The sequence below is a fragment of the Plecotus auritus genome (genome assembly GCF_963455305.1).
Source record: "Plecotus auritus genome assembly, chromosome: 2".
NCBI classification, from domain to species: Eukaryota; Metazoa; Chordata; class Mammalia; order Chiroptera; family Vespertilionidae; genus Plecotus; species Plecotus auritus.
Genome location: NC_137771.1, coordinates 15,942,506 through 16,065,119, shown reverse-complemented (window position 1 = coordinate 16,065,119; position 122,614 = coordinate 15,942,506). Strand labels below are relative to the sequence as shown.

Sequence of the window (122,614 nt, the reverse complement as noted above, 5' to 3'; positions counted from 1 at the left end):
GTGAATCAGACACGGGCCCAGGCCTCTCGGAGCTCGCAGGCTAGCAAAGGCAGACATCAGCCTTTCTGCCCCCCAAAACCCAGTGGAACATACCCCCTGGCTTCAACCCTGGCTCCCAATGGCCCTCTGGTGTGGTGCACACCTAGCCCACGCCCAGGAATTTTCCAGGGCACCATGACCCACAATCCCCGGACTTTGAAGAAATCAAGCCAGACCCCTGCAGTCCCACCCCATGCTGGAGTTCAGAATTGTTGCTTGGCAACAAGATCTTGTGACACAGCTTACACCTGTCCAGGCTAGAAGGCAAGGCACCAACCTGACCCAGCATCTGGGTACTGGGTACTTGGCTGAGGCTATTCTGTGCGCCCTCAGAAGCTCCTAAGCAAGCAAGGTCATTGTGATGTCCAAATCTGTCACATGCCCTGCCGAGGGGCAGGGTCACCCAGGACAGAGAACACAGACTTTGAACACCAGGCCGTGGGCTTGTTTCACCGCCTCTAAAATGGGCTAGGACTGCCTACTAGCCGAGTCACTGCAGCCACTTAAACCAGCTGACCTGTGCAGGTGCTGCGTGCTCCCCTCCGTCCTGGCCCTCCTGAGGAGGCATCCACCACCGGCAACACACCGAGTCGGCTTCAAACTCAGGGTCCTCCTCCCACCCTGTACCCCATAGGCTGGGCAGCGCCTACTGAGGCAAGACAGGGCCCTGATGTAATGGGACACACCCTGCTGAATCCTAACTTGGGCAAGTCCAGAGCAGCAGCCCCAAAGGGCAGCCACCTGGGGAGAGGTGGGAAGGACCTGCTCTAACCAGTCTATGGGGACACCCACTGGTCAGCATCTCCTGTCCGTCCTGTGGCAGAGGCTGTCCATTGCTGGGCTGCTGGCAGAGCAGGGTACGGCATGGGCAGCTCAACTTGGATTTGCCCTTCACTCCACAGGGTGGGTGGTGCCATGGAAATAAGTTCTGGAGTCAGGCGGACTGGGGCTGGAATCCCAGGTCCACTCCTTACGAGCTGTGATCCTCCCTGACGCTCAGTCGTCCCATCTTCAACATGAGACTAGGATCATCCGCCTCAGAGCATGGTTGCCAGGACGCTGATGTTAGGTATAAAGAACCTAACAGTGGCATATAGTAAGCACTGGAGAAAGGCTCACTTCCTAATAAACAAACAGGCCACCTGCTGTGACCCCTACACAACAGGTGGCCAGGGGAGGAAGGCCAGGGGCAGACCAGACCCCAAACCAGCCCCAACCCCAAGCCAGCACCGAGGGCACAGATCCCCAGATTGCCTATCCGAGTTTGTGGGCAGTCCTTGGAGAGATTTAATGGGTGCAATCTCCTCCTGGGAGAGAAGACCCCCAACATCCACCAGCAAAGCTGAAGGTCACATCAAATCTCAAAGGCGACTTTGTTCTCCTGGCTTTTCTGTTATGCATGAAAGAGCAGACAGCGGGTGCTCGGGATTCATAATTTGAGACACCGGGGGACTAAAGACATTGGCCAAATTTAAACCGAAAGATGAACTTGTTGGGTGTCTTTTCAGATTATGGGGGAAGAAGAAAGGAGAGACTTTAAGTCATCTAGGATCCACTCCGAATTCATAGCGAATCTTGGCTGACATCAGAGAGCTCTGCCTCTGGGTTCGGAACATTTGGAGAATCACTGTTTGAAAGGAACAAAGGCAGAAAGTCCGAGGAGACCCCCCCCCACCCCCACCACCGCTGGAGCCTGGAGAGGGCGGCCTTCCCGAGCAGGCACCATGTGGCTCACCGGGAGGGCCAGGGCACCGCCGCAGACGTGGCTGCAGGAGGCCAGGACATGGGGGGTCAAGGGTCACACATTTCTGAGTCTGGGCTGTGGCTCTGCCAAGTGCTGAAAGCGTGACTGCCTTCTTCCCCGGCCGCAGGGCCCTGGTGCTTGCAGACAACAGGCTACTGCAACGAGATGAAGTTGGGAGCACGCAGCACCAGGGCACAGTGGAGCTCAGTTAAGAGGAACTGTCGGTTATCAGTTTCACTTTGACAGCCTTAAACACATTTGGTCCCTATCGCCTTTTGCCCTGAGATAACCTTTAGCTAAGCCCTCCAATCACATCACCAATATGATAATGGTCACCTCTGAGTCTCACAAAACCCTGGGAGGTAGGAAGGGTAAAGCTTATTATACCCTTTTCCCAGACAGGGAAACTGAGGCTAAAGGAAAGAAGTTACTGATCCAAGCAAGGTCAAACCCCTAAGTAGCAGAGCCAGAGCTAGACCTGAGGTCTCCCAAGTCACTAAAACACACTTTCCACCAGTCCCCCTCCCAGTCCCATCACACCCAAGCCACACACCCCAAGTCCACTGGACCCTGTCTGGACTGCCAGGCCAGCACTGAGCCCCAGGCTGGTTTGTGTTCGGCAGTCTGTCAAATGAATAAATTTTGGGCGCCCACTTGAGTATGTGATGGAAATGATGGACGACACCCTCCCCAAGAAAAATGTACATAGAAACACACAACCGTATGCCAATTCTGGGAGTTCACATACCCTGGTGAGGAAGCCCAGACTCCTCAGAGCTGACATGCTGAGCTGTCCAGAGATGACCTCATCACATCCCACCTGCTGGTGAAAAGGGGGTCCTACTGGGACCAAAGACCTTATCTCCCACTTCTGGGCCCGTGGTCACTGCTGCTCCACCCCCGGAGGGCAGGCACTGCTCCCACGCGGCCCTAGGCCACTCCATCACGTGCTCTTTGTATTTCAAAAAGAGAACATTTATTACTTATCCTTTTCCTCATTAGAAATTCCTGGACAGCAACACAAAGAAAAGCACAACAAGACTTATCTGTGCACACACAGGGAGCACACCCACCGCTGGTGGCCAGAGACCACGATGGAGGCCACATCCCACGCACAGCCCAGCCTTTCTCGGGCCTCCTGGATGGACCCTGGTACCAAGGACAGCGTGTGGCAGGCCCAACCTCACTGCCTTGGTATTGGCCCGGGAAGGGGGTGTAGGAGCTGGGCAGGGAAAGGCTGTTATATCCTGATAAAGACCCTACAAATCCCACCCCACCCCTCACCCAGGCACTTCTTTGTATTTTGGTTTAAGCGCTTAGATAAGTAGATTCTAAGAAATGGTGTGTTTTTCTTCCTGGGCTGGTGAAACCTGCTCCAACTACCAGCAGTGTCTTACTTGAGGTTAGCAAAGCCAGGCCCGGGAGGCACCTCGGGACGGAGAAGGTGCTGACAGCTTGGCTGGTGTCAGGATGTGGGGAGCCCTGTGGGGATGAAGGAGGCAGGAAGGAACACCCTGAAAATATCTGGCTGCTGGTGTGTCCCAACCCGGGGTCAGAGTGTCCAGATGCTTGGAGTTTGGTTTTGTTTAACCATCCCAATGAACAGTCTTAAAACAATTCCATTTTCACGGAAATCAACAGCAACAAGGCAGCAAGCAAGGAGGCTCCTGCCAGTTCCGTGTGGAAAGGCACCAGATGGTTGTTACGAAACACATTTTGGTCAGAAAATAGCTGGGTTTTTTGGTTTCTGGGGGGACAACAAAGCTAGAAAAAAGGATGTGTGAACTGTGGGAGGCACAGGTGAGAAGGCAGCTTTGGCATCAGGCCTGGGTTCTACTAGACTCTACCCCTTCCATGCTGGTGGCCTCGGTTTTCTCATCTATAAAAGGACAACGAAATATTCTTCCTCAAACCCAGGAAGTATGAGGGTGAGGCTCAGGGACACTCACGCACAGACACACAGACAAAAGGGAAGAGCGAGCACAGCTCATCCATACGGGGTAGAGGGGTGGGGTGGGGTGCACCGATGGAGGGCAGTCACGCGGTCAGGCTCTGGGAGTCCGGGGGCAGCCAGTCGCACTGGCTCGGCGCACTGACGGGCCCTCCTCGGGGACTTTGGGCCCCTGCTCGTGGAAGGGCAGCAAGGAAGCTCTCTGCACGGCAGCACCACGGGGCACCCTGCGAGCCACACCTGCTGTGTGTGCTTTAAAGTGCCAGCTGTGTCGACTTTGGTCAGGGGCTGCCCCTCTGTCTCCGAGAACCCCCAGGCGGGGGGCTCAAGCCCAGGCCTGCTGGGGCCCCTGCAGCAGATGAGCTGGAGGGGCAGTCCTCTGCTGAGGCTGCGGGGCCCTCCTGCGCTCAGAAGACAGAAACGAGTGGTCTGCTGCCGTCAGTGAGGGGCAGAGCCGCCGCCGGAGAAATCTGGGTCCGTAGAGAAAAGGGACGAGAAATGCTTTGGTCACCGTCCGGACACCCACAGCAGAGCAGAGCTTGCTCGGGAGAAGGCAGGAAGCTGGCTGTAACACTGTTCGTGGCTGACACAAACCCAGCTTCCGAGCTGAACCAGAAGTCACTGAATAAATACTCAAGGCCGCTTTCAGTTCTTAGAGAGCGGGGTTAGAAAACACGTCTCCTTCCCTTTGCTTGACTGGCTGCAGCTTTGATCTGCAGGCTGACAGCTGCCCACCGGAAAAGGGTGGCTGGGGGGCTGGGGCTGCCCCACCCCGACTGCAGGTGGCTGTGGTCACACGCCCCACCAGCCCTGGACGCTCAGAAGCTAAAGAGGTCCTCCTGCTCAGGGCTGCCGCTGTCAGGCTTGTCCCAGTCGACTGGCGAGAGGCACTGGGCGTAATGGATGTCCTGTGCTGTCAGTCCAGTGTCCAGGACCTGAGGGTTCGTCCGAGACTGGGCGAGCCTGGAAGGCAGAGCTGTGTGAGCCGAGGTGCAGGCAAGGGGCTGGCGGGGGCCCGAGGAGCCAGTCCAGCCCGGCCAGCACCAGGGTCAGAAGTGAGAGGGCACGAGGGGGAAGATGCCAGGACGCGGGGCCAGAGGAGAGAGTCCCAGATGTCAGGAACGGTGGCGTCTCTGAGTAGAGAGCCTACCCTCGAGGGTCAAATGACTCGGGAAACGTCTCTCCACAGAGAGGCCGGGGCACACACACCTCCACGGCTCCATCAGGAAATGCCCAAGAAAGGGAAAGGGCCGCACTGGTGAGGGCACGAGAGAGGCAACCGGGGGAGGGGAGGGGAGGGTACAACCTGAGACTATTGGCTATAACTACGTGCAGCACAGTGCTGTTCAAAAAGGAACTGAAAAAGGGGGCAACCTGAGGGGAGAGTTATGTAAATGACAGCCAGGTCCAAAGAATGCGAGGCAGCTGATGAAATGTGTGCCCAAGGCATTTTTGACACCTGGAGAGATGCTCCTGATATGTCAGTACCAAGTGGAAATCAGGATCCCAAATGCAAATATGACAAGCTGATCAATGCAAAAAAAAAAAAAAAAAAATGTGTATGTATAGGATTAAGCCTAAAAGTCTGGGCTGTGGGACGATGGGAGGATATCATTTCCAATTTAATGCTTTGCTGATTTTTGAAGTTTTTAATAAAAGGAACATGATTCTTGGGTAATCTGGAAAAAGCAAATGGAAGATTTTCTTCTAACGATGGGGAGGGAGTCAGCCAGTGAAGCAGGGAAGACAGTAAAAGAAGGAGCCACACAGGCTGCTCCCCACCTCCAGGGCCAGGGGCTTCCACCAGGCTCTGGCAGGAAGGACCTGGGGAGGGGGGAGAGGGATGTAGGGGGCTGCTCCCAGGGAGAAAGGGAGGCCTAACTGGGAACCCTGAGCTGCCCAAGCCTCCCCTCGGGCCTTTCCCCAAGCGAAAGGTAGCCATGGGTACAGGGATGGCCTGGGAAGATGGGGAACTGCCACCACCTCAGGCTAGACAAAAAACAACTCCTTGCTGTGCCTGACACTCCTCCTCTAGGTAATGGGGAGGGCTTAAGTGAGCAATACCTTCTCCCTGCCCGTCTCCATAAATGAAAAACCTCTGGAGGGAACAAAGGCTGCAAAAAAAGCCAATTTTTGGCCCAGCCGTGGTAGCTCAGTGGTTGAGCATCGACCTATGAACCAGGAGGTCACAGTTCAATTCCTGGTCGGGGCACATGCTTGGGTTGCAGGCTCGATCCCTAGAGTGGGGTGTGCAGGAGGCAGCTGATCAATGACTCTCTCTCATCATTGATCTCTCTCCCTCTCCATTCCTCTCTGAAATCTATATATATATATAATTTAAAAGCCAATCTTTGAAGGTTACACCAGGAGCAGGAAGAGGAAATCAGCCTCAGCTATAGCAGTGCATTTAGTTCAGCTCAGACTATGGTAAAGCAGCCACTAGGAATTGTTTTTTACTTAATAGCAAGAGCTTTCTAGCAGACAAGGCCAACCCCAGGTAGTGAGCTCCCCACCCCTGGAGTTATTCAAGTTGAGATCTTTGTTCTGGAGATGGTCAGAGTTGGCAAAGGTCCCCAGAGACCTGCCCACAAATGCCAGGCCTCCTTCCCCAGCATAAGGAGCCCAGTTAATGTTACCTTGAAAATGCTTCATCCAGGTCATCATCCAGCTCCTTGGGGAAAACAAAGTGGGAGATATGAGCCCTAGGTGGGGGAGGCGGGCTCATGGCTGGGACTTGTCCCAGCCCTGGGTGAGCTATAGGGACTCGAGACATAAGCATAGGAGTCTGGTGGGCACCTGGAGGAACAGGCTTAGGCAGGCCTCCCGCCTAGCTACTACCACCAGATCTCCGCCCATGGACCCACACCTGGGATTGGGACAGGAGAAAGGGCACCTGGGCGCCTAACACCTGGGTGGGTTCAATTCCCCGCTCTGTCGCTCTGTCGTTACTCGAGTGACCCCTTAGGCAAGTCACTACTCCTCTTTGAGACTCAGCTTTTCCTTCCATCAAATGAGAGGGTTAGACCGACCGGCTGCTAAGACTTTCAAATTCTGAGGAAGAGGGCGGGGAAGGTTTTGCTTTCATCCACTTCCAAAAGCCCAGCCCAAATTCCAAGCTCAAGGGGTAAGTGCCGAGGTGGGAAAACAATGGGTCTCCCAGAGCATGGGCAGGTGCCAGGGTGGCTCCAGACAGCGGGGGACAGGCTCAGCGCGCCTGCCTGGTGGACCTGGGTGGCCCCCGACAGGCAGAGGGATCTGACAGTCTTTCGTGTCCTTCGAGGTGCCGGAATTTCTTAAATTAAAGAGATATGACAAGTAATGCTGATTCTGCAATGGAGCCTGGACCAGGAAAAGGACACTGGAGATTATGTAATAGTGTCAGACTGATGTTAATGGTTTTGATCACTGTAATGTGGTCACATAAGATTCTAAGATTTGGGGAATCTGGATGAAGGATGAACAGGAATTCTTTGTACTATTTTTGTAACATTTTATAATTCTAAAATTATTTCCAAATAAGAAACTTTTTCAATTTAAAAAGTCAGTTCCTCTGGGAGATTCTGCAGGCAGGCCATCCTCCTCACGGAAGAGATGAAAAGGCTGAGACACGCAGAGGTCAGGGGCCTGCCCCAAGTCGCAGAGCATGTCAGGGGCCAGCTGCTGGCTGCCCAAGTCTCAGACTCCTCATTCAGACGGTGAGGGGGCGGCGGGTTAGGCGCAGACTCTGCCCACCCTGAGAACAAGGGAGCCTTTGGCTCGTCCTGCAGTCTGCGGATGCTTAGGCCAAGAGGCCGGGCATCTGTGAGGAGACAGCTGTGCTGGGAGCCAGGCCTGTTGGGGACGTAGCCCTGGGTTCAAAGGGCACATTGTTCATCGCCTACCCTGGGCCTGGGTGCTGCTGGGCTGGGTCTGGCCCGCCCAGATGCCTGTAAGTAATGGGTGCCAGGCCCTGGACCGCCCTGGGGCCTCCTCCAGGGATAAGGCTGAGGCTCACCGGATCCCCGTGGGGTCAGTAGGCCACACGAACACTCACCCAGACAACATTGCTGTTACTCAAGGCTGGAGGCCTCGGGGCCTCGTCGACGTTAGTGGTATTAGCGCTGACTGTGGACAGCGGGGCCTTGGCCATCTCTTCCAAGTCCAGCAGGTTCCCAGTGGCGACCACTATGAAGGGTCCGGTCAGACGCGTCAGTGGGAGAGGAGCCTCCTATCTCCCCACCTCACCTCCTCGTCCCTCCTGGAGCCTCCTGGTCTGTCCAGGCCCCGACTCTCTCCTTGGACATGGCCTTTCCCAGGCCTATCACCCAGAACACCCAGAGCCCCACCTTGGCACCTCCCAAAGCAGCCGGACAGCTGCCCCCGACGTGAGAACCTCTCCCCAACTAGTGGTTTATATTCACAACAGGTGTTAAGTTCAGTAAGGGATCCCAGACAGCATGTAAAGTACATACAGAGAGAGGTATACATATGTTCACATTTTTGCACAGGGACACATCTGGGAGAACATGCACCATAATGAGTAACTTTCCCCCTTTATCTCCATTTTCTAATTTATCTATAACGACCATGTATTATGTATTTAACAACAAAACCAAAATAAAAAGCCAAGAGTTAGCTCCAGCCCAGGAGGCAGCAGGGCCTCTGGGTGAAGGGCAGACCCCAAGACCTGCAGCTGACTCCAGCCCCTCCCCCTGCCCAAGACTCACGGTTCTTCAACGAGGGGGTGCTGTTGCCGCAGCCCCCGCCCAGGCCGTCCCCTCCCTCTTGGCTGGCTTTCTCCCTCTTCTCCTTCTCTGTGGGATCAAGGCACAGCGCTTTAGAGCCTCTGACCCCAGCACTCCATCCCCAGCAACTGCTGGGCAGGGAGTAGGCTGTGGCCAACCTCCAGCAGGGGGACAGGAACTGCAGGTTTCAGTTCATCCCCACAAGGCACCTGTCTAAAGCCACAAACTGGGGGGGTGATGAAGGTGGGAGTCAGTCCAGGCCTTCACCACCCCCTCCCCAGCCCACACGACCCTGCCAGCCTTCTTCAGCGCTCCCCCTACACCCCCGCCCACACACAATGTCTGTGAACAAGGCTCACCTTCCTTGGACACCTGCCAAAACTCAAAGGCAACTTTGAAGGCCTGGGCTACTGTGAGGGTGACAGCCTGAGCCTGAAAAACAGGAAGTGAGTTCAGGGGAGGGGTGCAGTATTAGGGGGATAATAGCAAGTCTGAACTGGAGGCTGGGGGTTCCTGGGCAGGCCCACCTGGCTCCATCCCAAGGCTCTGGAATGCCTGATGGATGGAGACAGAGTCCTGGCCCCTCCCAGGTCACAAAGCAGCTGGGTTATAAAGAGGCCACACCCTCCCCAGGCAGTTGGGGCCCCCTCTTCACCACCTGTAGCCCAGCCAAGGCTCCCACCCTCATTCCAGCCCGTACCTTGGCAATGGCTGTTCACCTCCACTTTTTCCCCTTCCCTTTGGGCTTTCCTAAATTCAATTAATTGTGAGACTTACTTCTTCTGAGAAGCCCTCCCCAATTACTCAAGGACTTCACACAGTTACTTAACCCTTGGAATTAAGAAACAGAAAAGCCAGAGTTAGAAAGGGTCTGACTCCTGTCTGAATGAGCCACAGGGGCAAAGACTGGTTAGTACTACACAGAGTCAGAGGGCTTACAACTGAATCCCAGAAAGGCAGTGGGAAGCTTATACTTTTCCTGACAGAAGCAAGTTGTCAATGAACACCGTGGCAAGGGGTGAAAACCACTCAGTGCCATCACCCACCTGTAAGGGGGGGCCACGCCTTGGCCCTTCACCCTTGGGGCACTCCCACCCACTCTTCCAACCCAACTCAAACATCACCCCGCTCTCATGTCACCAGCTCACATGCCTGTGTCACCCCACCTGGGTGCTCCCTAAAGGCAGGAATCACCCCTGATTCCCAGAGCCCTCCAGAGGGGCAACATGTCAGCTGAATTGCATTTTCCCAAGAGGCAGGCATTCTGAGGCCTCACACTCCAGCCAGGACCTACCCTAGCCCACATTCCACTCAACCCCTTCCTCTCTCTGATTCTAATCCAGGGTTCATCAGCTCAGCTTCTGGGAGTGCAAGCCGCAGAGTCGCAGCTATGGCTGGAGGCGACAGCTAGCTTCTTTCTGAAAGCCGCGCCTGGGAGGAAAGCACCAGACCCTTTCAAGTGTACAAGTTCAGGCTTAACCAGCCTCTGCCCCACTCCCTTCCTCTCGCCAGACAACTCAATTTAATTGAGAAATGAACCCATGGCTACTGCCTTTAAAACTTTTTTTTTTTTAATTTAAAATCCCTAAACAGGCTGACTGATCCATGCCAATTAAACTTCACGAAGTATAAAATCTCATTTGAATGTCTCCATCATTTACATTTTTGATGGAAGTACGGGGACTTTATGGCAAAACTTAAATATGGTAATTAAGTATGAAACTCTTCACAGCTGTTTACAATTTAAGCTGTCACAACTGAATCAAATTGAATAGACTCAGTTACCATTGAGAATTGCCCATGAACTAAAAATATGGACTAATTACAAGCTCGAGTCAGTCAGTATACACCCAAGCAAGGCTGGTCATCCGATGTGGCAGGGACATGGAAACACCATGATTTTTGCCTTCAGGAAATCTGGGGGCACAAGCCTGTTTTTGCATTAATCTGCTTGTTCATTTGCATACACTCCTGCCCTTTCTCCCTAAAGTCCTGAGCTACAAGTTAAACCAAATATAACCCAAGATTCGGAGGTGTACAGGTGGCTACAAGCCCAGGCTGGGCAGGACTGGGAGGGGCTGGGCCCCACTTTCTGGGGCGGCTGCAGGAATTTGGGCAGCATCAGAAGAAAGGACCGCTCCAGCCTGCCCACAGGTAGGGGGGTGACGAGAGGGGGAAGGGGTGGAGTCTTCCTGGATTCCACAGGACAAAAGCCTATCTATCCCTCTGAGTGGGTCGGCCTGTGGGCCTGATTGCCCTGACCAGGTTCCACCTCGCCCATTTTTTCGTGTCTCTATCTTCTTCCCGGTAACCAGGCTGTTAGTTCCTCCAAGGGGCCAGGTCCAGCTTAGGGCTGCAGAGCTGGGCCAGGACCCTGGGATCCCAGCCGCTAGCCCAGTACTCAGACCAAGGCAGCACCAGAAGCTTAAACCTTTGCACAAAAGGATCTCCTGAGAAATGCCAATGGCCATGTGAGGGAGAACAGCTCTGCCCCCACCCCCCTCACCCACTCCCCCGCCCGGAGCAGGATTAAGGGTATCACTTTGCTCACTGCCAGTACACCTACACCGAAACCCTGGGCGCCCGTCAAGGCCAGCAGCTCCACCTTCACCCCAGAGCCCGGAGGCTGAAGTGCTCGCTGAGGCGTCCCAGTTGGGCAGATGGAAACATTTCTTTGTGGAGAAATTTATCCTGGGGGAGGGGCACTGGGGAAGGAAGGCCTGGTACTGCCTGAGTTGAGCTGAACCGGTGGGCAACCCAGAAAAGAACCCCTTGCCCTCCACCCCGGATGGGTCATAGGCACCTGGTTCATTCAGGCATCCAGGCAAGAAAGGGTGGGGATGCAGAGACTGTGGCCCCAGGCCAAAAGGAGTGAGGACTATGTCAACATCCAAATTCAAGGCTCCCCTGCAGGAGGACAGGACCTTGCCACCCTCCCAGGCTCCTCAACTGCCATTCACTCCACTGCGTTTTGCACCTCTGTGTCTTTGCACCTGCTAATTCCTGTGCTCACCCTCTCACCATCCCATCCCCTTTCTCTTGGCCTGGCAAACTCCTACCTATTTCTCAACCTTCAAAGCCCAATTCAAAACATCTCCTTCTCTGGGAAGTCTTGCTGACTTCCAGTGAGACGTACTAACCTCGACACTAGAACCGAGACCCGTATTCCAGTTACTGAATCCGGTCCCTTCTCCCCCACCACCTTGTTCATATCCCCAAGGTTGATTTCCTGGGTCCCCAGAGCCCTACACAGGGCTCAGCCCAGGACAGATAGCAGCAAACATCTGTGGGGTACCTGTCAGCAGGTGAGTTGCAAAACCTGAGGCACCCATTTCACCTGCTGCCTCCTCCTCAGAAACGTCCACTAAGCCCCAAGAATCTCGGGATTTCCATCTTGGCCAGGCACCAAGCCGGCTGGGGCTCAGCCGAGGCCTTGGGGACCACAAGAACACCATCCTTGCATCGAACAGTCAATTTACACCATCTTGGGCTGGGCTAGCTCCTCAAGGGGCTTCCCCAGGGCTCCCTGAAGGGGAGGCCAGGTGGGAGAGGGGAGAGGAGGAGGACAAGCCGTGATCCCATCATCCCGAACACGGATGAAAACCTGCCAAGAAGAGTGGGCATCTGTGCTCGTGTCCAACAGGCGCCCTTCCCTCTGCCCATCGGCGCTCTGCTGTCGGCATGAAGCAGTGGCCAGGCTGTTTCCTCAGTAACTGATCTCTGGGCCTGGGCAGGCTGATTTTGGGCGGGGCCGTCTAAAGTCCCCTGGACCTTTCGTACTGGACCAGGCCTCCCTTCGCCGCTGGGCCAGCATCCGCTTTCTTTTATCGCCCAACCTCCCCTTCCCAGAGGAACCCCCCGGCAGCAATGGCCATGGCCAGCTGCCCTGCCCAGCGCCTGCTCTGGTCACTGGGGAGGAAGAGACAAACAATGGGGCCGTAACGAGCCTGTATTTAAGTCTTTGTGGCCTCATAAGAAACAAAGCCAGGAGTCCACTGTCACGGGAGGAGCCACCGCGCTCAGGGGCATCACGAGGCACGGGCGAGTGGCCAGCGACACCGAGCCTGCAGAGAAGAATAAAGGTGCACAGGAGAAACTGGGCCTCTCAGAACAATCCTGATTCTGCGGATGGGCAAGCAGCCCAGAGCAGGGCAGGGTCTTCTCCGCGGTCCCTCAGTAAGCACACACGCCAGGACCGGACCCCTCGTCTGTCTCCTCCTGTAGTGCTCCTTCCGAGTGGGAGGCTGAACTGTGACCCCGAAGAGGTCCACATCCTAATCCCTGGAACCTGGGAACCTGACCTCACATGGCAAAAGGGACTTTGCAGATGTGACTAAATTGAGGATTTTTGAGATGAAGGATTATCCTGGGTACCCAGTGGGCCCGATCACCAGCGGCCATATGACAGGGAGGCAGGAGGGTCAGGTCAAAAATAGCCATGTGATGAGGGAAGCAGAGAGGAAGACTGGCAGATGCCACACTGCTGACCCCAAGGCTGGAGAAGGGGGTCACGAACCAAGGAAGGCAGGAGGTCTCTGAAACTATGAAGGGCAAGAAAATATATCTGCCCTGGGACCTTCAGAAGGAAAACAGCACTGTCGGCCCATTTTAGACTTCTGACCTCCAGAACCAGACAAGAATAAATTTGTGCTGTACCACTAAGTTTGTGGTAATTTCTTCCAGCAACAATGGGAAATCTGTATCTAAAGCACGGCTGATGGGTATAGCAGGAAGTCTGGGGGTCCGTGTAAAGACTGTGATGTCCTTGATGTGTCCTTGATGATGGGGAGGGGATACCCCATAGGGCATCTCCCCTGAGTTTCAGAGAGCCTGCTCTCCCACTCCGCCACTGTCTCCTTGACTCCCAGGAACGTCAGGCCTGGGGACTGGGGCTCTGGCTCCATATACAGGTTAACAGAGGCCAATACGAAACCAGTAAATGTCTGGAACCTCTTTCCAGGGCAAATGGTCAGGCTTCGGGGCCTTGGAAGTGAAGGGGCCTCCAACACCGAAGGCTGACTCACTCCCGATGCCTGCCCCAGAGCTCAAGACAAATGCCCAGAGACCTCCGGGATTCCCACTGGTCTCAGCGAGGCGTGGCCGGGGGGCTGGAAATGGGGCCAGGAGTCTCTGCTCCTTACAGTCATGCAGGGAGCGGCGATACCCTGGGTTTAAACCCTCACTCTGCCTGGCTAATTGTGTCATCTTCAGCAAGCCAGCTGACCTCTATGAGTCTGTTTTCTCATTAAAAATAAAAATAAAAACAATGAAGACAGTAATGGCTCCCACTCACAGCACTGTTGTATTAAATGAGAAGACACCTTGCAGGGGTCTTCAAACTTTTTAAACAGGGGGCCAGTTCACTGTCCCTCAGACCATTGGAGGGCCGGACTATAGTTTAAAAAAAAAACTATGAACAAATTCCTATGCGCACTGCGGGCCCGGGACGAGTCGGCTGCTAAGCAGGACGGGCAGTGGCACCGGCGGGCCGGATAAATGTCTCGGCAGGCCGCATGTGGCCCATGGGCCGTAGTTTGAGGACCCCTGCCTTAAAGCCTACCACTGAAACAAGCACGTGGTGCATACCAAAAAACGGCCATTCCCTCCCCGCTCTGGCCACAGGAAGCCGGGTCCTCCTAGGCCCTCACTTCTCCCTTTCACTCAGGACCCCTGTGATCACCAATCTCCAAGGACGAATCCCTACAAGGCCCTACACTTCCAGACCATACTATTACCAGGAGACCCCCAAAAATCTCAAATCCAAATCATGTTACAGAGAGGCAGGGCCCGCACTCACTGGGGACACGCGCTTGTCACTGCTCACAGCCCACTCTGACAGGTGTCTTGGTGCCCTCAGCTCTAACCGCCCACTTGGGGTTCCCAGGATTTCCTATTTTAAGTGATGTGTCATCTTGGCTTTGCCTTCCCACCAAACAGGGCCGTCAAGGACAGCCTGCCAAGGCGAGCAGAGCCTGCCCAAGCCCCAGCCTCTCCCCACTGACCATTTTCCGCTTGGTGCAGAGGAAGGCGTGGCACTCAAGATTCTCATTGTGCTGGCTCTGGGCGATGTAGGCAAACACTTTGCCGTGCATCTTGTCCGCTGTGCAGTAGGAGATCCTGAAAGGCAAGTGGGAAATGTCACCAGAGCCCTGCATGGGGGCCTGACAACATCCAGAACACCCATATTGCATCTCCCCTGAGTTCCAGACAGCCTGCTCTCCCACTCCACGGGTGCACGATTCCAGAGAGATGACCTTGGCCTCTGGGCCTGGCATCCTGGGACATCCATGACGGAAGAAGGACTGGGGGAAAGACTGGAGAAAGGGCACTTCCCTCCTCTACTGAGCCACACCCCAAAATTGTAATAGCTGAGCCCTTACTGTACACCAGGCAATGTTCAGCTATCACCTCATTTAACTCAGAGCTGCCCCCCGAGAAGGGTTTTATTATTATTCCCACTTTTCAGATGAGAAGATTGAAGCTAGCAGTCTCGGACCACCAACCTAGTGGCAGAGCTGAGACCTGACCTCACCCGCTGATGCCAGAGGCCGTACCCACGGCCATGCTACCTCTCAAGGGTTTGTGCTGACAGGTGGAAGGGAAAGCGGACACTGCCCACCCACTGAGGCCCTGTAGCCGGCCTCCCCCTCCCCTACCTGCCCTCATGCCCCTGACCAGAGGCCAGAGGGGTCCCAGGACTGTCCCTCCCAGGGCGACCGAGACTGCCAGCAGATTCTCCTGAGCAAGGTGGAGTGGAAGGGCTGGGAGCAGGGTGAGGATGTGTGGGGACGACCAGCCCAGGAGCCCCAGGGGTCCAGGAGCTCCCTCATCTTAGACACTTGCCTCCCTTGTCTGACCCTCCATGCTGGCTCATCATCCTGGGAACTGCAATCAGCAGAGGAACTGGCAGCTCAGCAGACGCCCTCCCCCGGTGTGGCCCCAGCTTCAATCAGGCATTGACATAGGGATTAGCACCACTTAAGACCCCCAGATGGGCAGAGGGATGCATACCAGGTCCCCAACTACCCCTTCTCCATCCAGCCTCCCCCCCACTCCCCAAGGAGGCCTTCCCAGGTTTCCCCACACAGGCCTCTCCTTCTTTGCCCTCTTGGGAAACACTTATACTCTATCTCCTATTTCCTCCTCTCCATCCCTCCTAGACTGGAAGCTCCCTGAGGGCAGGGCTGGGTCTGATGCCTCACCTGGTTAAAGGAGGCAGATAAAACCAAGAAGGTGAAAAATAGCAGCCAGAAACTCTAAAACCACCCCAACCCCAGCACTGGCTCATGCTCCAACCGGCTAAGCCACCTGCTTAGAAACAAAGCAGTATGGCAGAGGGATGCCTGGAAGACCAGGGCCTGCTGGACAGAACTCTGGCCTTGGTGTCCTGATCCCAGCTTAGCCACTACCTCACTGTGAGGCCTTGGGCGACCTGAGGCCTCCCTGGACCACAGATTCTCCATTTGTAATGTGAATCTCTGCTGACCCTTCCAGCTCTGAAATCCTACAACTGACCAGCTAAGAGAGGATGGGGAGAGCTTGAGGCTCCCAGGGCTGGGCTCTGCCTCTCATGAACAAGGCATCCCACCCCCAACTGATACCATCTACATTCCGGCCTCAGACTCTGCCTTCAGATATCACCTGTTACTTCAGTGGCTTCCCGGGACGCCTGGCCAGATGTCCAGAGCAGAGCTGCTGCATTCATAGCGGAAGGAAAGGACCATGACTCTGCAGCTGTCTGCTCCAAGCCTGACTCAGCAGGATGCTTGGGAGGGGAGGGAGGGCTGGGGAGGCGGTTCCCAGTCCTGATCAGGCCTCAGTGCCTGCTGCAACTAGCGATCACAGCAGCAGCAGCTGCCATTTAACCAAGCGCCCATTGTGAGCCAGGTGCTGTGCACTCAGTGCTTCCTAACAGCCCCGTGAGGCAGGATCTGTTTCCACCCCAATTTACAGATGAGGAAACTGAGGCTCCAAGGTCATTCGACAGGGCGTGGCATAGCCTGGCTGGCTTCAGGCAGGGCACTCAACCCACTGCCCCAATTGGCAGAGTGAATGTGGGTGGTGCTGAGCTTACCTGTAAATGGACACGTTCTCAATGAGCTGGTTGGTGATGCCGTCTGTCAGGATAATCCCCCGTGGTGACACCTTGAGAGTCACCTTCTGCAGCTTCTTTCCGCTGGCCTTGGCCTTGGGGCAGACATGGGTCAAAGGAGCCTGCCTGCCTCACTTGGGACCCACCCTCATGGCTACATCTAGCTGCTCCAGCCCCCACACTCCAGGCCCATGTGAGGCCTCAGCTTAGGTGACTGGAAGACGTGATTTAGAAGACATTTCAGCCAACACCTTCTTCTAATAAAAATAGGGACAACTGCTTCTCATTGAGCAGCCGCTGTCTGCCAAGCACTGGTCCTCGAGTCATCATAGGCAGCAGTGCTTCTTCCCAGGAGAAGGACCCAGAGAGGTTAAGGGACTTGCCCAAAAACACACAGCTCAGAGGACCTCACACTCTGAGTTCTGGGTGGGCTATCACAACCCAGTAGGATGACTTCTGGGGACTCTGCTCTACCTGCTGACCCCGCTAGGGCCTGAGCTGAGGGGTCTGAGATCAACAGGGGAGGTGGGTTTATAGGGCCCACGCTCACTCAGAGCAGGGGAGGGGAAAATCTGGTCTCTGGTGTGCTAACCTGCCCCTCAGGCCACACAGCAAGTGGTTGGGTGACAGTAACCTCCCCCATCCCTTCCTAGCCCTAAGTCACCAGCTGTTGGGCAGGGGACCCGAGTTGGGGGAGGGGAGGCTGGGACTGCTAGAGAGGGGGACACTGACCCTCACCCCGCAAGCCCAATTGCTACCCTTTACCAGAGTCCCTGAGGCAGATGCAAGGGGACTCAAGGGCAGGGACAGGCCAGACACATCCACTTGGGGTAAAAGGGGGCCAAGCAGCACCCCGGGAAGAGGCTGAACCTGGCTCCCCACACTGAGGCTCACCGTGGCCACGATCCTCTTGACGGCGGCCGCGGACATCTCCTCGCCCTTGGGCTGCTCCACCAGCGTCATGCCCAGGTACTTGAGGTTGAAGAGCATCCCCTCGAGCAGCGTCTCCCGGGTGTCTGTCCAGTTCTCAGGCAGCTCTGGCAGGAGGAGGACAGACGCTCAGACCTGCTGGGCAGGCCACCACGGCAACAGCTCTCGCAGCCCCTTTCCCACAGACCCAGCAAGGGGCAGTGGGTTCTGCCACCAACCATTATTTTTTAAAATATATTTTTATTGATTTCAGAGAGGAAGGGAGAGGGAGAGACAGAAACATCAATGATGAGAATCACTGATGAGCTGCCCCTGCACACCCCAAATGCAACCCAGGCATGTGCCCCGACAGGGAATCGAACTGTGACCTCCTGGTTCATAGGTCAACGCTCAACCACTGAGCCACGCCACAACCCAGGCATGTGCCCGGACAGGGAATCGAACTGTGACCTCCTGGTTCATAGGTCGACACTCAACCACTGAGCCACGCTACAACCCAGGCATGTGCCATGACAGGGAATCGAACTGTGACCTCCTAGTTCATAGGTCGACGCTCAACCACTGAGCCACGCCACAACCCAGGCATGTGCCCGGACAGGGAATCAAACTTTGACCTCCTGGTTCATAGGTCGACGCTCAACCACTGAGCCATGCCACAAGCCAGGCATGTGCCCCGACAGGGAATCAAACGGTGACCTCCTGGTTCATAGGTCGACGCTCAACCACTGAGCCACGCCACAACCCAGGCATGTGCCCTGATAGGGAATCGAACTGTGACCTCCTAGTTCATAGGTCGACGCTCAACCACTGAGCCACGCCACAACCCAGGCATGTGCCCTGATAGGGAATCGAACTGTGACCTCCTAGTTCATAGGTCGACGCTCAACCACTGAGCCACTCCAGCGGGACCATTATTTTTATAGTTAATAAAGGGCAAAACTAACGTTTTCCAGTATGTACCAAGCACTGTGGTAGTAAGCTTCACATAAAATATTCTCATTAATCCTCACGAGAACCTAGAAGGTAGATCACTTTATCATACCCATTTACAAAGACACTGAGGCCCAGGGAGGCAAAATCACATAACTGAGTCCAAAGAGCCAGCAAGTATAAGGGCCAAGATTCGAACCCATAATTTCAAGCCCAAAGCCCAAACTCAACTTCAATGCTAACACTCGCTGAGGGCAAACCATACCATTTTCTCACTGAATCTTTAACGCAACCCTGTAAGGTGGAATTATCCCCACTTCAGACACTAGGAAACTGAGGTTCAGAGAGCCAGTCATCAGACAAAGGCCCCATACAAGGAGTTAATGGGATGAAGGTAGAGTTCAAATCTGGGTGGTTTCCACAGCTCCAGCCTGCTCTGCTTTCCTCCATCTGCACAGCCATGGAGACCAGGAGGAAGGGGACCAGGAAAGAGACAGCAGGCCAAGGAGAGTAAGGGGAGGGTGAGAGTAAGGGTTTGGGAAAGGGGGAGGTAACTGCTCTAATGACATCATGTGAAGGCCGCCTGAATCCGGCAGACCTGGGTGTGAATCCCAGCTCTGTTTCCCAGCACCTGCATGGTCTTGGAGAATTCCCTTCTCCTCTTTGAGATGAATAATGCCTGGCTGCAGCACTGACCCAGAGCAGGCACAAGGGAAGGGTCCTTTGAAAACTCGGACCATGAGGGAGGTCAGAAGGGTTGGAAACGAGGGATGAGCCTACTCCCTGGGCAGGGAAAAGACCAGGAAGTAGAGTTGGAAAGAGCCCCCCCCTCTCCCCCACCCCGTCGCTCCACCCACTTGAGAGAGGGCTCCGAGCAGGCACAGGACAGGACAGGTTGAACCATCCCCAGGGTTCCTCCTCAGGGGTTGAGGCCCAGAGGCACCAGATCACTTCACTGGGGAGCAGTGAGGCCAGAAGAAGGCAGGCTTCCAGGGATCCTTCCAAGCCCATCACCAGGACGAATGAACATCATGCTCCTGCCTGTTAGGGCCCGTTGTCCATCCCTCAGCACCCTCTATCAATGCTGTAATGTAGGAGGTATTATGATTGTACCCATTTTATAGATGAGGAAACTACTCTTCAGCCTCACACACAATCTTGGATGGAGCAGAATGCAGACAGGAATCAGTTTCCAGGGTCCACCACCGAGATGGCCAAGGCCAGCTTCCTTAGACCATTTCCAGAAATCCATCTAAGCCAGGAGGGCAAAGTACGTACTGCCATGCTTGTCTCCGGTGTCCTTGGCAGACATTGCTAATCAACTGTAGCTCTCTATTCCCTTTGATTTACAGGCTTTGGACTGTTCCTCAACACAAGGCTCTAGGCAGGCAAAACCAATTGATCAGGGATGGTCTTGTTCATCTCATTATCCATCACTGCCCTATGGCAAACATCCCCACACCACCACCATTTTCATGTCTCCCACTTTCCCATTTCCTCCAGCTCAGCCCTTTCCTGGTCCATGTCCAAAGCCACTTCCGCTCCCTCCATTCCAAAGGGCCAAAGCTTGCCAAGGTCACAGGCAACCTCTTTGCTGTCAAAACATTCCCCAGCCCTCCTTGACCTCTGAAATGCTTGACATTTTTCTGCATTCCTCCTTCCCTGGCCTGACCCTTCCCAGTCTATGGCCTCCTGGAAGAGGGCCCCAGTAGACAGGTTGCCACTCATCAGCCTCCGAGACCTTCTGCCCAAACCTCTCCCTTGACAGGTGATGAAACTGAAGCCCAGAGAAGAATGGGGCTTGTGCCAAGTCATATAAGTAAGTAAAGGGACCCCCAGCTCCCAATCCACTACAGGCAATTCCTACAATGACTGTTGGAGAGCTACAGGTTCCCCGACTTCTCTCCCACAATCTCTCTCCCCAACCCCCGACACACACCCATACCTACACACAGATGTTTTAACGATGCAGAGCTTCTTCCTCATGGTGTGACAGTGCTGCACACTTCTGTGCCTGCTCTGGGTCAGTACTTTCCCACTTCTGTGCCTCTGCCCAAGTGGTTCCCTCTACCATAAATGCCCTTGCCCTCCCTTGCTCGAAACCCCTCACATCCAGCCTCCTCCAGGAAGCCTTCTTTGAGGCAGTATTGCCTAGTGGTTAAGAGCAAGGGCCTTAGTCCTAGAATCCCAGTTCTGACAGAATAGACTTGGGCAAATTACCTTCCTTGAGCCTCAGTTTTCTTATCTATAAAGTGAAAGAAACAACAGTCCCAGCTTTCAGGGCCGTTTTGACCGAGGCCTCCTACAGGGCCTCCTCCCTCCTGTCCCTGGATTGCTCCTGCCTCTCTTGAGTGTGGACTTCCTTTCCCCCTCCCACAGTCAAGCAGCTGCCTACCATGTGTCTTCCTGTTAAAGGACTTCCATTCTTGCCTGCCTCCCCCAGAAACCGGTATGGAGAAGGTGCATTCCTGCCCGGCGCTGCAGTTCTGCCTGTCCTACTTCTCCCTCGCCCACCTCCCATTCCCCCACCCTCCCAGGACAGCAGAGACCCTCCTTCCCATCCGGGGAAGCCAGCCTCCGCTTCTCCAGTTCTGGGTACAACTCATCTCTTTAATGAGTGTATGTTCTCTCATGCCCCACGCCCTCTTCAAGAAACCAGCCCTCAGTTCTCCATATACACAGAGGGGCGATTCACTGCCACGCTCACCCTGCTCACCATCCAGCCACCTCAGACAGGCGGGAGGAGCTTGGGCGTCAGGAAGAGCTCCCAGAGGGCCCCAGACAAAATACAGGCCTGAGTCCACAGCCCTGTTCCGGTCGGTTGGGTTATTTTTGGCCCTGTGGTGGGTAATGACTAGGCTATTTTAACGTTGCAGTTTTACAGATGACCTGCTCTCAGAGTTAGATGGGGAGAGACCATATGCCCAGTCTAACTCGAGGCTAAACATGTGCTCTAAAAAAAAAAAAAAAAAGCCCTAACTGGTTTGGCTCAGTGGATAGAGTGTCAGCCTGCGGACTGAAAGGTCCCAGGTTCGATTCCTGTCAAGGGCATGTACCTTGGTTGCGGGCACATCCCCAGTAGGAGGTGTGCAAGAGGCAGCTGATCAGTGTTTCTCTCTCATCGATGTTTCTAACTCTCTATTCCTCTCTGTAAAAAATCAATAAAATATATTAAAAACAAAAACAAAAAACATGTGCTCTATCCTCATTAAGGCCTCCTGCCCAGGAGGCAGAGCTGGGTAGGGTGCCCCTGTGCCCCTCCTGCTGAGCCAGGTGACCTGACCTGGCTGGTCTGTGAAATATCAGAGTTGCAGCCAAACCCATGGCTGGGGGCGGGGCCCTCTGACTGGGGCTCCTCCCCCAGCCTGGAGGGGAGACGGCCTCAGAACCCTCAGAGTGACATCTCAGAAGGAGACTCAAGCTCTGCTGTGCCCTGGAGTGTGGCTGCTTCTCTAGGCCATGGTCTCCTTAAAATGGGTTCAGTCCCTCAGGGGCATCATCAGAAAAAAGTTCAGGATGTGAAAAGTGCTGGGCAAATTTTGGGAATTGTTCATTTCAGTTGGTGAGAGTGTCACCCTGATACACCAAGGTTGTGGGTCCAGTATCCGGTCAGGGCACATAAGAATCAACCAAGGAATGCATAAATAAGTGGAACAACAAATCGATGCTTCTCTCTCTCTCATCAGTGAATTTTTTTTAAGTTGTTAATATTTTCAAGAGAAAATTAAAAAATGGCAACAGCAGCAGCAGCTATCATTTCCTAAGCACCTACTTACACGATACGAGAAAAAGATGCTGTCAAGGTGAAACGATGGGGTCTGGATATGGGCTGTGGGATTCCTAGTCCCTCCACCTCCCTGGTCCTCAATTTCCTCACTTGATGGGGATAATAACACGATCCACCCCATGGGGCTGTTGTAAGGATGAAAGGAGCTCACCCGTGAGGTGGGCTTAGAACCATGCCTGGTACATAACAAGTGCCACTGAAGTGTGAGCTATTGTCATTTCCCAGGGTCAAGGGCAAAGAGCTCTAATGCATACAGACATTTGTAGTAGGATTCCTGTTTCACAGGTAAAGAAGCTCAGAGGAGTCTGGCCATGGTTCATAACTGGGTCTTGAATCCCACAGCCGGGGCTCTTCACCCACACCTGCAGCCCACCACACCCTTTGCTAGGCAAGGCAGGAGTCAGACTCAGGCTCACCCAGGAGGGGCGGGCACGGGGCGGGCACACTGCCCTGCAGGACTGCCTGAAGGGAGTGTCTGACTCACCCTCAGTGGGCAGTAGATGACCTGATTCCTTCAAGCCACATACCCCTCCGCTGCCAGACCTGTGAGAAGCAGAATCCCAGCCTCCAGTTAAATATTCCTTGTGCTTGCTGTTCCCTCTGGCTGGAATGCTGTTCCCAGACTCCTCTCTCCCTGTATTCATACATGTATTACAGTCACCTTCTCTGAGGGGCCTTCCCTGATTTCCTGCACCAACACTATCAGTGCCCTCCCTACCGTTATCGCCTTGGTGGGTAACATTTTCCACACATGCCACCTGACACACCACTCGCAGCCTGCAACTCTCTCTGGCTGCTGGAGATGCAGACTGGGGCACTGGGGCATTAGAGCTCCCATCCCCAGCAGCCCTGCACCCACCACGGACAGCACGGCCCCTCCAACAGTAAATGCAGAGCACATTCTCCACCTCCTCCCAGAGCTCCCCACAGGATGGCGCTCCAGGTGCCCACCGTGGTAAGGGAATTAGATTACAGACAGTCCTCGGGTTACATCGGACTCAACGTGTGTCGTTTCGTGGTTACGTCACCATCTCCCATTTATTTATAAAAAAGTTCCATCATTTCAACGTATGTACATATGTGCTTTATGTTTTTTATTATTTATTTACCACAAGTAAAGGTCAGGAATTGTTATCTTTCTTTTAAATTTTTTTCACTGTTTCACTTCATTACCCCTGTGTATGTGCTCCATGTGAGTGACGAAGGTGCTTATGCAGGTGGGTTCCGACTTACGGAGAAAATCACGTTACATAGGAACGGATCTCCGACGTAACCCGAGGATCTACTGTATTCAGTGTTCACTTTTTGGACTCCCTTCACTTCTCCTCACACTATTTCCTGGGACCTCTTCCCAAATAAATGACTTGTACTCACATCTTTTTAAAAATGTATTGATTTGAGAGAGAGGAAAGGAGAGAGGAAGAAAGAGCGAGAAAAAGAAACATCTATTTGTAGTTCCACTTACTTATGCATTCATTGGCTGATTCTTGTATGTGTGCCCTGACCAGGGATCGAACCCGCAACCTTGGCTTATCAAGATGATGCTTAACCTGGCCAGGGCTTATACTCAAATCTTTGTCTCAGCATCTGCTTCTAGAAGAATCCAAATGAAAACACCACCCTATGTAAAGAAGCTATCCCCATCATTTCTTCACCCCACTTTCTCTTTCTTCATAGCATCACCACTACCCACAACATACTACTCATTTGCACCCTGGTCAACCTGCCTCCTCCACCAGGCGGTAAACACTATCTGAAGGGAGACCAACTCGCTCACCAGACTCCCCAATGCCTCTATCAGCGACTGACACATACGGTAGTCAGTGCTCAGTAACTATTAGAGTCTGAGTGTTTATTTATATCTTTTATTGTAAATATTAAAAAACTAGATTCCCAGTGCATGAAATTCGTGCACAGGGGTGGGGGGAGGGTTTGGGTCCCTCAGCCGGGCTGCACCCTCTCACAATCTGGGACCCCTCGGCAGATGTCTGACTGCCTGCAGTTGGACATCCCTCTTACAATCCAGGACTGCTGGCTCCTAACCACTCTCCTGCCTGCCTGATCACCCCTAACCACTCACCTGCCTACCTGATCGCCCCTAACTGCCTCTACCTCGGCCCCTGCCACAGCAGCTTTGTCCGGAAGGATGCCCAGAATGATGTCCAGAAGGTCGTTCGGCTGTCTGGTCTAATTAGCATATAATGATTTTATTATCATAGATAAGTAGGACTAGATCCTCCGCCCCCTGCCCTCCACCATGAACTAGCTTTACTGAGCCTGTTCCTTCAGCTGTTCTCACTGAGCTCTCTGATAGACTGGCACAACCCACGAAGGAGCCCAGGGTCAGAGGGACCCTCCTGGAAGAAAGGGTACTGAGGGACCAGGGGGAGTCTCTCTTCCGGACAGCTGGAAGAAAGGAAAATCCCTGGCCAGGGACTGAAATAAAAATGTTATGGTTCCTGAAGAGATGGGGGAAAGCCACATGTGGGAGAGGGACAGTCTCCCCTTTGAAGTTAGGACTAACTGGGAGACAGGGGACCGTGAGGTTCAATGCAAAGAAGCTTGGGGTCCTGGCTTTGCAGTGTGATCGCAAGCAATCTTCCTCCTTTCTCTGAGCTTTAGTTTTTTCACAAATAAAACAACGATCATGCTAATCCCAGCTGAGGACCTTGAGGGGTGAGGAGCAGGTCACAACTGACAGAAGGTGTCAAGTGTACCCCTAATTCCACTGGTTTCAGTTCGGCCTCAAAACAACCTAGCCCTCAAGGTCTGAGACTAAGGTCTGGCTGGAACACTACCCCAGGCCAGGCTGTCCCCACATCCCACCCCAGACACCCCACAGCTTCCTTCTCTATCTTGTGGCCACCATTGTCCTCAGGGCTGCAGCCCAACCTGGGATGGGCCTGCACCTGCTCCTCCCTGGGCCAGAGTCCATGAGGCACAATGTTGACATCTGGGCTGGGGATGTGTCAGTCAGTGACTCCACTTCCCCGAGTCCCTGTTCCTTTATCTCTAAAATGAGTCTGGTAAGAATCCTTGCTGTCACCTCACAGGAGCAAATGAAATAAAGAAAACAAAAATACTGTGTAAAACCTTAATGACAAAGCAGCCCGGCCTGTGTGGCTCAGTGGTTGGGTGTCAACCTATGAACCAGGAGATCCTGGATTCGATTCCCAGTCAGAGCACATGCTGGGGTTGCAGGCTCAATCCCCAGTAGGGGACGTGCAGGAGGCAGCCGATCAATGATTCTCTCTCATCATTGATGTTTCTATCTCTCTCTCCCTTCCTCTCTGAAATAAATAAAAACATATATTTTTAAAAATGACAAAAGCAGTAGTTACTATTTATCGAACTCTTTCTCTATGCCAGGCAAAACACCTTTTCATTTACTCCCCCCCCCCAAATATGATGTAGATACTACTACTGTTATTTACAATTTACATATGAGGAAATTGAGACTTTATAATGAGGGACAGGTAGGGATTCGAGCAAGATCATCCTGGGTCCACAAAGCCCCAGAACGGCACTCTAGGCATACTGGGGTCAACAGGAGAGAGGGGCTCTCCTCTACTTTCTTCTGCAAGTATAGACAGGCTTTGAGACCCCTCTCCCCAAAACTTGCTCCACCACAGTAACAGTCATGTGGAACATACACATAACAGGCGAGTGAAGGGGAGTGGGGGAAAAGAAAACCACCAATTAGGTGCCAGAAGGAAGCATGATTATCAATAACTTTCTCAACACCCCTGCCAGGTTAGAATTTTTATAAGCATTTTACAGACAAAGAAACTGCGGATCATAAAGGACAAGTGGCTTGTCCAAGATCAGAGCAGGCAGGAGAAACTCTTTTCTACCAACCAAGATTCCCAGTTCTCCAGAGTCAGAGGGGTTTCTATGTTTCCTTCCCTTGCCCAGCTTCCCAGCTTGCTTCCCTCCCTCCCTCCCTCCTTCCCTCCCTCCCTTATTCCAAGAGAAAATGGCAAGGTTTCCCCACTAGAACAGTTCATTATTCTCAGAAGTCCTGGTCAAATCCCACAAATATTTAAAGGGGCTCTTTTGGGAGTCATAAGTGTGGGAGATGGTGCATGCCTGGCCCTAAAGGGTCTCTGACCCCACCCCCACCCACCAGCCCAGGTTCCCAATGCCAGTCTCGGTTTAGGAGACCACAGCTGGCACAGCGGAGGAGGAGCAAGGCAGACTCTCTAGGCCCAGACATGCTGGCACTCTGGGGCTGAGGGAACTTCGACTCCCCTGGCTGAGCCCGGGAACGCCAAGGGAAAGGGGGGCGGGGGCGGGGAGCGGTGTTGTAACTGTACTGTCACAGGTTTCCTCCTGGGGGAGAGGCCAGGGTGGTTGGCAGTGGGTGGCAGTGTGTAGGAGCTGGCTTTGGCTCCATCCACCAGGAAGGCAAGCCACCCGGTTTGTCCTCGCGAAAAAGCAGGGACTTAGGTTGGGTTTCTCAGGCCTCAGGGGAAGGTGCCAGGTGACGGGTTCCCTTGCTTAGAGTAACTCGAGACGGGGAGAGGAGGGAGGCCGGATGAGCGGATAGGCCCCTCCCAGACGCCCTGGGGAGAGGTGGTGGCGAGTCTGTTAGTCGCCAGGGTGCTCGGGGACCCTGGAAGCCCGAGGGGGAAGGTGCGAGAGAAAACAGGTTTCAAAAATAGCCAGGGCGCCAGCCTCAACACCTGGACTCGGCTAGAGGAGGGGACGCAGGGGTCTAAATGGCCGGGTGGGTGGCACCTCCTGAGACCCTAGGCTGACCTCGACCCAACTTCAAGTAGGTGCCTGCGAAGCCAGGCTCAGACCTGAGGCAGTTTCTGGGCGCCCGGGAGTCAGGAGACGACCTCCTGGGTTGGACAGCTGGAGGGGGCAAGCTGGGCTCCCGCGGGCCGCTAACGCCGCGGCCGGGCGCACCGGCCAGGGGGTGGGGGCGTATTCCCCAGCCGCCGCGCCCACTCTCCTCCCCCCCTCACCCCCCCGGGCCCCGAGGCTGCGCCCCCGCCTCCCCTAGCTGCCCAGGGCGGCGGGGTGGAGAGCTGGCGGGGGGCGCGCAGGTCTCTGCTCCGGACCTGCAACCCCCGTCCCACTGCCGCTCCGGCGTCTTTCCCCAACTTCGGTGCTCCCTGCCCGGCTGCCGGAACGGGCTCGGGAGGAGAGGCAAACTTGACCCCAGCGGATCCCTCACCCCGCAGGACGCGGGTCAGGCCCCGCCTCTCCCACTGGGCGCCCGCGAGAGGCAGCTCCGCGGGCCTGACCCCCGCCCGCTCCGGCGGACGCGCACACACTCACTTCGGTGTCGGCCGCCGCCCCCCCAGCTCTGCTTGGCGAGGCTGGGGCTTCGGATCAGCGCCCTCCCGGCGGACTTGAGCGCATCCATGGCCGCTCCGGACGCCGCCGCCACCAAAACTCCGTCAGGGAAAACTTTCCGCCGGTCGGGAGGCGCGTGGGCTCCGCGCTCCTCCCCTCCCAGCGCCAGTCCGCACCGACGTCCGACGGGGCGGGGCGAGGGCCGGGCAGGACCCGCCCCGCCCCGCCCCGCCTGGTCCTTGCCCTCGGTCCCCCTAGCTGTCCAGACAAAGGGCGCCTTTAAGGTAGGGAGCCCAGGAAGGCCCCCTCTTTTCCTCCCTCTCTCCAGTCCCCTTATTACTCCCCTGTAGGAGTCTGAGGTTCGCGAGCCGCCGCGGAAGGCGGGAGGCGGGAGGCGGGAGCCTAGGATTTCTAGACAGTGCAGCATTAGGGTACTTGGAGACCACTTTCTAGAAATGGGGAGACTGAGGGCTGGAGAGAAGGGTCATGCTCAAGAGGAGGGAGGTGCCTAGGACAGTGGGAGCCTTAGAATGAGAGGTGGAGGTTGTCGAACTTTGCTGGGAACAGGGCAGGCATATAAAAGTTTGCCTTAGCAAGACCAGTTGCACTTCACCAGCTCAGTAGCACCCAGACTGCTCCCTGGTATCACCTGGGCAGGCTGGGTGGCCCCATGCCAACTTCACTCCCCAAGTAGCCTCCAGATGGTATGGCCTGGGTGTAATGCTCTGAGGTACAGGGAAAGAAGCCTTGGCTCTGGCTCTAACTTGCTGTGTGACCTCAGGCAAGTCCTTTCCCTATCTGGTTCTTTATCTGTAAAGTCCTAGCTCTAGTGACCCTTCATGATCTGCCAGGGCTAGGTGCTGCATAACATACACCCTGCCCTGCCCTGCCTGCTAGGAGGCACTTGGAGGGGAGTCTGGGTGCTAGAAATCCTCAGGCACAGATGTTCTAACTCCAGGATTTAGAATTCTAAGATCCTATGCCATCCCATCAGGCTTTGCCAAAGGGAGTCAAAAGGAGAGCACGTATATTCTGGCTGCTTCTAGATGGGGTGCCTCAGCAAGGCAAACCAACCTCTGGGATTGCGCCTGGCCCGAAGGCAGGAATCCTGTTTCTGTGTCTGTGGAAAGACGGCGCTGTGCTATCACCAGCTGGAGAGGAGGCCTTGCTGACATTTCCTCTCTCTGTTTAGTATACATTAAGTGCTTTTTCGGCCATTCCAACCACACTGCAGCCAGCAATAGCCCCGTTTTACAGGGGAGAGCCCAAGGCCAGGAGAGAAGCACTCACTGAGGGTCTCTAAGTCAGAGGCTGGGATCAAATTCAAACCCAGGTCCAGGGGCAGGAGTAGAGTGCCAGGGGTTTGAACCCAAATGTTCCTTCTTTTGGTGGTTGTGAGCTCACCTTTCTGAGCCTCGTCTGTAAAAGGGGAAACAATGCTATTCCCCAGGGCTGTCTGTAAGGATTAAATAACCTGAGTCGGAAAGGCTGCGTCCTGTCTTTGAGAACTCACCTATAAAGTTGCCTCCTCTAGCAAGCCTTCCCTGACTGCCACCCATTCGTTAGGCTTCTCCCTAGGGGACCCCACAGGCCCGCGCCTTGGGCATGGCAAGTGTTGCTGCTGTCTGTGTCTACGCTTCTCACGCCGACTAGACTTTGTGTCCTTCGAGGGCAGTTAAGTTTTTCTGACCCATTTCTGAATCCAGATGCCTAACAAGAAGCCCAAATGGAGCTGGAATAAAGTCAGTGTTCCTTTCCTTCCCCTCTTCTTCCCTCCCTCTCTCCTCAGCTTTTCACCACACCAGGCTGTCTTCTCCCACAAAGGGCTGTGGCAACGGGTAGGTCAGTCCTTAGGCCTAAGCCCCTCCCCATCTTTCTTACCCCAAGTCAGTTGGGTCCTGGGACAGTAGAGAGAACATTCTGGAGCCTATTGGAAAAGCAATCAGGGCTGGCTGGTGAAGGGCAGCTGGTGGTGTCCGGCTGGCAGGGGGTACCATATGGGCCCAGTGAAGCAGGCAGGCCTGGGAACGCTGTGCCTGCAATGACGGCTGTTTATAGGGCCGTCACAGCCTCCCGGAGGTGACTTGCTGTGAGCTGTCAGCCATGCATCTCCTGCAGACGGGCAGCCTGCTTGTGCCCCTTCTGCCAGTTCCAGAAACAGAAGCAGTAACAGAAGGTCAGAGCTGCAAGGGGCCTCATCTGAGGTCACCATGTCCAAACTTTCATTTCACAGGTGAGATGTGGCCCAGCGAAGGGCAGGAGCTTGCCCAAGGTCACACAGCAAGCCAGGACAAGAAACCAAGTCTCTGGCCTCCCAGCTTGAATGTGTCTAAAAAAACAGAGAGGGAGCAAAGTAATCTTGAAAATATAGCAGTATTCAAGAAGGAATTTTAAGATGATGTTTTTTCTTCTCTTTTTTTATCTGATCTTTGTGAAATTTTCTACAATGCTCATCTATCCTTTAGTAATCAGAAAGGGGGGGAAAAAAACAAAAGGAAAGGGAAGCTAACTATGGGCATAACTGGCTTTTGTCCTTCAGAAAATGGTGTCGGAATCGTAATCTTACTGTTTTTCTCCCCCACTGGGTCCTTAAGGGACCCCAATGAGATAGAAGGTGCCAGGGAGCTAGGAGGGCTCTCAGCCGCTCGCCAGCTACCACTTGAGCTTGTAGTGGGAACCTGGCCTTGGCTAGGATCAGGAGCCCTGCTTTCTCACTCAAGTGATCTGTCCTCCCTACTTCTCTGTGAGCCAGCCAGTCCCTTCATCTGGCTAGGCCTCAATTTTTCCATCTGTAAAATGGGAGTTTTTACAGTAGAATATGTATTCTTGCTCCCACTAGCAAAGCACCATGGTTAAACACCTGGATACTGGAGTCTTGGATCCCATCTCCTCCACTTCTTTACTTTATGACCTTAGTTTCCTCACCTGTAAAATGGGGATAATAAATAAATAAGATGGGGATTATACCTCGGTGTTTGTAAGGATTAAAAGAGTTAATGTTTGGGGCATCTTTTGAATTATGCCTGGCATATAGTAAGTGTTACATATGTTGCATATTTTAATAAAACTAAAATCCCTTGCCATGACTGGTTTGGCTCAGTGGATAGAAAGTCAGCTTGAGGGCTGACGGGTCCCGGGTTCGATTCTGATCAGGGGCACATGCCCAGGTTGCGGGCTCAGTCCCCAATGGGGGGCATGCAGGAGGCAGCCAATCAATGATTTTCTCTCATCATTGATGTTTCTATCTCTCTCTCCCTCTCCCTTCCTCTCTGAAATCAATAAAAATATATTTTAAAAAATAACAATAAAAACAAAATCCCTTTTCTATGTGACTACACAGGCCTGAGCTTTTGGCATGGCAAGTGTTGGGTAAACAGTGAAGATGGAGTGGCTATTGTCATAATTCTTGGTTGGCCCCCAGGGAAGGGAGTTCTTCTGGGATTGGAATCAGCCTGGCCCAGCCTGAGCTGTAGGTAATCCAGCCCCCCCACCCCCCCACCCCCACTGAGAGTCCCACCCTCACTCCCTGCTGGGGAGGTCGGGCCACCTCCTCCCCACTTGGACCCAGGTCTGAGACAGCCTTCTCCCAAGGAATCAGAGGTAACCTGGGTTGCTGGTGAGTCAGGAGCCCAAGGGGTTTCCTGCTTAGACTTGGCTCTGCCCTTTCACCCAATCTCCAGGGCCTCTTCTGCCTGCTTGTTCCACCGACCCAGCAGCCCCAACCAGATGCCTCTGAACCCTTCCCCCCTCAGCCTCTTTCCATGCTGTTTCCTCTTCCAGAAACATCCCACCAGATTGCCCTCTCAACTCTGTCAGCCTCCCTACCTTTGCTCAGAACATCTAGTTTGCTTCCACCCCAATACCCCCAGTCACAGCTACCCACACACCTCACTCCCACCTCAGCGCACACACACACACACACACACACACACACACACACAACTTTAGCTAAAGGAGCCTCAGTTTCCTTGTGTGTACATTGGGTAAAACCTGCCTTAGAGGGCTGCAGAGGGCTTCTGTGGGACAATATGTGGAAATGCTTAGCCCAGTGCCTGGCATGTGGCAAGAGCTCAGCTGATACTACACCATGTGCTAACTCTGGTTATCACTCTTTTTTATGGTTTTTGGTGAACCTGTTTGCCTCTCGCAGCAGCTGAGCCTGCCTGGAGACCATCATTCGCCCCCGTGTTCCCTGGAGCAGCTGGCCAGAGCCTGGCACGGAGGACTTGAGCAAGTTCTGCCTGTGGCTCTCCGAGTGTGCCCAGCAGTTGGATGACCCTCTGCAAGTGGAGAAGCAGCAGCACCTGAAGGGGCGGGGAGGTGCATCCTGGGCAGGACCAGCAGCTGTCTCCTCTACTGCCTGGGCAACCACAGGGAGGTCTCCAGCAGTGGAGCTGCTGAGCTAATTAAGAATAACAAAGCAATTGATGAGCCCCCTGCCTCTTCCTGCCTCTCTTTCCCTTGCTCTCCCTGGCACTGCCTGGCCTGGAGGTCACCACACAGACACAGAGGCAGGCAAAATGGGGAAACTGAGCACAGACTGGCATCAGGAGGCCTGGAGGCTCGCTGCCGCTGCCACCCTCTTGCAGTGGGACCCTGGGCAAGGAAGCGTCCCTCTTACATTGGCTCCATTTCCCTGTCTTCAGGGCTCTTGATCTTGTGTTAAGAGGAGGACAAGGCTAAAGGCTCTGCTGGGGGACTGGGCTGCACGTGCCAGATGGGTTGAGGGCAATAAGGCAGGCAGCCACAGGTCTGAATCCCAGCCCTGCCACCACCAGCTGTGTGATCTTGGGCAGGCCACTTCCCTTCTCTGAGCAACAGATTCCTCATTTACAAGACAGGATTTGTTTGAGAGCACTTAGCTCGTACCATGAGAGCCTGCATTTGTCCTAACTCTCTGCCTGCCACAGAGATCCCTGGACAAGCCCATCTCTATCAACATGAATATAGAAATTAAGGGTTGAGAACTTACAGAGCAACTTGACAGAGTAATTTTATGTCTTGACTCATAATAAAATAGGCTTATGTTTTGAAATTTTTCCTTTTAGTAAGTCATTTTCCTTGTGTTTTACAAAAGTTCTTGATTTTTTTTCTTTTTTTCATGAATATCCATGGTGTAAATACATCTATCATGTCCAATTTTAAGTTACCAAAAGTTTAACAACCAGCTTGCAAAGTTCCTGAATATTTAACAATCTGTTCTTGTGAAGCACCCAGCTCCAGCACCCCTCCAGGGCCCCTCAGGGTGTGCCTGCTCTTAGCAGAAGAGCAGCCAGCGCAGGCGTGGGCCCCAGGGGGGAGACAGGCTGCCTCCCAGGTCCTCTACCCAGCCGGCACATTGAGGGCCGCCCAGGGAAGGGCCATAAGGTCAGCCCTGACCCACACAGAAGCTCACTCATCCCACCAACCCTCCAGCCCCTTTGTTCTCTGGGATAAAAGCCCATGAAATCATTCATCTATCTCTTCCTTACAAGGAAGAAAAGTTGGGCCAATGGGCCCAGCTGATCCATCCATCTTGGGAGCTTAGGCAAGGGGAGAGGGGCTACCCATGCAGCCAATAGGGGCCAATTTGCAATAATCCTGCCCCCTCGGTCATAGTGGGGAGCAAAGAAAGTTGGTGTACAATCTCCTCTCACCTGCTTTCCTCCTCTCCTTCAGGCATGCCCAGCCTCCAGATCTTTGCCTGTGCAGTTCCCTGTGCTTGAATGTTCCCTCCTTCTCTCCCAGTTCTCTACCCCGCAAAACCCCCCTGCCCCCTTCAACACCCAGCTGACACACCACCTTCTACAAGAAGTCGTTGTTATAGGTGGCAGGCCAGCGGAAGCCACCCCAGACCCCTCTGAGGGGATGTGAAGGCACGTCTCCCTTGGGGCCCCCTTTCCAGCTGCCACCCATGCCTTGCCCTCTGCCCCTACAGCCGCAGTTCCTTTGGTATGCTTCCCCAAAATTCAAATTCCTAGGCAATACCCTCAGAGCTTCTGGATCCACAGGTGGGGCTCAGAAATGTGTGCCCCAGGAGATGTGGGTATGGAGGACCTGAGAACCTGACCTTGAGGAACCCTGTCCCAAGTCACCGAGTATGTAACCCGTTCACGCCGAGGCCTCGTCACCCTTCCCAGGACCGGGCGCTGAATGTGCCTCCACGGGATCGAATCCAGTGTCTGCTCCTGGAGCTGCCCTGTCTGGAGGGCCCGTCCCCCTGGCTCAGCTAAGTGCTGCTCCTCCTCATCTCGTGGGGCCCGTGGAGAGCATGGATGAGTGCAGGGTGTCTTCCTCCTCCAAACACTGCTGCTCAGGCTTCTGTCTCCTTCCCTGTAAAGTCAGCGGAGACCATACCTACCTGGTGGGTTATCTGGTGATTAAATAACCCACGCCCCAGGGGCCGTTAGCCACTCAAATGCAGTAGAAGCAACCTTCATCTGATTCAGCCACATGGACCTCCTTGTGTCCCTTGGACACTCTAGGCACGTGCCCAACTCGGGCCTTTGCACTTGCTGTTCCGGCTGCCTGGAACACGCCTCCCTCTGAAACCTGAGTGGTTCATCCCCTCTCCTTCTTCAAGTCTTCCCTCAAACATCAAAGCCTTTTGATAAACAAAGTCTTTTCTGAACACTGATTTAAAAGAAGCTCTCCTCCTTCCGGGCCCAGCTCCTGGGAGCGCTGCCAGTGTACAGGGCCCTGTGCTCAGAAGGGCCCATGCTTGGCATTTGGCGCTCCTCCCTCACTGTCTCGAAATTCTTAGTAATTTTATCTTTGATTGTGCATTTTGTAAGTGAGTCAGATGGGACAAGAGAGCATGTGCCGGGGACTTGGCCTCAGCTCCTATGTGTCCCGGCTCCTGCCACCTGTTCCCCTGCCCATTAGTACCCCAGGTCCCACCCACTGTGGCTGTCTTTGGTGCCTGGCGGGACCCTGGTCACAGGCACAGGACAGGGGAAGGGAGGTCACCCTGAAATGGCAGTTTAAAAACGTTTGGGGGTTGCCCCTCTGCCAGGGCTGCCGGGAGTGGGTGTGTCCCAGTGGTGGGGTGGGGCCCCTGGGTGTCTATGAGTCTTTATCCTGAGGGTATCCCTATGCCCAGGAGCGCTAGCTCCCTGTTCTGGGTGGGGGGAGGGGGTGGGGGGGAGGGCAGGGCGGGGGTTATCTTCCGGTTTGCCTCTTCTGGCAGCTTGGGCACCCTGGGGGAAGAGCCATGAAGTATAGATTATGTATTTTCTGTGATTCCACATACAAGTTAAATGCTCTTGATATTTGCCTTTAAAACCGATATTGCACAATATAAAGATGAATGATAAAACTCATGTTAATCATTTAAATTTTTCATTTTTCTTTACTCAGAATGACATTAAATAGCAAATAAAAATCACAGTGCCAAGGAGAGAGGGAGGGAGGGAGAGAGAGAGAGAGAGAGAGAGAGAGAGAGAGAGAGAGAGAGAGAGAGATTACAGAAGGAAGTAGAAAGTTTCCTGTGTGCCTTTAATGACACATTTTCTCTGCTTTTTGAACAAGGGCCCAGGTTTCACTCGTTTTGCACAAGGTTCTGCAGATTACGTTAGCGGGCCGTGTCCCCATCATCCTGGTGGTTTTCAGACCTCGAGCGTCAGTCCTTCTGCCTCCCGCCAGCCCCCAGCTGTCAGGGCGAATGATGGCTGCCCTGCAAGCTGCAAGGGGTTCACCAGGTGCCTGGGCCACCGGCTCCTCTCCTTCCTGGAATTCCTTCGCTCATTTCCATCCATTGTCTTGGGCTGCAGCTTCTTGTGTTAATCTTTCTACCTCGGGAAGTTCCCTTGCTGGCTTCCCCATCTGCTTCCAGTTTCAAATCCTTTTTGGCACCATATCCTCTCTTGGGGTTCCTGAGGCCCCTTCCGCCTCGAACGGCCAGGGTGAGCTTGGTCACACCAGCCACTGTGCTCCGGCCAGGGTGAGCTTGGTCACACCAGCCACTGTGCTCCGGCCAGGGTGAGCTTGGTCACACCAGCCACTGTGCTGGGGGGGGGGGGGGGGGCCCTGGTGAAGTGAAGGGGGCTGCTTTGTTCTCCTCCCAGGGAAGGGCTGCAGGGCCCAGGTCCTCCAGGAGGACAATGCTGGGCGAGATGAAGGTGGCTTCTACTGCATTTGAGTTGCTGTCGACACTGCCCCCCTGATGACCTGTGACCCCATCCTTCCCCCTTCCCCTTTCGTTGCACAAGAAACAGTCCTCTTTCACTGCAATGGCAACCGCCCCCAGCTATTCAGTCTTTCCGCAATGTGGAAGGGCACAGAGCTCGTCATGTGGGCGTGGTCCCAGGCTCTGCTCCCCCTTTCTCCTAAAGAGAATTCTGGTTGCAGCCACTCAGCCAGCATCTCTCCCTCCCCTGCTCGGAGATTTAGGGGGTAAAGCTAACCTGCTAGGGAAAGAAACTACAAAACTCCAAAACACAGCAGCTTAAAGAATACAGAAGTGCATTTCTCTCTCACGTAACAGTCCTGGGGAGAATGTCCCAGGTGTGGAGGGCATTTCTGCTCCACGCAGTCATTCAGAAACCCAGGTTCCTTCCACCCCCTAAGGCTTGTCATCTTTGCGGGCGGTAACATAACCGTGTCTGCTTTCAGCCAGCTGGGAGGGAAAGAGGGCACAGTGGCTTAAGACGGAGGCCCGGAAGAGGCTCCCGTCCCTTGCATTCACATTCCCATGGCTGGGACTCAGTCCTGTGGCCACGCCTGCAAGGGAGGCTGGGAAATGCCAACTAGCGGAGCCACCTCGTGCCAGTGAGGAAGAGGAGGAGGGGGTCTGGGAGAACAACCAGCTGACTTGAACACCTGCTTCTGCTCTCCCAGGTGACTCTGGGTTTTGGACAAACCAGTCTCTAGGTTTTGAGTCCTAGAGGGCCTGAAGCGGGAAAGTGGGAGAAAAAGGAACGGGGGCTCGGAGGGGCGAGGATTTTAAAGAGTATTCGAAAGACACAGTCATGGTTGGAATTGTTTTTAGCTGCTCTTGGTTAATGGCCTGTGTCTCATTTAATGCTCTGCCCTCGGGTGTGGAGCCCCAGCTCCCCGGGGTCCCAGGATGCATGGGTTACACTTACACGGCGCACTCGCAATGTACAGGGAGCAGGGCTAGAGACAAAGCTGAGGCCGAGGCTACAGGACACGGTCTTTGCCCTCCAGGAATTCGCAGTCCACGGGCAGACAGACGCAGGATTAGAGGCAAGTCCAAGCAGCTGACCGACATTAAGGAGGGAATTAACTCCTGCTCGGCAGGGCCTGCGATGGGCAGACAAGAAAAGTCCATAAAAGGGACAACCCATCCTGGATTTACCTCTGCCTGTGGGAAATAGTCCTCTAACATCTTTTACTAGAGCGATAAAAAGCAAAGGGAACAACCTCAGAGGGAAGGCAGGGGGCGGGGGCAGGGAGGGGGGGGTAAGAGATCAACCAAAGGACTTGTATGCATGCATATTAGCATAACCAATGGACAAGGACACTGGGGTGGTGGGGGCTTGTCCTGGGGTGTGGGAGTGGCCAAGGAAAGGTCAATGGGGGGTGGGGGGAAGGAGGAGAGACATATGTAATACTTTAAACAAAAAACAACCAAAAGCAAAGGGAAGATTAAGTAAAGAATCAGACACAGGGGTCGTAGCTCTGCTGCTATTATCCTGGGGCAAGTCCCTGACCTCTGATCCTGGTTCTTCATGGGCCCCAAAGCCACCGCTAACACAGTGGACAACCTTGTAGGAAATACTGGGAGCATTTATGGGCGGACAAAATACTGAAAGGTGCCCCTTCCGGTGGGTGCAGCCCCCACGCTCAGACACCCTGAGCGGGGAGGGCTGCATTCAGCCACTCTTCCCACCACAGACAATGTGTTCGGGCATCAGCCTTTCCTATCAGCATGGGATGTTGTGCGATCTCTAGGGGTGAGCTGCTGTGAGAACATTCATCCAACCAGCAGGGTTTCTGTTCTGTCCTGCCCCAGGGCTGGGACCAGTGTAGGGCAGTGAGGTGCGGAGGGCACACAAGGTAAGGAGGCCCTCGCTTTCAGGGTGGTCCCTGAGGATGGGGCCTCCGTAAACCCTGCGCCCTTCGAAGCCCACCAGACTCACCCTAGTCCTGGCCCTGTCCTCCAGGGTTCCCACAGATACGGGGGCTGGTCGCAATGGTGTTTTATTTATTTTTTTAAATTGTTTTTAAAAAATTGATTTCAGCCCTAACCGGTTTGGCTCAGTGGATAGAGCGTCGGCCTGCGGACTGGAGGGTCCCGGGTTCGATTCCGGTCAAGGGCATGTGCCTTGGTTGCGGGCGCATCCCTGGTGGGGGGTGTGCAGGAGGCGGCTGATCGATGTTTCTCTCTTATCGATGTTTCTGAATATCTATCCCTCTCCCTTCCTCTCTGTGGGAAATCAATAAAATGTATTTTTTTTTTAAATTGACTTCAGAGAGGAAGGGAGAGAGAAAGAGAGACAGAAACATCAATGATGAGAGGGAGTCATTGATCGGCTGCCTCCTGCGCGCCCCACACTGAGGATCGGGCGCAGCCCAGGCATGTGCCCTGACTGGGAATCCAACCGTGACCTTGTGGATGAAAGGGACCACATGCTGACCTCACAAGCTCAGGGGAGGCCTGCATGGCGGTCTTGCAAACTCAGAGACCTAAAGTAACCACAAAGGATGGTCTGAAATTAAACTTTAAAAGCAGTTATGGTGGGTAGTTACGTCCTAGGCCGGTATCTTCACTGACAAGGTCAACCTTTACCTTAACTGAGCCTATCTGACTTTTTGCATCTATGATAACATACCCTTGAAATGTCTGGGTAACTTGTAACTTCCCTTTTTCTGGAGCCCCTGGGGCACAACCAAATGTGGTGGGTGCCAGGACAGATGCCACAAATTCCTTCATTGTTATCATGTTAATTGTTCCTGCACCCACCTGAGTATGTGTCTATCATTTTACTTCTTATCCAATCCCAGAGGTTCCCCCACCTCCCTGGCTTTGCTTTCTCCCGCCTCCCTAATCTATCACCAATGGATTTCATGTAACCCACCTACGTCCCTTCCTTTGATTGCAATGTATAAATACAGATGTAACCCACCATTCTCCGGAGCATTATCTCAATCCATTGAGGTTCTGCTTCCAGGCAATTGTCAACAGTTTGGCTCAAATAAACTCACAAAAATTCTTTACAGGTTTGAATGTTTTTTACGTTAACAACCTCCTGGTTCATAGGTCGATGCTCAACCAGTGAGCCACACTGGCTGGGCCATGATGGTGTTTTAAAGGAAGGTGCCAGAAAACACCACAGACTCACTGAAGGCAGCTTCTGTCAGCAGCGGGGAGCCAGCACCTGGGGGTGATGGGAGGGGCTGAACCTGGAAGAGAAGGCGCAGGGCCAGAGGCCCTCTGTGCCAGGGAACCTCCGCCTTACCTGGAACTGTGACCACGGCGGGGAGAGGGGACAGTCAGGTAATCAGATGCCCTGTGATCTGAAGGGTTTATAGGAAAAGCGATGGGGAAGTCGTGGGAAGAGAGGAGGCCAATGGTTCCCAGGTCCTGAGCCACAAGCCACTCAGTGGCCCCAGGCCAGGCTGCTGAGCTCACACCCAGGCGGCCTCCACCCAGGAGCCAGCCTTCAGGGTCACCACTGCGCTTCCCAGAGTTGCTCTGCAGCCAGGAGCCTGACACCGAGAGGTTTAAAGATAAGGACTCTGGGCCTCCGGGAGTCAGCTCTGCCACCTCCAGGCCAGGGTCCTCTCAGCAGGAGAAACCAGGGTTAAATCGCCCCCACATCCCAGCCCGGAAACCTTGGACTGTGTTTCTCAAACTTCGCAGGCATTCGGAACCACTTTCACTTTTGCCTGCGCTGATAGCTATTTGGTGGTGGTGTTTTTTAAACCAACTCATTGTTACTTATGTAATTTATTTTCCAAGGGAACCGTGTGAACGGAAACCTGCAGGGTTGCCATACACGGAGCTAAGCAATCGCATGAGGATAATGTTAAGCAGTTTCTTCAGTTTAGGGCTCTGAATCTGAGGGCCGGTTTCTCTTTTCAAAGGGAAGTTAGCAGAGGTGACAAAGGTGTTCACGATGGGGAGCACCCACCCGAGATTCCCTTTCACATCCAAAACGAATCCTGTTCTCCCTCTGTCTGAGCCCCACCTCCCGCACCCCATGAACTGCTTCCTTCTGTGAGAAATGTCCTGGAGAGATCAAGCAAGAGCTACCTTTGTTGATGAAATGGGAGGAGCTGGGCCTTGGGCTCTGGGAAGGGGATGGGCCCTGAGCTGCACCCCCAGCCTCTGCCTGGGGACCCCCTTTAACCTCAGCGGTGGAGGAGCTGGCACACAGTCAGCGGGTGTGATCCGCAGTGAGCCTGTGGGCTTGGCTACAGAGATGGCTCCCAGAGGGGCTGGTTCATCTCAGGATGCAGCCTCATCCCTGATATGAGGGAACCCCAGAGGGAGAGGGAAGGGGCCGTGATCCCAGAGAGATGCCATTGGCGGGGGAGGTAGGGAGGGAGTGGGCACATGTGAAGGGAAGCAAGTGGGTTTGGTGCTGCAATTTTGTGGTGACGGCTGGGTCCCAAGAACAAAGCAATGATAAACACAGGAAGTATCAAGCGGCTGGGACCTCCCCCCTGACTTCAGCTTTCTCCAATCCCACCACATCCTCACACACCAGGCTCATCACCTGTCTGGCAGGAGGGGATCAGAGAAAACTCAAGAGCCTCCCCAGTCTTTTTTTTTTTTTTTTTTAAATCTGCACCAGAGGGTATTTTTTTCCATTGATTTTAGAGAGAGTGAAAGGGAGGGAGGGAAGGAGGGAGGGAGAGAAAGAGAAACATCAATGTGAGAGAGACACATCAATTGGTTGCCTCCCACACATGCCCTGACCTAGGCCAGGGAGAACCTGCAACCCAAGTAGGTGCCCTTGACCAGGAATCAAACCCATGACCCTTCAGTATGCGGGCTGACACTCTAACCATTGAGCATACTGGCCAGGGCTAGAAACTGTTCTAATCCCCTTTACGCATACAGGGAAGGAGGCCCAAGTTTTTGCCTCAGTGAGGTAGTGTCTGCATTTGGACTCAAGCAATGATGTTAATCCCTTTGGGGCAGAGCACTTTATTGCCTGAGTGAGACCCTCCAGAGCCCTCTTTCACTCTCCCTCCATCACAGCACTCAGCAACAACTGAGCTGGCAGCAACTCCTCCACCCTGTGTGCCCGGGGACCTACCACAAGCAGAGCTCCAGCGGAGCCACAGTGGACATGCAAAGTGACTAAGAGAGAAACCTTTGTGGTTCTAAGCCACTGGAACGCAGGGGTGACTTGTTACTGCAGCAGAGCCTAGCCGCCCCTGACTGATGCACCCTTCCATGGGCAGGGACCCACGCAGCCTCTGCGCACGGAAGCAAAGCCCAGGCTTGTATGTGCACACACACAGCTTGGGGATATTTTTGAAACAATTAGTTAAGCGCCAAATTGGATAACAACCAAGATCAAGCTGTGTGACTGGAGTTTCCAAGGACTTGGCATGTACATTTTGAGAGCTGATTGTCATGAACAAACCTGGCTGCACAGTGGCTGAAGCTTGACCCAGATGAGCCTCTCTCCTGGAACAGCCACATCCGTGAGGTTGTTTCGACACGCCTCCCATGCTCCTTGAGAGCAATCGCTCACCTCGGCAGAAAGTCAGAGCCATCAGTAAGTATTTATCAAGAATTTCCCACACGGGCTGCTCCCTTCATTCTCCGCACTCCAGCCACATTGGACCACCAACACACAATTCTTTCTTCCTCTTTAAATCGCATTAAGGGCCCTGTGCTCTCTGTACAATTTTTTCCTTCCCTGTCTGTCCCTCTAGGTCAGTGGTCGGCAAACTCATTAGTCAACCCAGCTGCACGGCTCGCGAGCCACATGTGACTCGCGAGCCGCAGTTTGCCGACCACTGCTCTAGGTAGTTGTAAATCACCCTTCCAAGTTTGTAGCCTTTATGTGTGCACAATAGGGCATATGTGTAGAGAAGAGGACACACACACACACACACACACACACACACACACACACTTCCCAGATACTGCACTGAGCGCTTTTCTTATCTTTTATCCTTCTAACCATCCTATGGGGTAGGTATTATTATCATCCCCATTTTCCAGATGAGGAAACTGAGGCTCAGAAAGGTAAAGAGACTTGCCTAAGATCCCAAAACAAGGAGTTGGAAGAGACAGACTCAACATCTACCAGTGTCTTGTGCTGGAGTTTACAGTCAGGTCTTTTAAGGGCAGCTATACCATAGTGTGTAGACAGAACCCGGGTTAAAATCCAGGAGCCCTGGGTTCAAATTTCAGGTCAAGTTTTTTTTTGTGTGTGTGTTTTTTTAAAATATTTTTATTGATTTTAGAGAGGAAGGGAGAGTGATAGAGAGATAGAAACACCAATGACGAGAATCATTGATTGGCTGCCTCCTGCACGCCCCCTTCTGGGGATCAAGCTCGCAACCCAGGCATGTGCCCTTGGCCGGAATCGAACCTGGGACCCTTCAGTCCGCAGGCCGATGCTCTATCCACTGAGCCAAACCGGCTAGGGCTCAGGTCAAGTTTTAACTTAGAGCATGGTTTAGGGTGAATTCCTCCCCCTCTCCAGGCCTCAGGGTCCACAACCATGAAATGGAACATTTGGACCAGCTTGGTGGTTCTCTGAAAGTCAGTCAGACAGATATGAGCAGAGCAAGGACGATGGGTCAGGTACAGAAGATCACCATGGTGAAAAGCCCCAGATGCCTAGCAATACCACTGTAGGGTCATCCCCAGGGTGACCTTTCCTCCCCTACCATGTAGCTGATCATGTGGTTCGGACCACTCCAGGCCGAGAAAAGCAGCAAAACCAGACAAGGAACACCAAGGCCAAGGCTGACCTCAGGACCAGTTGTGTTTGGTGCCGACCAATCAGTCAGTGGAGACCTTGACCCTGAAAGGACACACCCGGAAATCTGCTGAATATTCTATTGAGATCTTCCCCTGGGACCGCCCTTAAAATGTCCACCCTTAAAACCCTTAGGACAGAGGACCCAGCATGCCCCGCCCCCCAACACCTGGCTTTTCCCTTCCCCCTCACCCCAAGCACAGTCACCTTGACCTCCCTCACTTCTAAGTTCTTAGGGTCCTTCCTTTGCCTCCATAACTTGTTTCCTAAGCCCATTTCCTCTACAAATAACTTCTTCTACCTCTGTGATTTTCCAAACAAGTGTCCTCTGATAGTTTGAGTCTTGGCTCTGAATTCTTTCCTAGCCAGACCTCAACCCAGGTCCAATCTGATCCCACCAATCCAACACCTGGGGTGCGGACTCCGCCATGGCCAGCAGTTCCAATGTGAGCTGTACATCTGCACTACCTAATAGCTAATTAAAAATACTGATTGCGGGCCCTTCCTACACCTGCATTATCATGCCCGGGAACCTCGAAACCACAGGGGACTCATACCTGAAGCAAGCACTGGGAACCCAGTTTCTAGGGACCTTTCACAGCTCCACCTCTGTGAGTTTACGAAGGCAGAAAAGACCAACTCAATAACCACGCTGGGCAGTCTGAGTCAAAACCCAAAGAAAACAGTTTCTGGACAGTATGTTCTGGAAGAATCTAGAAAAGAAAGAAGCTGGTTAGGCTGGGGAAGTTGTGGGAGTAGAAGCAGAAGCTGGCTTTGATTTGTTGTCATGGTTTCATTTTCTCCTAGGAGGAAAACCACATTTCCAGGTAAACCACCCTGCCTGGCCCCGTTGCAGTTAGGAAGGGCAGTTCTGGCCCACACCGTTGGTAGAAGAGATGGGCATCAGTTCCAGGCCTGGCCATAAAACCTGTGGGTCCTCCATGACCTTTCCCCCTTTTGAGGTGAACTTGGACATGAAGTGTTAAAAGAATATGGGTTTCCGTGGCTGCAGAGACAAGAACCCCTCCCCTGACACACCCCACCACCACCACTTGCAGAGGACTGCAGGTCTAGGGGGCAACAAACTTAGTTTGGGTTACATTCTTGAGATTATGGGGTTGTTTCAGCAGCTAGCGGTACTGATCCTGACTAAGACAGCCTGGAGGACGTAGGACCAGAGCAGGCTCTGAAAAGGTGAGTAAGAACTGGGCCCAGGGAGAGGAGGAAAAGGGCATTCCAGAGCGAGGGCTAACAGCAGCAAAGGGGTGGGCCTGGGACAGGTGTGATACATTTGTACCTTAGAGAGACGTTCAGGCTGAGTGGTGCTGAGGTCCATGCTGGGTAGGAGACGAGACCAAAAATGGTTCAACCAGTGGTTGCAGGAGCCAGCTCATACCAGCTCCCAAGAGCCCATTGTCAGCATCCTTTCCCAACTCTGTGCCCAGTGACAGATGTCGCTTTGGTAGCATGAAATGGGCCATGGTGGGAGTATGAACACCATGGCAACTGGCAAACACTATAAGCCCGAGTTGGTGGGGGTTTTCCTTCCATTGTTAAACATTTACCAGCTGCTGGCTGCAGCCCACACGCCAATGGGGCCTGCTGATCTGGGGGCAGTGAAAAGACCAAAGACCCTGCAGCCGCGCTAATGCTTGCCCCACCCCTTGTGTGGCCTTGGGCAAGGGAACCTCACCTCTGAGTTTCAGGTTCCTCCTTTGCAAAACGGGGCTAATACTAGTACCTCCGTCTTAAGGTTGATGTGAGGACAGCAATGAGTGAGGTCATGTATGTGGAGCCCTGCCTGCATCCCTTCAGCATCACCATTCCTGTGCACATGTACGTGTCTCCTATGTAACTACCTACAACTCCGAGGACTTTCTCTCCCAGGGGCACGCTCGGCCCCCTCACGGGGCAAGCCGGAAGTGCTGGAACACTTAAGTCTTCTGGAGCAGTCCTCAACCACAGGTGGCTGGGAGCTGGTGGACAAATAGCTCAGCCTAACCACCTCCTGATGAGGACAAATCCGAGCCCATTCTACCCGTCTCCTGAGCCCCACCCCCTGCCCCATTGCCCTGCTGCGGCCTGCCCATCAGCATACCCTGAATTGCAGTCTTTCTTCCCTGGCCCCCTTCCCCACTTCCCACCAGTGCTTCTTGGAATCACCACCCAAGGGAACTTCTCTTACCCCTGTCTCAGTCCGCTTCTGGGGGAACCCAACTCAGGCAAGATTATCAACACCCAGAATCACCTCTTCTATGTGCACGGAGATTTACACAGCGAGATCACATCTGCTCCTGTCTCGGTCCCCACAGCAACCCCAGGACACAGGCAGTGGGGATTAGCCACTCCATACTGCAGATGGAGAAACTGAGGCTCGGAGAAGAGCAGTGATTTGCTTAAGGACATGCCACCATCAAGGAGATGGGCTAAAACTGGGGGTCCATGTCCCAAGATTTCAACTTTGAGCTGCTGTGGGCTCCTGGAGGACCCTGAGCGGGCTAGGAGGGTGGTCTCTACCCCTCTTAACGGTGCTCCCCTGACTGATGAGGCTCATTCTGGCCCCTACACGGACCTGGGACAGTGCAGGGCTAATGGGCTGGTGGAAGGAATGGCTGTTATTAATCCATCCATCACCCGGAGGCCTGACCTCATTCTGTCCTTGGAAAGCCTGGGGAGGCTGGGCGGGTAAGTGGGATGCTGACCCAGCAGTAAATGGTAGGTGGGGGGCATCCAAGGCCAGAGTAACGAGGGTGGGATGAGGTCACAGGCAGCTCCTGGCCAACTGTGTCCCAGCAGTGTGAGGTCAGCCAGGGCCCAAGGGATAGGTGAGAATATTAGGCAAGGCCCTTATGATGCAGATAGACACTGGCACCCCCTTGGGCAGTGGCCTAAAGAGGGGGCCTGCTCAGGGTCTCTACCTCTAATTCCTTCATCACTGTCTGAGCCATGGAAGTTTCGAACCCACCAGATCCGGGTCACCAAACCCCAGAAGATGGGGGGTCAGGGGCAATACAGTGGCTGTGACATGAAAACTGGATGTGCCTATGGGTGCACAACTATTTAAGGAGCACCTACTATGTGCCGCACACTGTGTTGGGCACTCAACATGTCTCATTTCCTCCTTAGGCCAAGTAGGGAAAGGTTAGAGGCTTGAGTTCCGGAGGCAGACAGACCTGGGTTGGAATCCAGGCCCCACCTCGGAGAGTTGCTTCACCTTGCTGACTTAGTGTCTACATCTGTACAATCTATAATAATAAAAGCGTAATATGCTAATTAAACCGGATGGCCGAACGACCTTCCAGACGAAGCCGGGGCTGCGAGGGCCAAGCCCTTTGCATGAATTCCATGCATGGGGCCTCTAGTAGGGTTAATAATCGTGGCTGTCTCATGGGAGGGATGTGGAGAGATCGTGTGTACCTTGCTCAACTCAGAGCCTGGCACGCTGGACACTTACTAAGTGGCAGGAACAATGACAGTAGTGCCTACTGTGTGCAGGGCACTGTGCTTCCCATGGATCTTATTTAAACTTTACAACCACCCCCATCTTAATGGTAAGCGAGCCAACTCTCAGAGGGGTGAAGTCACTGGCCCAAAGTCACACAGCTGCTGGGTGGCAAAGGTAGGATTTGAATCCAGGTCTCTCTGTCTTGGAAGCCTGATTAGCAAACCCCCTGGTCCCCCCCGAACCCCGCGCCCGCGCCCCGCCCCCGCCACTACCAATATGTGGTCCTTTAGTCCTTGAAGAAATATTACGGGGAAGCTTTCCTGGAGGCCCGAGAAGGCAAAGCCCAGCCAGGGGCTGTAGATCAGATGGCGCTGAAGCTGAGACTAGAATCCAGGTCTCTGGCTCTCTGGCCAGGGCCTCGGTTCTCATTTCCAGCTCAGCCCTGGCCTCTCCAGGCAGGGGCTCCCCTCTCCCCGCTGCCCCCGCCTCGCCCGCTCTTGTAGAAAGGTTCCGGGCTCTGTGGGAGCTCCTGGCTTTTCTTCCAGAGGCCACTGAGGAGGGAATTGGGGCTCCATTCTTCTCTCTTCCACGGAGAGGTAATTTGCTTGGAACATGTTGAGCACTTTAAAAATTTGGTCACATTGCAACGTCTGGGTTACCATGGTGACCTCACTTTGAATTTGTTTCCCAGAGGGAGTTGGTAATAATTAATATAGCACTTAGCTCTGGCTGCCCACAGCGAGTGTGGGGGAGCATCACGGAGTCCCCCTGGGATCCACCTCCCCAGGGGAAGTGGTGCTTCCTCCTCCAAGCAGGGTCCTGGGGCTCCCCAAGAAGGCAGGGGAGGGAGGACACGCCCACCCTTCTCACCCCTTCAGCAACCCCAACGTCATGTTGTTGGAGCTGGACTAGATCGGAGAGCTCCCCTTTACAAGTGGCGGGTTCAAGGGTCAAGTCCAAGGCTACACAACAAGATCCAGGCAGCGTCAGCATCAGCCGAAGGCTGGCCTCCTAAGCCTGAGGACAGGCTCTGGTGGCTGCCAAGGTGGGGGCAGTCCTGCTCGGAAAGTTCTCCGCTTCCCAAGGGCCTGGAATGCTACCTTTGTGAGACCACTGGGAGCAAAAGCATGGCCGTCTCTGGGCCCCAAGGAAGGGTGAGGACCTTGGTTCAGTCATTATCCTTTCAGCGCTACGTGGATTGTAAAATGGTGCGAGGCGTTGGGGACCGGGGTCTGAGGGAGTCTGGAAGAGGGAATTGGCTGGACTGTGATGGGGACCGGGGACTGTGAGGGAGCTCCAGGCAGGCGTGGGCCTTAGCCATTTCTGCAGAGGGGCCCCAAGAAGGAAGTGCAATGGAGGGCATTTGACCTCCACGCTCCTGTCCATCCCACTCCTCCCCATCACTTCCTGTCTCTACCCACTCCAGCTCCTGTGGAAAGGCATGTAGTATAAAGAACAAGAAATCTCTTGCGGAATCCAGACTCCATCCATTTTTTTAGATGGGAAAACTAAAGCTCTGAGAGGCCATAGAGAAGTCCAGATGCCCACAACCAGTGGTGGTCAACCAGGATTGAACCCACATCAGTCCAAGTGTAGCATCTGCACTCAGCAGTTCTCACATTCCCCTGGAGGGCTGGGCTGAGAGCCCAGGGAGGCGTTAGCCCGATGTAGAGCTGGATGTAGAGCTGGAGGGCGGGATGGACCTGACGCTCTCCAGGGCTGGGGAAGGGCCGGAGATGAGGAGCAGCAGTTAACTTTTCTGCTGGGAAACTGGAGCGGATGGGGCTCAGACAAAAAGCTGGGAACTAGGAACCTTCAACTATGGAAGCTGAGTGTTAGCAAAGGCGGCAGCAGGACAGGCCGGGTGCGGGGTGGGGGGGGGAGGAGGAGGAAGGGGGAATGGCTTTGGTATCTCTGGTCATGTCTGAAAATTGATCTTGCAGCGTTTTGTTAATCTCAATCAAAATAAAACAAACCTGTGACTTTCGTATGCTGCCACCTGGTGGTGGTATAGTTTGACTGCTCCTATCAGATACCAACCTCCACTAAAATAAAAATTTCATTTTTCGAAAAAGATAAAATTCAAAACGCGTGAGGCCCTTAGACTGAGCTGTCGACGGAACTGGAACCTCCTGCTTCAGCGACATGTTTCTCCAGCGCTGCCTCAGTGGGCAGGGAGACCGGGCTGTACCCTGAAGAAGTTCCATCCTGTGGGACAACAGCCCTGCTCGGTTCTCCCAGACGACAAATACTCTCGACACCAAATCACCATCAAGAAACATGTCAATGCCCTGGCTGGTTTGGCTCAGTGGGTAGAGCATCAGCCTGCGGGCTGAGGGGGTCCCAGGTTCGATTCCGGTCAAGGGCACATGTCAGGGTTGCGGGCTCAGTCCCCAGTGTGGGGTGTGCAGGAGGCAGCCAATCAATGATTCTCTCTTATCATTGATGTTTCTATCTCTCCCTCTCCCTTCCTCTCTGAAATCAATAAAAATTTATGAAAAAGACTGAATAATATGTATATACTACATTTAAAAAGAAAATTAAAAAAAGAAACATTTCAAGGTGCTGATGACCCAGCAACCACGCCCTGTACTCTGAGGGTCCCTTAAATTTCACATCGCTCCTGCCACCTGCGACCCCTCTGAGACTTTCCGAAACCATGCTCTTCAGTCTGTGAGCCTTGGAGCCTTCTTTCCACCCATGCTCCTTGGAATCCGGTGTTGTCATTACCTTTGGTCATGCTTGCGAGAAGCCATCATGATAGCATCCCGCTTAAAGGGACCAGGTTTGAATCTTCTCTTCATACTGTGACTCCCTGCCAGGTTATGAAAATGATTTGAAAGAGCTTTTTAAAAAAGATAATATTCTAAAGAATTATATTTCTGTGTTATTCCACATAATTTTTAAAAATTAAGATAGTATTTTAGGGGAAAATGCCCGAGATACAAGTTGTTCCATTCTTCCCTGACCCTTACTTTTTTTTCCTGACCCTTAACTTTTTGTCTGTCTATTTATCCAAAATCTTGGGCTCTCTGGTGGCCTTTCCTCCCTCTGCCGCGTGGCTCGAATCATCAACAGCTGGAGCCCATTCCAAATGTTTCCGTGCCAACTCGACATACTGGAAACAGCCGGGGACATGGTGTCAGCTCCTGCTCCTCGTCTCCATCAGCCCAGCTCTGGAAGTAGCTGCTCACCACCGCGTCACCCACATCTGTGCAGTAGACTTTCCGTATACATGGTTCTCCTCCATTGGGTTTTAACTTTTGACTGCCTGCCACACAGAAGGTTAGTTCTAGGCAGAGCCCATGGCCCATTCATCTCTGTCACCTGCCCCAGATCTTAGCCACAGTGCCTGGCAGGTGCAGATTGGCTGATTCTCACAGCAACACGGTGTGCTGGGGACCATTTTCTTCATTCCCATTTGACAGATGAAGAAAGTGAGGCACAGAGCTTGGGTGACTTGGCTCAATTGCTGTACAACAGAGAGCATCCTGCGGGCGGGGGAGTGTCACATCAAACCCCTCTGCTCTCACAAGGAATTCAGTTTATTCAAAGTCGGGGTCCATGGGTCTCCAGAGCAGCCTCCCCCCAGGGCCTCCCCCACAGAAGGCCCCAGACCGCCTGCCACGATGCCTGAAGTGCCCCGAGGGGCCATTCCTTTGGGGCTTGAGGACACACGGCTCCAGCGGTGGCTACTGGAAGGGTGCACTCTCAGGAGCGGGAGAGATTACGCTGTCAGTTTCCACTGGGGGGGGGGGGGGGGCGGGGGCAGATAGATAGAGGCGGGGACGTTGTAACACGCACTGCCAAAGCTATTCTGACATCTCAAAGAGGCTGCACAGGTGACTTGAAAGGTGGAATTCTCTCGCTTTTCACCTCCACGGGCCACCGCCATCAATCAGAAGTTACGCCCTGGACTAATGTTAGTAGTCACAAATTATACCTGTAGTTACTTTTGTTTGTTGGTAAAATTCTTAAAACGGAGATCATGGGGGAGGAAGATAATGAAAGGGGCCTTGGGGGCAGGAGGGGTTGGACTCATTGCCTCGGGCTTTGGCCCCTGGAACTACTGGTGTGTGGCCATGTGTGGGCTTCCTGGCTCCCAGGCTGGGGGGCCTGGGTTCCTGTTCTGTCACAGCCTCCCTGTTTATGCATGCAGCCGGAGGTGGGCGGGTGCCGGCAAGCTAAGTCTCCCACCTTGAAGCTGAGGGGCCCAGCCTCCCCTTCCTGAGGCTCCTGCTCTCCACCCCAGGGTTCAGCAGTGGGAGGGCGTGGGACTCCAGCTTGGCCTCTCTCTACATTGGTCAGCTTTTGCTGTGGTAACAAACAGCCCCCACGTCTCAGTGGCTTATGCCAGTAACATGCATTTTTTGCTCACAGGTCTGAGGGTTGGCTTTGGCTCTGCTCAGCTCTCAGCCAGCATGGCCCCGACCAGGGAAATACTGTTCCCCGGGCAGAGAGAGCCAGAGGCTAACCTGAGTCCCCCAGGTGCAGGTAAAGCTTCTGCTCAGATCTGGCGAATGGGATGTCCACGCACATTCCCTGAGCCAATCCCCACACCCAGGAGGGCGGATGTTTGATCCTCTCACTGGGGAATGGAGTGAATAATTCGGAACAATAATTCAGGCCTATTATAGTCTCCCAAAACTCTTGCTTGAGAGAGACTGGGTCATGGACCCATTCACTCCAGGAATGGGGCCCAGGCCCCTGTGAGAGCCCAAGTACTAACTCCTGTCTTTCCCAGCGGGCTTCTCAGCTTCTAGACCACCCTATACGCGCCCACCCCCTCCCTTTCCACTCAGTTCCCTTTTGGGTCTATACTGGCCACAGGCTGTTTCTATGGCTTACAATATAAAGAACATCAGGCAGAAAGAACACATGATGACGACAAATTTGGGATGATGCTCACAGATCCTCCTTTTGGAAATTGGAGGGCTAATCATTTAAACTGGCCAGTGTGAGAAATGTGGTTGGCGAGGAAAACCCAGGATAAGGACCTGGAGGGAAGCCCAGCGGAGAGAAGAGAAAGCAAGAAGAAAGCCAGCAAAGTCTCCAAGGAGAAGGTGGGCAGACAGACCAGCTACCCTCACATCTCAACTTGGCCAGCTAAGAGCACCTAAGTCTGGGCCCCCACCGGAAGCCCACAGACATGCCTGGCACATCCTCCGAGGCCCGAGGCCCCAGGCCCCAGCCAGGACTGAAGATTTCTCTTATTACTCTCTAGTTCCCAGTTTTTCAATCCTGGCTGTTCATTATACTGTAAACTCCCAGGAAGAAAAAAAAAAAAAAAAAACTCCCAGAGTTCCCCCAGCCCAGTTAAACCAGGCTCTCTGGGGGCAGACCCTGGGGATGACCCTTCTAAAAACTCCCCATGTGGATCTAGTGAGCAACCAGGATAGAGACCCGAGGCCCGCTTCTCCTAGCTCTGCAGAGCATCGAGAGATGCCAGCCCCAGGATGCCAGAACTGCAGACTTTTTGGCAGAAAACAAAAATCTGGATAATGTGAAATCTCCCAATTTTTAAATGTTAGCTCAAACTTATCCAACCCTATGCAGGTCAAATAAAATATGTCTACAGACCACTCAGTAGGAACCTCTGGGCTGTAAAGGCCCTAAGTTTGAATCTCTTTGGCCCCGGAAGCCCTGGTGTGGATGTGACTTAGTGCTGTGCTCAGTGGGGCATCAGGCCTCAAGCTTCAGCAGGTGAACTGCAGAGGTGACAGGGCCCTCACAGGTAACTGTCTATTCCTTGGTTCCAGCCAGGTCGTCCTGAGCACGGAACCTACTGTGATCCCACCCCCACCCCCCACCCCCAGTAGATACTGGGTAGAACCAACAAGCAGGAGAGTGGGGGCAAGTTCCAGCTGGGGAACTTTACCCCCAGCTGCTCACCCCAAGTTCCTCCTTGGGTATTGCTGGCTTTTTTTTTTTTTTTTTTAGTTGGTTTGGCTTTTAATTACATTTAACATGTGTTTTATTTATTTTTTATTTTTTTAAATATATTTTATTGATTTTTTACAGAGAGGAAGGGAGAGAGATAGAGAGTTAGAAACATCGATGAGAGAAAAACATCGATCAGCTGCCTCCTGCACACCCCCTACTGGGAATGTGCCCGAAACCAATGTACATGCCCTTGACCAGAAACGAACCTGAGACCCTTGAGTCCGCAGGCCGACACTCTATCCACTGAGCCAAACCAGTAAGGGCTAACATGTGTTTTAAAATCATTAGTTTTCTACTATAAAAGTAACATTAAATTTATTGTAGAAAACATGGAACATACGGTAAAGTATAAAGAATATGAAAATATAACCTTAACTGCCCCTTGGGCTCTGAATACGGAGTGATTCCAGGACGCTCTGAAAGAAAGTCCCTACTCGGTGTGCTGAGGGAGGGGGCCCCGAAGTCTCCCTTGGGAACAGAGCTCCGTTTCTTGAAAGCTTCAAGAGATGCAGGAGAAATTCAGTACCTTCAAAAGACTGGTCCAGCAGGCCTTTGATACGTATCAGAGACAGACTAGGAGAATCCACGTTATTTTTTAGATCCATATTTCTTCTTCCTAATACATAGTAACAACAATTACAGTTACGGAGAACGAAATCTTAAGGAAGAACCTCAGCTGGCTGTTGGAGGTGAAAAAAGACCTTCCCTAAGGTTGCATGTGCCCTCTGGTGGCAGCTGCAGGGGATGGCTTCAGGTGGGGCGGGGCCCCAGGGCCAGCCCTTCCTCTTTAAGTCAGTGGTTCTCAAAGTGGGGTCCCAGGACCTAAGCCCCACTTGGGAACTTGTTAGAGACACACTTTTCAGGCCTTACCCCAGACCTCCTAAGTCAGAAACTGGAGGTGGAGCCCAGACATTTGTGCTTTCACAAGCCATTCGGGCAGTTCTGATGAACGCTGAAGTTTGAGAACGATTTTTCTTTTTTTTTTTTTAATATATTTTATTGATTTTTTACAGAGAGGAAGGAAGAGCGATAGATAGTCAGAAACATCGATGAGAGAGAAACATCGACCAGCTGCCTCCTGCACACCTCCCACTGGGGATGTGCCCGCAACCAAGTTACATGCCCTTGACCGGAATCGAACCTGGGACCTTTCAGTCCGCAGGCTGACGCTCTATCCACTGAGCCAAACCGGTTTTGGCGAGAACGATTTTTCTAGATAAGAATGGACCTGGTACCTGATCATGTGTCAGCATAGGTCTGAGGCTGAAGGAGAAGGGAATGGTGAAAACTGGCGATGCTGAAGGCACTGGGGCCAGGCCTCCTAGAGGTCCCTTGCCCACACTCAGTCTCATCTCCTCAACCCTAAGATGTCTGGAGGCCGCAGAGCTAGGGAACGGGGGGTGGGGGTGGGGGGGGAGGGAGGGGCAGAATGGACCATCTCCCCAGAGTAAAGCAGTCCAGGCTTCTTGAATGGGGCTTAAAAGGCCACACATGTGTGTGATGCTAAGCCTGGGATTCGTAGGAGAGATCAGAGGTGTAATAATAGGTGATTCCAGAACCCTAGCAAGCCCATCCAGAGGGGATGTAAGACTTGAACCTCAGGCAAAGGCAAAGGAATGAGAAACAACCACTGAGATAGGAATAAAGCAGGAACAAAGTAAGCCCAAAGAAGGAGGAAGGCCAGAAAAAAGTTCGGCCCCTGGGCAGATGGAAGGAGATCCTTGAGACATCCATTTAACCAGATGCCCTCCTGGAGGAAATGCTTTCTAATTCAATTACTATCAAATGAAAACACCCCACAGTGACTCAAGATGCAGCAGGGCCAGCACGTGGGCAAATCTGGTCTCAGGCTCCAACTCGGTGAAGAATGGATAGGCCCCCAGCAGGTTGCCTGACAGAGAAGTAATTATTCTCAGTAAATCCAGATGTTGGGAAATCTTTGCACCTGGCTATGTCGAGCAGGAGTTGGTAGAGAAAATTTGATAAGGAAAACTAGGTTTCAGCAGAAACCAGAGATAGGCAGGTGAAAAGATGTCATGATAAATATGTCCCCCTCTCCTTCTGGAAACAGTTCTATTTTTCACTGGAACGATTACAGAGATGCTCTGATTCAGTTAAGACAGGTTATTGCAGATTACATGTCTAATCTAGCAATTAACCTTATTCGTTCCATAACATTTATTGAATCCCTCCTGTGTGGCAGTCATTGTTCTAGCTTCTGGGGTTACAGCAGTAAAGAAGCAGAAAGTCTCTGCCCTCCTGGAGCCTGCATTCTAATGGGGAGGAGAGGTAAAATGAGCACCATGTATAAGCCCTGAGGAGGTCTTCATCTCCAGGTGCCCCTCCTCAATGAAGCTCTAAATTCTGAATTTTCAGAGCCTGAGCGTTGGCTTTTTCTGAACCGGAAGAGAGTGAGTGTGGAGCCTTCAGGTTAGTGTGAGAAATGCTCACCTGTCCGAATTCAAATGACGGACTTGGAGACAGAAGTATGGCGAAAATGAGACTTTTAGTAAGTTCTCAAGAACGGGTATCCGTCCGGTTGTACAAGCACACCTGGGGTATCGAACACAGCCTATTTATTCAGCCCCTCCTCCAGTTCCTCATTGGCTGAGTACTATAAGGTCATCTGTTTCCTCATACGTCTCCCATTGGGCCATTAAAAAAAGTGGACTGAGGCCTTTCTTAGTTGCCTCCACTTCCCCGTCTAGTTGAGGCAGGCATCTCGGGGGTTTCCACCATGATGCTGGCTCACGTCCAGTTCTTTGTTCTTATATCCTCTTCTGTCCTCCCTACATTCAGTTTGCTCTGGGGAATTCAGTAACCGTTGCCGTTAAAAGTTGACTATGCTGGAGATGGATCACAGAGGCCTATTTCCTACAGCAGCTCACACAAGGGCTTCCAAACATTTAATAGGGAACCAAATCACCTGGAGATCTTGTTGAAATACAGATTCAGATTGGGGTGGGTGTCTGGGAAAGGGGTCCCAGAGATGCTGATGCCCAAAGTGAAGCTGCAGATCACACACTTTTGAGGAGCTCCACGTAGGAGTCAGGCTGTGGGGGTGGAGCTGACCCAGGAACAGGCATTCACCAGGTCCCTGCCTCACCTTGAGGCTACAGCTCCGGACTTACATTGGGGAGACTCTGGATAATTTGCAGAGCACTTTTGCATTTCACCCTGTTCCCATAGTAACTCCTTCCAGCAGGAATACTACGTGTTGAGGGTAAGGAAACAGCACCTGCCTAGAGAGGTTAAGAGAGGGCACAGAGCAGGTGGTGGCAGAGCTGGGAGCAGATGCTCATCTCTGTCTAGAGGGCTTGCTGGCCTGCAACAGACTAGACCAGTGGTCGGCAAACTCATTAGTCACCAGAGCCAAATATCAACAGGACAACGATTGAAATTTCTTTTGAGAGCCAAATTTTTTAAACTTAAACTCCTTCTAACGCCACTTCTTCAAAATAGACTCGCCTAGGCCGTGATATTTTGTGGAAGAGCCACACTCAAGGGGCCAAAGAGTCGCATGTGGCTCGCGAGCCGCAGTTTGCCGACCACGGGCACTAGACCATTAGAGTGGGGGCTGCCCTTGGGCAAGTGCTGCTGGCCTGTGAAGAAGCCAGCTCAGCAGGAAATGTCACCGAGAGTCACAGGAAACCAAACATTTATAGGTCTCAGAGGCCCTTTAACCTCAGCCGTTGAGCTACTGTGGCCCAAGTGAAAAGTTTACTACTTGAACTTCACTTCATCGGCTTTGGGGTAGGTTTCCAGTTTATCATTTCAGCTCCCTCTGGTATTGTGTGAATTCTGTAAGAAGCAATCTAATACCAGCTCTTAGAAATGCTCAGCCCTCCCAGGTACCTTGCCCTAGCCAGCCGTGGGCAAACTACAGCCCACGGGCCAGATCTGGCCCGTTCGGCTGTTCCATCCGGCCCGCGGAGCCGAAAGAGCGGAGGGTTCTCTTGCTCTCCCCTCCGCTCCTTCACCAGCAGCAGTGTTAACATGGCAACGTCGGGAAACGCGGCCGCAGCTCCTTCTTCTGAGTGGGCGGATTTATATCCACCCATTCAGTAGAAGGAACAACCTCTCAATCTTCCAGAGGCTCCTTGTAATGCCCTAGGACACGTCCCCCGACATCACCCTGGGAATGTTTAGACATGTTATCGTGGTGATGTAGGGAGACACGCCCCTGGAGAGCACAGTATCAGAGCATTAGCTAAAAAGGAGACCAACAACACTGTTGCCACTGAAGTTGATGTTTTAAAGACCAAAAACCTTTCAACCCAGTCTACATTGCCATCTACATCTACGTCCCGGGCATAATTTGGAAGTTGCACTAAAGAAAATGTTTAATTTACTGTTTACACATTTTGTTCTTTTCTATTTGTTTTAGTTTTAAATTATTTTATTCTATTTAAGTTTAATTTGAAAGGCTTTTGTACCTTTCCTTTGTTAGACAATTTTATTTTGCCTTTGCCATCTTCAATATGTTATGCTATTGTGCTATGATTCCTCCATTTTTTGAAGTTTCAAATTATAATAATTAGTGTTTACATTCTTCTTGTTAAAATGTTTGAAATGAATAAAACTATTGAAATAAAATTAAAAAAAGACCGTACCCTTTTATGTAATGATGTTTACTTTGAATTTATATTAGTTCACACAAACACTCCATCCATGCTTTTGTTCCGGCCCTCCGGTCCAGTTTAAGAACCCATTGTGGCCCTCGAGTCAAAAACTTTGCCCACCCCTGCCCTAGCCCAATTCATATAGGTGGGTGAGCATGGGAAACCAGGGTGGTCAGAGAAAGGACTATTCCTTTCCTCCTGGCCAGGAGCCAAGAGGAACTGTTCATTCTCATTTTATAGGACCTCTTGGAAAGATGGTCACAGAAAGAATGGACACACATGATAGCTTCTTCCTTATGTCAAGTTGGGAGATGTCAATAAGAGGTCATCTGGCCAGTCAAAACACTCTGCCTGCTCTTTAGGTAAATATTTAACCATCCAGAATGGCAAACACTGCTTTATGGCATGTAATAAATTGTAAAGTACTAAGACATGGGAATATTTTATGATGGGCCTAAAGAAACAAAGACGATCTTAACCAGTTTGGCTCAGTGGATAGAGCATCAGCCTGCAGACCAAAGTGTCCCGGGTTCGAGTTCGGCCAAGGGCATGTACCTCGGTTGCAGGTTCCTCTCCAGCCTGGGCCCTGGTCGGGGCTCATGCAAGAGGCAACCAATCGATGTGTTTCTCTCACATCAATGTTTCTGTCTTTCCCTCTCTTTTCCACTCTCTCTAAAATCAATGGGAAAATATCCTCCGGTGAGGAGAGAGAAAGAAGAGGAAGGAAGGGAGGGAGGGAGGGAGAGAGGGAGGACGTGCCGTTGAAAACGCTATGGGCAGACATTTCTGCAGGGACGGCAAAGGTAATAAAGCCAAGATAAAGTGCTTCCCCTGGGAACTCTGCTTGCAGTACTGTGTGGTGTGTCTGCGAGACCCTAAACGGCTGAGACTTGGAGAGGCTATCCAGCAACAGGGACATAGGTGAGATACCAACAGCAGAATTTTCAAAAACTGGAGCCAAGATCAATTAACAAAGGCCAAGAGAGGAAAACAGGGCTGAGAGGCACTGGCTTCTCAGAAGATGAAAGCAAAGCTTCCAGGAACGGGAGGACTTGGGAGTGGTTACTTTGGAGGTCAGCTTGGATCACAGCAGGAGAAACCCAAGAGGGTATTGGTCACAAAGTGGGCCAACAAGATTCTGGAAAATGGGAAGGAATTTGCTCTCAAGATTTTCTTACCAACTATCTTCCAGCCCCACTAACTTGATTTTTTTTTTAGGACAGGAAGACAAGTCAGCCTTGGTTCTAATCAGTTACCAGAGAGAAAGAAAGAGGGAGGGAGCAATTTACAATAGCTAAGATCTGGAAACAGCCCAAGTGCCCATCAGTAGACAAGTGGATAAAAAAGCTGTGGTACATTTATACCATGGAATACTATGCAGCAGTAAAAAAGAAGGATCTTTTCTCTTTTGAGACAGCATGGAGGGACCTGGAAAGTATCATGCTAAGTGAAATAAGTCAGTCAGAGAAAGACAAGTATCACATGATCTCACTCATATGTGGAATCTAATTAACAAAATAAACTGATGAACCAAGTGGATCCAGAGACATGGAAGCAGGAAACAGAGTGTGGAATCTTGAAGGGAAGGCAGGGGAAGGTGGGTGGGGGGGGAGTAATTATCTAAAGACCTTGTATGCATATATGCATAACCCATGGACACACAAGGGGGTACTGAAGGCCTGGGGTGGGGGCGGGGCGGGCTGTAGGGGATCAATGGGGGAAAGAAGGGGACATATGTAATACACTGAACACTAAAGATCCTATATAATAAAAGCCTAATATGCTAAGTGTCCAGTCATCCAGTCGTCTGTTCAACCAATCAAAGCATAATATGCTAATGATATGCTAAGGCTGCTCAAATGTTTGTTATGACATGCACTGACCACCAGGGGGCAGACGCTCCAACCGGTAGGTTAGCTTGCTGCTGGGGTCTGGCAGATCTGGACTGAGAGAGATGGGCCGGACACACCCTCAAGTCCTCCCGCAGCCCCTCTCCAGCTGGCCAACCTCCTGTGTCCCTCCCCGGCCCCAATCGTGCACCAGTGGGGTCCCTCAGCCTGGCCTGCACCCTCTCGCAATCCGGGACTCCTCAGTGGATGTCGGAGAGCTGGTTTCGGCCCGATCCCAGAGGCCAGGCCGAGGGACCCCACTGGTGCATGAATTCGTGCCTCTAGTTTAAAAAGAAAAAAGCAAGAGGGAGGAGGGAGAGTAAGAGGGAGGGAGAGAGGAAGGATGGGGGAGGAAGAGCAAGAGGAAGAGAATGAGAATGGAGATGTCTTAAGTAAGACATGAAGTGAAGCCAGTTGGATGGATTCACCCCAAATCCTGTGTCTGCTGGACACGGCCACCTGACAGGGAACTGAGATGAGGAGAGAACAAGAGCAATAATCTAAGATTCATTCAGAACAATCAAACTTGTTGTGCCCTCCTAAAAAGTTAAAAAGGCAGAAAACTAGTTTATCTGTAAGAAAATGTTTATTCTTTTGAACCCCACAGGAAAAAAAAATGCAGCCAAGACCAAGTATTTAACGAAAATAGTGTCCCAAAAGGCAGCAAAATGGGGGAAACCTCAACACAAAGTCAGTGACAATTTTCCATGTTTTTGCACAAAGATGAAAAAAATCTATGACAATTCTGAGTAACACTTTCATGGTGACAATTACACAAGATGATTCAAAAATGCAAAATGGCAGCAACATGCACACCTGGCTAAAGCTAGAAGTTTTTTTTTATCTCAAAATAAGATCTGTGTTTAAAAGGATGATTCTTTTTAATACTTCTATTTTGCTGACTTGCTTGTCCTACTTAATTTTCTTTAAATGAGACGTACATGCCAATTAACAGGAAATTTCAGAAGAACTATGTCCTTCCAGAATCCATGGCAAGGAAGCAAAACCAAGCTATTTGGTTTCTTAATTTTCCTAGTTTCCAAATACAATTTTGCTTTGCCCCTCCCTCTCCCAGTCCCTCCCCCCACCCCCACCCTAATTCTTAAACACTTCCAAAAGTTGCCAGTGCAAACACTTTTCTATCAATGCATAATATACACTTGAAACTGAAATCTTTGTGCAGAGTTTTGAGTTTAGAATTTTTTAAACAAACAAACAAAAAACCCCTCCTTGGCACAAGAGCTGAGGAAAAGTCAAGTTTGTTTTAAATCATCAAACATAAGATGATGAAGAGTGAAAAGCACAGTTAAGTGAAATGAAATGAAAACAAAACGAAACAAAAACCAAAGAACCTAGAACTGCAGCTTTTATTAGCTGTCATTGCAGTCTCACATACACAAACACCACCCAGCTCACCTGCCCAAGGTGCTGGCCCTTGGACAAGCCCAGAGCACGGTGGTGCTCTCTATGACGGAGAGAAAGTGCTGGCGTGGTGGTAATGAACAGCCCAGCTACCCACCAGTTGTACAGCAGGATCCGCAGGGAGCTTGATACAGAAAGAAGATAGATGATGACAAAGGGGGAAAATAGTCTAAAATCATCAAGTTTCCTCTTGAAATGTCTTTTCCCAAGGCACTGTGAACAAGACTGCTGCTAGCAATTTTCTAGGTCTAAACACACTGATGGGAATAGAAACATTTCAAACACATCTAGTCTCATCGCCTGAGTCTCTCCCCTCAGCTTAAATGACACTCCTTCAATTTGGTCCTTAGAGGGGTAATCAAATGTTGTTTTCTGTAATATCAAGAATCACCTTCTTGAATTCAACTATACAATCAAAACTGTGTTAGGTTATTTAACTCTTTCACTCTTAACAAAGTTTTCACTATCACCCCACACGGATCCAATGTGCAGGTTTTGCTTATTTAAGAACAAAACAAAACCAAAATAGAGGATTGAGAAGCAAAACCCTTTTTTTTTTTTTCTTTCTTCAAGAGGAAACTGTAAGATTACATAAAAGGCAAAATTGGCTACTTGAAATCCAAGAATGGTTTTAATGCATTGGCCGAGAAAAATAAACTGCAAAGTTCTGTGAGGTCTTCTAAAAATTTACAAGAAAAACTGATGGGCAGTTCTAATCAGATGTGGATGTTATCTTTCCCCCCTTTTTAAAAATGACAACATATACAGTCCCACAAAATACAATATAAACTTTTTGTTATCTTGACTGCCAGAGATGCTCCTTTGCAATGCCTTCTGGTAACCAAATTGTTGGGTGAAACACAGCTGGTCTTCACTTCTTCATGGGCTGGTAAACAGAGGCGTTGGGATCGAGTCCAGAGGGGCTGGTCTCCACAAATTTGGAAGAGTAGTGGGGGGAAACCGGGCTCAGGGGGCTGGTGGCGGCACTGTACGTTATGCTGGGCATGACGGCCATGACTTCGGCTATCTTCTGTTTTAGGTCCTTGATTTCTTGGTCTTTCTGAAGAATTTGTCCTGGAAGATCAAAGACCCACTATTAGTGAGAAGGAAGGGCTAACCCACCCCAACACAATGCCCTTCTAGGCCAGCCCCAAGTGGGGGTGACTCAGCTTTGATGTCAGGGTTTGTAAGGGTAGGCAAACTTTCCTGTAAAGGGCCAAATAGTAAATATTATAGGTGTGTGAGCCACATACTGTCTTTGTCATGTTTGTGTGTGTTTTTTTAACCCATGGAAGAATACAGAAACCATTCTTAGCCAATGGATGGTATGAGAACAGGCAGCAGGCCAGATTTGGCCTGAGGGCCATGTTTCACAGTAAAAAGGGATTCTGTCTATGTAGGTGTGACTAAGCAAAGAGGTTAATTTCCAGGAGCCACGTTTTGAGCATGGCAGTCACCAATGGCAGCCTAAGAGGGAATGATTTTAAACTATGGCTCTCCCTCTTCAGCTGCAATATTTTTCTGGGAGGGTGGACTATCCCTGGGTATCAGACCAAGAAATACAGAACTAAGGCCTCAGAACTGCCCCAGGTCCTCATATAGAAAATAAATGGAGCTCTGGCTCTGTGGCTGCTGCACCAGGGGCTCTGAAGTGACTCAAACTGGCTGCCCAGTTTGCCAAGGGCTGAGCCTTTGACACCCTCCCTCACTACACTTAGTTTCTCACCCAAGCAGGGGTGCCTGCCTCAGGGCTATTTCCCTTTCCTGCCCCAGGGCTATTTCCCTTTCCTGCCTCAGGGCTATTTCCCTTGCTTTTCTCTATGTTAACTCCTGGGGTTTCTATTTCTACTTCCTTACAAAGCTTTCCCTAATTTTCCCATTTAAATCAGACCCTATCCCCTCAACTCGTAGATTCTCAACACACTCTAAACTTTCCTTTCTGTCACTTTACTTTTTGTAATAATGATCCTATATAATAAAAACCTAATAGGCTAAGTGTCCAGTCGTCCGTTCAACCATTCAAAGCATAATATGCTAATGATATGCTAAGGCCGCTCAACTGCTCGCTATGACATGCACTGACCACCAGAGAGCAGACAGTTGACCAGTCAACCAGTCGCTATGATACGCACTGACCACCAGGGGGCAGACGCTCTGACTGGTAGTTTAGCTTGCTGCTGGGGTCCAGCCGATTGGAACTGAGCAAAATGGGCCAGACACGGCCTGGAGCCCTCCTGCAGTCCCTTCCCTGCTGGCCAACCTCCTGCATCCCTCCCCAGCCCCATGCACTGGTGGAGTCCCTCGGCCTGGTCTGCACCCTCTCACAATCCGGGAGCCCTCAGGGGATGTTGGAGAGCCGGTTTTAGCCAGATCCCACAGACCAGGCCAAGGGACCCCACTGGTGCATGAATTCGTGCACCGGGCCTCTAGTAATAATTATATTAGCTAACACATATGTGCCAGACACTGCTCTAAGTACTTCTACATACAAACTCATTTATTTTCACAACCCTATCAGGCAGAAATCATTATCAGCATCATCCATTTTATAGATGAGGAAACAGGCATAGAGAGGTTGAGTAACAAACAGAGCCAGGATTAAAATCTATGCAGTCTGGCTTGAGTCTGCACTCCTGCCTACACATTCTTCCACCTCTCTTGTAACTATTCACTTAGGTGATGACTTGTGTTCATCATCTCTCCATTGGGCCATGAGCTAGCTCCATGAGGGCAGGGACTATCTACTTTTTTTCTCTCATTACGGTATCCCTAGTGCCCAGCCCAGTACAAAGCTGAGGCGCTGCAAGTTATGCATCTTGCCCAGTTATTAACAGGCAGAGCAGGATGTCAACCCAGGACCCTTCGTTCCAAAGCCCACGCAATTTCCATCATTCTTTGAAGCTCCCTGGTCCACTAGAGGAAGAACACTTAGGAGTAGCACTTCAGAAACTTAAATGCTTAGACAAGAAGGAGGTTGCATTTGAGTCGCTCATTCTGAGTCCTGCGGAAGATGGTAACATATTTAAAATGTAGCTGCCCATGGTGGCATAGTTTTTAAAAGGATGTAGCAGAGATGAAAGTCATTTTGAAACCAGGATGAATCAAATGATATAGATAGCAGGAAGGAGAAAAGCAACACAGGGGTTTGATTTGAATTACAAAGTTGGGTTCTTATTAGAATATTCTGAGCATGACAGTGAAGGGAAGTAGTGGGAAAGGCAGCAGCAAAGAGCCATAGAAAGAACCTGCTCCCTGGGACTTCCTTCATGTCTCCTCAGCTTTAAGCAAGCATCAAAATCCTCCTTCCCTTTTAACAATTAGCCTCAGGTGAATGAAATACCTACGGCATCTGATATATGAGCCACTGGACCTTTTTTTTCTACACAGATTTAAATTTGATTTCTTTAATCAGTAATATGCAAACATTCCCAGAGCTTTTGAAAAAGACATTTCTCTCTGCTTCTTTGTTGCTTTAGAAGAATTCCTGGGCTGACAAGCCCAGCTCCCCTCAGCTACTTGGAGACCAAGTGCTGCTTAACTGCAGGGGGAAATCTCTTCCACGTTTGCAAATTAGAGTAAATGGGATGCTACAGAGAGAGGTGGCCCCTTCTCAGGGAGCTGGGCCAAGCAGGCAAAAAGCCAGTGTATGATCAGAAGTTCAGCTTTAAAGCAGGATCCCAGGACCCTTCTTTTTAAATGCTTTCCCTGAGTCCACAGATTAATAAGCCAGATTCTTAACTCCCTTCTGTTTTTGCTCTACCACCTGGGCCATTCCAAGCCCCTCTTATGGCTTCACTAACTTCTCGTAACTTCTATATCCCACCCCCCACCCACAGAGGTTTTGGTCTATTTCTGGAGTTTAGGCCCCAAACTCCCAATGACTGATGAACTCTTTTTACCTGGGTGTCCAGGAAGCAAGTCCAAATGGAAACATCCCAAACCAAACTCACTCTCTCTCTTTTTTAAAAAAATAAATCTTTATTGTTCAGATTATTACAATTGTTCTTTTTTCCCCCCATAGCTCCCCTCCACCTGGTTCCCACCCCACCCTCTGTCCTTACCCCCCCACTGTCCTCATCCATAGGTGTACGCTTTTTGTCCAGTCTCTTCCCGCACCCCCCACACCCCTTTCCCCCTGAGAATTGTCAGTCCACTCCCTTCCTATGCCCCTGATTCTATTATATTCACCAGTTTATTCTGTTCATCAGATTTTTTTATTCACTTGATTTTTAGATTCACTTATTGATAGATATGTATTTGTTGTTCATAATTTTTATCTTTACCTTTTTCTTCTTCTTCCTCTTCTTAAAGAATACCTTTCAGCATTTCATATAATACTGGTTTGGGTGTGATGAACTCCTTTAGCTTTTTCTTATCTGTGAAGCTCTTTATCTGCCCTTCAATTCTGAATAATAGCTTTGCTGGGTAGAGTAATCTTGGTTGTAGGTTCTTGCTATTCATCACTTTGAATATTTCTTGCCACTCCCGTCTGGCCTGCATAGTTTCTGTTGAGAAATCCACTGACAGTCGTATGGGTGCTCCCTTGTAGGTAACTGTTTTTCTCTTGCTGCTTTTAATATTCTCTCTTTGTCTTTTGCTCTTGGCATTTTAATTATGATGTGTCTTGGTGTGGTCCTCTTTGGATTCCTTTTGTTTGGGGTTCTGTGCGCTTCCTGGACTTGTAAGTCTATTTCTTTCACCAGGTGGGGGAAGTTTTCGGTCATTATTTCTTCAAATAGGTTTTCAGTATCTTGCTCTCTCTCTTCTCTGGCACCCCCATAATTCGGATGTTGGTACACTTGAAGTTGTCCCAGAGGCTCCTTACACTATCTTCATATTTTTGGATTCTTTTTTTCTTTTCCAGTTGAGGGTTTTTTGTTTCTTTGTATTTCAAATCTTTGACTTGATTCTTATGATCCTCTAGTCTGCTGTTAGATCTCTGTATATTATTCTTTATTTCAGTCAGTGTATGCTTAATTTCTAGTTGGTCCTTTTTCATATCGAGGGTCTTGCTAAATTTATCGGCCTTTTCTAGAAAATTCTTGAAAAACCTTATAACCGTGGTTTTGAACTCTATATCCAGTCGTTTGCTTTCCTCCATTTCTTTCATTTGTGATCTGTTTCTTTGTCTCCGCATTTTGGCTGCTTCCCTGAGTTGATATAGAGTGGCTTTGTGTGCTAGGTGTCCTATAGGGCCCAGTGGCTCAGTCTCCCCAGTTACCTGAGGTGTACATTCTTGGTGCACCCCTTTGTGGGCTGTGTGCACAGTCTTGCTGTAGTTAAACCTTGATTGTTGTTGGTATCACTGGGAGGAATTCACCTCCAGGCCAATTGGCTGTGAGGATCAGCTGTGTCTATGCTGGGAGAGCTTCTGTGCTGGAGACACCCTTGTGGGAGAAGACTTGCAAAAGCCTCTGTGCTCAGCTTGAATGGGGCAGAGTCTCAGGGTGGAGCAGACAGCATTGGTTTCCCATCAGCCCTGCCCTAATAGGCCCCTGTGTCTCAGTGTCCCGTGGTAATTGCTGCAAGCACCTCTGAGAGAAAGCTGCCCTTGAGTTCCGTCCGCTGCCAGACAGTCCAGTTTCTCCCCGAATGAGTCTGGGTCCCCAGAATCTCGCCCGGAACTGGAGTTCAGTGCAGTCGGGAGCTTTTGTCTCCCTCCCACTTGAGAAAGCCAGCCATGTACTCAGTTGCCTGCCCTCTCCGCGCACGTGCCTCGGTACCTGTGCCTTCCTCAGTTCCTCTGAGTTTCAGTGTGCTTTTCTCTTTCCTGACAGTCCAGTTTCACCCCGTATGAGTCTGGGTCCCCAGAGTCTCACCCGGAACTGGAGTTCAGTGCAGTCAGGAGCTTTTGTCTCACTCCCACTTGAGAAAGCCAGCCGTGTACTCAGTTGCCAGTCCTCTCCACACCCGCATCTCAGAACCTCTGCCTCCTGCAGCTCCTCTGAGTCTCAGTGTGCTTTTCTCTTTCCTTCTAGTTGTAGAATTTCCACTCAGCCAGCCTTCCTGTGGTTCTGGATGATGTCCATTTTGTCTTTTGGTTGTAGTTTTGAAATTGTTGTGCGAGGCAGCAGTTCAGGTGTTTACCTATGCCGCCATCTTGGTTCTCCACCTCACTCTCTCTTTTCATTCCTCACACCTTCCTGTTCTTCTTTCTTGGTTCTGGCACATTTATCCTTCCCTCCCGTCTGGACATCCTGCTCCCCTACTCCTCACTCTTAGCTAGGACAGTGGGAGCTTCCTAAATGACCTCTCTGCCTCCACTGTCTTTCAAATCCATCTTTCATACAGCTATTGGAAAGAGATTTCCAAAATAACAGCCAGAACTTCTCACCCCCTTCCTCCTGAAAACCAAGGAAATAAGTTCTCTAGTATGGCTTCATTCATGGTTCTCCTGATCTCCCACTCTCTTCTTCCAGGTCCCCTAACTTGAGGTCACTGGTCTGCTCACCTGGACATTCCCAACACTTTCTTTCCTTCACTTACACTATTCCCTCCGGTAACAATGTTCTTCCCTGCCATTCTCTGCTCTCAGAATTCATCCTTCAAAGCTGAGTCCCCTCCCTCATGAAGCCACCCAATATCTCCTCTCGCCTTTCAAGCCCTCTGCCTCTATCTGAGGGCAGTAGGCCTTGCCTTGCTGCGTGGCTTGCCCTCTCACAGGATCCACAGGGTCCATAGCACTAAGGCATGATTTGCCTTCTTCACACTCATTCCCGCATGGACATAAAAGAGTCTTCCAGAAACAACATGGCAAGCGAAATTACAACAGATTGAATGTAGAAAGAGATGGGAATGGAACTATCTTTTATTAAGCCAGAAACTAGAGATTTGCTAAATGTAAACCAATGTCACTTTTCTCATTAAAATTTTTTGAAAATATTTTTCATAAAAATGTTATGTATGTTAACAAGTAATATGTTTATGTTATTTTAAAATAAATTATGAAATACATGTTTGAACTTTTCATTTCTAATAGATAAATGTTGATAGATATAATCCAGTTTTTATAAAAACACCTTTGGGGTACTCAATGATTTTAAGAGTGTAAAGAGGTCCCTAAGACCAAAATGTTTGTTACTGTCTGGTCCCTCAGGGATTCTCACAGGGCCCGGCACACAGGAGGTCTCAATAAATACCTGCTGAGTGAACAGCCAGTTCTCCAGACTCTCCTCTCACCACTTCAACTGTAACCTTCTCTCCAGCCAAGCACAGCCAGCTGCAGCTCTGAACACATCAGCCCCTCCTAGCTTCCCTGGCCTCACCCAAGCTGCTGCTTCTGTTATATGCCTCTCTAGTCCTCACTCCTCTCTGCTGCTTCTTCACTGGGCTAACCCTTTCTCATCATTCAAGACCCAGCTCAGACATCAGCTTCCCTGAGCCCTCTGACTCCCCAGGCTGGCTTCGTCCCTGCCTCTCTCTATGTTCCCACAGACCCTGTAAGTACTGCTGCACCAGCACCTCTGAGTGACTCTGCAGTTCTCTAATTCAACAAAACTGTATGCTGGGCACTTAAACCATTAAGGAGAAAACTGAAATGCTCTGCATCCTTGTGCATTCTCAGCCACACCACCTCCCCTGGGGGCCCTGCTGTCCTCCTACCTTGGGCAATCTCGAGCTGCCGCTTTGCGTCCCCCAGTGCGGAGAACAGGTCGAGCTTGATCCTCGTTTCTGCACTCAGGCTGTTCTCCAGGTGCTGTGTTTTATCTTGCATGGCTGAGAGAGCTGACATTAACACCTCAGTGTCCTTCTCATTTTCCTTATACTTCCGAAGCTCCTATCAATATCATCAAAGCAGCAATGTTACAAGATAATTTTGGCATCGATGTCTACAAATTAGCCTGAAATCACAAATAAAATCCTGCTATTATTGACCTGGCCCCTAGAACACAGAATGCTAGTATTCTACAGGTTTAGACCTCACCACTTATAGGGCAAAATGTATTTATATGGTAATGTGCACATACAAAAACAGTTTAGGTAAATTTGACTATGTTGGGTTTTTCTGTCTCCAAATAAGACACTGTCTTGCAAGCTTAATTCAGAACCAAAAAGAACGTTTTCCTGGCTGCCAGTTGCAAATGTTGCTGTAATACTGTAATCAAATTTGCCAAAATTCTACTCTCAATTTGCACTAACAATTGTAAAAATGTTAATTATTTTAATAGGGCACACTGCAGAATAAGTCCACTTAAAACATCTGGTAATGTAACCAATAAATATATGTGTAGAGACATTTTAATTTCTTCATTTTAAAAGAGATAGCCACACTTATTATAGAGAATTTTAAAATATATTAAAGTTCAAAGAAGAAAATGAAAATCACCCAAAATCCCAACATTGTGAAAATTTGATACATATTATTTTAGTCTTTTAATCACATGTGTATCTTTTAACATAAATGAGATAACAGTATATGTTCAGTTTTATATAATTAAGAAAAACTTATATAATCTCAAATGTTCTTTGAAAATGTAATTCTTAATGGCTGCATAATACTCCCACATACATATGTACCATAATTTATTAAATGAATCACCTATTGTTAAGATTGTTTCCTTTTTTTTTTTTTTTTTGCATTTATATTACCACCATGATGAATATCTCTGTATATGTATCATCAATAAGATTTTAAAAAATATTTACTTTAGGTTGAAGTCCTAACAAGGGAAATACTTAAAAAGTAGATGACCCTTTCCAGAAGGTTACACTTCCCCAGCAATGTATGAGGCCTGTTTCATTGCAGGCTCACTCACATTGATATTATCATTTAAAAATTCTTTGCTAATTTCACAGGAGACAAATGATACTCAATTTTAATCTATGTCTTGTGATTAATAAGGATATAGTAATATGTTCTTATCAGCCATTTCTATTTCTGCTGTGAATTAACTGTTGGCATTCTTTGCCTATTTTTCTGTATATTTGAGCTTAGCAATTTTTATGAATTATTTATATATCGAGAGTATTAATTTCTTATTTATATTTGTTGCAATATCTATACTCTCCCAGTTGATTATTCTCATTTATATTTTATATTTTTTGCTTTGTGATTTCTTCCATTATATTTTTGACTGCAATGTAATTTTTAACTTATTAAATTTTGAGGTGACTGACATTGATATAAGTTCAGTATTATAACACATCATCTATATATTGCATTGTGTGCTCATCACCCAAAGTTTAGTCTCCTATTACCTCTTCATTATTTTTGTTTAGAAAGTCTTCCCGTTTCAAGATTAAAGAAATTCTACTATACATTCACCTAGTTTAAAATAAAATGTCTTTTTATTTCTGCATTCAACTCTTCATCTGGAATTTCTTTTGGTGTAGGATGGAGATGACCTTCTAATTTTATTGTTTTTCCTCACCATTCCCATCCATTTCTGATGCCACCTTTACCGCACACTTTAGGTTTTGTCTCTAGGTCATCTATTTTACTCCACTGACATGCCAGTAATTTCTTACCAGTTCCACGTGAGTCCAATTACTCTAACTTTATATATATGACATTCATTTTAAATGTTCCCTTGAAGTGCCAATGCCAAATACTTGGCCACGGTACACATGGCTCCCAAAACGGGCTACGTTCACAGCATTGGCAGCTTTCCTCGCAACGTTCTGCACAGAACTGCAATCTGGAAAAGCTCAGAGCAACCTAGAATGGTCAATTCCCTGGGGATGGAGACACGGTTAGGGCTGATAAGAGGTGTATAAATCCCAAAGGACACTAATCTGGCCTATAACCTAAAAAAAATAAAATGAATCTACAGTAATTCAAATTCTGGTATAAAACATGTCAAAGAACCATCAACATTTCTGACTTGCATTAGAATCTGACTAAATTAAATATGACATCAATGAGCTGGACAAGATTAGAGCTTCCTCTTGTCACAGAGATTTTCAGATGCAATGGGATTTGCCTGTACCAAAAAGCATCATGTCCACATTATATCATAGGTCACCATCAACGTAGAAGAGGAATTCAAGTACGAGAAAGCCTTTGGTTCTCCCATTACCTGAACTTTCAGTTCTAGTTCTCTGATCTGGTCTTCTTTCACCTTCATGTCCATTGTGAGCTTCTTGCCCTCTGCCTCCAATTCTCTGATCCGATTCCGTAAGGTTTCGGTGCACTCTCCCCTTTTGAAAAAGAAGAGAAGAAAATAAGGGGACTTAAAAGACTATTGGTTTACTTCTACTGCAGGATTGGTATTTCTCTATACTCGGAAGTCAGTCAGGTATTGGCTGTCTGGTATTCTCTCTATTCTTTGATAATTTCAACAAACTTTTAAAAAATAATTATCATTAACTGGATATCTAATATGAGCCAGGCACCAAGCTAGGTACTTCACCCACACTACCTTCTTTATGGGGATAGGGTATATTATCCACTTTTATACCAGTAAGATATAATACTAGTTCATGGTCACCTAGTTTGTAGGTCCCAGAACTGGGATAAAAATGGAGGTTTCCCAACAAGCTTCCCACCCCGCCATATGGCTTGAGACAATGCACACAAACTGAGCAAGGTAGAACCAGACATGCCCAGCAGGGGGCAGTGAACCAGAATTTTTTTTCACTTTAGAGGGACTATGCCCTGAGACTTTCACCTTTCTTTAATCATGGTTGCCACAGAAGAAGGGAGCAGCATTAGGTGGCTTCTCAAGGCTACAATAAGGATAACCTACAAAAGATAATGGCAAGATTGCAGAAACAGCCTGATGGAGAAAGAAGGTGTCTTGCCTACACAAAAATATAGATCCAGTCAGAGACTCAAAGGCTTGAGATCTCGTTAAGAATAAAAATGACCTCTACACAAGTGATGGCAAATAAGGACCATCTAAGGGTAAGATCAAAACAAAACAAATAAGCTTAACTGGAAACAAAAGGGATTTAGAGTAGAGAAGAAAACCAACTTACTGATTCTCAGATATAGGAGGCACTATACAACATGGTTAAGGAATTGTCATATACTTCTCAGTGGGTTTTTGGAAAAAAAAAACAAAAACAAAAAACAGGGGGTAGGTGGTAGATGAATTAAGGACAGCACTGGCCACACTGGATTATTATTCAGAAAAATCTCCTGCAAGTATAAGTGCTTCAGAAATGCTTTCAAATCTTCAAACAATGAGCAAACAAAAAACTCCACATTGGAGTAGGTGAGGGTGAGGCAGACCAATAAAGGGTTTTGTGGTCTGTATAGATGCTAAGCCAAGTGAGCTTCGCTATCTGCGTACAGAGTCTGCGGGGGCGAGGCAGGACCACAGAGGAGAAAGAGTCCTCTCCTGCTGTTATTGCCTAAAAGGTAAGCTGAGGATTGATCAGTTATTCTGCAAATGCCAGAACCCAAAAGAAGGCTATTAACACACCAAATACAAAAAAGCAAACTCAAGAAAGAATGCCAGTAGAATTATACCACATAGATACAAATTACGATAGAAACTTAAAATAAAATAAATAATAATTTACCCTCACTCTGCATCTGTAAACCCGTAACTGACTTCTACCATGCAGATGACTTCACTAGTCAAGAAAACAAAGGAAAAAAAGTGAAGTAGAAGCCAAAAACGAACAAAGAGGCTCTTAACTATTTTCTCTCCTTGCTTATATTCAGATAGCAGTTACATATCAAGTTTGAAATATTTGCATACTTTTCAATGGTATAGGAAGTGGTCCCTAATTTGCATCACTCCACAAGTTCAATGACATCTAAGAGTGACTTGTTTCCTTTCCCCCCATCTTCTCCAGATCATTTGACAATTTGCTGATATCCAACAAAGACATGAGAGTTAGTACATAGTACTTGGGAACCAAGATTTTACCTCTCTTCCATCTATATTTATAAAAGGCTAATATGATAAGTGTCCGACCATCCGACTAGTCGCTATGCCGCGCACTGACCACCAGGGAGACAGACGCTCAACGTAAGAGCTGCCATGATGCGCACTGGCCATTGACAGAGAAACGGCACCGTGGACCTGGTGCCCACAAAGCAACACTTGGCTTCCCCCAAGTGGGACACAGGCCCCACCACCACCCTAGAGCAACACCCCACCAAATTGCAGCTGATACTGCCGAGACCCCATGGCACAAAATGCAGTCCATAGCCCAGCCCAGCCTGGAAACAGCGGTCGTGGGCGCTGGGTAATGACGTCATGTAGTAATGCCCAGCTCCTCTCCCTAGCAACTAGCTTCCTTGGAGTTTCTTCAGCCCAGGAACACGACTTGCTTTATAGCCAGGTGGAAACATTTCACACTTTAACCAAATGTCTGTAAAGCATTTTCCCGTGCCTCATCTCATTTGATCCTCACAGAAGTCCTGGAGTAGGTAGATAGGAGACTTGGTGGGATCCTATTTTCTTTTCATTAGCCAGAAAATGGAGATTTAGAAAGCTTAAAACTTGACCCAACTGAAAAGAAGAAATGGTGGACTTTGAAAATGACTTCAGGTTTTCTCACTGCACAGAATACAGTCAAACACTGCTGCAGTTAAATATTTTACCCTTTGTTCTCCCTGCATGATCTACAATAATAATCTGCTTCGTGTTGATATTTACTGCTGTGTTGCTAACAATTACCTGAAAGAGAAGTTGGAGTGCTTCACTGAGCTGAAAAAAGTTTAGCTAAATCAGAAAGCAAGTCCAGTTAAGCAAGTTTAGCTATATATATAAAGCTCTCGCTGGCACCAATCGGGTGTTTCCATCTGTCATTGTCAATTGTGAATTTGGTTGACACTTCTATTAGAGAAAAAGGGCAAATAGCAGTATTAAAATATTTCTTTTAATGAATTTCCATTCAATGTGCACGAATTCGTGCACTGGGCCTCTAGTTTTAAGATAAAAACTTCAGAAACACACACCAAAGAGTAGGGAGTAGTGATGGTTCTAAAAAGAGTACAAAATTCTAGATTAGTTCTTTCAAAGTGTTTAGTAATTATCAGTCTGGAAGAAAGTGACTGGAAACCCTTTTTTTAAAAGAAATATTTTTATTGATTTCAGAGAGGAAGGGAGAGGGAGAGATAGAAACATCAATGATAAGAGAGAAATCATCGATTGGCTGCTCCTGCATGCCCCCTACTGGGAATCGAACCTGGGACTCTTCAGTCCACAGGCGGATGCTCTATCCACTGAGCCAAACCAGCTAGAGCTGGAAGCCCTTTTATGAGCAGCTCTTTGCCTCCCAGGTGTGGGAGGCATGGTGATATCCTCCCCTCACTTTATGGAGGAGATCACCGAGGATGAAGTTGGTATAAGAGAGTTCAAACTTGTACAGATGGAGTTTAAGCCAGCTAATAAAACCATAATTAAAAGCAATCCATCCATGCACGACTATTGTATTTCTAATCCTGCCCGAGGCATCAAATTCCCATGGCTGTCTTGGTACAAGGAAAGCCAACCATAGATTAAGCACTCAGGTGATACGGACATACCTAGACGCAGCAGCGAATGCAACAGCCCGGGCAGCAGTAGCTTCTTCTAACTTCTTCCTCTTTTTCTCTTCCATTAACTGCTTTTCTACAAAGCTTCGGGCTTCCTGCTCAGCTTTTAGCTTTTTTTCCAACTGGCTGATATTCTGCTTGTCTTTTTGCTTCACTTGCACAGCATTATGTAACCTATATGGAAATGATTATCACACAGTTTTACAATTACAATACCCACTATGAACCCTGGAAAAACATGGCTCCTCTTTGTCATTTTAAGGCCAAAGTAAAAAAGAGGTTTGAACAGCAAACATAAATGTCAACTCCCAGAATGCCCAGGTAGAACACAATGTCATAATTATTTAACAATTTCTAAATACCAATAAGCAAGCTGCCATACAAGATACAGACCTAGCTTCTGCTCTAGCTACAGAAGGTCATTCAGAAAATAGGGTAAAACGAGTTTCTATCAGAGGGAAATATAACAGCAGAACTAATTCAAGTGTCCCAAAGCACCTTGAAAGAACTTCAGTCTGACCAAGGCACAGCCCCACTGAAACTGAGGTAATGGGTGAATGGGGGAATATCTTTCTTTGCCTGAATATAATTATTCTGCTGCTTTTCCTTTCCAGCTGTGAGATGGTTTTTCTAGAGTATCCCAAACTAGATCTGGTAGGGTCATAGAATGCTTCATTTCAGATGGAAATTTCAGCCATATTCCCTTCCCTGTCTACAACCACCCCCCAGCTTAACTTAACAATATAAGGTCAGTTTATCTAAATATATCAATAAGGGTGAGATGTTCTCTATGTTTCAATGCTACAGCCACCACATATGTGGGTCAGAGCAGTGAAGAAGTTATTTACCTATAATGCTTGAACTTTTGAGTTGCATTCCTTAAAAACATTGAAGAACTACTCTTTCAATGCGGCAAGCCCAGAAAATCCAAAGCCTATAGTATTAATCACCACTGTAGACACACAGTGTGAAGAAATTAAAAAAAAAAAAAAAAGGACAGACCCATATTGAGTCAAGAAATAATTCCAGAATGAATTAGTAGAAAGCATAAGAATTCACACGGAAGAGCTGGCTTTTTGCCTGTCTCTTCAAGTAAAATCAAAGTTCAATGTCATTTAGTTTTGGAAATCAAAGTAAATAGAGTACAATGCTCTGGAAACTTTCACTCAAAGGAGCAAGAGCTTCGAATTGTGGCAGAAATATTTCTTGTCAACTTTCCGTATATTATCATACAAACTTGATAACTATTTTAAATTAAGAGAAGTCATTAAATGAGAAAAGACAAAATAGCAATATTAATAAACTTTGTTGAAATGAAATAGGTTCTTACAGATTTTATAACATGTCTGGTATTAAATTAAACATTTTATACATTTTATTTAAAAACCTCTCTGCTCGATCCCTTTGTCATCATGAATCTTGTGCTCCAATCCCTGGAAACAAAAGAAGCAGTGAGGCCACATGGCTCATAAAAGGCCTGATAGGTGCACATACTTGTTCTGCAGCAGTTCATTCTCCTGCCGGAGCTGGCCCATTTCTGAGCGGATCCCTCGCTCGGTACTAGAGAGGGAGCTGATCTGACTGCGGAGCTCTTGTTCCACTTGCCTGCTGGCCTGCAGGTCAGCCTTTAATTTTTTAATGTCTTGTTCCAGCCTAGGAGAAGGAGAAACACAGCATTTTCATCACAGAGAGGGCACCCATGGGGCTCTGTGGAGACCCTGGCTAAAGTCCCAGACTGCTGGGTGAATGGCCGAGGACCCCTCTGGCAGCTCCTGCCATCACCACAACTCCTATCTGCAATTGGCTCTTTATTGAAAGCTTCTGCCTGGGTCCCCACCTCTTCCCACCAGAAGGTAACCTCTGATTTCCCCCAAATGTTTGTGAACACTGACAGGTAAAGATGGTGCTTGTGAGCATCTAAGCTGCTAATAGAGGAGAAGGGAAAGGCAAAGAGAGGGTGGCTGAAGGGTAAGGTCCCCTCCCTATTGATGAATTGCCCATGCCCTTCAGCAAGGGAGGTATGTTAGTAACACCCAGCTCAGGACCCACCTGCTTTGAGATATTCTGATAGATCAGAATCTACTGTCTAAGATTCCATCCCAGCACAGGCCTAGAAGAAAACAGTGTCTGAAACAACCTCCTGAAATTTCTAGCATCCTTGCTAAATGATGTTCATACCTCTGGTGAGTGTGACAGAAGAGCTCATTAGACTCATGATAAGGAAAGAAAAAAAGAACAAATTGCATGCTCTAAGAATCATAAGAAAACACCATCTGTGAACTGAAGCCTATATTTTCTCTTCAATTCCTTACTTCTGTTCCACCTATTTTCTTTATTTAATACAGCATTAGCTTCATGAATTGGGGAACTATTATATGCACATGTATGACTAGAAAAGGTCAAGAAAAAGTGTAAAATCAAGCCGCTTTCTTCATGAGAGGATTTTATAATTTCACTAGGGGCCAATAAATACTTAAAATTATTAAACAACACAAGGAAGACCATGTTTACATACATGCTAGAAGGAATAATAACTAATATTTAATGAGAACTTATGTACCAGGCATTCTTCTATGGGTTTTAATAGTATGAACTCATTCATTCTACACAACTTATGGCTAAGGGCAATTATTATTCCCACTTTTAAAGATGAAGAAATCTAGATTCAGGAAAGCTTCTGGCTAAGGTCACACAGACAGGCTAACTCCAGAGTCCACGCTTCACCAGTAGGCTGAATTGTAGTTATATCACCCATAGCATGGTATGGGTAGAATGCCACATGAGTTCTGAGGAGAGAAGATGGGAACTGAGTTGGGCCTTAACGGTTGGGCAGGATTTGGAGAAATGAAGGGGAGGAAGGGGCATTCTAAATAAGGGAGAAAACATGTCCAAAAGCTCAAAGGCATAAGCAGCCATAGATATTTGAGGGACAGAGCCTCTGAGAAAGGCTTGTACTCCGGGAACAGAGTGAGAAAGGATAGAATGGGTCTGCTGGATGGTACTTTGGCGAGTGGCACTAGAGGTTAGACCAAGGATGGCTGCCATGTGAGACTCAGAAGACACCTTTCTCTACAAACTTATAGGTAGGCAGAAATCAGTGTGCTCTGATGATATTTGTGCAATGCCCTAAACAACATACCAACAGAACCAAGGATTTCTGGAAGGTGATGGTGATCTCTCCTTGGGATTGCCAGCTCCACAGACTAAGTCCTGACAGACATGTTTTATTAAGCACTAAATCTCCAGGGCCCACTACAGTTATTAGTACTTACTAAATATGTTCCCTGGCCTCTCTTAGCAAACCAAAGAGCAGCCTTATTTACTTATCTACCTTTCGCCAATTGAAATAAAATCTCAAAAACAATAAGGAATATAACATTGATGGTCATCTCCCAGGCACAGTAGTTAGTCTCCCTGCCCAGTGACGAGGAGCACAGACTGGAGACTTTGTGTTCCAGAGGCTCTGTCAGGTCTCCTGACACAGCTGCTCCCCAGGGAAGGGTCACAAGTCAACATCACGCCACACTTTCCCTATTGCCAGGGTTATTCCAGTTGAATGTCCTCCCGGAACTGCTCTAAACAATTACTGACGGGCATTTATAGCATCCCACACCATCCCTCATTTGCCCGAAGTAACCCAAGGGATATTTTCCAAAATAGATCAATGCTGTCAGGTTATCCCTATTAAGAAGTTTGGCTGGAAAACGTGTTAGGTAATTTATCTTTCTTCAGAAGTTGATTTCGCAGTCTGAGGATTGCATTTTCAGTAGAAAGGGTGAATTTTAAGATGAGAATAGGGACTTAGCATGGTTTAGTAATGGGGTTCTAGACTCAGTTCTGGTGCCAACTCTGTGACCCTGGAGGAGGCATGTAACCTTCCAGGACTCAGTTTCCCCACCTGAAGCTAACGTCTGTAAAGTTCCTCCCAGCTGGTCTAGCATTTCTAGGCTTGACACACTTACTGCTGGCTGCTGATCTGCTTCTTCAGATTAGCAACCTGAGCTGTATCATATGCAGAGGCACAGGAATCAAGTTCCACACAACCAGCCAACTGGGGGAAACGTGTGCCACACTGGGAATGAAAGAAAAATTAAATCTGCACAGGCTAGACGTCAATAATTTGCAGTTATTACCTTTTTGCATTTTTAATTGATAAAAGCCAAATTTTTTTGCCATGAACTAAGAATAGCAATATTCTGAATTAAATTTTAGAGCTCCTTGAAAAATGTAAAAACTCGAAGAGTTAATAAAATTATGAGAGCAAAAAGTGCAGAATACCTAGAATGTAACTTATGGAAACCACAGAACACTAAACAACAATGTATTTTTAAAAGAACTATGAAAATTTTGTCAAAGACATAGCACAAAACAAAAAATATATAAAATGATGTGGTTACAAAGGTATGTTGAAAATTTGTAAGTTGTACACTTAAGATTTGTGTACTTTTGTGGATGTGTGTTATAATTCAATAAAAGGTTTATTTTAAAAAATAAAATAATTTCACAAGACACAGAACTAAAATGCTTCAGGATTTTCAAAACTGCTACCATCAATTTTGTAAAACTCTGAATTACTGTTTTCCAAACAGTTGCAGCAAACCGTTGAGTTAGCACCAGCATTACCCAGTTTAAGAAACACTGATCTGCCCGTCCAGTGTGGCTCAGCGGTTGAGCGTCGACCTGTGAACCAGGAGGTCACGGTTTGATTCCCGATCCTAATTGGATTTATTTTTCATTATAGAAGTGGTACCCAGTCTATAGTTTTAAAAAACTGCATACAACAACAGAAAAGTATGAAGAATAAAAATGTAATAACTCATAATCTTCTCATCCAGACAGAACCACTCACTATTCACATTTGGTTTACTTATTTTCTGTCTTTTTTTCCTTTATCTTTCTTCACACATGTAAATATTTTTAATATTTGGTAAGAGAGTAACGTATGTACAGTTTACATATCTTATTGCTGCATAATTTCCATTGTGTGAATGTACTATACAATCTTATTTTCTAAGATATAGTTCAGTTTTTGCATATGGTTATTAAAAAGTGTCTGCATGAGTTTTAAATGAATTATGTGATAAGTACATAAAACTGAATCAAGCCAGTCAAGAGCCAGGGGCATTTATTAGATAGATAACTACTACCTGTCTTAATGATATACTTAATCCTTTGATGCTGAAGGTCAATACTTCATAGGTAAAAATCCTATATAATAAAAGGCTAATATGCAAATTGACCAAACAGCAGAACGACCGGTAGCTATGATGCGCACTGATCATCAGGGGGCAGATGCTCAATGCAGGAGCTGCCCCCGGTGGTCAGTGCGCTCCCATAGGGGGAGCACCGCTCAGCCAGAAGCCCTGAGCTGGGCTCATGGCTGGTGAGCGCAGCGGTGGTGGTGGGAGCCTCTCCCGCCTCGGTGGTAGTTGGACATCCCCCAAGGGCTCTCGGACTGCAAGAGGGCTCAGGCCGGGCTGAGGACCTCCCCCCACCCCCGACAAGTGCACAAATTTTGTGCACCGGGCCTCTAGTACAGATATATAATTTATTGATGTGATGCACCAAGAACTACTGGTGTTAAGAAGTTAATGCAAAATCTTCAAATGTATTCATGAGATTTTATTAAAATGTCAATAGCTATAATATAAATTTAAAGCAAGTGGTCAGGAAGAACATGAGACAGAAGTAATAGTTTATAACCCTAAAACGCATTTCAGTAAATAGGGATCAAAAAAAGAAGGAAAAAAGTTCATCTGTGAGCTCATACCCCATTTTTGAGAGCTAAATCCTACTCTCTTCCCTACATAATAGATTAAGGGGTAAAGGCAAATTTCCTCCAGAAGAACTGCAACCTCATCAAAAAAAAAAAAAAAGAGGGGGGCCAGACATCTTAGGCAAACTTTGGTAAGGCTTAGGCAGGCAATAAATGCACTTCCAGCTTGCCCAGCTCCTGTGGCACTACTTCTCACCCCCGCAAAGGCTGTCTAATGGTGTCACCACTTGGAATACAGACAGGGCCCATGGCAAAGCCAGAGTCTATGTCCAATAAATAAGTCCATTTGTGCCAATTCGACAAGCCAGGGTTCTAGCCAACTGAAAATGTTACCTATTAGGCCCAGGCACCTAGCCACTTTATTGATCATTTTAGAAGACAGCACTCAACTTCTAAGCTTGTGAAGCTACATCTGAACTCCCAACTCACAAGCAAGAGCTGGGACCATCCAGAGCAGAACTTTCTCAGGTCTGCACTCTGATGGCTGGGCTGACTTCAAAGCAAAATTGAAAAGTTGAGGATTCCTCTTACCCACTCCAAACCTTAACTCTATCTCACCTTCTCCCTCAACCTTCCCACCTAAGGTAAGTTACAATGTAAATGGTGGATAATTATTTAATTTTAATAGGAAAAGATTTACATTTTAATAACCTCCAGAAGAATGAATCTCAAATATTAGCCTTTCAGGCAGGCTAAATAGGAAAAATATCTTTTGAGTATCTTGAAGTATACCTGGTAGTAAAACAAAGGACAGTATTTAAGTGTCAGCTTTTAGTTGAAAGGGGTATTGTTTTTACTAGTAAGTGTAGGGAAACATTGGAAGATATTTATGTCTAAATATCTGTAATCCTTAACTTTTGTGAATTACTTGAATTACAGCCCACAGTAAGATGATTTCATTGAAAGTTTAAAAGGCTCCAGTAACTTCAAGGTTTTAATAAAGCCTGAAGCTTTGAGACCTGACTGAGAAGCACAGAGGAACTTAAGTCTTTGGGGCAGTAAATTTCCCCAGGAAGCAAGTCTTACAAAAAAGAGGGAGACCTTTTCTCAGCCAGGACTTTACCTAGGGACGACTAGGTTCCCTAAATACTCTATGAGTCACACTCCATAAAACTACCTAAGTGTATATCTGCTGGCTTGGTCCCATGAGCCCATCAGGAAGATAGGAAGCCTTGGCCCTGCTGGCTCTCTCTGAACTCTTAAGTGCTAGTGACAAAGATGCTATAGGCTCTCCAGGACAACACGGCCCTTACAATTCTGCTTGCTTTCTAAGAAAAGGGCTTCAGGTCCTCTCCAAATTATACAGCCAAGTGACTGAACAAAACCTGTCGCACAAGTCAAAACCACCCACTCCTCGTTTCCAGACATCTTCTGCCTTTTATTATACCCCTTACCTGGGAGGAACAGACTCTAACTTTCAAATTTTGCTCATTCTCTAAGGCCCAGTTAAAAAATAAAAACAAACAACTGAACAAACTCTCCAGCATGAGGTGCTGAGCTCCAGGGCCCAAAGTTCCCTCTCATTCTGAAATCTGAAAGCCGTTACTGTTGACGCTTCTCGTTTGGCACGAAACCATTCATTGCCTTGTACTTTTTAAAATTTGTTCTGGTTCTTAGTCGTTTCCATGTATCTTATTTCTAAAAAGACTAAGTTTTCTGAAGCCAGGAACCAATTGGCTATCAAATTAGAAGCTGGAACTATATTTCTAAAGTTTCTTCCAATCCTTACAGACCCGTAGTCGGCAAACTGCGGCTCGCGAGCCACATGCGACTCTTTGGTCCCTTGAGTGTGGCTCTTCCACAAAATACCACAGCCTGGGCGAGTCTATTTTGAAGAAGTGGCGTTAGAAGAAGTTTAAGTTTAAAAAATTTGGCTCTCAAAAGAAATTTCAATCGTTGTACTGTTGATATTTGGCTCTGTTGACTAATGAGTTTGCCGACCACTGTTCCAGACCATGTCTCTAACCCACACTCTGTCCTTAGATAGAACAGATCAGTGTTATGACAGAGGAGGCTCTAAAAACCTATCTATAGCAGGCCGTCAGATATTTAGTTTAAATAATGGCTGAAGGAGACGGGGCAAGTAGGTTCTTGTTTATCAAGAAGGCAGGAGAAGAATGAATGAAGAGCAACTGCTCCATCTTGGTAAGTATCTAATTCCATTAGGAGATCCCCTGGTATACATTAATCACACAAGACAAGACTTGCTTAGGGACCGCACAGCTGTCTATGCAGAAAGCTGAGCTCATAAATCAAAGATCTGCCCCCTACCCCCAAATAGTCTTTATCCTCTCCATAAGTCCTTCCCCTCTCCCCTTTTCAGTTCACTCACACTGATAGGACAGGCAGCATGGGTCATTCTCATAAAAACGTGAAAATATCTCATCACTGACTTGAAGCTGCTCAGGTATATCCTATGAACCACAGCTTCAGAAGCAGCAAAATAAAGCAGTCTCAGGTCTCACAATTGCTTACCAGGCACAAGCATCCAAAAATAAGCAACAGCCTGATGACCTAATTACTAGATGAAAGCATATTACAAAATACCTTCTGCCTCTGCTCCCTGATCTGTCAAACACAAAAGGCAAACACATTCATTTTCATTAAGGAATACAAAGAAATGCAGAAAAGGAACCCTAGAGACTTTCACACAACTGGTCATTTTGGGAAATGAACAACTGACTTCTTGAAATCCTTCAAGAATAAAGGTATAAGTGCCACAAACTAGTATTTTTAATTAGGTCTTTAAAGGATGTGGTCAGATTTGATAGTTTGTAAAAGTCCTTAAAATGTTCATATCTGTTGATGCATACTACTCCCAGATATTTCTTCAGAAGACTGGTGATAGAAAGATTTATGTAAAAGTGTGTTTGTTGCAGCATTACTTACAATTAAGAAACACTTAAATAATCAACAGAGATTGGCTAAATTGTATATTCATGTGTCTATCTGACATGCAACTATCAAAAAACCACTGAGGAAGAATATTCAATGACAAGGGAGCATGCTCATGATACAGTCAGTAAAAAGAACAAAAAAAGAAAAACGACTTGGAGGCTATATATTAAGATAGTGGCACCCTAGCTGGTTTGGTTCAGTGGCTAGAGCATTGGCCTGCAGACTGAAGGGTCTCGGGTTCAATTCCAGTAAAGGGCACATGCCCAGGTTTCGAGCTTAATCCCCAGTAGGGGGTGTGCACAGGAAGCAGATGATCAATGATTCTCTCTCATCTTGATGTTTCTCTCTCTCTCTCCCTTCCTCTCTGAAATCAATATATATATATATATATATATATATATATATATATATATATAGAGAGAGAGAGAGAGAGAGAGAGAGAGAGAGAGAGAGAGAGAGGCGCTATCTTTTCTTTATCTTAAAAGGTGGATATAATCAACATATATAACTTATTTTCAACTTTTTTAATTGTTACTTTATAATTGGGAGAAAAGTTATTTTAATAGAGGAGGCTGTTAATGGACTTCCCATAGTTTTCACTGTTGCTCTTAGATTTTCCCATGTTATAGACCAGTTTTAGAACATTCTAAAAGTCTTAGGGAAAATCCAACTCTTTTACTTTACAAACTTTTTAGGTCATTCCAAAAAAAGGGGGCCTTAACTTTCTGAAGTAGATAATGGTTCAGTTCCTAAATCTACATTCCATTCATCAGTTCCTATTAAAACAATAAAAAAAAAACCCCAATGGTTTTTCTAAATCTGGATTCTAGAGCTACAGTTTATTGTCCTGCTCTGGCTCCCTAAGGAAAGAGGAGAGCAGGCATTTCTTTGACATCAGGCCTGACATTATAAGGGATGGTACTAAAAGGTCCAAATTCTAAACTAGCTGGCCTGTGAAATCTGTGAATAACTAGTGTCCATGTACCAAGTTTTGGTGTGTGTTTTGCTCTAAAATCATGGCAGAAAAACATCTTGGCATGGAAGAAGTCACCAGCCCTGCGTACAGGAGGCCTAAGCAGTTCTGTTTTGTTTGAGGAATACCAGAAACCTAAACTGCCTTCTTATCACAAGGCTGTCCCCTCTCTTCTAAGTGGTCTGAAAGCCTCCTAGTCAGGTGTGAGGATTCAAAAATAAAGGGGTTAGTCTTTGGGGGCGGAGTGCTGTCAAAAGTGCATGTTTTCCAGGAGCACAAGGAACTAAAGGAGAGGAGGCAAAAAGGTCCCAATAGTACATGGCAAATTAGTTAATGGGATTTACCGGATAATCCCTAACAAAAGTCCTTCCTATAAGAGTCAAGTTTGATTCGTGGATTAGTGGGGGCAGGGGGTAGGAGGGAGGGAAATGTAAGAATAACAGGAAGGGTCAGGTGCAGAGGTTGCAAACTGGTGAACTAATCTGGTCCATAAATATGTTTTGTTTGACCCTTCCCCACATGATGTTAAAAACAATTTTTTTAACTGGTAGATTTCACATAAAGATATCTATTTTCGGCATCTCTTCAAAATACCAGATTTAACAACATTGGGTCTGCAACACCCCCCTCCCCCGCCCCCTCGCTCAAGCCACAATTAGCTGTCCTGTTTGGAAGAGTATGTGGTCCAAACACTCTGGTGCCTGGTGTAGTACTAAATACAGATGATTGAACCCTGGCCTCCCCCTCATGCCTGTGCCCTGTCTCACTTCTTAGGGTGGGTGCATCTGCAGCACTGACTCTAGAGCAGTGGTTCTCAACCTTTCTAATGCCGCAACCCTTTAGTACAGTTCCTCATGTTGTGGTGACCCCCAACCATAAAATTATTTTCGTTGCTACTTCGTAACTGTAATTTTGCTACTGTCAATGAATCGTAATGTAAATATCTGTGTTTTCCCATGGTCTTAGGCGACCCTGCTAGCGGTTCTCAACCTGTGGGTCGTGACCCACAGGTTAAGAACTGCTGCTATAGAGCCTAAGACCATCGGAAAACACAGATATTTACATTACAATTCATTGACAGTAGCAAAATTACAGTTACGAAGTAGCAACGAAAATAATTTTATGGTTGGGGGTCACCACAACATGAGGAACTGTATTAAAGGGTCGCGGCATTAGAAAGGTTGAGAACCACTGCTCTAGAGCCAAGGGAAGGGACAGGGCAGTGGTCCTTTTGAGTTCATTATTCTGTGTTTCTGTTTGAAATCTGTTACAGCATTCTATCAAGAAAGGTGAAGTGGCCCTAGCTGGTTTGGGTCAGTGGATAGAGCGTTGGCCTGTGGACTGAAAGGTCCCGGGTTCAATTCCAGTCAAGGGCACATGCCCGGGTTGCAGGCTCCCCAGTAGGAGGCGTGAAAGAGGCAGCCTATCAATGATTCTCTCTCATCATTGATGTTTCTATCTCTCCCTCTCTCTTCCTCTCTGAAATCAATAAAAATGTTTTAAAAATATAAAAAGAAAGGTGAAATGCACCTTATGAGAGAGAAGAGTTGCATTTTCCCCATAAAAACAAAACAATAAACAACAAACACAAAATTTGTTTTGTGTTCTAGCCAGAGTCTCAGCTGGCTAGAAAAAAGATCTCAAAATCTCCAAAAGATGTGTACAGACTGAAGTATACTCATGTTGACTGTCAAAGTATTCAAAGAGCCAGTTTCTAAATGATAGGGTGAGTAACATTTAAAGAGCATAGTTCCTTTTGCTAGAAGTACCTCCCCTTCAGGGAATCCACCTCTAATCCCCTTAGCTGCAAATCTTAATTTATTATGTGCCAGCAGGGGTACTGACTCAAAGTTTTATAGTAGTTCCTTCTGAATTCTAGGGAGGAAACTACAATCTGTTTGATTAGAATGAAGTCTTAGTACTCAACATAAAAATTTTTCTAATGCAGACTCTGCCCCCAGATAATTTGTGTTATTTCAAACTTTATATATCCGTACAACATAGATAAATATCTTCCTTGACCACCTGGGTATGGACTCATTAAGTGAATTGCTGGCTTAAATTCATTAATGTCTAGGTTCTAAAGTGCTACATGGGTTTCAAGTCAAAAAACATGATCATGCTTCTATTTCTACGTTTATACCAAGAATAGCATAGTTTTAAATCACTGCAATGATTAAAATAAACTCAAACTATATTGTGAATTAATATAAACAGAGCTAACCAAGTAAAACTTATAGGTACCTTAAATATTATAAGCATGGCAGAAAATGAAAATAAATCAGGTCTGAGAACATAATTTGCTCAGAGACAATGCTAGACAAACATAAGTCAAATACATGTTCCCACAGAGAGAAAGCAAACACACCAAACTTGGCTCTACTACTTATTTTTTCCACTTAATTTCCAAGTAATTTAGTAGCAGCTATATCCAATAAGTTTAATCTAGTTAGAACCTCTAAGTGTCCAGTTTTCATAATCTTCATTCTAAATTTTACCTCTCAGCTGGAAATGATACTGTTACAAATAAACTACTACATGCACCTGTAAAATGGACAGCCTGCTCTGGGAGCCAGCACTCCCTGGGGAGGGTGTCAAGCAAGCCATTTTGCAGCAGTCCTTTGGCAGAGCTGCATGTGACCGCATATATAGGGAAAGCAGCCAGGGTAAAAGCTCAACACCCAAGTCACTGTTTCCCAGGTCAGATTTTCTTCGGCAAACTGTTCCTGACACACAGTAAAATGCATTCAAATGCAAAAGAGAACAAACAAATTCACTGTAGCACCGAGATGACCTATGTATAAGCAGTCAACATATTTCCAGATTAGGGAGATTTCCTTGGAGGAAAGTTTGAAACAGAAACATGGGATCTGAGCTCTCTCCAGTTGCTACAATACCACAAAGATTACGAGAATGGCCAGGGCTTGGGGTGGAGGGAGGGAAGACCCATCAGCAAAGATGAAAGGACATGGCAAACTGAGGTTTCCTCCCTGGCTGCTCCTGGCTGAGATGAGGCTTGTGCCTAGCTGGATTCCTTGGCCCTGGAGAACAAACAACCACTACTGAAGTGAATGGCTTTTTTGCCAGCACTACCTTGCAGTTTTCTTCCCTTGTAACTTCCAGAAATTCTTGAACTTCCTGCACAGCTTTCGAAAAAGTACTGACAGAGTAATGAATTTCAAAACGTTCTGGGAAATACCAAGGAAAGGAGCTTAGAGTGGAAGGTCTTCTATATTTTAGAAATAAAACTGATAACAATCTACTCAAGAACAACAAAGTTTGATACTGGTGTCTGTCTGGTCCTGGGCCTGTTCTAATGTGATATGTAGGTTTTCTAACTTCGAAAGCCTTTGAGCTACACTGCAACACAACTTTGAGAACTACACTGCACTGCAATGAAATTACTGAGGCCCATCTCCTATCCCCATTCTAATATTTTCTTTGCACAAAGGTAATATTCATTCAACAAGTATTTATTGAGCATCTACTCTGTGCAAAGCACTGTGTATAAACCTGTGGAAAAATTCATACTACATAGAAATAATATAGAAAATAAATATCCTATATAATAAAAGGCTAATATGCAAATTGTCCTGACAAGGAGTTAGACTGGGAGTTCAACCAAAAGTTCAACCAGGAGGTGGGGCCAGCCAGCCAACTGCCTGCAGCCCTTCCCCCTGGCTGACCCTATCAGGGTGGGCTGCCTGGACCCCACCTGTGCACGAATTCATGCACCAGGCCTCTAGTCCCCTATAATCGTCTACAATTGACCGTTTGGTATATACTATCCTATGTAATAAAAGCCTAATATGCTAAGTGTCCAGTCGACCATTCAACCAATCAAAGCGTAATATGCTCATTATATGCTAAGGCTGATCAACTGCTCGCTATGACATGCACTGACCACCAAGGGGCAGACAGTTGACTGGTTGACCAGTCACTATGACGTGCACTGACCCCCAGGAGGCAGACACTCCAACTGGTAGGTTAGCTTGCTGCTGGGGTCCAGCTGATCGGAACTGAGCGAAATGGGCTGGACACATCCTGGAGCCCTCCCGCGGTCCCTCCCTGGCTGACCAACCTCCCGCATCCCTCCCCGGCCCTGATCATGCACTGGTGGGGTCCCTCGGCCTGGCCTGCACCCTCTTGCAACCCAGGACCCTTTGGGGGATGTGGGAGAGCCGGTTTCGGCCCGATCCCACAGGCCAGGCTGAGGGACCCCACTGGTGCAAAAATTCGTGCACCAGGCCTCTAGTTTCAAATAATTTTCTGTGTACATGAGAACTGTATCCTCCCATATTTTGTAATGGGTTCATACTAAATTATCTGTTTTTCTACTTCCCCTTTAATAATCCATCTTTCCAATTACCTTCTTTTAAAATGGGTCCTACCTTTTGTAACCTTCCCACTTAAAACTATTGTGATTCCCACACTTAGTACTCTTCAGGGCCTTGGGGGAGGGCTGGAATGGTTCATAAAAGGCCATGCCCCTCTCCAAGGTACCTGTCCCAGGAATGCTCATAGGCTTTACTCCTGCATTGACTGCTGTGTCTTGTTTCTTCTCCATAGTCAGGTCTTGGCTTTCAATTCTTTTCCTGCTTTGTGTCTACAATCTTGGGCTCCATGATCTGAATCTTCTTCCCCACTTTCTGTTGTAACTTGGAACTAACAGGTTCATTCCCTTCCCTGCTCTGGGAGCTAAAAGCCAACACCACCCACTCCTAACCTCAATCCAGGTCAGTACCCAGACAGCTCCCTACAAGGGAAAGGAAAGGTGGATAGTTGCAGTAAGAACTGATGTCTCTTTGTTCTTCTTTCTGGTAAAGAGCATTAGCCCTCAATTGTCCTTGTTGCTTTGAAATGCTTCTTAAGCTAACAACATAGGGGCTTCTTGGAATCTCTTCACTTTGCTCTTTTTCAGTTATTCACACCAAATTATACTGAATCTGATTACTAAAAATCAGTATTTTAAAAAAATGACCCTTTCTTTTCCATGGATATCTATTTTTTAAATATATTTTTATTTATTTTAGAGAGAGAGGAAGGGAGAGGGATAAAGAAATAAAAACACTCACTGCGGGGGTGGGATGAGGGCATGCGACAGGGGGTGGGGGAGGCTGGGGGAAGGTCAATGGGGGAAAAAAAGGAGATATATGTACTACTATATGTAATACTTTAAACAATAAAAAAAGGCAAAAAAAAATAAAAAAAAATAGAAACACTGATGAAAGAGAGACATCAATCGGCTATCTCCTGCATGACCCCTACTAGGGATCAAGTCTGCAACCAGGCATGTGTCCTAACTGGGAATCGAACCATGACCTCCTGGTTCATAGGTCGACGCTTAACCACTGAGCCACACCTACCGGACAATATATCATTTGTGATTGTACATAAACACCTTAAAAATGTGGGGAAACAAAAAATACGAAGTACTATAAACTGTCTCCTGTTGTTTTTCCCCAAACAGCAAGACCACACTAAGTCTGAGGTTACACAGCAATCTCAAATGCTGGTATCTGCAAGATAAGATTACTCAGAAGTATAGAAGACTGAACTGCTAGTCAAACCAAATTTGGGCGAGTCCAGTAAAAGGGGAAAGCTGGTTATCTTTTAGCTTTTGCTATCTTCATCCTCCCTTTTAAGAGAAATCTAAGCCGAAACCGGTTTGGCTCAGTGGATAGAGCGTTGGCCTGCGGACTGAAGGGTCCCGGGTTCGATTCTGGTCAAGGGCGTGTGCCTTGGTTGCGGGCACATCCCCAGTGGGAGGTGTGCAGGAGGCAGCTGATCGGTGTTTCTCTCTCATTGATGTTTCTGGCTCTCTATCCCTCTCCCTTCCTCTCTGTAAAATATCAATAAAATATATTTTTTAAAAAAAAGAGAGAGAAATCTAAAATTATAAAACATATATTTAAAAGGCTTATTGGACTAGAAAGTGGAATGAAGAGCAATGACATTCCCATCAGCTTAAATTAGAAAGTCAAACACTCAACTCATATCACAGCCTACTAACACACAATACTCATCAATATACTCACTAATGAACTAGAACGTTGTATTGTATAGCCTAATTATAAAATATATTGGTATCAATCTATACGCTCCAAAAATATAATTTCTCTTAAGACCTAGATCTGGTAATATAAGTTAGTTCCTAGGTATGAGTGTAAGTTAAAACACTCTTCGGTACAAGTGAATGAGTTAAAATTTCTTTAAGTACTTTTCGCCCTAACCAGTTTGGCTCAGTGGATAGAGCGTCAGCCTGTGGACTGAAGGGTCCCAGGTTCGATTCCAGTCAAGGGCATGTACCTTGGTTGCGGACACATCCCCAGTAGGAAGTGTGCAGGAGGCAACTGAATCGATGTTTCTCTCTCATTGATGTTTCTAACTCTCTATCCCTCTCCTTCTCCCTTTCTCTCTGTAAAAAAATCAATAAAATATATTTTTTTAAAAAGTACTTCTCTATTCCTCCCCTCCCCCTAGTTCCCCTTTGAGGCAGGACCCCACGTTCTTAGAGATTGCTGGGAAAATCCTGATAAACATATTCTCTTTCCTACCTCCACTTCCCAACCGCGCCAGGCTCTCAAGTCTCCAAATAAGCAGAATTGTATAAACAAACTAAGTTATAAGCAACAATATTTTAGTATATGAAATAACCAAATGAATTTAGAGAGAGATGAAAGAGTGGGTATTCAATATACTACAACTTTTTCCAGATTTCAAATTTCCTCTGAAGAACAGGCCCCTCTCCCCATTCCATGGCTTCAAACTTTCTTGGAACTTACTATCTCGGCAAAACCCAGACCCCCAGGACCAGAGGTCTTCTAAGCAGCCAATGATGGGCTCTCCTCAGGGTAAGCTGATGGTTACATCCCTTGTCTTAAATTCTTCCAGTTCAGGGTTCTTAGGTCTGCTTCTGTCAAGCTAAGTCTACCCTCATAATTATCCCTAAAAGGTAAATTCCATGATCAGTGGGTCTAGGGCTGTCTGGACCAGACTAACTCCCAAGCTAGACCTAACCAGAGTTAAATTCTCAAGGGTGTAAGCTTGCAAGGGTGGTCCCCTTCTCTTTTGAGATAAGTATGCACTTGTGTCTTTAACAGGAGCAAGACTTTTTAAAACACTTAGAACAGCATCTCTCTAGAAGAAAAATAAATGAATTCTTAAATTCTAAGCATTTCTTCTATAAATGTTAACCACTGGAACATAAAATCTAGCTCTGGTGCCAACCCTTAAACCAAATTTATCCATATGTGCATTTAAAACTAAAACTAAAATATAAAGCAGAAAAACGAAGCAGGTCAATAAACTTCTTTTAAGCAGCATGGTATAACAGAAAAGGCAGAAGTCAAGAAACTTTGGTTCTGGTCCTGGCACCACCACTCTAACTGGGTCACTTGGACTAGCCATTAACCTTCTAAGGCTCATTTACTTCACTGCTAAGAAGGGTTGAGGAGGCTGGTTTAGATTTTTAGATCTCTTGCTGTTCCAAAAAAAATAATCATCATTCTAAATTCAACTCCATTTTGTTGAATGCATTTCTACTAGGCAAACTGTGGATACTTTTCCTTTATGACTTCACACCAGACATTATTCAGCTAAGTTAAATAATTGATAGCTTATTAAGAATTAGCACTAAATATAAAAAAGATGAATCTTCTGTCTTGGGTACCAAAAAAGTGGCATGGAAATAAACCAAGAAGAGACTTCTACTTCAATACTTCTATAGAATATGGAACACTTTACATTTTGTACTCTAAGTTTTAAATTCTCTCTCTTAACCAGGAAAACTGAAACAAGTAACAATCACCAACAAAAACCCCAGAGTCTTGAAGCTGTATTTGAGAGGGAACTCTGTGCCAAGTGCAAACAAAACTGTTGGCTCTCCTGCCTGCAGGCCCTGAAACTGCAGGAAAGCAGCTCGGGTGTCCCACAGTGATCTGCCCAGTCTTAGACTGCTGAATGACTGCACAGACCTGCCATGGAATATTCCACATCAAGTGAAAATGAGGGTTAGGTTAAATTGGGAAAAGGCTTTCTATATGATTTAAGTGAAAAAAAAAGCAGAACAGAAAACTACACAAACACTGTGGCCACAACTATATAAATGTAGTTGATGAAAATACAACATTTAACTGTTTGTGTCATAGTGGTGGGACTATTTTCACCTTTTCTCTACCTAAATTTTCTATAATTATTTCACACTTAAAGTATTTTTTAAATGACCACTGGAAAAAAAAACAACACTAAGCAACTCTCCTCATTTTTTGTTGTTAATCCTCACCTGAGGATATTTTCCATTGATTTTTAGAGGGAGTGGGAGAGACAGAGAAACAACAATGTGAGAGAGACACATTGATTGGTTGTCTCCAGCACAATCCTCAACCAGGGCCAGAGATCAAGGCTACAACTGAGGTACATATCCTTGATGGGAATCAAACCCCAGACCCTTCAGTCCAAGGGCCGACAATCTATCCATTGAGCCAACTCGGCTAGGGCTCTCATTCTAATTTACATTGTTCCTTTCTAACCCAGCACTTAGGTAACACACACACACACACACACACAAAAAAAAAAAACTGATCTTTCTCATTGCTTTTTCTGTTTTTGTCTAGAATTTTTTCACATGTCAGAATTAAAAATATTTTTGGCTACCAACATTGTAAGTCTGTTGCTAAATACCTTGGGTAAAGAATTCAGAAAACAAGCTGGCAGAATTCAAGTGATTTTGTAAGATATGTATTTCTCAAATCAAAAGAGGGCTTTGGTCTGGTTTTACCAAATTCCAAACTTTTCCTGGGAAGGATCCTACAGGCAACACTTATTCCCAAGTTCCTTAACATCACCCACATTCCTTAACCTTAGTGATCTATCAGCATGTTTTCTGTAAAGGGCTAAATAGTAAATACCTTCGGCTTTGTAGGCCATTACAGCTACTCAACTCTGTCACTGTCGTGCAAAGGCAGCCATAGACACTATGTAAATAAATAAAATGTTTTACAAAATCATTTGGGCCAGATTTGGCCTGTGCCCAGTTGTTTGACAACCTTTAATATATAGCACATTAGAGAACATCCATAGAGCTTGGAGAAATGGAGAAAAGATCTGAAGGACTACTTGCCCTTTCTTCGGGAATGAACATAAAACTTTATTTTGACAGCTATAGTGATCTACAAGAATTCTCCTTGAACATAGTATACTAATGAATTCCCACCACCTAAAAAAAGCCACTGAATTGGTTCCTCAAATATAGCAGTTCTCAACCATGATATTGAGAAAGACACAGCTACAGAACGTGTTGCGATTAACTTACTACTAATAATACAGTAATGGCTTTCAAAAGATTTTTAGAAGTATATATTTAAAGGGGTAGTTCAATATTCTCCCTATAGCCAGCCTGGACCTGCACACAACCCTGGGTGTGTCTGCAGTAGCAAAGGGCTAATATGCAGTGTCAGCCATTTATGTTGCACCAGAAGGAGCCTGAGTCCAGCCCTCTTCATCTGAACCCACTCTCTAGCTAACAACTCAAACATGTCAAGTTTGGATCAGTTACAGTCTTATTAATATTCATCATGAAGTCAAACAAGAGGAAACAGGAGAGAGCCAAGAAGGGCGAGAGGAAGTGTGATAAGAACTTCTACAAGCAAGCTGGATAATTTACTCAGATAGATAGTCTTCTTTTTATAAACTTTCATTGTTGTTCATCATAGAAAAATTTGAAAATGCATGAAAGTAAAAAGAAAAAATAAAGCCTCAATACTACCATGGGGCAATAACCATTGTTATCATTTTGGTTCCTCTACCTTCAAATCTTTTTCCTATGTATGTTTTTTAAAAACTGTTTTGAATAAAATTGCTTTCTACTTTCTTTATAAAATATTGTTATGAGCACTTCCCCATATTGTTTAATATGGCTCAAAAATATAATTGTAATGCCTATATTAAAAGTTCATGAAATAGATGAACCATAACTTATTTACATTTATCCCCTATTGTTGGATACTTAGGTCATCTCCTTATTTTTTATATTACATTAAAAGTTGAAAATAATCCCATGGAAGCTTATAAAACTATTTAAATACAATATTTTCTACTTATGTATTTGATAGAAGGTATTCCCTAAAACAGAGTAATATTCTGGGACCCTTCCGATCAGGCACATCACATTAGTGACCACAGGAAGAGGCACGGGGGCACTGGACCCACCACATACTGGAAGACTGTCCATCTGAGTGAGTCCTTGAACTTCTTTACTGAAGGTAGATCAGGCAGTAGAGTCAATCAACAACCACAACTGAGGCCCAAGTGAGATGGTGTCATAAGACTGAGCCTTGACTGCTCTCTCTGCAATACCCAACAGAGGAAAATTGTTTTGAGTTGACTGCTATTATTAAAATTGTATAGGAGAAAGGATATCAAAAAGCTTGATATCAGAAGTTTTTATTTATAGCATATAATAAACTTGTGGGATAGTTGAAATAAAAGGTCAACTAATTGGTCTTTCTCCCATGGGCATCTACAGGAGGGTTCTCTGCTGAGTGCTTTCTGTACAGGGCATGATGTCATGACAAACAGATGTGGACATCAGCCTGACATCAGCAACAATAGGGTATGCTTCCTAAAGTGACTGGGGCTATAAAATTTCAAGAGCCTTTAGCAGTAGGACCCAAATATACTTCCCTTAATCTAACCACCAATCAGAAATGAAAAGAAATTAACAATCTTGTTTATATAAGTTATAACACTGGAAACCTACTCCCCTAGAATACATTGTTCTTAAGCAAGCCAAAGGAAGAGGATTGTAAGGTAACTTTTAGAGGGAGTTACAATTGCCCTCTTCAGTTACATACTTAAAAAAAAAAATCTAGTTCAGATCCCGGTTTCAAAATTAAAAGATAGGAGGGTACAACGAACATGGGTATTTTATAGAATACACAAAAATATAAAATACAGCAAAATTAAGTCTGAGCCAGTCAAGGTAATACGTTATTATTTTATTAAAGATGAAAAAAGGAGTATTTCTGATTTAAATCCATGTCTAACATTGTATTTACCAATGGAACTTTTAGAAAGAGATTACTTTTCAAACCTAACTTTCCCAGAGTTATTTGGGGAGTCATTTGCATTTTAAGTAGAAAAACAATCAAGCACAAAGTGGTAAGGGCAATTTTCCACCACCCTTTTTGGTATCTATCTGACAAAGAGATTTACATCAACAGGACACACACTCTTCTTTTTGTGTCTATGCCACAAGAACTTTGAATATCTCCATAGCACTAGAAAATCAAGTTACATGTAAATATGTCAAATGTGGAAAGTAATCACTGTCACTTCTTACTCAAAACACTGGAAAGAGCTGGAATCAATGCTTCAGGACAGTGGCACCGGTGGCCAACAAACCTTTGTGAAATAAACACTAAATGTCAAATGCCACAGTTTATAGTTATAGTATCTGATCACCAACAATTCCCACAGGCCCATATGGAAGTGTCTGTCTTTCAAGACCTAAGGTAAGTTTATTGGAGAGTGTTGGGAAGGACAGAGCAGGCACACTTACCTTACCAGTGCATCTGGTTTGCTTAGCTGGTTATTAGGAATACAGTTTTCCATTAAGTCTTTGTGTGTACTTGGGCTCTTGCTACTGCATTTCTGCTTCTTCTCATTTTTACTAGATGAAGAAGGAATGCTCCCATTTGTGGCGCTGTGACTTCGAGGTGAGGAGTTCACAACTCCACTGGCATTTTTGTAATTTTTTGAGGAAGCAGTGCATGAGTCCTCTTTCAAGAGGTTTTCTGTACTTCCCACAAGATCATTATTTAATCTTTTACTATTGATATGATTTTCCATATACTCAATTTCTTGTATTTTAGAGTCTACAGGTTGTAGAATATTGTTGTTATTTATTCCAAGGTTGTGTTTTTTGGCATCCTTGTCCTTTTCTTTCCCTTTTTCTCGGTATTCTATCTCTGGCAAAGTTGTGGAGAGTTTTTTGTTGGCTGGGATACCTCCGTTGTGGTGTATAAGGATGGAGGAATCCATATCAGGTAATCCTTTGGCAGCTACAATACCAAAAACAAACCAACAAACAAAAAATCCACATCGGAATATTTAGTTGTATAAAACACAGAAGAGACTGATTCAACAAACTGCATTATCTACGCTTAGAAACTCACTACATTAATCTGCACACTTATTTAGAAGCAGTAACTACACAACATCATGCTAACTTCAATAAGCAAATCCAAATAAATTTGAGAAGCTGCATATTTAGAAAATTGCCATCTACATATATAAAAGCCAAGCAACGGGAACTAAGGGAGACCGGAACGACTGGTTGCTATGATGCACAGTGCGGCGGCCAACCGGCCCGATTGGGGCCCTGATCGGCTCCCCAAACCTCCCGCAGCCCCTCTCCCTGGCCAGCCCTGCCCCCGATCGTCCCCCCCACCTCAATCAAGGGTGGGGCCAGCCAAGGGGGGGGGTGCCGGGGGAGGTTGGCCAGCCGGCCCCATTCCCAATAAGCCCCCTCCAGATGGCCCGGCCCCATCGGGCCCCTATTGCGAGCGGGGCCAGCCGCCTGCAGCCCCCTGGCCAGCCCCTCCCCCAATCGACCCCCCCTGGGTGGCCAACCTCCTGCAGCCCTGCCCCGCCAGCCAGCAGGCCCCGATCACCTAATCAGGGCCTGCCAGCCAACCTCCCAGTCCCTCTCCCTGGCCAGCAGGCCCCAATCACCCGATTGGGGCCAGGCCCGGGGCTGGGATGAGGAACCAGGGGTGGGTGGTGGTGGATGCAGGCAGTGAGGGAAGGAGGAGGAGTGGAGGTCAGGAGGCAGGGAACCACACAGTGGCAGCACGTGGGCGGTGAGGGAAGGAGGGGTGGGGAGGCAGGGATGTGGGGAACCTGATTGGCCCTGATCTCCCAGCCAGGCCTAGGGACCCCACCCATGCATGAATTTCGTGCACCGGGCCTCTAGTCATTTATAAACACCAAACAAGCCACTAAAACTTTGCCTCAAAAATAAGATGAGGGATCAACCAAAGGACTTGTATGCATGCATATAGGCCTAACCAATAGACACAGACAACAGGGGGGTGAGGGCAGGAGTGGGGAGGTTGGGGGGGTAATGGGGGGATGAGGACACATATGTTAGTACCTTAATCAATAAAGAAATTAAAAAAAATAAGATGAGGATTTTATAATTAAATCATACTTCACTTATCAGTCAAATCAAACTTGTCTATCACTGAGGTGAGAGGACACAGCAGACCATATTCATAAGGGCCATATTTTAAAAGATGTTTAGATTAAACAAACTTAATAACTTAATTGAAAACAAAGAGATTAAATGAAACAAAAGAAGTGTGATGTTAGAATCCAAATTTACATTTTTTTCCTTGACTCTAGCTTTGACATAAGAAGTCTGGCCTGGCTGATGTGGCTCAGTGGTTGAGCATCAACCTATATACCAGGAGGTCACGGTCAACCCCTGGTCAGGGCACATGTCCAGGCTGCAGGCTCGATCCCCAGTGGGAGTCGTGCAGGAGGCAGCAGATCAATGATTCTCTCTCATCATTGATGTTTCTATCTCTCTCTCCCTCTCCCTTCTTCTCTGAAATCAATTTAAAAAATATTTTTAAAGAAGTTTGTAACATTTACTAGGTATCTTATAAAAAATTTTCTGTATCAGGTCTACACATTCCAACTTGTCAAAGTCTACCTGAAGAGATATTTTTGCACCACACCAGAGAATAAGATTTGGCATACATCAACTATAAATATGACCCAAAATTTTCAACTATCAAACCAAAGAAAACTGGTACTGCTGTAAATTCATCTATTGAATTAATTATATGCTCATTAGAGAGGACCTTATAGAAAAGATACCATTTAAGTTCCACATTGCATTATATGAGCCATTTAAAATGGGACTTATCCATCTTTGCTCTGTTCAGAAAAATTTTGACTTATAAAACAATTCTGTTTGTCTATTTCTCTATCTGATGTATACTTTGATTCTTGGCTGGCTTCAGGTACAAACACATACATTTATACAAACTACTTTGTTACTGAGAATAAATATTTTAAAATATTTATAACAATTAAAATACAAAAATATTGAATAAGCTATAAAAATAAAAAATATAAAAAAATAAACATATTTAAAGGTACATGGTCTTCAGATCCTAGGTAGAGAACATCACTCACACTCTGTATTTCATGACCAAACAAAGCAATGGCCCTAATGAGGAATACCAGAAAATAGGAAATCCTTGGTAATCTTCCAAAGTCCTAGCAACTTTTCCAAAAAATATAAATAAATAAAATTGTACTGACAAATAAAATAATGACTAACCTATTGAGCCAACAGCTTTAGGGTAAAGACCTACCTTCCTCAGACTCTTTGTCTTGCTTCTGTAGCATCTGCTGCTCTGGGGGTAGGGCTTGCTGAAGAAGCTGCATGTAAAATTCGTTCTCTTTTTGTACTTCCTTTTGCTTCCTTAAACGCATTTTGTAGCTTACATAACTTTTGAAGCCAAAGCCCAAAGTCACCACAGGGTACCCAATACTAGAAAGAAGACAATCCAGCCAGTAATTGCAAGTTAAAAAACAAAACAAAACAAAAAAACACGTGCATCATGCACACGAGGACACCTATGACTGAAATTAAGAAATAAACTCTAGATGATGATAGCTGAGCATTCAGCAAACACATAAATAAATGGGATGTCTCCTGTGGAAATCAGAAGCAGTTGGTATGTAGAACAAACCCCCAGGGAACAGTGGGACCATTAGACCATAAGAAGCTGCCCATCAGAGTTGGCATTCTTCAAGCTAACTCAAGAAGTTACCACAGTGATTGCTGGATACAGTGGCTAATGTTGTTAACATTGAAGTGCCTTGTGCAATATTAGAATTTGGGCATCTGTATGCTTTTAAGATCTAACAGAGTAGGGATCATAAGTAAACATCATAAGTGTTAAAAAATCAAAAGGACATCATTTGTTTTTTAATACCAGAAAACAGGGTCAAATTCAAGTGACTAATTTAATCTTCTTGCTACCTGAGGGAATACAAGTTGAAATATTTTCATTCAACTCATCAGTCTGTTTCAAAGCCTCTGCAAACACTGTCAAAAATCATATTATGCTTCATTAATTTTAAAACTTATCAATCTCTGGAAAAAATATCCTCACGTGAGAATTAACAACAAAAAAAGTTTCATGGTTAAGGTTAAATGAATAAACTATCTTAATATTAATTTACATTTTAAAAGAAAAATAATATTCCTTTAAAAAGTAATAATATTCCATTAAATATTAATATTTTCTTTCTTTTATAAATTAGATAAGAAAACTTTAAGTTCATTTATGCTTTATGAAATAGCCATATATCTCATCAAGACTTTTTAGAATTAATACCTGATCATAATGAAAACAGGTAACATTTATCAGATCCCTATGTACTTGGCATTAAGTTAAACACTTACATATATCACTTCATTTCATCTTTCCTATATCCCCATGAGACAAGTCCCCAATATACAAGTAAGAGAACTAAGGCTTAGAGATAGTGACATACATGTTCAAGGCAACAAAGCTGTTAGGGGACAGAGCTGGCATTCAAACATTCATTTGCCTGACTAGAAAGAGCTCATGCTCTTTGCCACCATGTTATGTGGTCTTCTGGGTTCACATAAAATCTCTAAGTAAAAATTTATAACTGAACTTACCATGTACATTAAAAACATTGAGCTGAATTATAGATTAAGAATATACATAATACTCACCAGTGAGCAGCAAATGGACGACAAAGGTCTACATGAAAATTTTTGAGATCTTTAAATCTAATTGCTGCTTCAATATAAACAAAGAGTATCCAGAGGGACACTGTGGGCAAACACACTCCTCTTTCTGTGGAAAAGCAGCAGAGAGACAAGCATCAATGATACATTAACTAACAGAACAGATGGGTTGTTTGAAAGACTGGTTGAATCACAGTTACTTTCATTAAGACTTTCAAACAATTAAAAAGCAATTTAATACAAACTGAAAGCTTTTATATGACAAAAGATGCTATTGAATCATAGGAAGAAGTAAAAGACAAACATTCTGGCAGAAAATATTTACAATATATGTAAACAAAGGAGTTATAGCCCTAACATACAAAGAGCTCCTATAAATCAACAGAAAGGCAATGATTATAAGTCATAAAAGAAAATACATAGATGGCTAAAAAAACATATAATAAGAGGCTCATTTTCACTACTGATTAGGGACATACAAACTTTAAAAATGAGATTCCATTTTTTAACCTATCAGATAAGCATAAATTTAAGACATGTAATCATATAGGGAGGGTATGAGAAAGGGTTCATTCTCATACTTGGCAATGATATAAATTGAGGCAAACATCTTAAGAGGCAATTTGGCAATATAATTAAATTTAAAATACTTATACTGTTGACCTAGAAATTCCAATTCCAGAAATCTACCCTATAGAAATATAAGAGCCTTGAGATAAATATATAAGAATATGCACTGTATTATTTGCAACAGTAAAAATATAGAATTAAAATGTCCATCAACAGGGAACTGTTTAATTTTGGTTAACTTATATAATAAAACATGATGCAGTTTTCAAAAGAATGAAGATCTGTACTAATATGAAATATGTAAAAAAATAAATTAAGTACAAATGAGCTACAGCACAAAGAAATTTTTCTGACATTGAAGTACTATTAAAAAATTTTTTTTCTTAACTACAAGTTCATATTCCCTTTGTAATTAAAAATAATTTCCAAGGGAGAAAAAAGCAGCTTGCAATAGAATAAGTAAGTTGCAAGTAAGAAATAATTTTCATTGGTTTTAGAATCAAAATCTGCAGCGAGGTACATCTTTGTCAGGATGTGACTAATAATGGGGTATTTTATAAAGATGGACTACATAGGCATGAGGTCCAATAACTGTGGAAAGAGCTCCTTTGAGACTGTATAAGGCAAGCAAGTTACAAAAGAGAGACTAGGGGAGAAAAATCAGTGACCTAAAGCTTTTTGCTAAGGATCTTTGAGATGAAACAAACAAACAAATCATACAATTTTGGAACTAGAAAGAATATCATTTAGCCCTACTTCCTTATTTTACTGAAGAGTAAAGTGAGGCCCAGAGTTTATACAAATTGGTCCAAGTTTACAGAGATCATACTAAGTCTGCTTGTAAGGAGAATAAACCTAAGTTCCCTTAGGCCTAGTGCATTAAGAAGGAAAACACTCCAACCTCTGTGAAGGTAGCTAATAGACTCAATCATTCTTATAGATTATACCAAAAAAAAAAAAAAAAAAGATATTTTTACAATATAGGATGATAGACAGCAACCTTTAGGATAATGCATCTTCAAATTAGTTTCAAAATAATTTCTATTTCCAACTGGCCAGTGTGGCTCGGTTGGCTGGCTGAGCATCGTCCCACGCACCAGGAGGTTGCTGGTTCAATTCACAGTTAGGGCACATGCCCTGATTGTGAGCTCAATATCCAGTAGGGGGCGTGTAGGAGGCAGCCAATTGATGTTTCTCTCTCACCGATGTTTTTTTTTTGTTTTGTTTTGTTTTTTAAATATATTTTATTGATTTTTTACAGAGAGGAAGGGAGAGGGATAGAGAGTTAGAAACATCGATGGGAGAGAAACATCGATCAGCTGCCTCCTGCACACCTCCCACTGGAGATGTGCCCGCAACCAAGGTACATGCCCTTGACCGGAATCGAACCCGGGACCCTTCAGTCCGCAGGCTGACGGTCTATCCACTGAGCCAAACCGGTTTCGGCTCTCACCGATGTTTTATCCCTCTCTCCCTCTCCCTTCCTCTCTCTGAAATCAATAAAAACACATTAAAAAATTATATTCCCTACTTCCTATATTAATTTCTAAGGTTATCCATAAATATAATAAACACATTAGAGAAAAAAAACAGAAAATTTTGGACAAAATATCTGTATTTCTAAACCTATCAAATAATAAAATAAAATTATGTTAAAAATATTTTTGAACAACAGTCATGTTGTACATACAATTTTGTATCCTATTTCCCCCCTCTTAACAGCAAGGGGAAAAGTTTATAATATAATATTCTTTTGTGGCAATATATAATTTCATCATCCATTCCTAATATTCTTAAGAAAGAATTTTAAATTTTAACAACTGGAAAAAAAATTAATCCCAAGTTATATAAACTGCACTCATATTTGTCTGGCCCAATAGTAACACAAAGTTGTTTTGTTTGTTTGTTTGAGCTCAAATCATTCCTAATTAAAACATACTTAGCAGCTTAGGTATTCCAACATACATTTCTGAGCCTGGGGCTAAAGAGAGGCCAGTATCACTTATGACATTAGCTTCATTGCTGCCCTGTGGGTCACCCACCAAACTCATTCCCAGTAGATTCTATTAATAGTTATATGAGTAGTTTTTTCTCAACTACTGAGACATTATTAAAGTAATTTAGGAAATCATTAGTTCATCAGAGTCATAGATTATCTGAGCTGGAAGGCTCCCTTAAATATTATCTAGATTACTCCACTTTCATATGACAAAGAGTAAATTGAGACCTAGAGACAGTGACTACTGTAAATGGTAACTCACTGGAAACAGGCCCAAGACAAGGAAATACAAGTAAAAACTGAAGTGTAGGAAAATCTCTTTAATTAGAGGAAAGCACACTCAGAAACCATCATGCTAGCTTATAAATCAAGTCATATATGAAAGAGTGGTGAAGATGGAGATGGAGAAAACCATGCTCGTGATGGATACTTTAAATAATGGAGCTGAACTGCGTCTTCTACGTGGGCCAACACCACCCTCTTAGCAACTTGGAGAAGAGGATGAATGTTGCTCCAGAGAGCTTTTATTAGCTGGTGCTCCCTAAGTGGTCAAAATCCTACAGGTTGCAGCTGGTCCTAAGAATCAAGTTTCAGGCAGCTTTGCAGACAAGTTAAATGATCACATCCCCATGCATCTGGTGTTCAGTCTTTGACAGTGGAGTGGAACTGTCAAAACATCTCATTTCATCTTAATTTGAAATAGCAGTAAGAAGAAAGGAGGTGACTGTGTAACTTCAAGTCAGAACATACCCGAAACAATAAATTTTGGTTAAAAGAACTACTAAGGCCTCATTGGTGTGGCTCAGTGGTTGAGTGTCAACCCATGAACGAGGAGGTCATGGTTTGATCCCTGTTAGGGCACATGCCCAAATTGTGGGCTCAATCCCCAGTGTGGGACGTGCAGGAGGCAGCCGATGAATGATTCTCTCTCATCACTGATGTTTCTATCCCTCTCGCTCTCCCTTCTTTTCTCTGAAATCAATAAAAACATTAAATAAAAAAAAAAAAGATAAGGATTCTTAAAAAACAAAACAAAACACTAAGAACTAGGGAAATTAGGATGATGAGGTGCTTAAAATAACACACAAGGGAAAGCTGATGAAACCAGAGATGTTTTACCTCCAGAAAAGAAGACTTGAGAGGATATGACAGCGTCTTTAACTCTCTAAGGAAATATTAATGTGGATGGAGATTACACTTATTCAGTGTGGCTCTAATGCAAGGAGGTCCAATATTTGGCCTTGAGGAGATGACCTGCAGCTCCTCTGAAATTTTAATGAAAAGTTTTGTATGTCCCATATATTTTTCCCGGAGAAAGCCTTTTTATATCCTCTAAGTCAGATCAGTAAGTCCAAAAGCAGTTAAGACGTACTAGGTCAAAAGTATAAGGAAGAAAATTCTGGCTCAGTATGAGAAAGAACTTTCTATAACAGATGCCCAAAAACAACAGTAGTACTAGTAAGTGCCTTGTCACTATATGTTTTCAATCAGAGACTAAATACCATGTGTGAGGAATGCTATACCAAATAAGGCTTCAACTAAATGACCTCTGACTTCCTTTCAATGCTGAAACTCCCAGAACATTTTTCCTATTTGGCACATAGCTGTCTTCAAGTCTACCTAAATAGAAATCACTTAAACTTTTTTTAAAAATGATGATGAGAGCCCTGGCCAATTTGGCTTAGTGGATAGAATGTTGGCCCTCAGACTGAAGGGTCCCAGGTTCAATTCTAGTCAAGGGCACATGTCTTGGTTGTGGGCTCAAACCCCAGCCCTGGTTGGGGCGCCTGTGGGAGGCAGCCAATCGATGTCTCTCTCTTCCTGTCTCTCCCTTTTCCCTTCTACTCTCTCTGAAAAATTAATGGAAAAATATCCTCAGGTGAGGATTAACAAAATAACAACAACAAAATGATGATGAGAGCAGTATATCATCGAGATATCAAGTCATAAAGGCTTAAACTTTTGATTTAATAATGAAAAAAAATAAAATATATTTTAAAGGTATATCATAATCTATTAGGAAAAGACAACTTTAAAATGTCTACATTAAACTGAACTCTAAATAATTTATTTAAAGATTAATCACCACACTTAAAAAGCCTGAATCTAAGATTTTTGTCCACCTAAGAATTAAGACTTACCTGTGTGCCATACGTACTGAACCCATACATATGTGCTAGCAGCAAAAAAAAGCCATTGTATGGGGATGAACAGCAGACATATGATATTTGACGTGAATGCTACACAAACAAAAAACACTGAGAAGGCCTAAAGGGAAAAACAAAACAAAATAAGAAACACCTCTTAGAACCTGTTATTTTCAAACAGAGATTATTAAAAATATGTTGGACAAAATCTCTGAACTGCCATGCAATAACTACAGAGCAAGTTATAACAGGAAATTTTAAACATTTAAAATCAACCATATAAAAAGTAGTGTTAATTTAATGTTAAAGAGTAATCTTGTTTATGGCTTCAAATCATGAAGAACTGGACTAGAATAAACTGAGGTTGGTTCAAGTGAGTTCACTTGGACTCCACAGGTAGGTTAATAAAAGAACTAGCATTTTAACACAGAAAAGTCTCCTCTCTCCTTACAATACATTCCTAAAGAGCCTCATTCTTAAAGGGTAGGCTACTGGAGCACATATGAACCAAACTAAGTAATAAGAATTGGGCTGATGTTAGTGATTTTAATTACGCAGCTTTCCTCGGGATACACCTCTACTTATTACCAATGGGACATGAGCTCAAAACCATCTTTTCAAGGCAGGGATTGACTCTGACCAAAGCACCATGCCCAGGTAGAAAGAGTTACAAGTGTAAGATATGGCTATGGAACACAACAGAACTAAAGACCTGTGCCCTTGATCTAAACCAGCAATTCTCAACACATGGTCTGGGGATCTCTGGGGGTCTTTGAGATCCTTTCAGCAAGTCTTCCAGGTCAAAACTGTTTTCATAATAATACTAAGATGTTATCTGTCTTTTCCACAATCATTCTCTCAAGAGTATGGTGGCGTTTTCCAGAAGCTACATGATATATGATATTGCAATCAACTGAGTTCAGAAGCAAATATGAAAATCCAGCTGTCTTCCATTAAGCCAGACATTATATAAATTTGCAAAACTATAGTCAATCTTTTATTTTTTTTTTTGTTTTGGAAAATATATTTATTTTTTCATTTAAAAAATGCAATTTGTATTAACAGGTAATAAGTTTATTATTTTTTAAGTGAATTAAATATTTAAGCTTTTGTTTTAATTTCTAATATAGTAAATATGGATTGATATAACCCTCATAAATAAAAGCTCTTTGGAGTCCTCAGTAATTTTTAAGAATGTAAACAGGTTCTGAAACCATAAAGTTTGGGAAGCACTGCTCTAACTCTAAGCCAATCAGGAGCACAGTGATAGGGGCTCCAGAGACATTTTAGAGTAGAACAGGGTAACTATTCTTCCTCCACTACTCTGTCTCCCTCCGGGAGACCTCCTTCCCTTCCCTTCTTTTCACTGCAATGATAGAGGAGGAGGGATTATGATTTGATCAATGGGCCTTAGCGTCAGTTCACAGACCCTACTTAGCTCAATACAGTCCCCTAAGTATTACTAATAAAATCTACCTTAAACAGTTTCATTATCAATTATTGAAGATTTTCTTGGAAGATTTATTAAATTCATTATACTTGGAAAACATGTATTAATAAACATACCAGTCCCTGGTATCTGAAGGAATCATAGACGCTTCTGATGAAAAGCCAAAACGGCCACAGGTATTCAAATCTGAACTCCAGGACAAAATCTGCCAGGAGGACAAGTGCCCACACTACCAGAAATTTCAGGTATAAAAATGTACTGCAAAATATAAAAATCAGTAATTAATTCAAGGTCATTTGTGAAGAACTAGAAAGAGAAAAACGCACTGTTTTGCTTAAAAGAGACAAAAAATATCTTCATATACCATGAAAACAATGAAGGTGTTGCCGTGGGCCATCTAAAATTTCAAAGCTCTGGTATTCATTCGGGGACCCACAACTATCAAAATAAAATGATGACCAAATTATGCTTAATTCCATTTAAGGTGGGGAAAAATTAAATTTCACCATTATTTTAAAATGTGCTGTCTGACTTCAAACACTGCAACACTTTCAAAATTACAGCTTTCAAGCTCTTCTTCATTAGAAGAAAACGTCCCAGTTGAAAGGCTTCAAATTTGCTGTTTCCCTACCTCTTTATACCTGTATGAAGTCTTTGAAATTCTTTATGCACATCCCTACATGCTTGAAGAATTGTGTCTTTTCCCCCATTTCTCCTTTTGCCTCTCTATGTAGTTTTCATCTGCATTAACCAAATTAAAAACAAATGACTTCCCAAAAGAGCCAGAAACCAACTTAGGGAGCAGATGCCAACACTGAGGGCTGTGAGGGCACAAAAAAGCACACATTAAAGAAAAAACCCCAAAGTGTCCCGGCCTTGCTCTGTAAATGTGCGCTCCCAGTTCCCTCTGGACTTACGTTAAACAGAAACATACTCTGATAAGCCAGTCAGAACACGTATCTAACCACCACAGAGCTCAAAACAAGGTAAGGGCATGGATTAAAAAATATATTTTTCATGTCCATTCTTCCAGTTCATTAACTGTATAATAGATAATAGAAGTCTTCAAATTCTACCCATCAATAAACCCCTAATTCTAGGTCCTTAAGCCAATTCTAGAGCAGGTTAAATTTAGGTATTTTTAAAAAAAGGTTTTCTAGCCCTGGCTGGGTTGATTGGAGCATCAGTCCATACACCAAAAAGCTGCAGGTTCAGTTCCCAATCAGGGCACATACGTAGATTTCAGGTTCAATCCCTGGCCCGGACAGGTACAGAAGGCAGCCAATGGATGTTTCTCTCAGCGCTCTCTCTCTCTCTCCTTCCCACCCTCCCTGCATCCCTCCCTCCCCTCCCTCCCCCTTCCTCTCTTTCTAAAAATCAATAAAACGTATCTTTGGGTGAGGATTTTTTAAAAAGGTTTTCAAAAATATACCGATTGGAGATAAAATTCACTTTGACTTGGGCTAGAGCCTTGCATGGTGTTTTGCAATACAAATATTCCAAAAATGCCGTGATTAAATTAGCTGTTTGAATATATATCAGTAACAACAAAAATCAAGACTTTTATGAAATAATTTTGAAATAAAGTAATATACAAAAAAAGTATATACCTCTGGAGGAAACAACAAAAACAGAATCCACCACTGAGGACTCTTTCTGTGCCCTCTGAAGCTATACAGGGAAAGATGTCAAGAACAAACACATACGACCCTCAATAATACAGTACCATAATGATATCCATAATTTGCAACTAAGGTCAATTTCTAATACCAATTCTTGGTAGAACTCTTTGGGCTTAACAGTAAATAAGTTTCAACTAAAAGGTTTACTGTAGAATAGAGGAACCCAAGGTAAACCAGCAGAACACAGGCTTGAATCCTAAACTCAGCCTTTTAGTTTCATTTCACTAGTCATGTTAGCCAGATGAGAACAGGGCCCTCACTCTCACCCGTTAAATCCCATCACTGATCCAGGGGAAAGCAAGGCATATTTTATTAGAAGGAACAACTGAATCATGCAAGCATTCAGGAGCACAAATAGCTTGCCGCTAGACTGCCAAGCTACTTGGCTTTAAAACTGAAAGGCTTTTTTTTCTTGTTTCTAGGTTTTAAAGAAGAAATAATAGCCGTTCGTCCATGTTTCGAAGGCATTTAAGAAATAGCATGGAAATTGCCTGGCCGGTGTGTCTCCATGGTTGAGCACCGACCCATGAAACAAGAGGTCACCGGTTCGATTCTCAGTCAGACTGGGTTTAGGCACGTGCAGGAGGCAGCTGATTGATGTTTCTCTCTCATCAATGTTTCTATCTCTCTTCCTTCCTCTCTCTTAAAAAAAGTCAATAAAAAATATTTTAAAAAATAGCATGGAAATGTATTTACTTCTCTGATGACTCATTTTTTCCATGGGACTGCCTTTGGAATGTAGCTGTACCTCATCATGTCTCTAGTCATACTATTCTCCAGGTGGAAAAGGTAGAGTACTACCAACTGTTCCTGCCCCAAATGCTCCCATGCATGGCAGGAACCCAGTCTAACGGGCAACATTCCATGCCACTATAGCATTATCCATAGAATGGCAGCCTATTGAACACTTTTAAAATACTCAATCATTTAAACCTAAGGCAACACAAAAATGATCATCTCTGTTACAGTGACTACTCTTTCAATTCAGTAACTTCAAGGGAATCCCCTTTTACACATTTCATTTCTTTTCAAACAAAGACTCGCATACCTTTGATGTTCCTTGACACCCAGTTCTTACTGAGTCAGTTTAGAAGGAAAGTTGATTTTTTACAAACATATGCCATACCCTCAGCTTTTCTCAGTCTCCCCTTTTAGGTGGGCCTGCGTCTAAAAATCAAGAAGCAATCTAATTAACAAAGTTGATTTTACTCTAGAACGAATCTTGAAGTCTACGAATTCAGTCTTAGAGGGTTTTAAAAAGTTTATGACAGTTGCCTGATTTAGTATTCTCTTAGTCCTCTTTACTAGTAAATTATGTCCATTGTCCTTCTATTGGTTAATATACAAAAGTTCAAAGACAAGTAACCTAAAACGACTGCTCATCACTGTAGAACCCCTAATTCCTTTCTTTAAATGTAGTGAAGGTCATATAATTTTGCCAAATCCAAAGACATGATATTCTAAAGGGTGAGAAAAGTAGACAGGGTTTTAAGTCATTATAACTTAAATATTTATCTTAAACCACGAAGAACCAAAATCTATAGGACACAGTGAAAGCAGTCCTGAGAGGGAAGTTCATAGCTCTATAGACCTACCTCAAAAAACAAGAAAAAAATGGTAATAAATTATCTAACCCTACAACTTAAAGAATTACAAAAAGAGCAACAAGATCAGAGCAGAAATAAATGACATAGAGACCAAAAAAACAATACAAAAGATCAATAAAACCAAGAGCTGGTTCTTTGAAAGGATAAACAAGATTGATGAACCTCTAGCCAGGCTCACCAAGAAACAAAGAGAGAGGACCCAAACAAACAAAATCAGAAATGAAAGAGGTGAAGTAACAACAGACCCCACAAAGGATTGTAAAAAAGTACTATGAACAACTCTACTCCAACAAACTGGACAACCTAGACGAAATGGACATATTCTTAGAAAAATAAACCACAAAGAAAATATGATTAAATAGAAAATATTTTATACATACAGTTAATAACATGCTAACTTGATTTACTTTAATTCTCTGATCCAAATAAATTTACTAAGAACTATAAAACATCTTGAAAAAAATTTAAAAGCATAACTATAACAAAAAGATATTTTCCATAATAATATATGAAAGAAGGGCAGACAAGTGATGTCTTTTGACAGTCTTATAAGCTTTTATTTTGGGCGCCAGTGAAATAAAAAAGAGACGTGCAATTAATAGGCTTAATGGTGGTGATTCTTTCAAACTGGTATTAACTATAAGATTCCCTTTTTTCCCATTTTATTTCTATCTTTGCCATTTGCAACTTTTTTTTAACCTAAATCTATTTAGCAGTACCCTCCATCTATGGAATAATCATCTATGAATAACAAGAAGTAGTATTAAATGTTCTTTTTCCAAGTCAAGTGCACCTTCCTCTCTAGTATCTTTAGTTGCTTGTCACAGATCATTTTTAGAGTCCACATAATTACCACGGGGTGGCCATCAATCCTCAGTACCTGACCTTTTCCCTAGGCAGACTAATGACCATTTAGTTCACTTGGTCCTCTCGACAGAAATGACTCTGTGGAATATTTCACTGGCTGTGCTAGTGGACATTTATCTCAATCCCTAGCTTTCCTGTCCTCTGTAATAGTAACTGTGAATTGCTTTTAGCTTTCTGTGGTAGCAAGATAACTTCTTACACCAAACTATTTTGTCTTCTGTTATCAAATATCTCTCCCTATTGGGCATCACCTCTAGAATATTCATCCAGTCTCTTATTCAGCTGGTATTCCTGTTTAAGTCTTATAATGTGTACATATAGTCTTGCTACTCCAAGTGTGGTCCATGAACAGCAGCACCAGCATCATGTATGAGCTTTTAAGAAAAGCAGTATTTCAGGGCCTACCCTGGGTCTATTTAATCTAAGCCTGTATTTGAACCAGATTCCCTGGGCCATCTGTGCATACATTAAAATCTGAGGCTCTAGCCAGGTAGCTCAGTTGATTAGAATGTCATCCTGATACGCCAAGGTTGCTGGTTCAATCGCCAGTCATGGAACTTCCACTGAAATCTACAATGTCTCAAAAAGAAGACAATGATCTGCTCAGATAATCAGTACTTATCTCCAAACTGTTAGTTGTACTTCCCTTAACTGGGAACATTCAAATTGTTCAGGGTTAAATCTTCCATTTTTCTACATTACTTTCTAAGTCACAAACAAAATCCCTACCTAAATACAATTTAAATTACATGAGGTACACTTTCATTACTACTCATCCTTCAGCACACACATGAACCTCACTTCCTCAACAAAGCCCTCCCTGACCCAAAAGCAAAAACAGTTACCAATTATATGCTCACATCACATGCTGTGCCATAAGAATATTTAATCAAAGTTATAATTAAATAATATTCTGTGTAATTAACAGTTTAAATGCAAAGTCCACAAGAACAGAGGAGCTGCCCATTTTGTTCCCTGCTTTATCCTCAGTGCCCAGCACAGTGCCATGCACACTGCAGGAGCTTAAATATTTGTTGAACAACTGTTCTGCAACGAATAAGAGTGTTTAGGACTGCCAGCAGGGCTTTTATCAAAGTACACTTACAATGAAGGTAGAGGGAGAGATGATGCATAGGTGACTGGGAAGGGTGCCTCACAAAGCAACATGAACAAAGATAACAAATACAGCTTCTGCCTGAAGGATTACCAAGCACCTGCTACCAATCTATTCCGATTATTCTTCTTTAGGAAGAAATGAATCTAATCAGCCTTGTTCTAGATGCCAAACTATCACTCCAGTTGGCCTACCTGCCACTGGTTCTGACTACAGAAGGGGTTCTTAATAGAAGTGTCTTCTATTAAGCCTGACATGAAAGAAATCTGCAAAAATATAAAACAACATTACTCTTCTCATGGATTTGTTATTGTTATTTTTATATAAACTAGCAATTGTTTTACATTTTTCTGTCTTAATTTCTAATATAGTAAAACGGTGGACCACAGAAAGTTGTGTCTGAGCCTCCAGATGAATTGGACTAAAACTGGTGCTGCATTCTGCAATCACATCCTTGTGTAAAATCCAGAAAAGGGAAGCAGCATGAGAAGACCTAAGCTATTCCATATTTCTCTTTTCTATTTTAGCCTCCGGCAGACTGCAAAGAGAACCTTTCTAGGGTCAATTACACATTTACACATACATACACACAAACTCATACATATACATCCAATGTATATGACGACAAATCTATCAGTGTGAAATATGTCCAATTTAAAAAGAAAAATACACCTAGAATGAATCACTCTAAGAGGTTTTAAGAATTGTGTGGTATAGTACTTCTATAAAAGATTATGTAGACTACAGAGATATCAAGGACAGGTATTATAACCTAATGCAAATGGAGAATTTCTGCTTCAAAAATACTTTCAACAGTGTGAACTCCATGGGGTTTGGGATGGAGAGAGAAGTAAAACATCCAGAGAAATAAAACAACCCACAGGCTCTAAAAAACTATGTTAATGTTGAATAAACATTAGGAACTCATTTCATAAGTAAATTAAGTGTTACGCTTCACATCTTCAATACCCAACCACACCTTCACTTATATCACACTTGTAACTTTTCCAAATGCTTTCATATTAATTATCTCATTTTACCCTTACAACTGTGAACTAGGAAGCGTAGTTATTACCATTTTATAGGAAAGAAGCCTGAGAAACAGGCAGCTCATAGGCTGGAGGGCACCACTGAAAGAGCACAGAAATGGGAGTTACAAGACCACGGAGAATAGAGTGAATTCTACATAAAATGCTATATTGCTGCTAAAAAAAAATAAATCCGTAGGTAAAGAAATGGGCAAGAGACTAAATGAGGAGAAATGCCAAGAAATTTTATGTGAAATAGAACCCTATTTCTGTTAAGAAAGAAATACGTTTGCTTTATAGAAAAAAAGGAACTATCTTATAAATTAGATAACAGTGGACATCCCAGAGCAGGAGTGCTAAGGTTCTTCACATTAGACATATCCACTGTCATATTGCTCTAATTTTTAAAAAATTTTGTTGTTGTTGCTTTTAGAGACAGGGGAAGAGGGAGGAAGAGAAAGAGAGGAAGCGGGAGAGAGGGAGAGAGCGAGAGAGAAAGAGAGAAAGAGATTTGCTGTTCCACTTATGTATGCATTCATTGGTTGCTTCTTGTATATGCCCTGACTGGAAATCAAACCCACAACCTTGGCATATGAGAGGACACTCTAACCAACTGAGCTACCTGGCCAGGGCTGCTTTAATTTTTTTTTGTAACAAATGTGTTACTTTTATTTTTTTAACTATTCATTTTGAAATAATTTTAGACTTAAGAGAAAAATTGCGTAAATAGTACAAAGAATTCCCACATATCTTTCACCCAGATGTCACAAATGATAAAAACATTTTATCATGTTTCTGTTATTATTCTCTCCCTATATATGTACACATATTATTTTTTCCTAAACCATTTAAAAATAAATACAGACATAATGCCCTTTTACTCCTAGATTTCTTGAAAACAGGGATAGTCTCATATAATCACAGCACAATTATCAATATCAGGAAATTAACATTACTATAGTATTACTGTGTGATTTATAGACTTTATTCAAATTTCAGTAATTATCTCACTAATGTCCTTTATAGTGATAGATAGGTAGATAGGAAGGTAGACAGATAGACAGATCCCAGTCCAGGATCACACTTTGCATTGTTGTCATATCTACTTGATTCTTATTTTATTTATTTATTTTTAGACAGAGCGAGGGAGGGAGAGGACGACGGAGAGAGGAGGGAAGGAGGGAGGGAGGGAGGGAGGGAGGCACAGATAGACATTGATGTGAAAGAGAAACATTGATGGGCTGCCTCCTGCATGTGCCCTGACTGGAGATTGAACCCACAACCTGGAAATGTGCCCTGATGGGGAATCGAACCTGCCATCTTTTGGTGTACCAAAGGATGCTCCAACCAACTTAGCCATACCAGCCAGGGCTATATTGATTTTTTTTTTTTAATAGAGGAGAAATCTGGTGGGGTAATAAGAAACTGGCTGACACTTTGGGTTTGTGTGTTTGTTTTTAAATATATTTATATTGATTTCAGAGAGGAAGGGAGGGGGAGAGAGAGATAGAAACATCAATGGAGTTCAAGAAAGGCCATAAGGACTCAATATGAAGAAAAAAAGAATATCACTGATAAAACAGGAAGCTTTTAAGCAAATCTGAAATCTATCATGTTCTCTCTTTTCCCAGCTTCAAATGGTAGCACCAATTTAAAGGGAATTTTCAAAACATCTAATGAAACTAAACTGCCAAGAGTGCTCAGAAAAGAAGAATCATAAATGAAAGTTGGAGGAAAATACTTTTTCTTTTTATAACATAGTACACTACTAGCAAAAATTAAGTACAAAATTCCAGTGTGGCAGATTTTTTAAAATGTATTTTATAGAAACTACAAATAAAAAGGTTTGGCTAAACACCTCGCTGGAAAAGTTAGTGAAAACATTTCAATTTCTCGATTGTACCTACCCCATTGTACCAACACCCCTCTAAAACAATACCGAATTTATCACTTTTATGTCAGGTCCAGCACTGTTGACGTTAAGCCTACCAAGTTACCAAAATGCTTTTAGGCTGTGAGATTGCAACATTGGTATCTGGGGTTTCAGTTGCAGAACACATGTAAAATCAAGGCAGCCAAGGGTCATACCAGCCTCCAGTGGCTTTAATAAACAAAGCCCAAAGGAGTCAAACTAGGCTTAGGCAAAGCAACATCATTAAGGAGGCAGGAAAAGCAGTAAAGTGAAATCTCTAGAGACCAGATAATTCAGACAAGGGTCTGAAAAAGGACATTAGGAAGCTCAGAAGGATGCAAATTGACCAATTAAAAAGTTAAAGGCTAGAAAACTCTTCTCTGAAACAAAGATGGGAAAAGGTATATATGCCAGTGAAGTCCTCAGTCCTAGTTTTACGACACTAAGCTATAAAAATGTAAGAGTCAGGTACAGTATTGCACTGCCTAAGCTCCAGGAAACATGCTACATGCAGAACCAATCCAGTACGATGGCAGGAAATATTCATAAATTCACAAATGAAGAGGTGCTTTCTTCAATCATCAGTAACAAAGCTATAAAATAGTTTCCTGAAGCTTAAAACACATGACTTACTTAAAATTCTTATTATACTTACTTAGGTAAGTAACAATTTTAACTGTAGAGACTTTAAACAAATGTTACCCCACTTCGCCTGGAGAATCACTTCCCATAATTAGATATGACTGTTGGGAGTGTCTGGTGCATGTGTGAAGGCAAACTCCGGGAGAGACCACTGCCATAAAACTCGAGGACCTCTGCTATGCAATAGTTTAGTAGAATTATTCATCTTACTTTCCTTATTAATAACTTGTGTTTATAACTTCCATAGTACTTTCACATCTATCTCTTTGAGTTAGAAAATATTCCCTCACTTCAGTATCTATTTCATCATAAAATAGCACAGGGCAAAATAAAGCTGTTAATGTATCAGGTGAACCACTGAAACAGCACACTAAAATTTAAGTCAACACAAATATTTTTATTTGAACAGAACTCAAAGTTCTTTAGAACCTCAAAACCACTGCACAAATTTAAGAGGAATTACTATGACCTACTAGACTGTAAACTCTTTGAAGACAAAGAACTGTCTGTCTTATCCTGTAACCTTCCATAATTCCTTGAACAATGCAGGTTCTTAAATCAGTGGATTGGATTAGCTTATATTCATCTATCAATTCACTCACTCAATATTTATTGAGCACTGAATTCTTACTCTGTGTCAGGCTCTGTGTTGGCTCAGATTTTTTTTTTTAATGACACTGAATTTTAGCCCTTAATTATGTAAAAGAAAATGATCACCATTCCTGTTTCCTTTCTCTCATTCTTGATTAACTTGACTAGACTAACATATTTCTAAACATTTCAATTTTCAAATAATGAGCATATATCTAAATGCAGCTAACATTAATATCATGTCTAAAATCCATTTTCCTTCTATCTTGCCCCTGAAAAAAAATTCTATCACAGCCATTATACTGACAATAATGCTCTCATTTGATAATCACCTCAGTCACAGTTGTTGGATTGGAGCCCATGATTAATAACAGATCAGCAACAGGATTTTTTTCAAGACCAAGCAGCAACTGACCCTTGTTTTGACTACTCGACTGTTGTTTATAGTTGTACCAAATTTTATAGTCTTTCCTGCCTCTTTACCTCTTTAAAGAATAAGCCAAACATGTGATAACATGGCAAGTAATATTTCTATGGCATGCTAGAATTTATAGAGTTTCACAAACTGCACATATCTCCTTTAGTTCTCAAAACTCATCTGATAGATGAGAGAACTGGCGATCAAAGCTGTGGATGCCCTGCCTGTTCAAAGTGGGATTCTGAGAATGAACCTAGGTCTCCTAATGCCAGCAGTTCAATACTCTCCTTAGCACAGCTGCCTCTTTGCTACACCAAAGCTCAGAAAGTTGTACAGACTGAGAAAAAAATATAAATCCATGAAAGGTTATGCTATAAAACAGTGGACAATAGCTGTCAAAACTGTCAACAGAGCCTCAAAGAAAAAAAATAAAAAGGAAGTTCTCTGTTTAATAAGACCAAAATTGGCTAGATGTTGAGAAACAAAATGGGCAATAGATGGTGTGAAAAACAATTTAGGATAGACTTAAATTTGATGATCAACAGAAATTTGATATTCACAAATCCTCAAGCATCACAATTTATAACTAGCTCACTCAATCTGTTTGCTTCAGAAATGATTATAAATTTTCTAAATCTTCTCTTAAGAACAGAATTGGGGGGAAAACCACCTATGATCTTATTCTTCAGTCCAATACTCCGTAATATAAACCAAGAAACAGATAATGAAACACTCATTTATGATGTAAAAATATATTTAGGTCTTTTATTAACAACTGACTTAATGCCATACAGAGGAAAGCAAACAGATTTGAAAGCTGAAGCGTTGTTGGTTTCTTAAAATTTTACATATGAAATTCTAAATCACTTGCATTAGGTATTTACTATTAATCTTTAATGTAAGAATGGAAATTACAAAAGATCATCAGTAAAATAATTTTCACTAGACAATGAATTCACTTCTTCACATTGATTCACATTGACTGAGTGGTTATAATGGGACAGGTACTAAACAGGGTATATTTGTTCAAATACAAAGAGAAGTTGAAATACAGTAGCAGACATGTAAATACGGGATTCCCAATCTTCTCTCTATAAATGGAAGTACATCGTTACTGTAAATAGCCATTAAAATGCTACAGTTGTCCTTTGTCTACCAACTCTGCTTCATATACTTTTTCTATTCTTGAGTCAGTATTAATATTTAGTTGTTCAAATCTTTTTCAATAGCCAGGAAAAAAAAAGCCATTTTGTTATTCAAGAATTATAGTGTGTGTAACTTGAAGAGAGCTTTCCCCCATCCATAAATCTATAGGGGAAAAAATAGTTTTTCCCTTTTACAGTCCTAGTTAAAACGGTCAGGTTTGATTAATTCAGCATGGATTTTGGTCTATTTTACTCAATGCTGTCTTCTTACTGGCTAGAAGAGGCCTAGCATATGGTGTAGGTATTTGTTGAATGAATGAATTATTCCTATGATCTATGGCTCTTACATAGGAAGATATTGAAGGACTTTTTACTTTGACTTCTTAATGCTTTTAAACGTGAAATAAAGAAAAACCCCAATGTTTACAGTAGTCAGTTGCTTGGGAAAAGAAATCATTCCGTTCGTGTAAACAGCAGCATGTGCAAGGTGTACAGTTATGCTCAGACAACTGGGTGTCATCAGCTAACTCACATATTTCTTGAAGTCCCACAGCTTAGAGAAATATGCTAACCTGTAAAACACCATGAGGACTCAATTTAATCTATATCCACGTGCTGAGAATTCTCCTTTGTAAACTAATTACTTCTCCACTGAAATCATTTCTTTATCAAGGCAAGTATCATTTAGAATTAACATCCTGAGAACCAGAAAATAGCAGTCGTACACAAATTCTGCTCGGGGTAGCAGTGATTGTCACTAAGTTGCCCCATGAACCTGTTCTCCTCTCCCCCACCGCCACCCCTCCCCCCCCAGAGTACTGAATTCAATTTCTCTTTAAAGGCACACTGCCTTTCTCTTGGAGAAAAAAAAAATTGCGAATTTGGAGAAAATCCATTTGGAAAGGTTCGAAAAATCACCATCCACTTGTAATTGTCAAAATAATGTTTGTTGACAAAATGATCATCAGCTCCTTCTGAGTCTGGAGTGGGGCCACAGGGCATGATTTGGGGGTATCGGCTTCAGCCCTCGGTGCCAAGTTTGAGATCCCATAAGAGAAGTAGAAAGCGAAAGATGGGGCGATGTGGTCACCTGCCCGGTCTGCCCGGGACCGCGGGGACACTGCCTGCTCCCAACTTTGTTAGCCTTGCCCCCCAGTGCATATGGTCCTCGAGCCTCCGGGCTCAGGCCGGCGACTCCCAAGGCAGAGCGGGGCTGGGCCAGCCGAGGCCAGTCGGCCCCCGGAGCGGCCCTCGGGGTGTGCGACGCAGGCTGGGGGGCGTGGGCCGGGAGGGGGCTCGCAGCCCCTCCCCCCCGGGGGGGGCCGGCGCTTCCAACGGCGGCGCGGCGGCTCCCTCAGCCCGCGCCCGCCGCTCCCTCCCAGCCAAGCCGGCGGCCCTCGGCCCCGCCCCGCGCCCCCGGGGCGGACCCCGGCGGGCGGGCTGGGCCCCCAGTGCAGCGCTCCACTGAAGAGCCCCCAGCGCGGGCGTGCGGCCTAGTCGGGGTTACATAACGGGGCTGGGACCCTCTGGAGCGGCCGGGGGCCTCGGGGTCCAGGCCGTCGGGGGCCGGGATGCGGCCGCTCACCTGCCGTATATGCCCTCGGTGATCCGGTTCCGCTTTAGGGGGCGGCGGAGCTTACTGCAGTCGGCGTTCCGCCGCTTCATCCTCCCGCTGGGGGGCCGGGTGCTGCCGCCGCCGCCGCCGTCTCTCACCTCAGCCGCCGCCGGCCCGCCCCTCGTCGGGCCTGGACTCTACCCCTGGGGCCGGTCACGCAGACACGGAGCCAGCACCCGGGGGAGGGGGTAGGATAGGGAGGGGGGTTCAGAGCCTCCTCCGCCTTCGGAAACAAAGAAATGACAATTCCGGGGCCCGCCCGCCCCAGCACCAGCCAGTCACCTGCCCCGCCTCCTCGGCTCCGACGGACGGCCCTTGGGGCCAATCGAAGGCGCCGCTACGTCGCTGCTGGCCAATCCTAGGGCCTACTAAGGCTAAACGAACTCGAGAACCCGCCTCTTTGAAGGACAGAAAAATGCGCCAATCATTATGGTGTCTGGGCCAGTGCCTGGGCCTATCAGAAAATATTTAAATAGAGGCTTATAAATAGGCCCTATAAATATAACATCCTATATTATGCCTTGTACCCTTCATTATCACTGGAGTGCGTTTTACTGTATAATCCATACTAGAGCATACTAGGCTATCACTAGCAGCAATGAGGCCTGGGTTTGGGGCATGTACTGGTTCTGCGCTGACATGTGCTCCAGTCAGTCGCGTCATTATGTAAGGAGCTCGCAGCATCTTCCCCGTCCAGGAGCCTCCAGGGGCAGCGCCGGGGACCTTTTCTGCGGTTCCTGGACCACTGGACCAGGCCGGCCGCGTCAGTGCGCGATGGGGGTATAAATGACAAAGCAAACCACACACACAGACACACACGCACACGCACATACCCTGCCAGCTTCCCGCGAGGTGATGACAGCGCGGCGGCCAATCGGAGGAAGCGTGGGGCGGGGCCACTGCGGTCCTGCCCCCTGGCGTTACGTCACGGGGGCGGGGCCGTGGGTGCGCGCGACGTCGCGCGAGGCTGTTGGTGTGAGCGTGGGGCGGTGCAACCTGGGTTCCACGTCCGCAGGGCGGGCTGGGCGGCGGGCTCCGGGAGCACCGCCCCTGCTGGACAGAGCCAGCGTGGGCGTAGGAGCAGTGTCTGCCCGGTCCAGGAACCGAGGACTGACTAGGCGGGAGATGAAAAGAGTAAATGGTTTACACTTCTCCTCCCCATCCTGAGGATAAATAGCGTAAATCACTCTACTCAGGGAGGTAGATAGCAGAAATCCATTTGTGCCAACCACAAACAAGGACAGATGAAGTTAAGGAAATAAATCTTTTGGCACATCAGCATAAATCTGATGAATATTGTGAATACACAATGCAATATACAGATGATGTATTATAGAATTGTACACTTGAAACAATCTTTTTTTAAAAATATTTTTTTATTGATTTCAGAGAGAGGAAGGGAGAGGGAGAGAGATAGAAACATCAATAATGAGAGAAAATCATTGATCAGCTGCCTCCTGCACGCCCCCCACTGGGGATCGAGCTGGAAACCCAGGCATGTGCCCTTGACCGGAATTGAACCCAGGACCCTTTAATCCTCTATCCACTGAGCCAAACCAGCCAGGGCGAAACATAATCTTATTAACCAAAGCCACCCAATAAATTTAATACAATTTTTAAAATATATATATATTATTATGTTGAGATTCTCCCCCAAGACCTTCCCTAAACTCCTAGCCTTTAAAAACCCTCAAAAAGAAGGTCCCAGTGTGTGTTCTTCCTCCTGGAAGCTTTGCCTTCCCCTTTCCTTTCCTTCCCTTCTTCCCCATAGGCATGCATCTCCTAACTCTAAGGGACCTCACGAGACTTGAAACCTGGGGAGCAATGGGCAGTGATAGCTCCTCCCCGGGCTAATTCCCCAAACCTGTCCCCAAGGCCCTGAGACAGATAGTTAAATAGCCAGGCAGTTTACAACCATCTTCTAGTAAATCCTCTCTTCTCTGACTTCCCAGTGAGCTAAAGCAGCCGCACCTCCGCTCATTTCTTTCCAATAACGTTTCTGGAGAACCGAAGCAGCCCCAATAGGTCTCTCCTGTTGCTTTTTCTATGCCGAGCCCTTCCTTGTTTCACTGTCCCCAGCTTTAATAAACATACCCTCAAAATCACCTGGACTCATGTTATAAAATCTTTCCTGCGCCAAGGCAAAACCCACACACTACCAACTGACCCTAAGCCCGGTCCCCTTTCCAGTAACAATTACCCCCCTGCAACGTAGGTATGACAAAATCACTACTAGAAAAAACAGCAAAGTTGGTGTGGTTTTGTGTGTTTTTTTTTTTAAGAGAAACAGAAGAATGTATGTCATTAAAGAAAATGGAAGATGTAGAAAAGTCACTGGAGGGGGGAAAAAAAACCATATATCGCATCACCTTAACACACCCACTGTCCTGTTAGTATTTTCTATTTTTTCTTTCCTTTCCTGTTTTCTCTATGGGTGATATTACTATTATGTTATTACTATTCAACAGAATAGTGATCATACTAGATACTCAATTTTGTATTCTGTTCTTTATATAATATAAGCATTTTTAAGTGTTATCATGTCCCCTTCCTAGATATTTCTGATGTTTGTAGAATCTATCAAGTGGCTATACCAACTGAACCATTCACAAATAGTGGACTATTAGGTGGTCTTCCAGCACATTTTTTAAAATTCCAGGAAGTGCACGGCATCTTGTTTTGCCCTGGGAAGGGTAGACCTCTCTCCCTGCCCTGTGATCACTCCTTTAATAAACACCCACTCCAAGCAGGAACTAGTAATTGATACCAAATGCATTGTCCTCAACCACGGCTCTCTGTTATCTTATCCTAATTGCAAATCTTCAAAATATCCTCAGTGCCTGAAAGAGAAAACCCATTTTCTTTATTATGGAGTCCAGAGCTGTTCACAATGCGACCCTTTTCAGGCCTACCCAGGCAAGCAAGCCTTACCTACTCCCTGACCTCAAACCCACTCCAGCCTATCTTCCCTCCTTCCTGCCTTTGCTTTCACACAGAGCATCTCCATCAGTACTGCTCTTCATCTGTGGTTTCTTGGGTGAAGCTTATCCATCTGCCTAGGTGAACAGCTTCTTGGGGATTGGATCCATACCCTGTAGAGATGAAGTTAGGAAAATGGCAAGAGTACCTGCTTTTTCAAACGAGGATAGAAATTCCAGCTTGGCCACTTACTAGCTTGGGCAAATTACAGAATCTCTCAGAGCCTCTATTTCCACTTTGGTATCTTTTTTTTTTTTAATATATTTTATTGATTTTTTACAGAGAGGAAGAGAGAGGGACAGAGAGTTAGAAACATCTATGAGAGAGAAACATCGATCAGCTGCCTCCTGCACACCCCCTACTGGGTACGTGCCCACAACCAAGGTACATGCCCTTGACCGGAATCGAACCTGGGGACCCTTGAGTCCGCAGGCTGACGCTCTATCCACTGAGCCAAACCGGTTAGGGCCACTTTGGTATCTTTTAAGGCTTCCAGGATAATGAACTTTCAGGGCCAGACATGCAGTAGGCGACAGCAAGAAATTACTGTTAACCAGGCCATTGTTTTTTTATCCCTCGCCTCTACTCTAGCATGTTGTTAAATTGGCACTGGGTGACCAAGGATAAACTTGGAGCTCAAACTTTCACCAAGGCTACCCACCATTGTGAACGCCACTTTACAGATGAAGAAACAGACTCAGGGATATTGATCGTCTTACCCATGGTCACACAGCAGAGGTAGGATTTGAACCCAGGTTGCCTGACTCTCAAGCTCATGTTTGTTAAATGAATGAATAATTGACTTAGCCGCACTTTAACCAGGTGTGCCCAGAGCAGGATCATAGCCTTGGTGTGGACAAGCTTTCATGTGAGAGAATGAAGGGACTATGTTCCTCCTCAGTCACTGCCCATGACCGAGGTGAGGAGGGATGGTAGCTATTCTCGTAGATTCCTGTTTTTACAGAAAACGCAATGATTACATGGGAAAGCTGCAGTCCCTCTGACTTGAGTCATCACACCTAACCACTCAATCCAGGATGATATAGTCATAGCACCATTTGCCCACCTTCATTTCTATTACACAGGTGCCAAGCATGCTTACATATTCTTTTCTATAATAACCCTGTGAGGAAAGCAGAGAAGCTCATCTTATTTGACTCATAAGGAAACTGAGACTGTGAATACTTTAGTAAAGGGAAGGCAGAATTGTAAAGTAGTTCACAACACAAGCTGTGGCATCAGATGGACATGAGTTGGGTCCCAGCTCTGCCATCTGTCAACTGTGTAACTTTGGGTACTCACTTCATCTCTCTGAGCAGCACTTTCCTCATCTGTAAAATAAAAGCGATGATGCCTATACTCACAAGCTTGAGGGGAAGATTAAATGAAATAATGTATGCAGAAGTCTTGGTCCAGAGCTTGGCATTCCAGAAATGGAAGCTCTTATTCATTCAACAAATATTTATTGAATATCTACTCTGGACCAAGCACGAGGTGCTGAAAGTTAAACAGTCGAAAGTCCCTAGGGCTTGGATCTGATATCTGTCGGGAGGAGTATTTCAGGCAGAGTGAGCAGCGGGTGCACACAGTGCTCTTTTCCCACCATTTTATTATGAAAAATGCCAAACACACACAAAAAAAAGTTGAAAGACTGGTTCAGTGAAGTCATTCACCTTCCACCTAGATTCAACACATAACATTGAACTGTATTTGTTTGGTGACATAGCTGCCCTAGATCCCCTGTGCTTTTTGGTTCCAGGTGACCTGCCTTGAAGACCTGCAGACAACCTGGAACTGTTGTCAGAAACCAGGGGCCTTTGCAAGAGTCAGAGGAGAAGAGAGAAAACTCCCCTTTGAACAAACCTGTTGGAAGAGGCCAACTCAGGGTGCCGGGGGGGGGGGGGGGCCTTCCTTTATTAAAGAAAGCTTCTCTGTTCAGCCAGGAGCTTGGCCCTCTTGCCAAGCAGCCAGGCTCTCACTGGAGCTGGATCGGGATGCACAGGTGTTTGGGGGTCCCGTGGAACCAGCTGCCATTCACACTGGGCTTGTCAGCTGGGAAATACAACCATCGGGGGGTTGCAGTCTCAGGGGCTGGAAATCTTGGGTTCATCTGGCTGATGTCTGGTGCCCCTGGGCAAGTGGGTCTGACTGCCTGCTTTACCAGCTACTGGTACAGGACCCAGACCAACAGGGGTCACATTCATTTATTCCTCCACACAGCGGAGTCCTTCCTTAA

General features: G+C 46.3%; 2 protein-coding genes across 6 annotated transcripts; both read right to left on the bottom strand.

Annotated features, from left to right (window-relative positions):
* Positions 1-2,745: 2,745 nt before the first annotated feature.
* LDLRAP1 (low density lipoprotein receptor adaptor protein 1) lies at positions 2,746-27,666 on the bottom strand. Of its 2 annotated transcripts, XM_080657848.1 has the most exons (9): positions 27,487-27,666; positions 17,445-17,587; positions 16,533-16,645; positions 14,461-14,575; positions 8,818-8,890; positions 8,441-8,527; positions 7,768-7,898; positions 6,371-6,405; positions 2,746-4,697 (listed from the first exon to the last, which is right to left on the bottom strand). In XM_080657848.1, the coding sequence occupies exons 1-9, from the start codon at positions 27,572-27,574 to the stop codon at positions 4,553-4,555; spliced, it is 930 nt and encodes a 309-aa protein (XP_080513974.1). In that variant the 5' UTR covers positions 27,575-27,666; the 3' UTR covers positions 2,746-4,552. The 2 variants fall into 2 exon arrangements, with proteins under 2 accessions (XP_080513974.1, XP_080513975.1); XM_080657849.1 differs by lacking the exon at positions 8,441-8,527 and having other exon boundaries at positions 27,487-27,650.
* Positions 27,667-58,867: 31,201 nt separating this feature from the next.
* MACO1 (macoilin 1) lies at positions 58,868-118,281 on the bottom strand. Of its 4 annotated transcripts, none has more exons than XM_080654987.1 (12): positions 118,233-118,281; positions 117,370-117,622; positions 104,895-105,036; positions 103,323-103,449; positions 98,598-98,721; positions 97,198-97,376; positions 94,368-94,869; positions 74,655-74,813; positions 73,152-73,334; positions 69,742-69,862; positions 67,325-67,499; positions 58,868-60,796 (listed from the first exon to the last, which is right to left on the bottom strand). In XM_080654987.1, exons 2-12 carry the CDS (start codon positions 117,447-117,449, stop codon positions 60,594-60,596), a joined length of 1,995 nt encoding a protein of 664 aa, XP_080511113.1. In that variant the 5' UTR covers positions 117,450-117,622; positions 118,233-118,281; the 3' UTR covers positions 58,868-60,593. The 4 variants fall into 4 exon arrangements, with proteins under 4 accessions (XP_080511113.1, XP_080511114.1, XP_080511112.1 ...); XM_080654988.1 differs by lacking the exon at positions 118,233-118,281 and adding an exon at positions 107,509-107,627 and having other exon boundaries at positions 117,370-117,688; XM_080654986.1 differs by lacking the exon at positions 118,233-118,281 and having other exon boundaries at positions 117,370-117,702.
* Between the last annotated feature and the right edge of the window lie 4,333 nt (positions 118,282-122,614).

Excerpts from the sequence above, each read along its gene's own strand:
- LDLRAP1 (XM_080657848.1), bottom strand. The coding sequence starts at position 27,574 with ATGGATGCGCTCAAGTCCGCCGGGAGGGCGCTGATCCGAAGCCCCAGC. Across the intron at positions 16,646-17,444 it reads TCAAGAGGATCGTGGCCACG|GCCAAGGCCAGCGGAAAGAA; the intron begins GTGAGCCTCAGT and ends GTCTGCCCCAAG. Across the intron at positions 4,698-6,370 it reads CTGGATGAAGCATTTTCAAG|GCTCGCCCAGTCTCGGACGA; the intron begins GTAACATTAACT and ends TCTGCCTTCCAG.
- MACO1 (XM_080654987.1), bottom strand. The coding sequence starts at position 117,449 with ATGAAGCGGCGGAACGCCGACTGCAGTAAGCTCCGCCGCCCCCTAAAG. Across the intron at positions 74,814-94,367 it reads AAACCAGATGCACTGGTAAG|GCTGGAACAAGACATTAAAA; the intron begins GTAAGTGTGCCT and ends TCCTTCTCCTAG. Across the intron at positions 69,863-73,151 it reads GCATTCGCTGCTGCGTCTAG|GGGAGAGTGCACCGAAACCT; the intron begins GTATGTCCGTAT and ends CTTTTTCAAAAG.